Source organism: Mobula hypostoma, chromosome 13, assembly GCF_963921235.1.
Source record: "Mobula hypostoma chromosome 13, sMobHyp1.1, whole genome shotgun sequence".
Lineage (NCBI taxonomy): Eukaryota > Metazoa > Chordata > Chondrichthyes > Myliobatiformes > Myliobatidae > Mobula > Mobula hypostoma.
Genome location: NC_086109.1, coordinates 1,451,687 through 1,594,800, shown reverse-complemented (window position 1 = coordinate 1,594,800; position 143,114 = coordinate 1,451,687). Strand labels below are relative to the sequence as shown.

At 47.8% G+C, this 143,114-nt stretch overlaps 4 protein-coding genes across 5 annotated transcripts; 3 read left to right on the top strand and 1 right to left on the bottom strand.

The window, feature by feature from the left end:
• Positions 1 to 29,217: 29,217 nt before the first annotated feature.
• Positions 29,218 to 46,774, top strand: LOC134355359 (HEPACAM family member 2-like). 2 transcript variants are annotated; one of them, XM_063065134.1, is made up of 6 exons: positions 29,218 to 29,353; positions 31,897 to 32,232; positions 34,516 to 34,788; positions 41,016 to 41,126; positions 41,973 to 42,022; positions 42,432 to 42,640. In XM_063065134.1, exons 1-6 carry the CDS (start codon positions 29,281 to 29,283, stop codon positions 42,489 to 42,491), a joined length of 903 nt encoding a protein of 300 aa, XP_062921204.1. In that variant the 5' UTR covers positions 29,218 to 29,280; the 3' UTR covers positions 42,492 to 42,640. The 2 variants fall into 2 exon arrangements, with proteins under 2 accessions (XP_062921204.1, XP_062921203.1); XM_063065133.1 differs by lacking the exon at positions 41,973 to 42,022 and having other exon boundaries at positions 42,432 to 46,774.
• A 154-nt stretch (positions 46,775 to 46,928) lies between these two features.
• dedd (death effector domain containing) lies at positions 46,929 to 64,257 on the bottom strand. Its single transcript, XM_063065136.1, has 4 exons — positions 62,739 to 64,257; positions 57,324 to 57,425; positions 56,233 to 56,364; positions 46,929 to 47,539 (listed from the first exon to the last, which is right to left on the bottom strand). The coding sequence occupies exons 1-4, from the start codon at positions 63,061 to 63,063 to the stop codon at positions 47,163 to 47,165; spliced, it is 936 nt and encodes a 311-aa protein (XP_062921206.1). The 5' UTR covers positions 63,064 to 64,257; the 3' UTR covers positions 46,929 to 47,162.
• Positions 64,258 to 65,398: 1,141 nt separating this feature from the next.
• On the top strand, positions 65,399 to 101,795 carry ndufs2 (NADH:ubiquinone oxidoreductase core subunit S2). Its single transcript, XM_063065131.1, has 14 exons — positions 65,399 to 65,526; positions 67,128 to 67,234; positions 87,118 to 87,308; positions 87,562 to 87,682; positions 88,773 to 88,885; positions 94,303 to 94,377; positions 94,514 to 94,591; positions 94,818 to 94,903; positions 95,009 to 95,128; positions 96,038 to 96,167; positions 96,400 to 96,495; positions 97,135 to 97,218; positions 100,399 to 100,456; positions 101,598 to 101,795. The coding sequence occupies exons 1-14, from the start codon at positions 65,447 to 65,449 to the stop codon at positions 101,633 to 101,635; spliced, it is 1,377 nt and encodes a 458-aa protein (XP_062921201.1). The 5' UTR covers positions 65,399 to 65,446; the 3' UTR covers positions 101,636 to 101,795.
• A 140-nt stretch (positions 101,796 to 101,935) lies between these two features.
• Positions 101,936 to 123,716, top strand: fcer1g (Fc epsilon receptor IgFc epsilon receptor Ig). Its single transcript, XM_063065132.1, has 6 exons — positions 101,936 to 102,615; positions 115,523 to 115,614; positions 116,915 to 116,965; positions 117,180 to 117,254; positions 123,057 to 123,077; positions 123,598 to 123,716. The coding sequence occupies exons 1-6, from the start codon at positions 102,567 to 102,569 to the stop codon at positions 123,661 to 123,663; spliced, it is 354 nt and encodes a 117-aa protein (XP_062921202.1). The 5' UTR covers positions 101,936 to 102,566; the 3' UTR covers positions 123,664 to 123,716.
• Positions 123,717 to 143,114: the final 19,398 nt, after the last annotated feature.

Below are 143,114 nucleotides of genomic sequence, written 5' to 3'. Positions count from 1 at the left end.
CGGGCAAGCCGCTGTCAGCAGCCTGTGCTCAATGGGGGTGATAGGCTCAAGGAGAAGAAAAGGAAAGATTAAAAGAGATGCAAGAGTGGCCATCAAAGCGCAGGAGAGATAGTAGCTGGGGACAAACAAATGCTGGGTAAACTAAATATGTCTTTAGTGTTGATATTCTCTGTAGAAGACACCAAGAGCATACCAGAAGTTCCAGAGTGCCACTTGGAAGAAGTGAATGTAGTTGCTATTACTGAGGAAAAGGTGGCAAGGAAGCTGAAAGGTCTGAAAGAAGGTAAGCTCACTGGACCAGACGGACTGCACTCCAGGGTTCTGAAAGAGGAAGCTGAAGAGATTGTCGAGGCATTAGTTTTGATCTTTCAAGAGTCACTTGGGAGTCCTAGTACAGGAAGGTTAACTCACAAATTGAGTCAGTGATAAGGAAGGAAATGCGATGTTAGCATTCATTCAAGAGGACTAGAATGTAAAAGCAAGGATGTAACACTGAGGCTTAGAAAGAGTTGGTCAGACCCATTTGGAGTATTGCAGGCAGTTAGGACCATATATCTAAGAATAGATATGCTGACATTGGAGAGGATCCAGAAGAGGTTTACAAAATTGATCCCAGGAATGAAAGGACTAATATTATGAGAAGTGTTTGATGGCTCAGGGCCTACTTGCTAGAGGTTAGAAGAATGAAGGGGTTCTACCAAATATTGTAAGGCCTAGTTAGAGTAGATGTGCACAGGACCGAAAGAAGCTACAGAGGGTTGTAAATTTAGTCAGCTCCATCTTGGGTACTTGCCTACAAATTACCCAGGACATCTTCAAGGAGCAGTGTCTCAGAAAGGCAGCGTCCATTATTAAGGACCTCCAGCACCCAGGGCATGCCCTTTTCTCACTGTTACCATCAGGTAGGAGGTACAGAAGCCTGAAGGCACACACTCAGCGATTCAGGAACAGCTTCTTCCCCTCTGCCATCTGATTCCTAAATGGACATTGACTCTGGAACACTACCTCACTTTTTAAATATATATTATTTCTGTTTTTGTACGATTTTTATTCTATTCAATTAATGCACACTGCAGTTGATTCACTTATTTATTATTATATTTTTATTCTATATTATGTATTAGATTGAAGTGCTGCTGCTAGGTGAACAAATTTCATGACATATACTGGTGATAATAAACCCGATTGATGTGGAGGATCAGAATCAGGTTGCTATAGTGCTGATTCCTATAGTGGGAGAGTTTAGGACCAGAGACCACAGCCCCAGAACAGAAGTCCCTTTAGAACGGAGATGAGGAGGAATTTCTTCAGCCAGAGGGTAGTAAATCTGTGGAATTCATTGGCACAGACGGCTATTGAGGTGAACTTATTGGACGATATGATACTGGAACAGAATTAGGCTATTTGACCCATTGAGTCTGTTCCACCATTTGATCATGACTGACCCATTTCCCTCTCAACCCATTCTCCTGCCCTCTCCCCATAACATTTCATGCCCTGATTAATCAAGAATCTATCAACCTCCGCCTTAAATACACTTAATGACCTGGTCTCCACTACCAGCTGTGGCAATGAATTCCACAGATTCACCACCCTCTGGCTAAAGAAATTCTTCCTCATCCCTGTCCTAAAAGGACGTCCCAATATTTTAAGGCTGTGCTAGCTGGTCCTAGCTACCTGGCTTATATTTCCTTTCTTTTGCCTTCCTCCCTTCTTAAAGAGTGGAGTGACATTAGAACATAGAACATAGATTAGTACAGCACAGTACAGGCCCTTCAGCACACAATGTTGTGCCGACCCTCAAACCCTGTCTCCCATATAAGCCCCCACCTTAGATTCCTCCATATACCTGTCTAGTAGTCTCTTAAACTTCACTAGTGTATCTGCCTCCACCACTGACTCAGGCAGTGCATTCCACGCACCAACCACTCTCTGAGTAAAAAACCTTCCTCTAATATCCCCCTTGAACTTCCCACCCCTTACCTTAAAGCTATGTCCTCTTGTATTGAGCAGTGGTGCCCTGGGGAAGAGGCGCTGGCTATCCACTCTATCTAATCCTCTTATTATCTTGTACACCTCTATCATGTCTCCTCTCATCCTCCTTCTCTCCAAAGAGTAAAGCCCTAACTCCCTTAATCTCTGATCATAATGCATACTTTCTGAACCAGGCAGTATCCTGGTAAATCTCCTCTGTACCCTTTCCAATGCTTCCACATCCTTCCTATAGTGAGGTGACCAGAACTGGACACAGTACTCCAAGTGTGGCCTAACCAGAGTTTTATAGAGCTGCATCATTACATCGCGACTCTTACACTCTATCCCTCGACTTATGAAAGCTAACACCCCATAAGCTTTCTTAACTACCCTATCCACCTGTGAGGCAACTTTCAGGGATCTGTGGACATGTACCCTGAGATCCCTCTGCTCCTCCACACCACCAAGTATCCTGCCATTTACTTTGTACTCTGCCTTGGAGTTTGTCCTTCCAAAGTGTACCACCTCACACTTCTCCAGGTTGAACTCCATCTGCCACTTCTCAGCCCACTTCTGCATCCTATCAATGTCTCTCTGCAATCTTTGACAATCCTCTACACTATCTACAACACCACCAACCTTTGTGTCATCTGCAAACTTGCCAACCCATCCTTCTACCCCCACATCCAGGTCGTTAATAAAAATCACGAAAAGTAGAGGTCCCAGAACAGATCCTTGTGGGACACCACTAGTCACAATCCTCCAATCTGAATGTACTCCCTCCACCACCACCCTCTGCCTTCAGCAGGCAAGCCAATTCTGAATCCACCTGGCCAAACTTCCCTGGATCCCATGCCTTCTAACTTTCTGAATAAGCCTATCATGTGGAACCTTGTCAAATGCCTTACTAAAATCCATATAAATCACATCCACTGCACTACCCTCATCTACATGCCTGGTCACCTCCTCAAAGAACTCTATCAGACTTGTTAGACACGATCTTCCCTTCACAGATCCATGCTGACTGTCCCTGATCAGACCATGATTCTCTAAATGCCTATAGATCCTGTCTCTAAGAATCTTTTCCAACAGCTTTCCCACCACAGACGTAAGGCTCACTGGTCTATAATTACCCGGACTATCCCTACTACCTTTTTTGAACAAGGGGACAACATTCGCCTCCCTCCAATCCTCCGGTACCATTCCCGTGGACAACGAGGACATAAAGATCCTGGCTAGAGGCTCAGCAATCTCTTCTCTCGCCTCGTGGAGCAGCCTGGGGAATATTCCGTCAGGCCCCGGGGACTTATCTGTCCTAATGTATTTTAACAACTCCAACACCTCCTCTCCCTTAATATCAGCATGCTCCAGAACATCAACCTCACTCATATTGTCCTCACCATCATCAAGTTCCCTCTCATTAGTGAATACCGAAGAGAAGTATTCATTGAGGAACTCGCTCACTTCCACAGCCTCCAGGCACATCCTCCCACCTTTATCTCTAATCGATCCTACCTTCACTCCTGTCATCCTTTTTTTCTTCACATAATTGAAGAATGCCTTGCATTTAGCAATATTCCATTCCTCCAGGACCATGCCAGAATCAAGTGATACTTAAAAGATCATAACCAGTGCATCTGCTATCTTTTCAGCAACCTCTCTCAGGACTCTGGGACATAGTCTATCTGGTCCAGGTGACTTATACACCTTTAGACCTTTGCGTTTGCCTAGCACATTTTCTCTTGTGATAGCAATGGCACTCACTCCTGCTCCCTGACACTAATGGACCACTGACAAACTGTTAGGGTCTTCCACAGGGAAGACAGATGCAAAGTGCCCATTACATTCATCTGCCATCTCTTTGTCTCTCGTTACTACCTCACCAGGATCATTTCCCAGTGGTCCAAGATCAAGTCCCGCCTCCCTTTTACTCTTTATATAACTGAAAAAAATAATATCCTGCTTTATATTATCGGCTAGTTTTCTCTCATATTTCATCTTTTTTTCCTTTCAATTGTTTTTTTAGTTGCATTTTGATGGATTTTAAAAGCTTCCAACTTCCCACTCACTTTTGCTACCTTGTAAGTACCTTCCTTGGTTTTTATACAGTCCTTAACTTCCCTTGTCTGCCATGATTACCTAGACCTGCCATTTGAGAACTTCTTCAGTGGGACACAACCATCCTGCGTCTTGTGAACTGTTCCCAGAAACTTCAGCCATCTCTGCTCTGCCGACATCCCTGCCAGTAATCTCCTCCTATCCACCTGGGTAAGCTCCTCTCTTATGACTCTGTAATTCCTTTTATTCCATTGTGATATTGATACATGTGAGTTATGCTTCTCCCTTTCAAACTGCAGTATGAATTCAATCATATTATGATCACCACCTCCTAAAGGTTCCTTTACATTAAGCTCCCTATTAAGATCTGGGTTATTACACAACACCCAATCTAAAACAGCCTTTCCCCGAGTAGGCTCAAGCACAAGCTGCTCTAAAAAGCCACCTCCTAGGCATTCAACAAATTCCCTCTCTTGCGATCTGACACCAACCTGATTTTCCCAATCCTCTTGCACATTGAAGTCCCCCATTACAATTGTGTCATTACCTTTATTAAATGCCTTTTCCAGTTCCATTTGCAATAACCCCACATCTTGTATACTATTTGGAGGCCTATATATGATTCCCATAATGTTTTTTTTACCCTTGCAGTTTCTCAACTTCACCCCAGTAGCAGCGCTAGAGATTTTTTCTTGCTGGTGTTATAGTGGGGCTGAATTATTCAGTGATGGTGCTGAGGGATGTGCTGTATGGTAATATGTATTCGCAAGGCCAGGCGCGTGGCGTTCAAAAGTCAGTTTCAAGCATTACGTGCCTACTACAAATGCTTCTGTTGATTCACAAGCAACAGCAATTGATAGATCTAATATAGAAGTGAACTGTAACAGTGTCAACAGCATCAGAGACAACCCGGGCTACACAGAGCATAAACAAACAAACCAACAGAGCATCCGACCCACGTGAATCACGTACCAATCCCGAAATCAGCCTCAAATGCGTGCTTTTCAACTGAAAAACACAACACTAACCCACAATGTCCACTGCTATTTGCATTACATAGACAGTCAATGCAAAATGATACACCATTATTAAAGTCAAATAAGGCAAACAACAGATGCAAGGCTTTACCAGGAGTTGGACAAATCATACTCTGACTATGCAATACCTCAATTAATTTGGCTAATGAATTTAAAACAAAAATCAACAGAATCACTGCTTGGAAGTCTAAGCAAAAATTAAGCAAGCTTAATAGCAGTAAATGTAATATTTTAGGATTTGCAGGAAACATAGGGACTATGGGGTATCCACCACAAAATGATAATAATAATAATCAGCATTTGTTTTGGCCCAAATTTTTTTTTTTTAAAAGCAACTGCACTCACCATTGATATCTTCAGAGAAGCACAGTGCGTCTGTTGTGACTGCTGGCGAAAGTACCAATGATTTTCTGGATGTCAAGTGCTTTGGTCCTCCGGCTGTTTATGGCCAACAGGGCCAAGTTGCTGTTCCGAGCATCGCCGCTGCTATTCCTTAGGTAGCTTTTGATGCGTCTGAGGCAAGAGAAACTCCGTTTGCATGAGGCAGATGTCACAGGTAGAATCAGTGATATGTAGATTAGTTTGTATAAATCTATAAATGCATCGCGGTAGGGTCTCATTGGAGCTAGAAACTCCACTGTGTCATTCACTGTCTGTCCTTGCTTTTGTTTTCTTTCCAGCAGACGCCGAACCTGATGTAGCTCGGCAATCAGGGTCACTTCAGTCACTCCATAGTATTGGGCCACTGGCCAAAGACAATTCTTGTCTAGGAAGGACTTGTGTTTGGGACTCAATGCTGAGACTCCAGTCAGAACACCCCCATTCTCAATTAAGAACTGTCTTTTCATTTCAGTCAGAAGTCTGTCCATAACTGGATAGAAACAGTGGTTGCGAAGGTCATCAGAGGATGTGACAGGTGTGCGTTCATTTTGGGCCCCAACAACAAAATCATGTAGGCGGCGGGGTGGCTGGGCCTGTCTCCTTTCATGTGGTCTGCTCTGTATACCGGCCTTGACGCACAGGTCCCTAGATCTTGTCTGAATTTCACTCCATGATTCCCCTCCCCGTTTTGCTGAGAGTGCATCGATAACAGACTGAGCCAAGTCCACAGCGGATGAAAGCTCCAAACTGGGAGATTGTAGCTGGTCTGACATGAACTTGGTGACTCGGAATAAATCCTCAAACAGAGTGAGAAGTAAAGCAAACTGCTCGTCAATCAGACCATTTACAGCTCTGGCCTCCAGTTTCCTCCATGCATTTGGTTGACCCATAATATCCTGTAGTGTAGCTAGAATGGCAGGGAGTGATTTCCTTATAGCCCACAAAGCTGTATACTGCCATGCCCAGCGTGTATCTGACAATTTCTTCAACTCCATGGGCTGTGCAGTTAATTCCAGTTCTCTCAGTTTCTTCATGAAAAGATCATAGGCAACAGAGTTTGAAAAGAAGTTGTAAAGCAGCTGCACAGTTTCAAAAAACTCACCCGCCCGCTTGTGGTACATTGCTCACAACATCCACTAAAACAAGGTTAAGTCTGTGAGCATGGCAGTGTATATATAATGCCTGCGGGACCTCTTTCCTGAACCTCTCTTGTACCCTGTTATTGCACCCAGACATCACTGCCACCCCGTCATAACGCTGACCTATACACGCGTTCTTATCAATAACACACTGGGCGAGTGTCTGTTCAATGCTTTTAAGAAGCGACTCTGCCTCCAACACTTTTGCTGGAGTAAAGTGCAAGAATTCTTCAAGCACTGTTTCGTTATTCAAATACCGCACAACCACTGATATTTGCTCCTTTTTACTCAAGTCTGTACTTTCATCCACCATGTTGGCAAAATATCCAGCTTCCTTGATTTCTGCACTTACTTCACGTCTGACCATATCTGCCATAATACCCATAATTTCATTTTGGGTATCATAGAAACATAGAAACGTAGAAAATAGGTGCAGGAGTACGCCATTCGGCCCTTCGAGCCTGCACCGCCATTTATTATGATCATAGCTGATCATCCAACTTAGAACCCCGCCCCAGCCTTCCCTCCATACCCCCTGATCCCCGTAGCCACAAGGGCTATATCTAACTCCCTCTGAAATATAGCCAATGAACTGGCCTCAACTGTTTCCTGTGGCAGAGAATTCCACAGATTCACCACTCTCTATGTGAGGAAGTTTTTCCTAATCTCAGTCCTAAAAGGCTTCCCCCTTATCCTCAAACTGTGACCCCTCATTCTGGACTTCCCCAACATTGGGAACAATCTTCCTGCATCTAGCCTGTCCAATCCCTTTAGGATTTTATACGTTTCAATCAGATCCCCCCTCAATCTTCTAAATTCCAACGAGTACAAGCCTAGCTCATCCAGTCTTTCTTCATATGAAAGTCCTGCCATCCCAGGAATCAATCTGGTGAACCTTCTTTGTACTCCCTCTATGGCAAGGATGTCTTTCCTCAGATTAGGGGACCAAAACTGCACACAATGCTCCAGGTGTGATCTCACCAAGGCCTTGTACAACTGCAGTAGTACCTCCCTGCTCCTGTAACTTCACATTTATCCACATTAAATTGCATCTGCCATGAATTTGCCCACTCACCCAACCTATCCAAGTCACCCTGCATCCTCTTAGCATCCTCCTCACAGCTAACACTGCCGCCCAGCTTCGTGTCATCCGCAAACTTGGAGATGCTGCATTTAATTCCCTCATCCAAGTCATTAATATATATTGTAAACAACTGGGGTCCCAGCACTGAGCCTTGCGGTATCCCACTAGTCACTGCCTGCCATTCTGAAAAGGTCTCATTTATTCCCACACTTTGCTTCCTGTCTGCTAACCAATTCTCTATCCACATCAATACCTTACCTCCAATACCATGTGCTTTAAGTTTGCACACTAATCTCCTGTGTGGGACCTTGTCAAAAGCCTTTTGAAAATCCAAATATACCACATCCACTGGTTCTCCCCTATCCACTCTACTAGTTACATCCTCAAAAAATTCTATGAGATTCGTCAGACATGATTTTCCTTTCACAAATCCATGCTGACTTTGTCCGATGATTTCACCGCTTTCCAAATGTGCTGTTATCACATCTTTGATAACTGTCTTCAGCAGTTTCCCCACCACCGACGTTGGGCTAACCGGTCTATAATTCCCCGGTTTCTCTCTCCTTCCTTTTTTAAAAAGAGGGGTTACATTAGCCACCCTCCAATCCTCAAGAACTAGTCCAGAATCTAATGAGTTTTGAAAAATTATCACTAATGCATCCACTATTTCTTGGGATACTTCCTTAAGCACTCTGGGATGCAGACCATCTGGCCCTGGGAATTTATCTGCCTTTAATCCCTTCAATTTACCTAATACCACTTCCCTACTAACATGTATTTCGCTCAGTTCCTCCATCTCACGGGACCCTCTGTCCCCTACTATTTCTGGAAGATTATTTATGTCCTCCTTAGTGAAGACAGAACCAAAGTAATTATTCAATTGGTCTGCCATGTCCTTGCTCCCCATAATCAATTCACCTGTTTCTGTCTGTAGGGGACCTACATTTGTCTTTACCAGTCTTTTCCTTTTTACATATCTATAAAAGCTTTAACAGTCAGTTTTTATGTTCCCTGCCAGTTTTCTCTCATAATCTTTTTTCCCCTTCCTAATTAAGCCCTTTGTCCTCCTCTGCTGAACCCTGAATTTCTCTCAGTCCTCAGGTGAGCCACTTTTACTGGCTAATTTGTATGCTTCTTCTTTGGAATTGATACTATCCCTAATTTCTCTTGTCAGCCACGGGTGCACTACCTTCCCTGGTTTATTCTTTTGCCAAACTGGGATGAACAATTGTTGTAGTTCATCCATGCAATCTTTAAATGCTTGCCATTGCATATCCACCGTCAATCCTTTAAGTGTCATTTGCCAGTTTATCTTAGCTAATTCATGTCTCATACCTTCAAAGTTACCGCTCTTTAAGTTCAGAACCTTTGTTTCTGAATTAACTATGTCACTCTCCATCTTAATGAAACATTCCACCATATTATGGTCACTCTTACCCAAGGGGCCTCTCACGACAAGATTGCTAATTAACCCTTCCTCATTGCTCAAAACCCAGTCTAGAATAGCCTGCTCTCTAGTTGGTTCCACGACATGTTGGTTCAGAAAACCATCCCGCATACATTCCAAGAAATCCTCTTCCTCAGCACCCTTACCAATTTGGTTCACCCAATCTACATGTAGATTGAAGTCACCCATTATAACTGCTGTTCCTTTATTGCACACATTTCTAATTTCCTGTTTAATACCATCTCCGACCTCACTACTACTGTTAGGTGGCCTGTACACAACTCCCACCAGATTTTATGCCCCTTAGTGTTATGCAGCTCTACCCATATCGATTCCACATCTTCCCGGCTTATGTCCTTCCTTTCTATTGCATTAATCTCATCTTTAACCAGCAACGCCACCCCACCTCCTTTTCTTTCATGTCTATCCGTCCTGAATATTGAATATCCCTGAACGTTGAGCTCCCATCCTTGGTCACCCTGGAGCCATGTCTCTGTGATCCCAAGTATATCATAATCATTAATAACAATCTGCACTTTTAATTCATCCACCTTATTACGAATGCTCCTTGCATTGACACACAAAGCCTTCAGCCTTCTTTTACAACTCTCTTAGCCCTTATACAATTATGTTGAAAAGTGGCCCTTTTTGATGCTTGCCCTGGATTTGTTGGCCTGCCACTTTTACTTTTCTCCTTAGTACTTTTTGCTTCTACCCTCACTTTACACCCCTCTGTCTCTCTGCACTGGTTCCCATCCCCCTGTTGTGAACTAACCTCCTCTCACCTAGCCTCTTTAATTTGATTCCCACCCCCCAACCATTCTAGTTTAAAGTCACCTCAGTAGCCCTCGCTAATCTCCCTGCCAGGATTTTGGTCCCCCTAGGATTCAAGTGTAACCCGTCCTTTTTGTACAGGTCACACCTGCACCAAAAGAGGTCCCAATGATCCAAAAACTTGAATCCCTGCCTCCTGCTCTAATCCCTCAGCCATGCATTTATCCTCCACCTCATCGCATTCCTACTCTCACTGTCGCGTGGCACAGGCAGTAATCCCGAGATTACTACCTTTGCGGTCCTTTTTCTCAACTCCCTTCCTAGCTCCCTATATTCTCCTTTCAGGACCTCTTCCCTTTTCCTACCTATGTCATTGGTACCTATATGTACCACGACCTCTGGCTCCTCACCCTCCCACTTCAGGATATCTTGAACACCATCAGAAATATCCCGGACCCTGGCACCAGGGAGGCAAACTACCATCCGGGTCTCTGGACTGCGTCCACAGAATCGCCTATCTGACCCCCTTACTATCGAGTCCCCTATCACAACTGCCCTCCTCTTCCTTTCCCTACCCTTCTGTGCTACAGGGCCGGGCTCTGTATCGTGATTGGTGTTTTTTGCATTTCCAGGATTGTCCTCTATTTTTTTCTAGCTGCAGTCTTATCAAACTTCCCAATCACACTGAGCAACTGAACAAAAGTTTCCCCTATTGCCAGATCTATCATTCTCCCAGTGTCCTCGCTGGGCAATGCCTTGGCACGCAGTATAGTGTAGAGACTCAACCACTGCTCTCATACTCACGATTTTCTTGGACAATCTTTGCATGACCTTTGTCAAGCATATTTCCTAATGTTGAACCATCTTGTTTTCTCAATCTGAATTCGGCCCATGCTTCCATCGCAAACTTATGAGCTGCACTTACATGGTGGGTTATGAAAACTGTTGTAGTTTTCCGCCTGTTGCGGTAACCGGTGACAGTGAAGGTTTGATTAGATTAGATTATGAGAACACTCAGTCCTCTTTTATTGTCATTTAGAAATGCATACATGTATTAAGAAATGATACAATGTTTCTCTGGTGATATCACAGAAAACAAGACAGACCAAAGACTAACACTGACAGAACCACATAATTATAACATATAGTTACAGCAGTGCAAAGCAATACCATAATTTGATAAAGAACAGACCACAGGCACAGTAAAAAAAAAGTTTCAAAGTCCCCGAGTCGATTGACTCCCGAGTTCCCGACAGCAGGCGGCAAAAGGAAGAAACTCCCTGCCATAAACCTCCAGGCACCATCAACTTGCCAATACCTTGGAAGCAGCTGACCCCAGCTGACCTTGAGTCCATCCGTCTGAAAACTCCGAGCTTCTGATACAGCCTCCCAAGTGACATCGACCTCTCCCCGGCTGCTGAAACACGCAAAGACAAGGATTTTGGGGCCTTCAGCTCTGGAGATTTCGGTTACCACACAATAGCAGCAACAGCAAAGCAGTCATTTCAGAAGTTTTCCAGATGTTCCACTGTGCTCTCACGTCCGTCTCCATCAAATCAGAATTGTGCACGATCCCCTACTTGACAGATTACAGATATCATTCACTGGAGAGGCCGCTCATGCTGTCGTCGCGCCGCCATCTTCTTCTCCCTCCCAGTAGACTCAGATTGGAAACCATGTCCTCCACACAGGAAATGCCTGCATGCGAAGCAGAATGCAGTATCTTTTGTGATCGAATATTCCAGCCAGTCAAACCAGCCACGAATAAAACTCCTTTGCTGATTGCCAAACTGTTGCAAGCAGCGAAGGGTACTTTTTCAATGCTGGCTGACGGGGTCCTTCCTCAGGCTGCTGGGTAACATCGCTAACAGTATTCCCACTAGCACTAAGAGCAGCTTTATCCACGTTCTCTTCCAAATCCCATTCCATTTCTTGTTCCTCTACTTTGCCCTCACACTCCTTTGATGAACTGTCGTCCTCATCCCCACTTACTTCTTTCTGCATGTCACTTTCAATTAAGACAGGTTCAGGCTGAGACACCACTGATTCCTCTGGATGAGGTCGTTTTCTCACTAAAACTCGATCCAGTTTTCATGCCGGCCAAAATAATGCATGTGCCAGGTCCATCCTAGCTTGTAAAAGCACAATGTGTTTGTGTGTGTGTGTGTGTTTCTGTGTGTGTGTGTGGGGCATCTGTTAGTCTCGCGAGACCATGGATCTGCGCCTGGATGTATACTATAAATCTCTCGAGTGAGTGAGAGTGAATGACATCTTAGATCAGCTTAACTGACCTGAGGACAGCAACAGCAAGACATTAACAATGAACGGATAAGCAGAAGTGTAGAGTGGACAAATTTCAGTTAATTTGTTGGTGGTGCTATTGTAATTTCTGCTGGTGCTATAGCACCAGCTAACACCACCTTAGCACTGTCCCTGCTCCACCCACAAAGATTTCATATTCTCTGACTCTATGTCACCTCTTTCTAAAGATGTAACTCTCTTTCTTCCTGCCTGTCCTTTTGATACAAAGTATATCCTTCGATGTGCAGCTGCCAACAAAGGCCTTCTTTCATCCATGACTCAGTGATACCCACAACGTCATACCAACCAATCTCTAGCTGCGCCATGAGTTCATCCACCTTATTCTGAAAGCTATGCACATTTAAATACAGCACCTTTGGGCCTGCATTCTTCACCCATTTGAATTTTGCCTTTGTGGTACAATTTAACTCTTTGCTCTGTCGGCATTTGTACCTGATCATTGGCTTGTCCTTCCTTACATATTACATCTATCATCTACTTGTAAACCTGCTAGCTGATCCTCAGCTCTATCATTCGGGTTCCCATCCCCCTGCCATATTAGTTTAAACCACTCCCAACAGCTCTAATAAACCTGCCCACAGTCCCCCTCGGATTCAAGTGCAACCCATCCCTTTTGTACAAGTCACGCCTGCCCCAAAGAGGTCCCAATCATCCAGAAACCTGAATCCCTGCCCCCGCTCTAATCCTTCAGCCACACATCTATCTGCCATCTCATTCTATTCCTATCATCGCTCTCACATGGCACAGACATAAATCCCGAGGTTACTACTCTTGAGGTCCTGCTTCTCAGCTTAGAACATAGAACATAGAATAGTACAGGCCCTTCGGCCCACAATGTTGTGCCGACTCTCAAACCCTGCCTTCCATATAAGCCCCCACCTTAACTTCCTCCATATACCTGTCTAGTAGTCTCTTAAATTTCACTAGTGTATCTGCCTCCACCACTGACTCAGGCAGTGCATTCCACGCACCAACCACTCTCTGAGTAAAAAACCTTCCTCTAATATCCCCCTTGAACTTCCCACCCCTTACCTTAAAGCCATGTCCTCTTGTATTGAGCAGTGGTGCCCTGGGGAAGAGGCGCTGGCTATCCACTCTATCTAATCCTCTTAATATCTTGTATACCTCTATCATGTCTCCTCTCATCCTCCTTCTCTCCAAAGAGTAAAGCCCTAGCTCCCTTAATCTCTGATCATAATGCATACTTTCTAAACCAGGCAGCATCCTGGTAAATCTCCTCTGTACCCTTTCCAATGCTTCCACATCCTTCCTCTAGTGAGGCTTCCTTCCTAACTCCCTGCATTCCGTTTTCAGGACCTCACTCTCCTTTTCTCCCTATTCTGTTGGTAGGGTGTGGTTGTGAGGAGGGTCTTCTGGAGGCTCATGGTGTGGAATGCTGGCTGCTGGCTGCTTGGCAAGGTCGCTCTCTGCCATGTGCCAGCACGTTGGTGTTCATCATCCATAAAGGGAGCTCCGATAACGCAGGCTGGATGAATGGGGAGGAATAAGGTAGAATGAATGTAACGAGGAATAGCGTTGAGTCAGGAAGACAGGAAAACAGACTGTTAAATGCTGAGAGACTGAAGAGTGTTTATGTTCAAAGGGACACAGGTGGCAGGCCAAGGTAGAGCCACAGTAAGTGTTTAGGAGGACTAGTGGTTTGTTGCATTTTATTACGAGGTTTGAATTAGAGTCAGATCAGAATCATTATCACTGACATTTGTCATGAAACTTGTTTTGTGCCGGTAGAGGAGTGCAATACACAAAATATACTATAGATTGTCATAAGAAATATACTGCAGATGTATAAAAATAAATAAGTAGCGCAAAAAAAAAGTGAGCAAGCGCTCATGGGTTCATTGTCCTTTTAGAAATCTGAAGGCAGTGGGGAAGAAGCTGTTCTTGAAATGTTGAGTGTGTGTCTTCAGGCTCCTGTACCTCCTCCCTGATGGTAGCAATGAGAAGAGGGCATGTCCTGGCGGAGGGGCATCCTTAATGACCGATGCTGCCCTTTTGAGGCATCGCCTTTGGAAGATGTTGTTGATGCTGGGGAGATGAGTGCCCATGATGGAGCTAGCTGATTTTAGAACCCTCTTTAGTGTAATGCTCAGGTCTATCGGCCCGTGTTTATCTAGAGGAAAAAGCAGTGACGTAACTTCCCAGGGCGGTGGAGATCACACCCCGTTCGCCCGGCGCTACATAGGTCAACCTCTCCGGGGGGGGGCGGTTCCTATTTCTCTGAGACCTCTGTACCTCCTCTGGCGACCCTTCCGGCTCAGACACCACTGGAGACTCCCCGGGTGTACCCGTCGAACCCTCACCCGCTCGCTCACTGGAACCCCTCATCAACTTGGTGCCCTCTGTCTCGTGTTCTGGTTCCATCCTCTCTCCCTCCAAGGCCGGCTGTATCCCAGGCTTCCCCCCAACACCCCCCCCCTCACCTAACACAGTGGAGGAAGGTTCAGGGGCTTCTTCTTCCGGTACCGAGGAATTAACAAACGGAAGCAGGTACCGAACATCTGAATCATTGTCTTCCAAATCAGCATCCCTTTCCGGGTCTAGGCCCGGCCCTGGCTCTTTCGCGATGGGCTCTTCCCTTACCCCGCGCCTCCACAGAGTCCTTGTACTAGGCGTAAACTCCAATTCGGGCTCTTAGTCTGCCTGCACCTCCTGACCCAGGGGCAATAGGTGGTTCCGATGGAGTACCTTGACAGGCCCCTTCCCATCCTCTGGTCTCACCCGGTAAACAGGGAGGTTCAGCATCTGGCTCTCTACCACATAGGGGGTGGCCGCCCAGCGATCCGCCAACTTGTCCTTACCAGGTAGTCCGAAATTCCGTATGAGGAGCCGGTCTCCCGGCAGAAGTTGGGCGAACTTCACTTTCTGATCATACCTCCTCTTATTCCCTTAATTCTGCTTGGTGGCCGCCGCCTCAGCCAACTGGTTCGCCCTTTTCAACTCCCTCCTCATATCGGATACATACTTCACGTAGGGCTTTGAAGGTAATTCACCAGCTTCGGTCCCAAAACAAAGATCAATGGGCAACCTCGCTTCCCGCCCGAACATCAGATAATAAGGCGAGTACCCCGTAGCATCATTGTGAGTACAATTGTAACAGTGAACCAAATGGCCGATCTGCTGACTCCACTTACTCTTCTGACTGATCTCCAGAGTCCGGAGCATGTCCAACAGAGCTCGGTTAAACCTCTCGGGCTGAGGATCACCCTGCGGGTGATAGATAGGGCGTGGTCCTGGATTTCTCAACCTCAAGCATATCCAATAATTCATGGATAATCCGGCTCTCGAAGTCCCGTCTCTGATCACTGTGTATCCGTCTGGGGAGGCCATAATGAACAAAGTACTTCTCCCATAACACCTTCGCCACTGTAGTCGTTTTCTGGTCCTTCGTGGGAAAGACCTGCGCATATCTAGTGTAGTGATCCGTGATGACCAAGACATTCGCGGTGTTGCTGGTGTCTGGCTCAATAGACAGGAAATCCATACATACCAGGTCCAGGGGTCCCGCACTCTGCAAATGGGACAAAGGAGCCGCCTGCGCAGGCAGGGTCTTCCTCCTGATGCAGCGACTGCATGTCTTACAGTATTCTTCAACCTCCCCCCTCATCCGGGGCCAGTAAAACCGGTCCTCGAGTAATCCACAGGTCTTTTCTACCCCCAAGTGCCCAGAATCATCATGTATTGCCTGGAGCACGGTCTTCCGATGCCTCTCAGGCATGACCAGCTGCCAGCGCCAGGGGTGGTCCGGGGGAGACGTGACCCGGTAGAAGATTTGGTTCTTCAGCTTCAACCGAGGCCACTCCTTCTGTAGTAAGGGCACTGAGGCGTATTTCGTCTTCTCCGCCTGAGCCATATCCCCCCTTTTAGCCGCGTACCAGATACTGCCAATGCCCGGGTCATCTCGCTGAGCCGCCCCCACTTCCTCGGGGCTCAAATCCGGCAGCTGCCTGTTCTTCAGAGCAGTCAAATTACAGTAAACAGTGGGTAGCGCATCATCATCAGCCCCCAATTGATCCACTGCCCGATCCGGCCCCATCGGGGCTCCTGCTTCAGCGTCGCTCGCAAGTTCACACATGGCCTTCACTCCCGGGGCAGGGACGCTCTCCCACTCCTCGTCTGTGTCCGATCCCTCATGCGCCCGACGAGATAGAGCATCTGCATCCGTGTTCCGGCTCCCCGGCCGGTACTTCAGGCCGAACTCATAGGCAGACAAGGCCGCCAATCACCGATGCCCAGTAGCATCCAGTTTTGCCGAGGTCAGAATATAAGTGTGAAGATTGTTGTCCGTTCTCACCTCAAACTGGGCCCCGTATACATAGTCACTCAACTTGTCCACCACCGCCCATTTCAGCGCCAGAAACTCCAACTTGTGAGTGGGATAGTTTCTCTCAGAAGGCAACAAACTTCGGTTGGCAAACGCCACCGGCCTCAATCCGTTGCCCTGTTCCTGGTACAGGACAGCCTCCAGCCCCTCTCGGCTGGCATCAGTGTGTAGCACATACGGCTTCCGGGGTTCGGCAAAAGCCAACACCAGGGCCAGTGTCAGCGACCTTTTCAGAAATTGGAACGCCTCCTTTTGGTCCAAAGGACTCCGACGAGTTCAGATATCCTTCTGCCTCCTGCCCTTGGTCTCCCTTCCTTTTCTTCCCCACGAGGGGATAGCCGCACAAAGGCTGGTTCAATGGGTGACTCATTTTAGTGTATCCTTTCACGAATCGCCGATAATACCCACAGAACCCCAAAAACGAGTTCAGGGCGCTCACAGTCTGGGGTCTTGGCCAGGTGGTCACTGCGTCTATCTTAGCCGGATCTGTAGCCACTCCCTCTCGCGAGATCGTGTGTCCGACATAGCCGACAGACATCTTGCAGAACTGGCATTTATCCAGGGAAAGTTTCAACCCTTCCTCCTTCAGCCGACTTAACACCTTCAGCAGCCGCTCCTCATGTTCCTCCAAAGTAGATCCAATCACTACCAGGTCATCCAGATACACCAACACTTTGAGCAGGTTCATATCCCCACTGTCCTCTCCATGACCATCTGGAAGGTGGCTGGGGCCCCCGATATGCCTTGGGGCATTTGTTCGAACTGAAAGAATCACAGGGGACAGACGAAGGCCGTCTTCTCTTTATCGACCTCACTCAACGGAATCTGGTAATACCCACTCCGCAAATCCAATACACCTAAACCACTGGGCACTACTCAAACAGGCCTACGCGTCTTCAACCCTGAGGACCGTATAGTAGTCAGGGACAGTGCGCCGGTTCAGGGTCCAATAGTCCACGCACATGCGTACCTTCCCATTTTTCTTCCTAGCCACTACTATGGGGGATGCATAGGGGCTCCGGGACTCCGTGATAATCCCCGCATCCTTCAACTGGCGCAAATATTGCCGCACATCTTCCACATCAGCCGGGGCCAGCCACCGCGACCTTTCTCTAAACGGGGTGTCATTTGTCACCCGGGTAGTGTGACGAGTGTTCTTGGAACATCTCACATTAAACTCGCCCTGAGAAAAGACATCCCCTAGCTTCAGCATCTTCTCCACCAGCCTGCTCTTATACTCCGGCGGTACAGGGGAGTCCTCAAAATTAAAGGCCTCCTTGGTCAGTTCCGCCCCCGCCTCCCGTTCTCCAATAGTTTTCCTCCGGTGGGCCTCACGGAAGCGCTAGACATCACCATCACCGGCAACAAGTGCGCAAGGGGAATCCCGCGCTTAAAGGTGATCTCTCTCTCCGTTGTGTTCCTTACAATCACTCCCATCCGGCGTGCCTGTACATAGAACATAGAATAGTACAGCACAGTTGTTGTTGTTGTTGTTGTTCGTCCTTCGTAGTCGAAGATGACCATGGCTTCAAAGTCAAATGGGAGATTGGAGGCTGTGGGTCCGGAGGTGACTGATGAGGCCAGTCCGGGCCCTGAAGGCTCGCCCACATGTGGGACACAAGAGGGTGGGTGCTATCGTGGTAGTGGGTGCTGCTCGGGCCTTGCGCTTTCGTTGCGCCTCGATGATGCGCCTGACTTCAGCTGCACGGGCTCCTGTGGTGATCTTGCTGCGCCAAGCTGGACGGTCGAGGGCAAGCGTCTCCCACGTGTTGATGTCGACACCCAGGCCTTTGAGGGACGCTTTGAGGCAGTCTTTATAATGTTTCTTCTGCCCCCCGACTGAGTGCTTGCCCTGACACAGTTCTCCGTACAGCAACTGCTCAGGTAATCGGCTGTCTGGCATTCTGACCACATGTCCAGCCCACCTGGCTTGGGCTTTCAGCAGGAGGGGGTAGACGCTGCAGAGCCCAGCTCGTTCCAGGATTTCCGTGTCGGGGACTTTGTCCTGCCACCTGATGTGGAGGAGTCTGCAGAGACAGCTCAGGTGAAAGTGGTTGAGCTGTTTGGCGTGTCTGCTGTAGACAGTCCAGGTCTCACTGGCGTAAAGGAGGGTGGTAAGGACCACTGCACAGTAGACCTTCAGCTTGGTGGTAAGGCTGAGTCCTCTCCGCTCCCAGACGTTCTCACGGAGTCTCCCAAAGGCGGCGCTGGCTTTGGCAATCCTGTTGTTGACCTCAGCGTCTATGTTCACTGGCGAGAGAGTATGCTGCCCAGGTAGGTGAAGTTGTCGACTGCCTGGAGGTTCTGGCCCTTCACCGTGATGCACGGCTCTTGGTATGGCTTTCCCGGGGCAGGCTGGTACATAACTTAGGTCTTTTTGGTGCTGATAGTGAAACCGAAGTTGTCGCAGGCTTGTAAGAAGCAGTCCATTTCACGCTGCATCTCCTGCTCTGTGCTGGCGTTGAGTGCGCAGTCATCAGCAAACAACAAGTCTCTGATGACAGTCTCTTGCACCTTTGTAACTGCCTGCAGGCGCCTAAGGTTGAACAACCTGCCGTCAGTCCTGTACCTGACGTGGATTCCTTCTTCGTAGTTACGGAAGGCATCTGTCAGCATGGCAGAGAATACCATACTGAACAGAGTCGGGGCAAGAACGCAGCCTTGTTTGACGCCATTTAGAAACATAGAAACATAGAAACATAGAAAATAGGTGCAGGAGTAGGCCATTCGGCCATTCGAGCCTGCACCGCCATTTATTATGATCATGGCTGATCATCCAACTCAGAACCCTGCCCCAGCCTTCCCTCCATACCCCCTGATCCCCGTAGCCACAAGGGCCATATCTAACTCCCTCTTAAATATAGCCAATGAACTGGCCTCAACTGTTTCCTGTGGCAGAGAATTCCACCGATTCACCACTCTCTGTGTGAAGGAGTTTTTCATAATCTCGGTCCTAAATGGCTTCCCCTTTATCCTCAACTGTGACCCCTTGTTCTGGACTTCCCCAACATCGGGAACAATCTTCCTGCATCTAGCCTGTCCAATCCCTTTAGGATTTTATACGTTTCAATCAGATCCCCCCTCAAACTTCTAAATTCCAACGAGTACAAGCCTAGTTCATCCACTCTTTCTTCATATGAAAGTCCTGCCATCCCAGGAATCAATCTGGTGAACCTTCTTTGTACTCACTCTATGGCAAGGATGTCTTTCCTCAGATTAGGGGACCAAAACTGCACACAATACTCCAGGTGTGGTCTCACCAAGGCCTTGTACAACTGCAGTAGTACCTCCCTGCTCCTGTACTCGAATCCTCTCGCCATAAATGCCAGCATACCATTCGCCTTTTTCACCACCTGCTGTACCTATATGCCCACTTTCAATGACTGGTGTATAATGACACCCAGATCTCGTTGCACCTCCCCTTTTCCTAATCGGCCACCATTCAGATAATAATCTGTTTTCCTATTTTAGCCACCAAAGTGGATATCTTCACATTTATCCACATTAAATTGCATCTGCCATGAATTTGCCCACTCACCCAACCTATCCAAGTCACCCTGCATCCTCTTAGCATCCTCCTCACAGCTAACACTGCCGCCCAGCTTCGTGTCATCCGCAAACTTGGAGATGCTGCATTTAATTCCCTCATCCAAGTCATTAATATATATTGTAAACAACTGGGGTCCCAGTACTGAGCCTTGCGGTACCCCACTAGTCACTGCCTGCCATTCTGAAAAGGTCCCGTTTATTCCCACTCTTTGCTTCCTGTCTGCTAACCAATTCTCTATCCACATCAATACCTTACCCCCAATACAGTGTGCTTTAAGTTTGCACACTAATCTCCTGTGTGGGACCTTGTCAAAAGCCTTTTGAAAATCCAAATATACCACATCCACTGGTTCTCCCCTATCCACTCTACTAGTTACATCCTCAAAAAATTCTATGAGATTCGTCAGACATGATTTTCTTTTCACAAATCGATGCTGACTTTGTCCGATGACTTCACCGCTTTCCAAATGTGCTGTTATCACATCTTTGATAACTGACTCCAGCAGTTTCCCCACCACCGACGTTAGGCTAACCGGTCACTGGGAAGGCCTCCGACTCGTCGCCGTCATCCAGAACTTTCACCATCATACCGTCGTGGAACTGCCGGACGATTGTAATGAACTTGCTGGGGCAGCCAAACTTCTCCACGATCATCCACATGCCTTCTCTGCTGACCGTATCGAAAGCCTTGGTTAGATCGACAAAGGTCACGAAGAGGTTGCTGTGTTGCTCCTGGCATTTTTCCTGGAGTTGGAGCGCAGCAAAAATCATGTCCGCGGTCCCACGTTCAGCACGGAAGCCGCACTGGCTTTTTGGGAGCAGACCTTGCTCAAGATGTTGGAGAAGGCGGTTGAGCAGGACGCGGGCCAGAATCTTCCCCGCAATGGACAAGAGGGAGATGCCTCGGAGGCCCTGTCATGATGCAAAAGCTGACTGTACTCTTCCAGTCCATGTGGAAAAAGGGACAGGTCCCGCAACGGCTGAAAGATGCCAGCATAGTCCACATCTACAAGAGGAAAGGCAACCGCCAAGGCAAGGCAAGGCCAAGGCAAGGCAACAGCACAGTACAGGCCCTTCGGCCCACAACAGCACAGTACAGGCCCTTCGGCCCGACTCTCAAACCCTGCCTCCCATATAAGCCCCCACCTTAAATTCCTCCATATACCTGTCTAGTAGTCTCTTAAACTTCACTAGTGTATCTGCCTCCACCACTGACTCAGGCAGTGCATTCCACGCACCAACCACTCTCTGAGTAAAAAACCTTCCTCTAATATCCCCCTTGAACTTCCCACCCCTTACCTTAAAGCTATGTCCTCTTGTATTCAGCAGTGGTGCCCTGGGGAAGAGGCGCTAGCTATCCACTCTATCTATTCCTCTTATTATCTTGTACACCTCTATCATGTCTCCTCTCATCCTCCTTCTCTTCAAAGAGTAAAGCCCTAGCTCCCTTAATCTCTGATCATAATGCATACATTCCAAACCAGGCAGCATCCTGGTAAATCTCCTCTGTACCCTTTCCAATGCTTCCACATCCTTCCTATAGTGAGGTGACCAGAACTGAACCCAGTACTCCAAGTGTGGCCTAACCAGAGTTTTATAGAGCTGCATCATTACCTCGCGACTCTTAAACTCTATCCCTCGACTTATGAAAGCTAACACCCCATAAGCTTTCTTAACTACCCTATCCACCTGTGAAGCAACTTTCAGGGATCTGTGGACATGTACCCCGAGATCCCTCTGCTCCTCCACACTACCAACTATCCTGCCATTTACTTTGTATTCTGCCTTGGAGTTTGTCTTTCCAAAGTGTAACACTTCACACTTCTCCGGGTTGAACTCCATCTGCCACTTCTCAGCCCACTTCTGCATCCAATCAATGTCTCTCTGCAATCTTTGACAATCCTCTACACTATCTACAACACCACTAACCTTTGCGTCGTCTGCAATCTTGCCAACCCACCCTTCTACCCCCACATCCAGGTCGTTAATAAAAATCATGAAAGGTAGAGGTCGCAGAACCGATCCTTGTGGGACACCACTAGTCACAATCCTCCAATCTGAATATACTCCCACCACCACCACCCTCTGCCTTCTGCAGGCAAGCCAATTCTGAATCCACCTGGCCAAACTTCCCTGGATCCCATGCCTTCTAACTTTCTGAATAAGCCACCGAGGGCCTCTGCAATTCAAGTCTCACCAGTACCCCAGCCGGGAACTGGGTCTCCCCTTCAAGGTCTTCCGTGGCGTCTACTAACAGGACCTTGCCCGCCGGTACTCCGTGGAATCTGGGGGCCCCCATCACTAGTGCCACCTCCCCTGGCCGTATCACTTTAGGCCTCGCCTGAGTGAACCACACCGTTCCTCGTTTGCACTCAGGATCCAGCCCCTGGTGGGGGGGGGGGGGGGCGGTCACCCACTTCATCGAACACCGCTCGGAACACTGAATGTACTGAGAGGGTCTCCAGAAAGTTCTCCCCCGCCTTCTCCTTACCGGCTCCCAGGAGCCGTCGCACAAGTGGGGAGTTAGTCCCCACCAGTAGGGCAGCACCACCGGTTTCCACCGGATCCGGACAAACCAACACCAACGTCTCAAGGGCTTCCGACACTCCCACATCGCCCTCCGAGAATTCCAATCTCACTGACAGGTACCCATCGTACGGGTAATCAGCCTCACTTATGCCCCAAATCTCCAGTGCAGTAAACTGAGTTACTAGCAAATGCTTTAAATTTTTGTTGTAGAACAACTGGTACAATAAGGTGACCTGCGACCCGATGTCAAGGATGGCCCTTGCAAAGATTCCCTCTATCCGTAGGGACACGCTGGAGTGGGGTCCCACTAATCCGCCCGGAATAAGGAGTCTGTGACCCACCTCTTTGCACACTGTCAGTTCGCAGAGAAGGTGTGGAGGAGGATGTGCGGGCTAGTGTCACGTTTCATCCCCAGCAGCTGCGTAACAGAGGCCTCTCTGACCCGGGGGACGCACACGGAGACCAACATCCGGTGCTGCTGGCACATCATCAACTCGGTGAAAGACGCTCTTTGGTCGGCCCGAAACTTGATGATCGACCAGCACATGGAGATGTCCGTGGGAGAATGCTGCCGACTGGCACATTCTCGGCTGCAGGGGTACGTGCGGAGGGACGCACTGAAACTCGGTGCAGCCACCGCAAGGGCCCAGTGGGGAAGGACCACGGTTTAGGTTTCTTCACCCGCGGGAGTGGGAGGGGTCGGGTGGCGGGGAGTATACCCCTCAACAACGATGTGGTAAGGTAAACAACTGGAGTGCCACGTGGGTGGTCATAAGTATGGATATGTACAGACCAGAATGGAAACGTATGCAAAGGATAGAAAGTTATTGAATGGTTATTGTATATAATTTTATTTTTGAATAAAGTATATTTTGAAATTTTAAAAAATCCGCCCGGAGTAAGGGCTTGGGCTTGCGGGGGTCCCATGGCAGATTTCTGGGAACGTATTCCTCCTGAGACTCCAGTCCGTTTCCTCACTGAGTCTCTCCTAAATTTCCCGACACCTTTCCTTTCTTATTCGCCCGGGGGCTTGCCCTCCGCAGGGTGTCTTGTCTCTCACATTCCCTCCGGAAGTGCCCCTCTTCCCCGCAGCTGCAGCACACGCTACCCGCCGCCCCTCTCCTCCCAGGACGCCCGCCACTCCCAGCCCACTGCGCGATACGCCCCCCTGAAGGGGGTGCTCTCCCTATCAATCCACTCATGCGAGGGGTCCCTACCCATCTGGGACCCCCTTGGGTCGCTCGGTTCTCAACCCTGTCACCACCTCCCGTATGGTTGACGATTGTCCCCGGTGGCTAGAGTCCTTTTTCCGGCCCAACACGCTCTCATCCTCCCGCAAATCTCTAATCAGCTGACCGAATGATGGGGGGGGCGGAGGGGCTCCTTTTATAGGACTGCCGGAGACTCCAAGCCACCTGGTCCTCCCCTAGGGAACCCCTAGATATCTGATTCAACCTAAACATTCGCCACCTCGTCCGCCTTCACTACCCCTCGGCTCCGCAGCCTATTAAGCATTATCTCTAGCTGCAAAATGTATTCTGAGAGCTTTTCCCCTCTTCCCTGCCGCATGTTTTGAAACTCCGCTAAAATCTCCCAGTAATCTCCCATTAATCCAAACGCACCCTCCAAAGCTTCAAGATACTCCGCCAGGGAAGCCGGGGGCTGTTCAGCTTTCAGCCCCCGGACGACACCAGCTGCCACTCCCAGCAAACTTTCCACCAGTCGTTGTCTCTTTTCCTCATCCGAGCCTGGCCACTTCCCTAACAACTGGGACGTGTTTTCGATTCATGTCTCATAATCGTCCTCTTCCGGGGTGGGCGCGGGTCCTGAGAAAATTTTCAGCTTCGGGCGGGGCCCCTCGGCCCTTCTCACCAGGGAGGTAATAGCGACTGCCAACTCGGAGGTCTCACCTCTAGCTGAGGGACGGGGCCTGGCCAATCCTTCCCACTCTGACCCCTCTCCCCTTATTACCCCGAGAACTTATTCCTTCGCACATTCCTTCAACCTTCCACCACTGGCCACTGGCACCTCCCCTGGGGTCTCATCTAACTCCGCAGTCTCCTCACAGTCGTCCTCCGGGAGGGTGTGGAGGCACCACGGCCCCCTCCCCCGGGACGCTGACCGTCGCTGGCAGATCCAACGTCCTGAACGCACTCGTCCGAACCAACACCCATACAGATTCCACTTCTTTACCGCACCTTCCAGCTATGAGTTCTACCTGACCGATAGATTTAATCAGACTCAACCCTCGTACTAGTACTTCTTCCGAAGTGCGGAAATGATTAATCGGAACGTCCTTGAGCTTACACCAGTTTACAATCTTATCTCGATCCATCTCCGCACTAATTGACGTGGCGATTTACACAGAATTCAATCCCGGACGCTGTCCCCACAAATGTAACGCTCAGGTTTATCTCGGGAAAATCCCGTCCGCCCACCAAACCGTGTCTCACGGTGGCGTCGTTGCTGTGTAACGCCACCTGGTACAAACTCACACATCAAATATCAGACAGCACACAATGTACGATTTACAGATGACACTTTATAAATCTTACTGGAACTATGTAATTAATAGAGATACAATATAAAAGGGAAAGTAAAAGGCGCCGGACGTCAGAGTTCAACCACTTCGTGCACAACAGCTGGAGCTCAGATAACGAGGTCCTCTTTCCACCCTGAGATCCACTCCGAGCCCCTCGACTCGCCACTCGGGACCAACCGCGGTGGTCGACCAGAGCGCGTCCAGCTCGTCCTTCTTCATCGGGTCTCCTCCCGAAAAGCCCGCCAACCCACACGGTTCCCAGCCATATGAGACAGAATATTACCCACAAGAAGAATAACATGGACACTCATTGGTTCGTTCTTCCTCTTATCAATAATGTAATCCAAACAAGCAGAGAGAGAGAGAGAGAATTCCTTACATCGCAGTTAGTATTACAGAAAAGCCATCGCAGTAACATAAAAGACCCCCATTACATTAGCTTTTTTTGATCCCTGTGCGGTAGCTTCTTCACATCAAATGGTGATGCAACAAGTTTGAATGCTCTCCATGCTGCATCAATAGAAATTTGTCTGAGTCTCGGGTTCCAAACCAAATCTTCTTAAGTTCCTAATTAAATATAGCCACTGGTGTGCCCTCTGCATATTCACCTCGATATGTTGGGCCCAGGATAAATCCTCTGAGATGCTGGTACCCAGGAAGCTGCAACTGCTCACCTTTCCACGGGGTAAAGCAGGCATCGCCTTCATACAGGGCCCTAGGGAGACTGCAGCAGGAGTACAGTATCGTGAATGAAAATCAAAAGGCTGCACGTTCTAGAAAACTGAAAAACAAAAGAAAATACAAGAAAGACTCAGCAGTTCGGACAGTATCCACTGGAAAACAAAAGGCTGAACGTTTTAGGCGGCTTACCCTCCATCAGAATCTAGAATGCTACCTAGTGGTTGTTCTTCTTCCCCAAGGGAAGGCACTGCACCATACCATTGTCTGGGCTGCTGGCTTGGCTTTACAAGGAGGGGTGATGCCTCAGAACCCATACTCTGCAGTGGTCTCTGTGAAATGTACAAAGCTGACCGACCGGCTCGGTGGCTGTGGCTCCTGGACTGGCTTTACTCGCCTTTGTGGCTCACACCTGTGGACTCACTTTGGGGATTCTGTGGTTCGGTGTTTAATGTTCTGTGCGTTTTCTGTCTGCTTTGTGTTGTTTGCGTGATTTTTTTCTTTTATTGATGGTCTTGTGTGGAGGGTTGCTTTAAACAGGTTCTATGGCGTTTCTCTGTTATTTGGATGCCTGCAAGAAGGTTGTATACTGAGTACATATTTTGGTAACCGATGTACTTTGTACTTGAAGATGCTTACAGGAGCTCAGCATGATGAATGTCGAGAGGGTGTCTCCCCAGCTGAGCACTAGGTTCACAGTCCCAGAATAAGGGGTCAGGCTAACCACGATGGAGATGAGGAGAAATGTGCTCAACAGTGGGAAATCTGTAATCAATGGGTCTGCGGCGGGGCCGGCATTGAGTTCATTTGGACCCAAAATCGGTAGATTTCTGGATATTGAAGGAAACAAGCAATACGGGGTTGGTGATGGAAAATGTTGCTGAATTAAAAATGGACGGCAGTGCTGGTTTATAAAGGTTCACTGTTACGTCCGTTGAGCTCTTTCTTCTATCTATAAACACAACAGCGTGTATTTTTAATCACTTCCTTAGTTGGTTAGCTTCGTTCAGCAGGCAATCTATGTACAGCCCCGGATTCAATCCCTGTTGCCATTTTAACTCTGGCTTACATTTTGCTTCTTTTCACTTACGTTTCTCAGCATCAGACTTTACCCGTCGACTACTGTACCTGTCCCATTCTTTACCTTTTGACTACTGTACCGTACTGGACATTGACTTCTCAAACTTCCGCTAATGCCCCACCTCCCCCTCGGCCCCTATCCGTTATTTATATATACACACATTCTTTCTCTCTCTCTCCTTTTTGTCCCTCTCACTATACCCCTTGCCCATCCTCTGGGCTTTTTTCCCACCCTCTCCCTTTTCCTTCTCCCTGGACCTCCTGTCCCATGATCCTCTCGTATCCCCTTTGCCAATCACCTGTCCAGCTCTTGGCTCCATCCATCCCCCTCCTGTCTTCTCCTATCATTTTGGATCTCCCCCTCGCCCTCCCACTTTCAAATCTCTTACTAGCTCTTCTTTCAGTTAGTCCTGACGAAGGGTCTCGGCCTGAAACGTCGACTGTACCTCTTCCCAGAGATGCTGCCTGGCCTGCTGCGTTCACCAGCAACGTTTATGTGTGTTGCTTGACTGCTGTACCTGTCCCATTCTTTACCCATTGACTGCTGTGCCTGTCCCATTCTTTATCCACTAACTGCCGTACCTGTCCCATTCTTTACCCATTGACTGCTCTACCTGTCCCATTCTTTACCCATTGACTGCTGTACCTGTCATGGTCCAGTCCGTGAAGTCCATGTTCCGTTTCATGGTCCAGTCCATGGTTCCTTGTTCTGGGGTTTCTGGTTTTCCCCAGTGTCTGTTGTGGGCACATGTTTCTCATTTTGGGGCTGAGACATAAATACCTCTGCAAACCAGAGACTTCCGGCTGGACCGTCCTGTTCCCAAGGAGGGGTCCCGGCTCTGTGTTGTGTGTGATTCCTGGCCCTACGTCCTGTTTACAAGGAGATGTCCCGGCTCTGTGTTCCGTTCTCCTGTCTCTTCTCGTCCAAGGCTCCGTGCTCCTGAAGGTCCTCGTCCAGCTTGTGCCTAGTCCAGTCCTATCCGAGTCCTGTCCATGTGCCTTTACTTGTCCTTGTGTCTCGTCCTACCCAGGAGTTCCACACCTAAGCCATGTCCACTCCTGTAGCCTCGTCTTGTCCTCGCCTAGTTCTGGAATCCGAGCCCGAGTCTAGTCCCAGGTCCTGGGTCCTTGCCCAGTCTCTGACTCAAAGTCCATACCCAAGCCTCGAAGTACCCTAGACCCAAGACCCAAGACCCAAGACCCCAGCCTGCAGGCTTGAAGACCAAGACTCTAGCCTGCAGACCTCAAGACCAAGACCCCAGCCTGTCTCCAAGCTCAAGCTTCAAGACCCCAAGCCTGTCTCCAAGCTCAAGCCTAAAGACCCCAGCCTCCAGTCCTGCAGTCATGTCATGTACTTGCCTAGTTCTGGGGCCCGAGCCCGAAGCAAGACCCAGGTTCTGGGTCCTTGTCCACTCTCTGGCTCGGGGTCCAAGCCCAAGTCTGCGTTCTTGTCCCTTGTCCTTGTCTGTATCCTATCACGTCCCTACTCTAGTCAAGTCCTGTTCTTTGTACTTCAGTGTCTCTGTCTTGCATTTGGGTCCGTTCCCAGCGCCCCCGTTGTGACAGTGAGTATGTGGGGAGGGGGGACAGGAAGGGAGCCCAGCACAGTGAGTATGTGGGGAGGGGGGAACAGGAAGGGAGCCCAGCACACACAGTGAGTATGTGGTGGGGGGGACAGGAAGGGAGCCCAGCACAGTGAGTATGTGGAGTGGGGGAATGGCGAAGGGAAGGGAGCCCAGCACAGTGAGTATGTGGGGGGGGGGACAGGAAGTTCCCCTTAAACTTCCCACCTTTCACCCATAACCCACGACTTCCCGTTGTAGTCCCATCCAACCTCAGTGGAAAAAGTCTGCTTGCATTTACCAGATCTATACCCGTTATAATTTTGTAAAGCTTTATCAAATCTCTCACAATCTTTTACATTCTAAAGAATACAGTCCTAACCTATTCAAAGTTTTCTTATAACTCAGTTCCTCCAAACTCAGCCACATCCTTGTAAATTTTCTCTGCACTCTTTCAACTTTGTTTACATCTTTCCTGTAGGCAGGTAACCAAAACTGTACACAATACTCCAAATTAGTCCTCACCAATAAATTCTGCAACTTCAACAATATGTTCTGGGTTTTAATTATTTTTGTTTGAAGAAAGCAGGATGCTGGTGACAGTATCAGCTAAACCTAACTGCTGTAAGTGTAGCTGAACTTCAGCATCATGGAGCAGAGCTTGGGGGAGGTGTTAAGTTCAAACCCACCGCTTCCTCCTTCGGCAGAAATTTGTTGAAGTCACCGTGAGTCAGTGAGGCTGGCACTCTCCAGCAGCTCGACTGTGTAGACAGCCCTCAGGGATGAAGGTTCGTGAGCAAGGCTATGGGATGAGGACTTGCTGTGGTGATCTCCTGATCTGGCTACTTTCTGCAGGTAAGATGCCACCATTGATCTCCTCCTGCCGCCGTGATCAAGGAGGCCAGCTCAGTGTTGTCCTTCAGTCTGTTAGGAGGAATAGGTGTAGAGACAATCGCCATGATATTCCATCTCCTGCAACCCTTCTTTCACTTTCTTGCCCTCTTCGTCTCCATCCATCTCCCTCACTCTGTCTCTCCAACTTTCAACACTTTTTGCCTGCTGCTTCCTTTTCTTCACTCTAGTTCTCACCCTTCTTCTTACTCTTTATCCCTTCTCTCTCTCTCTCTCATGCTCTCCTTTTGTCTGTCTCTCTCACAGCCACTGGTGATCTTTGTCCCTTTACTTCCAACTCATTTTTTACTTTTCTTTAATGCTATATTAATCTTTCTCTGTCTCTCTCTCCAATATCTCTCACTCTAATTTCCATTTTAGGTCATCAGTTATGTTCACGCTAATAATCTCAAGAATTTGTGAAACTGCTTTTTCAGCATACAACTTCCTGCCACAGATATCTAAAGATCAGGCCAATACTCACTATGCTTGGCTCCCTTCCTGTCCCCCCTCCCCACATACTCACTGTGCTGGACTCCCTTCTCTTCACCATTCCACTCCCCCCCAACATAATCACTGTGCTGGGCTCCCTTCCTGTCCCCCATTGCCCCCCCCCCACCCACACATACTCACTGTGGTGGGCTCCCTTCCTGTCCCCGCTCCCCACATACTCACTGTGCTGGGCTCCCTTCCCTTCCCCATTCCCCCCTCCACATACTCACTATGCTGGGCTCCCTTCCTGTTCCCCCCCCCACCACATACTCACTGTGCTGGGCTCCCTTCCTGTTCCCCCCTCCCCACATACTCACTGTGCTGGGCTCCCTACCTGTTCCCCCCCCATATACTCACTGTGCTGGGTTCCCTTCCCTTCCCCATTCCCCCACTCCACATACTCACTGTGCTGGGCTCCCTTCCTGTCCCCCCCCCCACATACTCACTGTGCTGGGCTCCCTTCCCTTCCCCATTCCCCCCCTCCACATACTCACTGTGCTGGGCTCCCTACCTGTCCCCCCTCCCCACATACTCACTGTGCTGGGCTCCCTTCCTGTCACCGCCCCCCCCCCCCCACATACTCACTGTGCTGGGCTCCCTTCCCTCCCCCATTCCCGGGAGCGGGAGATAGAGGTTGAAGACCAGGGAAACTGGAACGGAGATTCGTGTGGAAAGCAGGGAGATGCGGGTGGAGAGATGGAGGAGGAGGAAGGCAGAAGCGGAGAGAGAAGAGTACAGCCAGTGAGAAGGAAAATGGAGAGATGATGGAGAGTAGCAACAGTGTGCTCAATGAGATGGGTAAAACAGCGATGGAAACAGATCAAAGGGCAGTGACATTCACAAAGAGGGGGCTGCAGGAGAAAGGAGAAGAGAGAAAGGAAGGGTAGGAGAGAGAGAAGAAGTAAAATAAGCCATCATCGGAGTGCATGGCAGAGCAGGCACGAGGGGCCAAATGGCCTTCTGCTCCTGTTTCATGGGTGGGGTCAGAAGGGAGAACAGATGGAGAAACAATGAGAGGTGAGAATATGTTGAGGAAGGAAGGAGAGTGAATGAAAAAAGAACTCGTTTGAGGGCAGGGAAGGGGCAGTGAGCAGGAGGGGAGATGTCAGAGGTTGAGGGGTGTGAAGAGGCAGTGAGCAGGAGGGGAGAGGTCAGAGGTTGAGGGGTGTGAAGGGGCAGTGAGCAGGAAGGGAGAGGTCAGAGGTTGAGGGCAGGGAAGGGGCAGTGAGCAGGAGGGGAGAGGTCAGAGGTTGAGGGGTGTGAAGGGGCAGTGAGCAGGAGGGGAGAGGTCAGAGGTTGAGGGGTGTGAAGGGGCAGTGAGCAGGAGGGGAGAGGTCAGAGGTTGAGGGCAGGGAAGGGGCAGTGAGCAGGAGGGGAGAAGAGATTGAGGGGTGGGAAAGATCATTAGGCCATAAGATATAGGAGCAGAATTAGACCATTTGCCAGATTGAGTCTGCTCTGCCATTTCATCATGGCTGATCCAATATTCTTCACAGCCCCAGTCTCCTGCCTTCTCCCAATATCCCTTCAGAACAGACTAATGAAGAAACTAACAACCTCTCCCTTAAATATACCCAATAACCAGGCCTCCACAGACACCTGTGGGAATAAATTTCACACATTCACTAATCTCTAGCTAAAAAAAAAAACTGTTCCTTATATCCATCCGAAATAGATGTCCCTCTGTTCTGAAGCTGTGCCCTCTGGTCCTGGATGCCCACTGTAGGAAGCGTCCTCTCCTCATCCACTCTGTCAAGGCTCATCAGTATTAGATAGGTTTCAATGAGGTCACCCCTCATTCTTCTGAATTCCAATGAGTAGAGGCCCAGAACCATCAAACACTCTTCATAGGAAAAGGAGAGATAATAAAGAACAGAGTGAAAATTAGAAGAGAGAGGGAAAGAAGGGGGCTAAGATGGGAGGGAGGGGCTTTTGTTTGGGGAAGGGAGGGAGGAGGTGTGTGTGGGGAGAGTGATAGAGAGCTCCATGCCCATAACTTGCCTGTCCTTTCCCAGCTTGCCTTGCTTTGGATGTGAAGACTCCAGATTATCCAGTCAACGCCAGCCTGCACCACCAGACCTGGTTACCTGTGCAGGTGGAGCCCCTGCCACAGGGAGCCGAGGTCACCTGGAGTTTCCAGAGTAATGCTTCCTCAACTCTGATCGCTCGCTATGAAACAGACACGAAGAAGGTGAAGTATTTTGTTGGCAAGCAGCTTGGGCAACGTTTCATGATGCTGGACAATTTCACCCTCTGGATAAATAGTGTGAAGTGGGAGGATGCAGGAACTTACATTGTGACAGTCTTCACACCCACGGAATGGAAAGCAGACACTTCCCTCCGAGTGTACGGTCAGTCTCTTCATCCCCCTCAGCTCCTCTCCACATCGCTCCGACTTTGGAGATAGGACAGTGGTATTGATGGGTGTGTGCTTGATGCCAGTCCCTCCCTTCTCCTTCACCAGAAACAGGAACAGGCGTGACCACTCGGCCCCTTCAGATCCCTGCTGTTTGCCACCCCCCTCCCACAGACCATCCCTGGTACTCATTCACATAGCGAGAGTATGAAGTGCCCCCTTTCTGGGAAGTTCCACAGATTCATGGGAAGAACTGTCTCCTCACCCTTGTCAGAATCTAGTGGCTCCGTATTTTTAAAATGTTCTTTTAAATTATTGAGATATACCATGGAATAGGCCCTTCCAGCCCTTTGAGCCATGTTGCCCAGAAGTCCCACGATTTAACTGAAACCTAACGATGGGACAATTTACAATGACCAATTAACCTATCAACTGGTGTGTCTTTGGGCTGTGGAGCACCCGAAGGAAACTGAAGCGGTCACAAGGAGAATGTACAAAGTCCATACAGACAGCAGCGGGAATTGAACCTGGGTCGTTGGTACTGTAAAACGTTGTGCTAACCACTACACTGCTGTGGCACCCCAAATCTCCACTCCCAGCTCCGTTACCATTTCCGAGCAGAGGGAATTTCCTCTCAGCATCTCCCTGCTCCAGCTCCCTCAGCATCTGCAGAAGTTAAAGTTAAAGATTAGTTTTATTTCTCACGTGTACATTGAAACATCGAAACAAGCAGTGAAATGTGTCATTTGTGTCAATGACTGAGGATGAGCTTGGGGCCGCCAGCAAGTGTTGTCATGCTTTCCGGTGCCCACACAAGATGCCCACAACTTACTAACCCGAATTTGTTCATCTTTGGACTGTGGGAGGAAACCCACGCAGTCACGGGGAGGATGTACAGTCTCCTTACAGACAGCGCTGGAATGGAAACCCAGTCGGCGATCACCGCATTACAAAGTGCAGCCACTACATCGCTGTGCCATCCAGAAACTGGCTTTCTATTCAAGCCTAATCTCGTCCCCGCAGCCCCCCGCCCTCCTTAGCGTCTCAAGGGGTGGTCCAGGTCACCCTTGTCTACCCCGCCCCCAATACCGGGGGCCCCTCCTTAGACAAGGAGAGCAGCACTGCGCCAGCACTCCAGGTGAGATCCCCCCAACACCCTGTCGACTGGCACAGACCCCCCCCCCCGTGATGAACACCAGCCGGCTACTTTCCATGAGAAAGACTTGCAGTCCCCACCCACGTGCTGACCTCCTGTGTTCTGTGTATGAGGCCGCCACACCCACTGTCTCCACTTACACAGCCTCCTGTGTCACCATCCTCAGCACACCAGGGGTCTCACCTTTCCCAGATTGCACGTCATGGGTCACGTCTTACATCCCGAATTGTCCTGGCAATTTAATAGCCACGGAAACGGGACCTTTCTGCTGATCCACACAGCTCCCATTGGCCACATCTGGGTCGTAATTTGCTCTACTTTAGATTGATCTGCTTTTCTATTGACTGCAGTCCCAGTCTGCCTGTCGCTGAGACAATTGAGAAGCAGGCTGTCACCAGCACTTCTCTCTCCAGATGCACTCTCGCAGTCGAGAATAACCTATTTGTTCCAGCTCTGTAAGTTAGCACGTCCTCGATGCCGACACTCAGACATTGCCCACATCGAAGCTATGTTCCGATCGGGTCAGTGACCTTATTGAAAGAGATAATCGGCCTGATAGCGGCTCAGGGTGGATGTCCTTCTTGGAGAGGGTGACATAGAACATTCCAGATGGAGATAAGTTGAAGGTTCAAAGGTTCATTTCATTGTCAAAGTATGAATGTGCAATAGAACTCCGATACTTATCTTCTCCAGAGAGCCAGGAAATATAGAAACACCATAAGATTTTGAATGCAAAGACATCGACTCTCCCCACCCCAACACACAAAAAAAAAGAAAAAGGAACAAAACTTGCAAACACCGAAACCCCCCTCCCCTCCCTGACAGAGAATGAAAACAGCGACAATAGCGTCAAATCCCCGACTCACTCCTCGTTAGAAAAAACAGTGACAACGACATAAATCTCCAACCCCCTCTACATCAGAAAAAAAACCAGACCAACCCCCTCCCCCCACAAAGCACAACACCCCCAGCGCCCAGTGGAAATCGCTCCCCACCGCAGCAACAAAGTGGTGACTGGTCAAACGGAGGGATCCCTACCAGAGAGACGGGAGCCTGCTTTGGTTGTGACCCCGAGTCAGGATGGTATCGAACCTGCTGATTCTCCTCACTTTCCACCCGCAGAGCCGGTGTCCAACGTCACCGTGGAGGTGCTAAACATCACCTCTGGCCAGTCCTGCAACGTGACCCTCCGGTGTTCTGCCGCAGCCGGAAACAAGCTGAGTTTCGGCTGGAGCCCCAGGAACGGTACAGCCCTGGGGCAGATTTCAGACCGCGGCGCCGACCTCTCGCTGTCACTCGCCTCCTCTGACACAGTTGACTACGCCTGCACGGTCTGGAATCCCGTCAGCCAGGCGACTGCTCACTTCTCCAGCGAACATGCCTGTCAGCAGGAAGGTAAGTGTGGACAGGAACAGGGGACTAGAGTCACAGAGTCACAGACAAGTACAGCGCAGCAACAGGCCCTTTGGCCCATCTATGTGTTGCTGAGCCATTTAACCTGCGTACTCCCATCAACCTGCACCTGGACCAGAGCCCTTCCATCCAGCTACCTATCCAAATTTACCCTAAACGTTGCAATCCAGCTGGCAGCTCGTTCCACACTGAGTGAAGAAGTTTCTCATCATGTTCTCCTTAAACTTTTCACCTTTCGCCCTTGACCCATGAGCTCTAGTTGTAATCCCACCCAACCTCAGTGTGAAAAACCTGCTTTCATTACCCATCTATACCCGTTATAATTTTGTATACCTCTATCAAATCTCCTCTCAATCTTCTACGTTCTAAGGAATAAAGTCCAAACTTATTCAATCTTTCCCAATAACTGAGGGAAAGGTTAGGAACGGGGCGACAGAGCAGGCATGCAGGCAGTGATCAGTATGGAGATATGACCCACAGCAGCACGGGCAGTGGTAAGGGTGCTTTGTAACGTACAGCACAGAAATAGACCCTTCAGCCCATCTCATTCATGCTGACTGTGTGTCTATCTATGCTACTCCTATACACCCCATACCGTATGCCCTAGTAAATCTCTGCTACACTCTCTATTGCTGCCTCGTGCTCCCTATTGTGTGGTAAACGGAACTGTATACAATATGCTAACTCATCTTTTGCATAGCTGCAACATCTCAAATCTTATTCACAGTGCCTCATCGAACATACACAAGAAAACCAAATACTCTTCCACTTTGTGTCCACACTTACTCGTTGGCAATCAGTGATGAGCGCTGTGCCGCGGCAGTTGGTGCCTGTACCCGCAACTGTTCATGATATACATTAACGATATGGAACAAGGGACCCAGTGCAGTGTATCTAAATTGAGTGGAAAAGCAACTTGTGCAGAGGATATGGAGAGACTGCAGAGAGGTCTTGAGGGGGCTTGTGTATGAATCACAAAAGGTTGGTTTTCAGGTGCGGTAGTCTGTCAAGAAAGAGAAGGCAGAGGGAATGTTGGCATTCATTGCTAGAGGGATTGAATTTAAGAGCCAGCTTAACTATACAGGGTACTGGTGAGGTCACATCTAGAGTACTGTGTGCAGCTCCGGTCTCCCTACTTGAAGAAGGATATACTGGCTTTGGAGGTGGCGCAGAGGAGGCTCACCAGGTTGATTCCAGAGATGAGGGGGTTTGACAATGAGGAGAGATTGACTCAGGACTGGGCTTACTGAAATTCAGAAGGATGAGAGGAGATCTTATAGAAACATAAAATCATGAAAGGGATAGATAAGATAAAGGGAGGAAAGTTGTTTCCACTGATAGGTGAGACTAGAACTAGGGGACATAGCCTCAAGATTCAGGATAGTAGATTTAGGATGGAGATGAAGAGGAACTGCTTTTCCCAGAGAGTGGTGAATCTGTAAAATTCTCTCCCCAGTGAAGCAGTGGAGGCTACTTCAGTAAATATATTTAAGACAAGGTTGGATAGATGTTTGCATAGTAGGGGAATTAAGGGTTATGGGAAGAGGCAGGTAGGTGGAGATGAGTCCATGGCCAGATTAGCCATGATCTTATTGAATGGCGGAGTAGGTTCGATGGGCCAAATGGCCTACTCCTGCTCTTATTTCTTATGTTCTTATATGTTTTTTCAGGGATCTCTGGACTCCTAGATCCCTCTCTACATCAATGCTCTTTAGTATCCTGCCACTTACTCTACACGTCGTGGACCAGGAACAATCCCTTCAGCCTGCCATGTCTGCTATGACCATGATGTTTGTCTAAACTAATCCCACCTGCCATCATAGTCTATAATTCAGGGATAGTGAACATTTTTGAGAGCATGTGTCCAAATAGGGGATAATCTTCTGAAGATTTCTCTCATATACCGTGGTAATTTTGAATACAGATTTTTATTGAATAATGAACAACTTACTTACTGCCTGTTCTGCCGCTGGCATTTAGGGCGGCAATGAAGGTCCCCCATCTCTGCCGGTGCTCAGGGCTTCCTTCATCACGTCAGTAGCTTCACTACCGTCAATCACACAAGTCCCGGGTGGAGACTCAGGAATACAGTCCCACGCAGATGTAGAAGGATTCTTCATTGCTGTTTCCGTAACAGTTTTGTTTAACCAGTCAGGGTTGTTAGCCCTGAGCTGAACCTCTGAACCTGGAGGACCGGTGGACCACTCTTAGTCTGGCCTCTAACCTTTCACCTGTTTGGCATGGGTGACCTTGCCAAGAGCTAAATGATAAAGCCTTGACTCTCCAGGTCATTGAGGTAAGCAAGCCTCCAAACCCTACAAGGTTGTGATCCCTCTTGGAGGATTTATGAATTAGTAACAATAATTATAGACTTTTAAAATAAAAAGCATGTCCTGTTGTTTATTTATGTGCATTCATTGTGTTAATATTAATAAGAGTATAACAGAATGAGTGAAATAAATGAAACATTTTAGAAAACCAGTTCAAAATTTACTAATATTAAACTTTCAAGAAGGCAATTGAAAAATACCATAATTTCTAAATAGTATCGTTACTGAACCTCATATACATTCCGAAGCCTCTGTTGGTCGGGGTCAACCACTGATGTTGTGTCCTAGGTACGCAAGCCTAGACAGTACGATATGGAGATCGAGCTGTTACCACGTAGCAAGCTCCCCTTCTCCATGCATCTGATGAACCCAAAGGAACGGCAGCGACTGATACAGTTTGGTTCCAGCAATGTCACAGGGAGTTGACAGTCAGCATTGAACTCAAAGTAGGACTGTCAAAGGGACTGCAGCTCTGGATTTTTCCCTCAGGATTTACTCCTGAAGCCTTCACCATGAGTGGGCATTGCCATGAGGGAGCGGAGTTCTGAGATCACTTTTCCTTCTCGTAGATGAGGTGCCAACCATGGGTGACGAGCCCCATTTACCCAAAGCGACTGGCTTTAAGGCGTCACTAACCTGCTCTAGCCCCTTCTTTTGTTAGTAGAAATGGCTCTCCTGGGCTTAGTAGTTAAACCACATATGAAGGCTGGGAGCTGGACTTGCTTGTAAGAGACTATTTGAGGTGCACATCATTGAGATCATTTGATGGGTAGTGGGAGCTTGTCCCCATTACCACCCCCGGCTATAACAACCTTAAGGAACCACCATATACAGTATTACATAAGAAATGTAAATGTAAATCATAAACTTTGGTACATATTCATGAGAGATGAAGGAAAAGAAAGACACTTTACTCTCAGTGAGACTGCACTAATGATGACAAACAGTTTATATCCGTGTGCATTCAGTTCTTTTGAGAGCTGTGCAGGTAGCACTGTATTTATCAGGAAGTCTTCTCCTGTACTTAGACTCGACCACGTTCATTTCTTTCTTTCTTTCCTAGTGTATCTGATATACTGAACAAACTGAAAAGAGTTTACAGCACAGTTTACAAGTATTTCACCAAGAAACTTAAAGAACATAGTTTTTCTAAAATAAGTGAAATGTATTTCAAAAAATAAATATTCACTGAGAAACTGAACTACTATACACGCAGCTGTTGTTGTTATTATCATTGAATATCCGGTGTTCACTCGCAAATAATATAAGCAGGGGGTGATGTCATTGGCCCATTCATTTGCTATCCAAATCCTGACATGTACAGCAGGTCTGCAAGGCTTTCAAATGTGTCATCCAACATCACGTGCTCTTGCAACCATCTAGATGGCAGCAACCCAGATAGAGACAACTTCTAAACAAACGTCTCACTGCTCTTGGGTTGAAAATAATCATTCACTGCTTCATTTGGCAGTAAAGGTAATGTTTATGTATCAATTTATTATGGGTGGGTAGCACTGCATGTCATGTGCCAACAAAATTTTTGCATGGAAACACTTACCATAACTTCACCAGCCTTGTACCTTTCTATTGCCTGTATCCTAAGCCCATTTATGCGCCTGTCCAAATGCTCTTCAGATGTTGCTATCCTATGCGCTTTGACCACAACCCCTGGGAGTGTGTTCCATGTAATGCTACCTCGAATTCTTTACAGCTGCACGGACTACCCATTTCTCTGAGGAGGAAATTTTTACACAGACTGAAAACTGCATGTCACTTTAAATATTTTTCTTTTGTATATGCATACTATCAATATTTAGAGTGAAAACTGAAAATCACATACTTTTGGTTTTATTAATTGGAGTATAATGAAATACAGTACAACAAAGGAAATCTTTCACATTTTATGAACTTTTTCTGTCTTTATTACAAATCCATTGTCCATAAGCACTGTCCAGATTAATTTTGCATCCAGATGAAAGATATGTCTTAATCCTCATTAGATCCTCCAAGTGTTCCACTTCTAGTCTGTTTCCGGATTTATATTTAATTGAATTCATAAGACTGAATCTATATTTACAATCAGCACTAGAAACTTGAAATGTTCCAACAATGACAACAAGAATTGATCGTTCTTCAAATTCTTAATTTCTACGCATGTAGTTCAACATAGTGAACATTTTAATTAATCAAATCAGCCTTAACTTTCTCAGAAACAACACATTTGAAATCACAATATTGCTGAAATATTTTTGAGGCAACACTTCCATTGTATATAAAAAGAAAATTCCAGCTGTGTGGTAACAAAGGCTATATGCATGGTGGTATTTCAGTTACTGCATAGCCGCCCACCCGCACAACTTAGATGGAATATTGTTTCAAGCAACTACCATCCTTACTGTGATAAACTTGCCTCACAGATCTCCTTTAACTGTTTTCCCCTCTCACTTTAAAAATCTGTGCCCTCCAGGGCTTGACATTTTCATTGTAACATAATTTGACTTCCTGCAATACATTACCTCATACCTGACTGGATTAAATTGCAGCTGCCACTGCTCTGCCCAACCTGCCAGTTGATGTACATCCAACTTTATCCTTAGGTAACCATTGTCGCTGTCTATGGTCTACCAATTTTTGTGCCATCCGAAAACTTACTTCTGAGACTGCTCCCACATTCTGAACCAAGTTCCTTATCTGCATATTACAGCCAGTGTCGCGGCTAATGCGATGCTGTACAGCTCGGGGCACTTTGGAATTTGGAATTCAATTCTGGTGCTGTTCTCTAAGGAGTCTCTGTAAGTCCTTCCTGTGGCATGAATGTGTTCTCTCTGGGTGTTCCAGTTTCATCAAAGACGTACTGGGCAGGTGAATTGGTCATTGTAACTTATCCCATGGTTATGTTAGGGTTAATTGGGGGTGGTGAGGTTTGAGGAATCAGAAAGGCCTACTCTGCACTGTTATACTAAATAAACAAGGGTCCCAGTGCCCATCTCCTAAATACAGAAATTGTTGTAGACTTCTGGGACAACCGTATTGATCTGCAGATACTGAAACCTAGAACAGGATTATTATGATGTTGGACAAAGTCATAAGGTCAGGCACCGTCTATGGAGGGAAATGGTTAGTTGATGTTTCAGGTCAAGACCCTTCAGCTAGACTCCGATGCTGAGTCCCCCCCAGTGCTTTGTGGGACGTGAGATACCTGCCACGATTAGTCAGGGCATAGAGTAGAAGAGGCCAAGTTTTGATTTGACTCTTACAGAAGATCAGTTAGGCCACCCCTGGAGTCCTGCACACAGTTATGGTCAGCACACTGGAGAGGTTGCAGAGAAGTTTCACCAGGATGTTAATTAGATCCAATCATTTCCATTCTGAGGAGAGACTGGGCTTATTATGCCTGGAGCAGAGGAGACTGACTGGTGACCTGATAGTGATATATCGAATCATGAAGGACATACAGAGTGGATAGTGAAACACTTTCCCCATGACAGGTTTCCAGAATCTGAGTGCAAAGGTTAAAGGTGAGGAGCGTGAGTGTTCTTGTTGACACAACTCTCACAACATTTAATATGAGCACTTGAATCACCAAGCTATGAGATAGGCGTTCATCAATTGGCTTTGACTGGAAGGATTAGCATGAACATGATAGGCCTTTCTCTGTGCAATATAATTCTTGATGTCTGTTCACGTGCAATAAAAGTAAAATACCAGGACAGGGGTTTAGACACAGAGCAAAGCTCCTTCCATACCGTCTATCACCACGGACAGATATAGTCATTGTATTCCTGGGTTAGACCAACGAGGGAGCACATCTCTGTCAGCCTTGTCCAGGAACTTGTCTCCTGTTGATGTCTCAGATGTTCTTCATTTTCTGTTCTCTAGCCTCCAGGATTCCCATGGCCTTGATCGCAATATCGTGCCTCATCTGTGTGATTCTCTGCATAATTGTCGTCTATATATACTGCAGAAAATGCAAGAGTGTTTCCCTTACAGGTATGATGTACCCCTTGTCACAAACAATGTGTGTCCTACTTCATGTAACACTCTGACAGTGCTCCCAACCAGCCCCCTGAAATTCCTTTCAGAAATGTGTTCCCGAGGGACCGCTTCCATTCTTTCACCGCTCTCTGAATCCCCACAGACCTTACCAACCTACACTGACTGCCTCTGGTTCTCCCCACGAACGGAACGTCCCCACTACAACCCACCCCTTACTCAGGTTAAAAACTCCACCGGAGTGCCCCCTCATCTCTCTTAATCACAGGTGACACCGCTTTTTCCCTAGATACAACCTGGGTGCCCGTAGGCTCCGTCATTGCCTCCTTTCCCGCTCTATCCCTCTTCTCCACGGCCTCGCTGCCTGGTGGGGTGACTTCCAGTGATGTCAGAGTCCACTTTTGATACCGACTGTTTCTCAACCCCGCTTCAACTCATTTCCTCTCAGGAAAAAATGGCCTCCCTATTCCTGCTCCCAAGATGGACCGTGTTCACTTTAACTGCGTATGGGTAGCCCTGTGGTGGCGCCAGTGTGATGTAGAAGCCATAACTGCAAGGTTGCTCCTGGCGTGGTTTATCCCGACGGGAGATGAAGCAGATTGGCACTGTCCTCCTTGGAGTTTAAAAGAACTAGAAGTATTCTCCCTGAAAAGTCCATACTCCTTACAGAATGGTGTTTTCCTTGGCTGGGCATCTCAAACCAGGGGGCACAGTCTCAAAATGTTCTGGGGTCAGTAACTGGTATACCACTGGGCAAACATCAAGTTTCAGATTCTGCCCCGATCGCAGTTGTTCACATTCTCAGACCACAATCTGTTCTTTTGCTGACAATTCTCATTACAGACAGGAGTCAGGGGAGTAGACATGATGGATCAAGTGCCCCCAATGACTACGTGAGTCTTACCATATAATTTCAAAAACTGTGGAGGGGACAAAGAGGATTTTGGAGATGAGGTGGGATCTACAGAAATAGGGATGTAGGGGCCGGGGGCGTGAGAGATGCGAAAAGGCATTGTGGGGTGGGGAGATGTAATGTTTGAGTTCGATGAACCTTGGGCAGTAAGGTTGGGAATAGGATGACTGTTAGCTGGGACGGGATCTGGTAATGAGCCATGAGGGAGAGAGAATCAGACTGAGTATGAGAAGATGGACGATAATGGTGCATTTGGGCTGGGATCAGAGATCACGTGGTGAAGGTGCTGCAGATGGGGGGGGGCAACACAGCGGACAAGCTGGGGTTCACAGCGAAACTGGTGAGGGTTACAGCAGTACCAGCAATAGAGTATGCATCTTCATTCACAGGAGAACATTGGCCAGGAGGAGATCGGAACAGTCTACACCACCATTCAGAAAATTTCATGAGCATTTTCTGGTCTCCTAAGAGCATATTCCGCCCTCTCCAAACAACTCTGGACAGCTCCTCAGCTTATTCTCTTCCCACGCCCAACCTCACACCTGCATCAGTGACCAGGATCCATCACCCAAATCACTCCTGAGGGAGAAGAGCAACTGCAATTCCCACATCACCTCCGTAGAACAAAGGGAAGGAACAGACTGGCCCACCCTGCATCGGGGCTGAAAATACTTTGCTTCTAAGCTGCCATGCCATTGATTCAGCATGGTGCATGGGGAACCGATCAAGCATCTGCTTTGTCCTGAATGGTGCTAATCTTCAAAAAGTTGTTGGACAATGCAGACAAGTGGAGAGTATTCTATCATACTTGGAAATAGGGGAAAGGCCTTGGGTATCAGGAGGTGAGACACTCCCCACAGGATCCCCAGCTCTCATTGATAAGCATATGGACTGAAGCTTTCCTGATAGCCTGTATTTTCATCCCTGCTGAGCCATCTGTCAATAACACAAACCCTGGAGACATTCCCAGTCAGCATATGCAGGCTTTCCCTAAATAAATTTGAGTATCATGGTAAACCGCTAAACTGGAAAAGATCTGTAGACAAAGTCATCTTAGTGGGAATATGATGTATGGTTGTCATTTTTTTCTTGTGATCTGGATGTCATTGGCTGAGAAGGTGATGAGCTGCCTTGCTGGCCCACTGCAGTCTTTCTGGTGACGCAGCTTTCAGTGTTATAGGTGAGAGTGTTTCAGGAAGTAGATCCAGTGTTGATCAAGGACCCATGCCAGGATGGTGAGGAGTATGAAGGGAAACCCACAAGTGCAGCTGCACCCCTGTTCTTGCTGCCCTTGTCCTCGGAAGTAAAGTTGAGATTAATCTGGGCAAGTAACTACACTGCTTTTGGTAAGATGATGCATTTGGCAAGCAGTGAGACAGAATATACAGATGGTGGTGTGGGGTGGGAAGGAGTGTGTGAGGGTGGCTGGGGGAGAACCAGCATGAGTGGAAATCAAGAGTGGGAAGTGAGTGAGGAAGGCAGTGAAGGACAGAGGGATAAGTGGGAGAGGAAAGTTGGGTGAGGAAAAGAGGCAGTGTAAAGATAAGGCAGTGCCCAGAAGAGGGCAAGAGAGACTAAGTGATGAGAGACCAACAAAATCTGGTGGAAGATTTTGTTGAGCAGCATCTGGGAAGTAACTGTAACGTTTCAGGTTAAAATCTGATGCAGGATCTCGATCCAAAAGTCATTTCAATCCCCCCACCTGATGCTGTTTGACCTGTAGAGTTCCTCCAGTGGATTGCTTGCTGCACAGGTTCTGACATCCGCAGTCTCATGTCTCCGGAAATGAGGGAGGCAGTGTGCTGCTGCCATCACTCCCACCATCTCCACGTCCCCTGGTCTCATGGGGTTTTCATCCCTGGAGATGATCTAATTTCCATTCAACATCAGCCAGCGTCCCTTCCACCTCCCTCTTCTATATGTTAACAAAACTCATCCTCACTCCCTCCTCCAACTGGCCCAAATCAGCCAGCCCCCTTCAATGTGTTCCCTGCTCCAGCCAGGAAATTCCCCAGCTCCTCCAGTGCTAGCCCGGGGCTGGAGCACCCTATCTAGGGCACCTCCTTTAGCATACCCTGCCTGTCCTTAAGTCCCGCCAGCATGAGATGGAAGACTGGGGCTGAGGTTCGCCCCGGAGGGGAGTCCGAGCTCAGGCCACCTTCTGCAGCTTTTCTCACTGCTTCGAGTAGCATCCACTATTTCCCTGTCCAATCTCCCGGTATATTTGCGGTCTGCTTATGGGTCTTCACGCTACTTACAGGGCCATTAGACTTTCCAAAGAATGCTGAAGTCATTGCAAGCATTACGCAAGAGTGTGAGCTGCAGACTGTCAAATACTTTACCTAATATGGTATTCAAGAGAGCCATCACCCCCACTACTCACTCAATATTGTGGGCAGCTCGCTAGACACACCAAGCTGTTTATTCAGAAATAAGCAACGAGGGCAGGCCACAGAGAAGTTCCTGGGGGCGGGGTTACGTTGACCGACTGCACAGACAAGTCCCAGTATACCAGGTTAGTACAAGCAGAGGCAAAGTGAAGCTCCCCAAAGAGAGGCAAAGAGAAAGAGTGAGCACATGTGACAAGGTGCAGGTGGAAGATGAAACGAGACACCCCATAAAGAGGAAACAGCCTTTCCACACCCACCTTATCGGCTTTGTAAAAGGTTTCAATGTGTCAGTGAGATCATCTCTCGTTCTTGTAAATTCTAGACAGGACCATCCCAGTCTGCTTCATCTCTCCTCATGATAGCCCCCCTCCCCCCCCAACCACAGAATCAATCTGGGGAACCTTTGCTGTGCTCCCTCTAAAACACAAAGATCTTTTCTGAGCTGAGGAACCCAGACCTGTAAACAATTTTCCAGTCTTGGTCTCCCTAGGGCCCCGAAAAATTTGAAAAAAAACCTCAAATCATGTTTGAGTAAAAGGCAACATATCATCTCCCCCCGTCAGGTGAGTAGTCTTCAACGATACCCAGGTTCCTCTCATCACCAACACTCCAGTCCCTTTCCAACCTGCCATCAGAGTCTTGTTCTGTCTAAATATTTGAGTGCCTATCACCTTTGGTAATCGAACATTGTGGAGCATTCTAAAGGTGCATACCTAGGTAAACAGCACCCATTGCCTCCTCCCCGGTGAAATGCAGGAGGCTAAATTAAGACATGGCCTCCATCTTCAATGTCCTTGCTGCTCTTTCCAGTAATTCCTTGAGGCGCTGTTGCTGGTGGCTGGAATTCTGGGTGGTTCTCCAATCTTTCCCAAGATATGGTGCTATCCTTCAGATACTCAGTGGGAAGCCATTCAAACGCCACAGCCTGTTAGGAACAGGTCACAGTACTGATGCTGGTCACACAGAAACAGCCTGTCAGCCTTGAGGCACTTACAGAATACAAGGTCACTCAGACACTCTCAAGCCTCATGGGACAGGAGGAGGTAATTCAGCCCCTCTAAAACCAATTACAAAGTAGCAAGTGGCCATTCAGCCTGCAACAAGGGGACAGGGGAGCTCAGAGACAGAGAGAAAGCCTACAAGGAATCAAGAAACAAATTCTCAGTCCAGAGTGGGTCTGATTAATTAATGAATTTCCTTCACACTGATAGTGCAACCTCAGATGTGCAACTCACCCAGACCTAACAGGTCACCTGTGGGTCCAAATAGTCTACATTAACCCTTTTCAATTCACTTCCATTTTTAAAAGTTTACACTTAAATTGGAGATTAATTCTGAACAAAAATGAGTCACAAGCGATCTGTATTGTATTGACAGGTGTGGAGGGAGCTTCACTCTGTGTCTGACCCACGCCCTGGGAGTGTGATGGGACAGTGTAGAGGGAGCATCACTCCGTGTCTGAACTCAGGAGTGTGTGATGGGACAGTGTAGAGGGAGCTTCACTCTGTGTCTGACCCGTGCCCTGAGACTGTGTGATGGGACAGTGTAGAGGGAGTTTCACTCTGTGTCTGACCCGTGTCCTGGGAGTGTGTGATGGGACAGTGTAGAGGGAGTTTCACTCTGTGTCTGACCCGTGTCCTGGGAGTGTGTGATGGGACAGTGTAGAGGGAGCGGAGTTTCACTCTGTGTCTGACCCGTGTCCTGGGAGTGTGTGATGGGACAGTGTAGAGGGAGCTTCACTCTGTGTCTGACCCGTGTCCTGGGAGTGTGTGACGGGACAGTGTAGAGGGAGTTTCACTCTGTGTCTGACCCGTGTCCTGGGAGTGTGTGACGGGACAGTGTAGAGGGAGTTTTGCTCTGTGTCTGACCCGTGCCCTGGGAGTGTGTGACGGGACAGTGTAGAGGGAGTTTCACTCTGTGTCTGACCCGTGTCCTGGGAGTGTGTGATGGACAGTGCAGAGGGAGCTTCACTCTGTGTCTGACCCGTGTCCTGGGAGTGTGTGACGGGACAGTGTAGAGGGAGTTTCACTCTGTGTCTGACCCGTGCCCTGGGAGTGTGTGACGGGACAGTGTAGAGGGAGCTATACTGTATCTGACCTGTGTCCCAGCAACGTGTGTGATGGACAGAGGCTGTTATTCCTTCTTCTGTCCTTTGCCTATACAGACCACAAGGAGAACGGAAGAGATTTTCACAAGGCAGAACAGTTCACAGCTCTGATTATTTCCTTAATACCACAATCAAGTTGAGCAAGTGACCACAGTGCGGCGAGCATGTGAGGGTGGAGGGAGCCAGACTCTCAGCTGAGCAGTACATGTCCGTTCTCATGTGCCAGTTTGCCTTCAGTGTTCACTGCGCTCTGCCAACATGGCAGGATGGCCGCCTTCTCCCGCCGTTCAGAGCTCACTGCTCCTCTCTCCGTACAGCACTCCAAACTCATCTCAGATGGGAGCCACTGAGCAATCAGGCTGCACGTCCCTGGGGTACGGCAGAGTGAAGGGCTGGGAGGGTGGGTGATAGACCAAGAACCGGGAGCCCAAGGAGTTGGGGCGGGCAGGAGAACTGGAGAAAGAATGAGGAGGGCTGTGGTGGTGGTGGTGGGGAGGGGAGGAGAGGTGAAAGAGTAAGTGGTCGATAGAGAGAGTGGAAGGGGGAGGAATGAGACTTCTGAATCCCTCCCCACCCTCCCTCAGCTGGTGTGGTGGGGGACAGCTGCCCTTTGCCCTGCACCCTCAGGGCCCGTGCTGCAGCATGAGATTGCGCAGCAGCCGCTGCCGACCCGCTGTGTAGTCATCTTCGTCCACATTGACCAGCAGCTTGATGGCCTCGTGGCCCACGGCCTGCTTGAGCGAGTCGGTGATGAAGACGCCCTTCAAGGCTTCTAGCAGTGAGCCATTGATGTAGTCCCTCCAGAAGGCATCCAGGTATGTAAGCTCGGAGAACTTGATGTCACAAATGATGGAGCCTAGGTCCCGGGACTTGAGGATGGTGTTGGCCTGTGCAAACCGCTCAAACTGGCGCTCCAGCCGCCCAGGTTTGTTGGAGAACACATTGCCCTCCAGCGCCGTCTGGTGCTGACAGTACTCGGCCCTCACACGCAGACGGATGTCTGAGTAGAAAAAGCACAGGATGAATGGAGGGGGCAGAAAGGGGGATGAAGGGGAGGGGAGGCAGAGGGCAGATTACATGGAGAAGGGTGGGGTTGAGGTAGCAAAGAGGGTCCATGGGAAAATTTGGCTGTGTGGAATTAGAACTGACTCACTCACAGAAGGCACAGCGCGTACTAAAATCAATACACACTATTGAAAGGACAGGCAGGTCAGCAGATGGGGTGGCATGGCTCTATTGGCTTAAAAAAATCATATCCTTAGAAAAAGGAGACATAGGATTGAAAGATGTAGAATCCTTGTGAGTAGAGTTAAGAAACTGCAAGGGTAAAAAGACCCTGACACAACTCAAAACAGGAAGAGGCCATTTGGCCCACAATATTGTGCTGAACCAGCTAGAAAGCAAATCAAAAACACCCAGATACTAATCCCTAATCACTAGAAGTTCGAGAATGTCAGGGGGCAGGAGTGAGTGTGGTTGATATTACTATGGAGAAGGTGCTCAGGAAGCTGAAAGGTCTGAGGTAGATAAGTCACCTGGACCAGATGGATTACAGCCCAGGGTTCTGACCGAGGTAGATCAAGAGACTGTGGAAGCATTAGTAGCAATCTTTCAAGAACTGCGAGATTCTGGAAAAGTTCTAGAGGATCGGAAAATTGCAAGTGTCACTTCACTCTTTAAGGGAGGGAGGCAAAAGAAAGAAAATTACAGGCTAGTTAACCTGACTTGGTGGTTGGGAAGATGCTGGAGTCTGACAGGAGGCAAAGGGTGGGGCTAGAGGGGGTATGTTTCTGGCTGCCTGCCAGTGACCAGTTCTTTTCCACAGAGGTGTTGGGACTGTTTCTTTTCATGTTACTTGGCAATGATCTGGCTGATGAAACTGATAGCTTTGTGGCCAATTTGTGGACGATTCAAAGATAAGTGGAGGGGCAGGTAGTATTGAGGAACCAGGGAGACTGCAGAAGGACCCAAGCAGACTGGGAGAATGAGCAAAGTAGCAGCAGATGGAATATCGTGGAGGAAAGTGTACTGTCACGCACTTTGGTAGAAGGATTAAAGGTAAAGACCATTTTCTAATTGGGGAGAAAATTCAAAAATCACAGGTACGATGGGACTTGGGAGTCTTTGTGCAGGTTTCACTAAAGGTCACCTTGCAGGTGAGTTGGTGGCAAGGAAGTCAAATGCAATGTTAGCTTTCATTTGCAGAGGACTAGAATACAAAAGCAAGGATGTACAGTGACATGCAAAAGTTTGGGCACCCCGGTCAAAATTTCTGTTACTGTGAATAGCTAAACGAGTAAAAGATGAACTGTTTCCAAAAGGCATACAGTTAAAGATGACACATTTCTTTAATATTTTAAGCAAGAAAATTTTTATTTCCATCTTTTACAGTTTCAAAATAACAAAAAAGGAAAATGGCCAGAAGCAAAAGTTTGGGCACCCTGCATAGCAGTACTTAGTAACACCCGTTTGGCAAGTATCACAGCTTGTAAACACTTTTTGTAGCCAGCTAAGAGGCCAAAAAGTTCAAAGGAACATCTACACAAGCCTGATGCATTCTGGAAACAAGTCCTGTGGACTGATGAAGTTAAAATAGAACTTTTTGGCCACAATGAGCAAAGGTATGTTTGGAGAAAAAAGGGTGCAGAATTTCATGAAAAGAATACCTCTCCAACTGTTAAGCACGGGGTGGATCGATCATGCTTTGGGCTTGTGTTGTACCCAGTGGCACAGGGAACACTTACTGGTAGAGGGAAGAATGAATTCTATTAAATACCAGCAAATTCTGGAAGCAAACACCACACAGTCTGTAAAAAAGCCGAAAGTGAAAAGAGGATGGCTTCCACAACAGGATAATGACCCTAAATACACCTCAAAATCCACAATGGACTACCTCAAGAGGTGCAAGCTGAAAGTTTTGCCATGGCCCTCACAGTCCCCTGACCTAAACATCATCGAGAATCTGTGGATAGACCTCAAAAGAGCAGTGCATGCAAGACAGCCCAAGAATCTCACAGAACTAGAAGCCTTTTGCAAGGAAGAATGGGTGAAAATCCCCTAAACAAGAATTGAAAGATTCTTAGCTGGCTTCAAAAAGCGTTTACAAGCTGTGCTACTTGCCAAAGGGGGTGTTACTAAGTACTGCCATGCAGGGTGCCCAAACTTTTGCTTTAGGCCATTTCCCTTTTCTGTTATTTTGAAACTGTAAAAGATGGAAATAAAGAAGTTTTCTTGCTTAAAATATTAAAGAAATGTGTCATCTTTAATTTACGCCTTTTAGAAATCAGTTCATCTTTTACTCACCTAGCTATTCACAGTAACAGAAATTTTGACCAGGGGTGCCCAAACTTTTGCATGCCACTGTACATGCTGAGGCTTAACAAGGTATTGGTCAGCATGCACTTGGAGTATTGTGAGCAGTTTTGGCCCCCTTATCTAAGAAAAGATGTGCTGGCAATGTAGATGGTCCAGAGCAGGTTCACAAGAATGATTCTGGGAAAGAAATAATTAAAATATGAGGAGTGTTTGATGGCTCTGGGCCTGTACTCAGTGGAGTTTAGAACAATGGGTGAAATGCATCAAATATTGAAAGGTCTAGATAGAGTGGATATGGGGAGAATATTTCCTGTTCGAGTGCCTCTAGGATCAGAGGGCACAGCATCAGAACACAAGAACATCCCTCAAGAACAGAGGTGAGGACGAATTTGTTCAGCCAGAGTGTAGTGAATCATTGGAATTCATTGCCACAAGTGGCTGGAGATACGTCACTGGGTACATTTAAAGCAGAGGTTGATATGTTCACGATTAGTCAGGGTGTCAAAGGTTACGGGGAGTTGTCAGGAGAATTGGGTTGAGAGGGATAATAAATCAGCATGATGGAAAGGCCCAGTAGACTCAACGGACTGCATCTGAGAGGGAGAGGCACAAAACACGATCATCAGTATCTGAGTGGAATAAAGGAAACTACAGGGCCATGAAAGAGGACTTTGCCCAGGTGGTTTGGAGGTGGTTACTGGCAGGCATGACGGCAGAGAAGAGGTGGTTGAAGTTTCTGCGAATAGTTCACAAAAAGCAGGACCTATTATGTCCCATAGAAGCAGCTGTTGTCAAATGCAGGACTAGGCAACTGCGGCTGACAAGGGAAGTTAACAACAGCAAACAAGCCAAGGAAAGGGCAAGGTAGTAAAAGTGAGTGGGAAGTTAGATGACTGGGACGCTTTTAAAATCCAACAAAAGGCAACGAAAAAAAGCTACAAGAGAAATGGTGAAATATGAGGGCAAACTAGCCAATAATATAAAGCAGGATACTAATTTTTTTTTTTTTTTACAGTTTTTTTTATATAAAGAGTAAAAGGGAGTTGAGAGTTGATATTGGACCACTAGAAAATGATGCTGCTGAGGTAGTAATGGGGGACAAAGAAATGGCAGATGAACTTAATAGGTACTTTGCATCTGTCTTCACACTAGCAGTATGTTAGAGGTCCGTGAGTATCAGGGAGCAGGAGTGAGTGCCATTGCTCTTCCAAAGGAAAAAGTGTTAGGCAAATGCAAAGGTCTTAAGGTGGATAAGACACCTGGACAGATGGACTGCATCCCAGAGTCATGAGAGAGGCTGCTGAAGAGGTAACGGGTGCATTGGTCATGATCCTTCAAGAATAACTTGCATGGTCTCGGATGACTGGAAGATTGCAAATGTCACTCCACTCTTTAAGGGAGGAAGGCAAAAGAAATTATAGGCCAGTTAGCCGAGCCTCAGTGGTTGGGAAAGTGTTGGAGTCTATTGTTATGGGTGTGTTTTTGGGGTGCTTGGAGACTAATGATAAATCAAACTCAGCATGCTTTCTGTGAAGGGAAGTCTCACCTGACAAATCTGTTAGCTCTTCGGGGAAGTAACAAGCAAGATGGACAAAGGAGAGGCAGTGAATGTCATTGACTTAGATTTTCAGAAAGCATTTGATAAGGTGCCCCACATGAAGCTGCTTAACAAGACAAAATCACATGGTGTTACTGGCATGGGTAGAGGAATGGCTGACAGACAGGAGGTAGCCAAGTGGGAATAAAGGGGGCCTTTTCTGGTTGGCTGCTAGTGACCAGTGGTGTTCCTCAGGGGTCAGCATTGGAACCACTACTTTTCACATTGTTTGTCAATGATTCAGATAATGGAATTGATGGCTTTGTGGCAATTGCAGTATGACTTAGACAAATTGGAAGAATGGGCAAAATAGTGACAGAAGGATTACAGTGTTGGGAAATATATGATAATACATTTCAGTAAAAGGAATAATAGTTGTGACTATTATATAAATGGGGAGAAAATTCAAACAGAGGTGCAGAGAGCCTTGGGAGTCATCGTGCAAGACCCCCAGATGGCTAATTTACAGGCTGAGTCTGTGATAAAGAAGGCAATTACAATGTTGGTATTTATTTCAAGTGGAATAGAATATAAAAGCAAGAAGATGATGCTGAGCCTTTATAAGATACCAGTCAGGCTGCACTTGGAGTATTGTCAACAGTTTTGGACCCCATATTCCAGAAAGGATGTGTTGTCATTGGAGAGAGTCCAAAGGAGGTTCATGAGGATGATTCCAGAAATTAAGGGGGTTAACACATGAGGAGCATTTGGTAGTTTTGGGCCTGTACACACTGAAATTTAGAAAATGCTGTGGGGGATGGGGGCCGGAAATCTCTATGAAACCTACTGAATATTGAAAGGACTAGATAGGGTAGATGTGGAAAGGATGTTTCCTATGGTTGGGGTATCCACAACTAGAGGGCACAGCTTCAAAATTGAGGGGTGACTTTTCAGAACAGAAGAAAGCAGGAATTTTTTTTTAGCCAGACAGTAGTGAATCTGTCGAATGTTCTGCCACAGATTGCAGTGGAGGCCAAGTCCGTAGGTACGCTTTAAGCGGAAGTTGATAGTTTCCGGACCGGTCAGGGCATCAAAGGATATGGCGAGAACACAGGTGCATGGGTTGACTGAGATCCGGGATCAGCCATGATGGAATGCAGCAGACTCGATGAACTGAATGGCCCAATTCTGCTCCTATATCTTGTGATCCAAAAGGCAGTGTATTCTGTCTGGAGGTTGGTGAGTAGTGGCGTTCTGCAGGCAGCTCTTCTGGGACCTCTTTCTTGTGAAGTTTACAATTGACTTTGATGAAGAAGCCGAGGGGTTGGTTAGTTTGCATGTAAACAAAGGATGCTGGTGTTGTGGATAGTGGTAACATATACAAAATGATGGAGAAACTCAGGTCAGGCAGCATCTGAGAGTAATAAACAGTGTATATTTTAAGCCAAGACCCTTCATCAGGACTAGAAAGGAAGGGAAAGAAGCCCAAATGAGAGTATGGGAGGAGTGCAACGCAGCAGGTGACAGGTGGGTCTTGGTCCAGGTGGTAAGGGCGAGGCAGAGTAAGGGAAGGTATGACGTGGCTACCGAATGAGAGAACACTGGGGTGGGCAGTAAAAGAGAACACAGAACATAGAAATCTACAGCACATTACGGGACTTTTGGCCCACAATGTTGTGCCGACCATGTAACCTACTCTAGAAACTGCCTAGAATTTCCCTAGCCCATAGCCCTCTATTTTTCTAAGCTCCATGTACCTATCTAAGAGGCTCTTAAAAGACCCTATTGTATCTGATTCCACCACCGCTGCTCACCCACCACTCTGTGTGGAAAAATTTACCCTCGACATCCCCTTGGTACTCATTTCCAAGCACCCTAAAACTATGCTCCCTTGCGTTAGCCATTTCAGCCCTGGGAAAAAGCCTCTGGCTATCCACATGATCAACACCTGTCATCATCCTATACACCTCTATCAGGTCACCTCTCATCCTTAACTGCTCCAGGAGAAAAAGCTAAGTACACTCAACCTATTCTCATAAGGTACACCCTCCAATCCAGGCAATACCCTTGTAAATCTCCTCTGCACTCTGTAGTATCCACATCCTTCCTGTAGTGAGGTGAGAGGGGAATGATTACCGGAATCAGGTTGGAGACTACCAAGACGTCCTGAGTTTGGCCTCATCAGGTTTTAGTGTGGGAATGGGAAGTGGAACTAAAATGGGTGGCCACCAGCAGATTCCAGCTGTTGCAATGGACAGAGCAAATATGCTCAATAAAGTTGCCCACTCCCCCAAACTCCATCAGGACTCAATAATGCAACACCAGATGCAATAAATGACATTGACAAGACTCAGAAGTGAAATGTCGCTTCACCTGAAGGACTGCTTGGGGCTCTGAATGGTGGTGAGGGAGGAGGTGAAGGGACAGGTGTAGCACTTGTCCCACTTGCAGTGATAGTGCCAGGAGGGAGATCAGTGGTGAGGTACGAGTGAGCAAGGGAGAGAGTGATCCCTGCAGAAATGAGGGGCAGGGGAAAGACGTGCCTAGTGGTGGGATACTTCGGAGATTGTGCAGAACGTTGTGAGGCCAGCACCAATGGTAGAGGAAGAGGATTCCCGTTCTCTGAAGGAGGACATCTCATATCTAGGAATGGAAAGCCTCATCCTGAGAATAAGTCCAGCAGAGGTGGAGAAACGGTGAGAAGGGAACAGCATTTTTATAAGAGACAGTGCAGGAAGAGGTATACTCAGGGTACATAGCTCTGAGAGTCAGTGGGTTTGTAAAAGACGGTCGTAGATAGTCTGTCTCCAGAGATCAAGGAAGGGGAGAGAGGCATCAGAGATAGACCAAGTAAATTTGAAGGCAGCGTAGAGACAAAGTTGATGAAATTGATGAGTTCAGTATGGGGGCATGAAGCAGCAACAATACTACTACTATGTCGACTCAGGCCTAGGGGGCCAGCGTCGGGCACGATGACGGACTCTGCACTTCTCCCTCATCAGTGTGTTCAGTTCATCTACATTAGCCGCGGCGCTGTCTTCTAGGAGCTGTTGACCATAGTCTTGGGAGGGCACCCAGGGTTCATACAGCAACAATACAGTCATTAAAGTAGCGCAGAAAGAGTTGTGGAGAATTACTACTGTAGGCTTGAGACACATAGCCGATGGAAAATCAGGCATATCTGGGGGCCTACAAGAGTAGTCATGGCTGCACGTTGGGTTTGGAGGAAGTTGGAGGAGCCGAAAGAGACATTGTTGAGAATTAAGTATCAGTTCCAACAGATGGAGGAGTGTGATGGTGGAGGGGAAATGGTTGAGTCTGTTGTCAAGAAAGCAGGGGGGAGCCTGAGGCCTTCCTGATAAGGGATAGAAGCATACAGGGACTGGACGTCCATGGTGAGAATTCCCAATTTTATTCTGGCTTCCTTCCCCTTCTTTTGCAGTCCTGATGAAAAGTCACTTGTATTTCCCTCCATAGACACTGCCTGACCTACCGAGTTCTACCAGCACTTAGTGTGGGGCTGCTCAAGACTTCCAGCATGTCTCAACTGTGGATAGTGTAAAAGGCTGTAGGTTACAACAGCATATAGACAGAATGCAGAGTTGGGTGGAGAAATAGCAGATGATTACAATTCGGAAAAGTGTGAAGCGAACTTGAAGGTGGAATACAAGGTTGTTAGCAGTGTGAAGGAATGGGCTCCTTCAAAGTTGCCACACAAGTTGACAGGGTGTTTATGGCGACCGATGGTGTGCTGGCCGGGACATAATGCTACAGCTCCACAAAACTGGTTACACCAGAGTATTGTACTGATTGCTGGCTTGAGGGTGCAGAGGAGATATACCAAGATGCTGCTTGGATTAGAGAGCATGTCTTATGAGGATGGAGGCAGGAAACATGTTCCCAATGTTGGGGGAGTCCAGAACCAGAGGCCACAGTTTAAGAATAAGGCGTAGACAACTTAGAACGGAGTTGAGGAAGAACTTTTTCACACAGAGGGTTGTGGATCTGTGGAATGCTCTGCCTCAGAAGGCAGTGGAGGCCAATTCTCTGGATTCTTTCAAAAAAGAGTTAGATAGAGCTCTTAGAGATAGCGGAGTGAAGGGATATGGGGATAAAGCAGGAACGGGGTACTGATTGTGGATGATCAGCCATGATCACAGTGAATGGCGGTGCTGGCTCAAAGGGCCGAATGGCCTACTCCTGCACCTATTGTCTATTGATAGGCTCAGCTGGCTAGGGCTTCTTTGTGGAGCAATGGAAGATAAGAGGGGAAATGACAGAGGTGTGTAAGATTGTGGAAAGCATAAGAGTAAACAGTCAGCACTTTCTTCTCCAGGACAGCAATGGTCGTACCAGAGGATATTGGTAGATGTCAGAGGCAGGTTTTATACAGAATGGTGGGTGGCTGGAATACACTGCTGGGGATGGTGGTTGTGGCTGACAGAAGAGGGACATTTAATACATTAAAATGGAGAGTTATAGGCCATGCGGGAGGCAAGGGTTAGATTTATTGTGGAGTATGTTAACACAGGCTGGCACAATACTGTGGGTACTGTGCTGTGTTCTGCACAGGGCTCGTAGGGGTGGGGGTGTAACAGTAAGCAGACAGTGATCCTGGGAGGTGAGGGTCAAAGGAGAGAAGGGCCGGGTGAAGGAGTGATAACACTGGGAAGGAGACACGAGTTGGTGAGAAGTACTGTGGCCAGTGGAAATGTGGGAGGCTGTCCCACTGTTGGGGGAGGGGGGGGGGAATTCATTTGCTGGGCTCCTGAGCACCACTGAGAGCGATGGCAGAGGGAGGTGATCAGAGGTGCCACAGGGAAACTAACAAAAGAACTCACCGCAGGTTTGCTTCTCCTTGCTGTCCAGCACAGCAATCTTCTGCTTTCCCCGCCGGCCCCCCACAGCACGGCCACGGTGCACTCTCTGTCGTAGGGGGTGAGGAGCCACGGGGGCACAACACAGTAAACGGCCTAAAGGGAAAATAAGGAGAGAATGGAGATGGAGCTTCACTGTGTCTGACCAGTGTCCTGGGAGCACGCAACGGGACAGTGCCGGAGGGGTAGTGTGTGACGGGACGGTGCCAGGGGGGAGCGCGCGATGGGACGGTGCCGGGGTGGGGAGGGGGTAGTGTGCAATGGGACGGTGCCGGGGGAAGCTTCACTGTGTCTGACCGGTGTCCTGGGAGCACGCAATGGGACGGTGCCAGGGGGGAGCGCGCGATGGGACGGTGCCGGGGTGGGGAGGGGGTAGTGTGCAACGGGACGGTGCCGGGGGAAGCTTCACTGTGTCTGACCGGTGTCCTGGGAGCACGCAACGGGACGGTGCCAGGGGGGAGTGCGCGATGGGACGGTGCCGGGGGGGGGGGGGGTGGGTAGTGTGCAACGGGACAGTGCCAGGGGGGAGCGCGCGATGGGACGGTGCCGGGGGCGGGTAGTGTGCAACGGGACGGTGCCGGGGGAAGCTTCGCTGTGTCTGACCAGTGTCGGGGGGAGCGTGCGACAGGACAGTGCCGGGGGGGGTAATGTGCAACGGGACGGTGCCGGGGGAAGCTTCACTGTGTCTGACCAGTGTCAGGGGGAGCGTGCGACAGGACAGTGCCGGGGGGGGGGTAGTGTGCAACGGGACGGTGCCGGGGGGGAGCGCGCGATGGGACGGTGCCGGGGGCGGGTAGTGTGCAACGGGACGGTGCCGGGGGAAGCTTCGCTGTGTCTGACCAGTGTCGGGGGGAGCGTGCGACAGGACAGTGCCAGGGGGGGTAATGTGCAACGGGACGGTGCCGGGGGGAGCTTCACTGTGTCTGACTGGTGTCCTGGGAGCACGCGACGGGACGGTGCCGGGGGGGGAGCGCGCGATGGGACGGTGCCGGGGGGAGATTCACTGTGTCTGGCCCATTACCCTTGGAGTGTACCTGTCCTGTGCTTCTTCCCACCTGGTTTGTTGTGCTCTGTCGCTCCCTCAGCAGCCAGGCTTCGGGGTACAAGATAGGTGACAGAACTCTGCTCCAGATACTTGTCCACAGGATCCGGTGACACTGGAAGGAGGGACAGGAGGGGAGGTGAGCTGAGCTGCCACGTCTTCCCTTGTTGCCCAACGTCTCCCTCCCACCTCCTTCTGCTCCTCAGTCACCATCTGTCAGAGAACCCACACCTGTTGCTCACTGCAGAGCTCTAACATCGGCACGAATTGTAATCCCTGCGTCTCACCCTGAGCCTGCTAGTATGTGGTTTCAGGCTTTTATATCTCTGCCCGAAGGGAGAGGGGAGAAGGGAAACTGTCCAGATTGGTTATGGTCGTTGTTTACACCGGTTGCAAGTATATATGATAAGCAGGCTCTTCGGCCCACTGCGCCCGTCCTGACCACCCACTTACACAAACCGCACCCTGTCCTGGCCGGCAGTCATCCAGCCTCTCGCCACCTGCATGGCTTTCAGTTGCTGCATCAGCACCTGAGAACCCTGCTCGCCACTGAACTCCCAGTCTCAGGAATGTACCGATGTCACATCAGCTGTCACTCAAGCTCGGCGTGCCAGCTTCCACAACTGAGCACTCGTCCTGAATGTGGGCTTGCCCAGAAGATGGGAAGCATCCCATGGGTGAATCGGTCATTGTAAATTGTCCCGTGATCGTTGCTGGGCGGCATGACTCAAACGGCTGGAAGCCCATATTCCGCGCTACATCTCAATAAAATTAAAATCCCCACATGGCACAGGATGCATGATGTGAGAAACTGCCCCAGTTCTTTAAACTCACCCAACAGCTGCAGAGAAAACAGGTGTACCGATAGCAACTTCACCCACTGGGAAGGAAGAGTCTGGATCAGCAGGTATTTATTGAGACACTACTTCCACTCAGTTTGAACTTACCAAGGCCGTTTCTCACTCTGAGGGCCCTAATGAATGAGCCAGGCCAGGTGGGGAAAGCGTCAAGAGAAAATTTCCAGCTAACAGGCGATCATAGCATTGCAAGGATTAGAGTGCAGCTACTGCCGAGGTGTAGGGGGTGGAGGGCTCTGGACAGAGGCCGTACTGATGTCCTTTGACGTCTGGCAGCCACACGCTACCTCATAGGGTGGACGGACATCACTGCACCCCATCCATCTAAATCTCTTACGTCTGCCTCCAAGTGGCACATGGCTTCAGCTGGTGGGTTAACCGACATGAGGGGGTGGTGTTGACATGGCATCACTGGGCGAAGGACCTCGAAGTCACTGGCCAGGGCGAATGAGCTCGCTAAGAACTACAACGGCCATGTGTTTGAGACCAGGGCAAGCCACCGAGCTGGAGGATATTGGTTGTGGTCCAGCCTGGAGAGCAGTGAGCACCACCAGGACTCACTAGCCCGAGACATGCGAAAGCACCCCTACAACCCATAGGGTGTTGCAGGATCTGAACCGAACTGAACAGACAAGACATAGACCTCTCCAACGGTAAAAATCAGTGGATTGGAGCACCAGTTTCAAGGGTGGGGGAACAGACTGGATCCAGGCGAAATGGAACTGCAGCTTCACAAGAAGAACTGCAATTAGATAAAGGTGGTCTTTAGAGGTTTCAACACTTCCCCAGCATGAGAATTGTTTGCAAGTTAAAGTCAGAGCTGTCTGGACAGACCAGAGACCAGAGACGCACAGGAACAGGCCTTTCAGCCCACAGTGAGGTGCTGAACCAGATAAATTAGGACAGGTAAAATGGCAAACTTAACTAATCCCTCTGCTGACCCGATGTCCATATCCTTCCATTTCCTCACGTTCACGTGCCTGACTACAGTCTCCAATTTATGTGCCTCTACCAGCACATTCCAGTCATCCACCACTGAGTGAAAACCTTACCCCTCCCACACCCTCTGGTAATCGACATTTCAACCCTGGGAAGCAGATACACTCTGTCTATTCTACCTTTGCCTCTCAGTCTTATATCCCTCAATCAGATCTCCCCTCAGCTTCGTCACTCCAAAGAAAACAACGCAAGTTTGTCCAGCCTCTAGTGATAGAACTGTCCTCTAATCCAGAGGCACCCCTTCCTCTTCTGCACCCTCTCCTAAGCCTCGACATCCTTCCTGTAATGGGGTGCCCAGAACTGTTTGCAATTCTCCAGACATGGCCTTACCAGAGTTTTTAAAAGTTGCAACATAACACCCTGACATTTGAACTCAATGCCTCACCTAATAAAGGCAAGTGTTCCACATGTCTCATTATCCCCAGAAAGAGAGCAGATATAGAAAATGGCCGATGTGGAAAGCTCAATACAGGAGACCAAATCATGAGACCAGGCACGAAAAGGACCCCACATATCCTCACAGGCACGTGATTCAGAAGAGACAGCGCTGTGGGGGAGTGCAAGGTCGTGCTGCTGCCACACGCCCCCAGCAGACCGGGTTCCACACCCGTCTTGGTCTTGTCCGTGTGCACTTCGCACGTCTCCCCTGTGAGCACGTGGGTTTCCCTGGGTTCTCCAGTTTCCTCCCACAGGCTGGCTGCAGTAAATTTATCATTCAATTCCCTGGTGTTCACAGAAGTAATGGGCAGGTTGAGAATCTGTAATGTGCAGAAATTGCAGGGGCCTAGCAGAGATACTTAAATTATCCTTGGCAACAGGTGAGGTGCCAGAGGATTGAGGGATAGCTAATATTCACTGATTAATAAAGGCCCTAAAATTAATCCAGGAATTATAGGCTGGTGAGTCCGAAATCAGTGGAGGGCAAGTAATTGGAAGGTCTTCTAAGGGGCCGGATATACTGTATGAGTATTTGGATAGACAGGGACTGATCAGGCATAGTCAGCATGGCTGTGTGTATGGTGGGTCATGTCAAACTAATCCTATTCAGTTTTTCCAGGTGCCATTTGACAAGGTGCCACACAGTAGGCTTATTCAGAAAGTCCTGACCCAGGGGGCCATACCCTCCAAATATCCGGACCTGCCTCTCGGTTTTTTTGCACTACCTTACTTTCCATTTTTCTATTTTCTATTTATGATTTATAATTTAAATTTTTAGTATTTAATATTTGTAATCCAGGGAGTGGGAAGCGCAGAATCAAATATCGCTGTGACAACTGTACATTCTAGTATCAATTGTTTGGTGACAATAAAGTATAAAGTATAACGTATAAAGTAAAGAAGGCATGGGATCCAGGGAAGTTTGGCCAGGTGGATTCAGAATTGGCTTGCCTGCAGAAGGCAGAGGGTGGTGGTGGTGGAGTACATTCAGATTGGAGGATTGTGATTAGTGGTGTCCCACAAGGATCTGTTCTGGGACCTCTACCTTTTGTGATTTTTATTAACGACCTGGATGTGGGGGTCGAAGGGTGGGTTGGCAAGTTTGCAGATGACATAAAGGTTGGTGGTGTTGTAGATAGTGTAGAGGATTGTCGAAGATTGCAGAGAGACATTGATAGGATGCAGAAGTGGGCTGAGAAGTGGCAGATGGAGTTCAACCCGGAGAAGTGTGAGGTGGTACACTTTGGAAGGACAAACTCCAAGGCACAGTACAAAGTAAATGGCAGGATACTTGGTAGTGTGGAGGAGCAGAGGGATCTGGTGGTACATGTCCACAGATCCCTGAAAGTTGCCTCACAGGTGGATAGGGTAGTTAAGAAAGCTTATCGGGTGTTAGCTTTCATAAGTCGAGAGATAGAGTTTAAGAGTCGCGATGTAATGATGCAGCTCTATAAAACTCTGGTTAGGCCACACTTGGAGTACTGTGTCCAGTTCTGGTCGCCTCACTATAAGAACGATGTGGAAGCGTTGAAAAGGGTACAGAGCAGATTTACCAAGATGCTGCCTGGTTTAGAGAGTATGCATTATGATCAGAGATTAAGGGAGCAAGGGCTTTACTCTTTGGAGAGGAGGATGAGAGGAGACATGATAGAGGTATACAAGATATTCAGAGGAATAGATGGAGTGGACAGCCAGCACCTCTTCTCCAGGGCACCACTGCTCAATACAAGAGGACATGGCTTTAAGGTACAGGGTGGGAAGTTCAAGGGGGATATTAGAGGAAGGTGTTTTTTTTTACTCAGAGAGTGGTTGGTGCGTGGAATGCACTGCCTGAATCAGTGGTGGAGGCAGATACACTAGTGAAATTTAAGAGACTACTGGACAGGTATATGGAGGAATTTAAGGTGGGGGGTTATATGGGAGGCAGGGTTTGAGGGTCGGCACAACATTGTGGGCCGAAGGGCCTGTACTGTGCTGTACTATTCTATGTTCTATGTTACCAGGAAAGTTGATGAAGGCAAGGCAGTGGATGTTGTCTTCATGGACTTTAGCAAGGCATTTGACAAGGTCCCACATGGGAGGCTGGTTAAGGTTCGTTTGCTCAGCATTCAGGGTGAGGTAGCAAATTGGACTAGATGTTGACTTTGTGGGAGAAGCCAGAGAGTGGTAGTAGATGTTTACCTCTCTGACTGGAGGGCTGTGACTAGTGGTGTGCCACAGGGATTGGTGTTGGGTCCGTTGTTGTTTGGCATCTGTATCAATGATTTAGATGATAATGTGGTTAACTGGATCAGCAAATTTGTAAATGACACCAAAATTGAGGGTGTAGTGGACAGTGAGGAAGGCTATCATGATTTGCAGTGGGATCTGTACCAGCTGGAAAATGGCAGATGGAATTTAACGCAGGCAAGTATGAGGTGTTGCACCTTGACAATACCATCTAGGGTCAGTCTTACACAGTGAACGGTTGAGCACTGAGGAGAGCAGCAGAACAAACGGACCTGGGAATACATGTCCATAGTTCATTAAACGTGGTGTCACAGGTAGAAAAGGAACTCAGCAGGCCAGGTAGCATCTATGGAAAAGAGTACAGTCAACGTTTTGGGCCAAGACCCTTCATTAGGACTGTACTGATGAAGGGTCTTGGCCCGAATCATCAGCTGCCAGTGCAAGTGGTGCAAGTGAGCTCGACTTCAGTGTTTGGGAGAAATTTGGATAGCTACATGGATGTTAGGGGAATGGTCCCGGTGCAGGTCGATGGGAGTAGGCGGTTTAAATACTTTGGCAGACTAGATGGGCTGAAGGGCCTGATCCTGTGCTCTATTTTTCTATGACTATTAAGTCAGGGAGTGCTTTGACATTTGGTTTGAGCCCATAGGCTTCACGGTCTCTACGACAGCACAGTATGAGACTGTGCAACTACAGGTGCAGGACCGTGAGGAAAGGAGGGGATTGTGCCGGGCTATGGCAGAAACAGGGGTGCATGGTGTCCAATTCTCACAAAGCCCCAATGAGATAACTATATCAGCTCATTACGTAACTCTTTAAGACAGTAACTGCGGGATGCTGCCTCTCAGCCTGAGGGCACAGGCGGCAGCTTCGTCTAGTGCTCCCTCCCCAAAGCGGCTGCTTACCAGTCTTGCGCCTCTTGAGTGTGACGTAGGGCAGCAGGTCATGCCGGGTGATGATGCGCAGGAGCTGCAGCACGTGCTGGAAGTTGGTCTCGTCGCAGCGCCCCTGCCGCTCCAGGGCGAGGAAGAAGTCGCGGCCGCTCCGGATCAGTCCCCGCTCGTAGTCGGCGATGACGTCCACAAAGAGGAAGGAGAGCACCCGCACGTCCCGGTGGGTGAGCTGGGCCCCCACGATCTGGAACATGCGGTGCAACGAGTGCAGCCCGTGCTGCTGGATCAGCTGGTCTTCAGGCCACTGCTGGCCACTCCGCTTCCCTTTTGCTGCCATGGTAGGTGAGGGGCACGTGGAGAGGGGTGCTAGGTCCTCAAAGAGAAACAACCCTTCCCTCCACAAGTCCTGTCCTCCCTTTGAAGAGGTGGGCCTGAACCTCAAAAAAGAGGAGCTGCACGACTCTGCCACTAGGACAGTCAGACTCTTCTGCGTTCCATTAGCACCTGCCCACCACCCAGCTATATGCAGAAAGTGGGCTCCCCCTTCCTCCTGCTCTGTGTGGCCTGCACAAAGAGACACTGGAGGAGATATTGAAGCCCCTGCTAACGTGGCACTGAGCCTTGCAAAGTAGCTTCTCAGAAAAAGAGGTGGGGGAAAGAAAGAGCCAAGATTGAAGGTGTCGGGGAAAGGGGCCAGGGAGTCCTCAGTTAAAATAAGGGCTTCCAGATCCAGGGATACTATCCTACCCTGCGCAGGAAACTGAAATTTCAGAGTTCCTGGTTATTAAAGTGGATTGATTGAAGTAAAAATCCCCTCAGAATTACAAATAGAACTTTGCTCCTACCAAAAAAATTTAATAAATAGAATCGATATTTTGATTTAGACTGATAGGCTGACTACTGATGGTGACTCAAGGGTCAAGGCAGACAGTCACAAAGTAAGGTCTTTGGGAAAAGAGGGACAGGTAAATAGACCCAGGGCAAAAACGAGGAAAAAGAGGCTGCCAAGGGAAGACAGCTCCAGCCAGACTTTTGAGCTGAGGATTTATAGCCAAGGCAGGGAACGGATGGAAAGAGGTGAAATGGAACCGACCAAACAATATGAAAGCCTTGTTCCAAAAAGCTGGACCAAAGGAAGGGGGGTTTCGGGGAAAGCGGCGCAGTTACCTGCCCCTTTTCTCGCAGTTCAGGGTCAGGGTTCGGGATAACAACCAGCCCAAAGTTATGTATTGGGAGGGAGCAGGAAAACGAAGAGATGCCAATAACCAACTCCAGCCGATTGGAAAGGGGTTTCTACTCAATGGACAGCCATCTTTGCTGCTTTAACCAATGGGACGAAGGCTTGGGGAGGGGTGGAGCTTCACGCAATCACTTCTGCTGGTTGTACTGTAATTTTCCCTTTTTGCTAAACGCCTCCCTCGACCGTCTGGAGCACGTCTCCTTTGCTTTCAGCGCCGTGGCTGCCGCCTCCTCTGCTTCTTCAGCGCCACCGCCATCTTCCTCGGGTATAAATTGGTAGAGCCGCGATGCCAGCCGGGAGTTGCAGTACATATTAATGGTCTGCCCTTAAATGTTAACGCAGGCTTATGAAGTCAAACTACAACACCCGTCAGGCTGCTGGGTACATGGGATGCGAATGGAGACATTGACGTCAGAGAGAGGCTGAGCATGGCATTTTCGCGCTGGCCACTGGGAGATGTAGTCTATGTTTTGGAACAGCCGTAATCATCCAATTAAGGATGTGGATACCAGAACTAACAATCCCATCGTACCATTCTGCGTCCCCAAATCACATGGACAGCATTTCCTCCAGGGAGTTTTAGTCCTACAATTGGCCACTCTGGAATTTTTAACTGTTTAGGTCTACAAATCCCAAAATGCAAGTGAGACTGAGAGGATCGTCTGAGCGCGTAACGTACTTTGTGACAGAGGGAGCAACGGGAATTATTTTGTTATGGGCATGGTGCTTTACATTATCCACAAGACTGATGACAAAAATGTCACCCAGCCAACACACTTTTCGTCCCTCTACCCTCCGGGAGAAGGCTCAGGAGCTTGAAGACTCGTACGGCCAGATTTGGGAACAGCTTCTTTCCAACTGTGATAAGACTGCTGAACAGATCCTGACCCGGATCTGGGCCGTACCCTCCAAATATCCAGACCTGCTTCTCGGGTTTTTTTTGCACTACCTTACTTTCCCTTTTCTATTTTCTATTTATGATTTATAATTTAAATCTTTATTATATTTACTATCGATTTGTACTCCAAGGAGCGCGAAGCGCAGAATCAAATATCGCTGTGATGATTGTACACTCTGGTATCAATTGTTTGGCGACAATAAAGTAATAATAAATGTATTAAAACGTATATATTTTGAGATGCAGTAATTAGACTCATTTCATTTTAAGATGATCACACTAATAACCACCTACTGCGAAACATGCTTGAGCCTATTCGCTCACGAACATCGGATCCAAATAGACCTGTTATTTCGGTGGGCGGATTGTGATCTACATTTCACAGACTGGGTCTGGGAAGTCTGATTCCTCAACAACATGGCGGTGGCACTAGCCGCTCCCCGTTTACCCGGGTGGAGAACCTGCAGCTGACCTCAACAAGATGGGGCCCGCACCTCTCAGTTGCCGCGTTGTTCCTTTTGCCCCTCAGTAACACGGAAATGACGTCACGCAGCATCAGTGAACGGTGAAGGTCGCGGAGCAATGGCGGCAGCGGCGGCGCGGTTACTGCTGCGGGGACGCCGGCTCCCCAGTCCTTTCCTTCCTCCGCTGATTCCCGGCAGGTCAGGCCTGGGTTTTGCTTCGGGATTCTCGGGGTGGAAGTCAAGGATGGACTAGGGACAGGTGAGGTCAGAGAGTACCATGTAAAACCAAGGATGGAATGGTATGGGGTTAGAGGTTACAGAGACAGGGCGCAGTTTAGGGCCTGGAGGGGGTTACAGAGACAGGGAGGGGTGTAGGGTTCGGAGGGGGTTACAGAGACAGGGAGGGGTGTAGGGGTCAGAGGGGGTTACAGAGACAGGGAGGGGTGTAGGGGCCGGAGAAGTTACAGAGACAGGGAGGGGTGTAGGGGCCGGAGGGGTTACAGAGACAGGGAGGGGTGTAGGGGCCGGAGGGGTTACAGAGACAGGGAGGGGTGTAGGGGCCGGAGGGGATTAGAGAGACAGGGAGGGGTGTAGGGGCTGGAGGGGGTTACAGAGACAGGGAGGGGTGTAGGGGTCAGAGGGGGTTACAGAGACAGGGAGGGGTGTAGGGGCCGGAGGTGGTTACAGAGACAGGGAGAGGTGTAGGGTTCGGAGGGGGTTACAGAGACAGGGAGGGGTGTAGGGGCCGGAGGTGGTTACAGAGACAGGGAGGGGTGTAGGGTTCGGAGGGGGTTACAGAGACAGGGAGGGGTGTAGGGGTCAGAGGGGGTTACAGAGACAGGGAGGGGTGTAGGGGCCGGAGGGGTTACAGAGACAGGGAGGGGTGTAGGGGCCGGAGGGGTTACAGAGACAGGGAGGGGTGTAGGGGCCGGAGGGGTTACAGAGACAGGGAGGGGTGTAGGGGCCGGAGGGGATTAGAGAGACAGGGAGGGGTGTAGGGGCTGGAGGGGGTTACAGAGACAGGGAGGGGTCTAGGGACTGGTGGGGTTACAGAGACAGGGCGCAGTTTACGGCCTGGAGGGGGTTACAGAGACAGGAAGGGGTGTAGGGGCCGGAGCGGGTTACAGAGACAGGGAAGGGTGTAGGGATTGGTGGGGTGACAGAGACAGGGAGGGGTGTAGGGACTGGAGGGAGTTACAGAGACAGGGAGGGGTGTAGGGACTGGTGGGGTTACAGAGACAGGGAGGGGTGTAGGGACTGGAGGGAGTTACGGAGAAAGGGAGAGATTTAGGGACTGGAAAGGGTTACAGAGACAGTGAGGCTTGTGGAGGCCGGAGGCGGTTACAGAGACAGGGAGGGATACAGGGGCTGGAGGGGGTTACAGAGAAAGGGAGGGGTGTAGGGGCTGGAGGGGGTTACAGAGACGGGGAGGGGTACAGGGGCTGGATGGGGTTACAGAGACTGGTACAGGTGCCAGAGGGAGTTGTGTACAATCAGGGAGAGGGGGAGAGTTGCAGGGGATGGGGAGTGCTGCAAGGTCGGTGGGGGAGTGTCAGTGTTACGGAGTCCACAAGCGTGCAAGCTATTAATATTACAGAGATGGGAGGGATGTAGGAACTATTGGTGTTTACAGAGATGGGGAGGATTGTGGCGTAGGGGCTGGAGGGTGGGTGGGCTTATTATACGGTTGGGTAAGGATGTGAGTGTTGCAGTGGATTGTAGAGCATGACGGTAGAGTGAACTGAGTTGCGAACTGTTGTGTTATTAACCTTTCGCCCTCTGCCCCTGCCCCTCTTCAGAGGAGCCAAGCAATGGCAGCCAGACGCAGCCTGGATGGAGCAGTATGCGGGTGCCGTCATGTACCCAACAGAGGTCACGGCCAAGTGGAAACCCCCTCCCTGGAACGGTAGGGCTGTGGAGAGGTGGCTGTTGATTGTGTGTGTGGACATCATTGTGAATGGGAATCTGACATTTGAGCCTGGGCAGTTGAGGATGGAGGTGGACCCACACAGTGGGTCTGTGTGCAGTGCCTGAGTACCTTCAATCAAGGGAAAGCTATCGAGGCAATGTGTTTTGAATTCCAGAGGCAGTAAAAAAAGGTTCCACATTGAAGGCTGGGGCGCAGGATGAGAACTATTAGTATTGTGAGATGTGTGTTAAAATGGATTGTTGGCTGGTTCTTGCCTAGAAGACGGCTAGTCAGGAATGATGGGACTTTTTCGAGCCTCGTGGATCATTCCTTGTCCGTCATTGATTTGTAGATTCTATTACTGACTGGCTGGAGGTGGGAGAGGGCAAGGGCTCCACTATGTTAGGTAGCAGGCACGTTAAAGGTAGGTAATTGAGTATTTGTAGACTTTGTCGTGCAACTGCCCCTTTGACCAACTGATCCATACTGACCGAGATTCCCATCTCAGCTTGTGTGATTTGTCTGTCAATTCCACGTAACTGTCCAAGTGTCTTTTATATGTAGCAAAGCACTTCCATATACTGACCACACTCTGGGTTCCTGTTAAATCTCCCCCTCTCACCTAAAGCCAATGCCCATTGGTTTTTGATTCCCCCAATCCTGAAGAAAAGATTGAGTGCATTCTCTACACCTCTGTAAGATCATTCCTCAATTTCCTATGCTCCAATGAAAAAAGTCCCAACCTGATCAATCTTTCTGCGTAACTCAGCCCCTGCCTGGAGTCCTGGCAACATCCTTGTAAATCTCTATACTCATTTCAGCTTAATGGCATCTTTCCCTCCCCCTCCCCTCGCACCCCCTGGCTCCTGCCCAATGTGCCTCGTTTGGAGTACAGCCAGTGCTTCTGACTCATCCAGGGGTGTGCTGACACACAGGGTCATGCCGTGATGAAGGAGTATGGTATTGGAACCATCCAGATCTTGCGGGGAGGTGGGGGGCTAGGGGGTGCAGTTGAAGGCAGTGTACAGAAATACATTCAGGTTTAAGCCTGGTTTATACTTCTGCGTCAACGCGTCACCGCAAACCCTACACAAAGCCGACGCGGAACCCTACACAAGAGCTTGCGTTGCTGCAACACGCACCTCTCCCAAACTGTAACCGTGCGTCACGGCAACGCAGAACGCAACGGCTGTGATTGATCCGCTTGGTAGCATCGCATGTCATCCTACGCTGCAGTAGCTTCCCATTGGGCGACTGAGGGGCAGGGAAGGAACTCTGGCTGCAATGCTTTCCATAAAGCTTTACAGACCTCCGAAATTATGGAGGACACATTTTGCTTTTACGAAAAAAGACGCTCGTGCCTTGTTTACCCCAAAAAAACTACCATGACCATGAAGGATTGCATGGGCAGGTGTGTGCACATGTGTGACGTGTGCGAATTCCAGAGCGACGCAGACAAACCAACGCACAAGTATAAATGCTCACAACGCGCGTCAGCCACTTGCGTAGGTTACGGCGTCCAGTTAACGCAGAAGTATAAACCAGGCTTTACCCTTCCTATTTGCAATGAAAGTTGATTTGCCCTGTTCCAAATGCAGAAGGGACCATTGTAAGGGGTGTTGATGTGCATGGTGGTGCTCGAAGATATAGGAGGTAGAATGTAGGTCAGCTGGAACTCAAGTGTGCTGTACACTGTGATGGGAGGTAGGAACAGGAGTAAAAGAATGAGTTTACTGAGGAGGAGGGTGCAGTGCTGCTGAGATGTGACCCAGTGGTCATGGCGTTAGGAAGAAAATCACCTTTCACCCATAAGCGGCTGCCCGTACACCAACTGAGCAATGGACGACTGCGGGTCCTCTTCTGGAGCCGTTGTGAGCCCCAGTAGGATTGTGCCAACACTAGTCCATTAGGGAAGCCCTCAGAGCAACCTTTAAGGAGCAGTGAAACTGCTCACAAAGGTCACTGGACAGAGGGTGATACACTGTGATGTGCTGCAATTTAACGTCAGTGTTCTGGGCCATTGCGGCCCCAAGTGCTGACATGATTTGCATAAAGTGTTCTTTAAAAGTAACACAAGGATAGTGAGTATTAGCATATGGTCCATTATTTCTGAAGGCCTAGCATCACCCAGGCCAGGCAAGGAGAACATCAGTTCGGCGTGCTCAGATTCAAACAGTCCAAAAATCTGTAATAGGTGAGCTTTCAGAGTGACATTTATCGCGTTCAGGTGGGTCTTCTAGTGGACTCACCACTCTGGCTGTAGCAGACCACTTGGTGATACGACGACATTGTAAAATCTGGTATTGTCCGTCGTGATTTCTCAGCACGAGCTGGCCTTCTGCCTGTGCAAGCCAGGCGGTCGGCATGTCGTTGAGTGACTGGAACCAACTGAGAGCTTTGGGGTCGCCGGTGCAGGATTTTGTGAATAAATTATGGCAAGAGTTGTTCTATGTGCTTAACTAAAGCTGCAGCCCTTTACTTCCATTACCAGCAAACCCAAAGCAGTCCACCTTACAGTGTTTGTGAATTATGTAGAACAACTTATTATGAACAATGTGTAGTCAGTCACCGATTACATGACACTACTATCTTTCCTGTAATATCTTGTTTAGTAGCCTTACGTGCGGTGCCTTGTCAAAGGCCTTTTGAAAATTCAAGTAAATAACATCCACTGACTCTCCTTTGTCAATCTTGCCTTTTCCTCAGAGAATTTCAACAGATTTGTGTTCAACTGTAGACAGCTGCAACATTCATGTACTCAGGGACTTGGACTATATTTTTTGTGTGACTGTATTTTACTGGTATTTTATATGTGCTTGACTTTAGGTACTGTGTTTTGCACCTTGGCCCGGAGAAACGCTGTTTTGTTTGGCTTTATTCATGGGTATTCATGAATGGTTGAATGACAGTTGGACGTGAACATTAATAGCGATCTTTCAAGAATTACTGGAGTCAAGGAGGGTCCCAGAGAACTAGGAAAGCATGAATTAAACACCCCTGTTTAAGGAGGGAAGGAGGCTAAAGACTGGAAATTGTTGGACAGTTAGCTATTATTGGTCAGATTTTAAGAGTCCACAATTAAGGATGAAATTTTGGAGAATGGCTTGAAAGTACATGATAAAATGTTATAAAATTGCATTGTTTCTTAATGGAAAAATCCTGCCTGACAAATCTGTTAGAATTTTTTGAGGGGTTAACAAGCAGGTTAGACAAATGAGTCAGTGGTTGTTATTTGGGTTTCAGAAGGCCTTTAACAGCTGCTACACATGAGACGTCTAAACAAGAAGAGCCATGGTATTAGTGACAAGGTACCAGCATCTTGAGGGGATTAGTATATAAATGCACGGAGGTAATGCTGAGGCTTTATTAGACGTTTGTTAGACCGCACTTGAAAGTTTGAGCCCTATATCTAAGGAAAGATGTGCTGGCCTTTGAGGCAGTTCACATGAGATTCACAAGAATAATCCCAAGAATGGAAGTCTCAATGTGGGGAGGGATTTAGAAGGATGAGGGAGGATTTCATTTAAACCTACCAGATACTCAAAGACTTCGATAGGGTGAGTGTGGAAAGGACCTTTAAATTACTATGAGCATCTGGGATCCAAAGGTACTGGTCAGAATAAAGAAACATCCCTTTGGATCTGAGAAGAGAGGACATGGTTGAGAGGGATGGGACTGGATGGTTAATGTTCCAGGACTCGTGTTTCAGTATGGGATAGAGTTGCACTATTAAACATGGGGCAGTATCACAGCTGCTATCAGGGGACACATAATGGAGGACTCATCTACCCTCTGTGGGTAGAACTTAAAAATGCAAAAGGTGCAGTCACCTTGATGATTATGCCATCGATTTTCTACCCCCCCCCCCCACCCCTGCCCAACAGGCACCGGGGCACTGAAGAACAGATATGCAGGCAGATCACGGAAATGTGTAAAACCACTAGGATTGTTGATGTAGGGTCTTCAGCTTCCCCAATATAGACTGGCTCCTCTTTAGTGCAAGAGGTTTAGATGGACATGATTTTGTTCGGTTCTGTCAGGAGGAAGTCAATATGTAGATAGTCTCATGAGAGGAGGAGTCATACTGAACTGGTGTGAAATGAGCCCAGCCAAGTGGGAGATTATTTAGGGAACTGTGACCACAACTTGCATTTTAAGATGTTTCCGGATAAGGATAGATGTAGACTTTGTGGGAGCGATCATATTAAATTGGGACAGGAAAAATTACAAGTGTATTAGGCAGGAACTGGGAAGAGTTAATGGGAACAACTGTTTGGGCAAGTCTACATCTAACATTTGAAGGGTGTTTAAAGTCCAACGGAAGGAAGGAGAAGGATTGCAGATCCAAGGTTGGGTGTTGAGAGAGGTGTGAATTTAGCCAGGAAAAAGGAAGCTCAAGCAGGGTTTGGGAAGCTAAAGTCAAATGGAGCCCTTGATTATTTAAAAAAAAGCTAGAAGAAAAACAGTAGCTATTTGGAGAGCTAGGAGGGGCCATGAATATGCTTGGCAAGACAGAATCAAAGTCACTTTATGTTTAGCAGCAAGAGGATAACTAGAAGTGAGTAGCATCACTCAAGGATAAACGACAGAGCATGTATTTGCAAGTGGAGGATGTGGGCGAGGTCCTAAATGAGTACTTTGTTTTGGATGTGGAGGATAGTGAGATTGGTGTGGAGTGTAATAATGTGCTAGAGTTGTTTGAGATAAGGAAGTAGTGTTGTGTCTCTTAAAGAACATTAAGTTGAATTTAGGTTGAAGACTGAAGACAGTAAGTCCAGGCCGGGAACTGGAGGCGAGAGGCCCGGCGAATGCAAAAGAGTATGGGGTCAAGGAATGGAGGCTCAGAGGTGGCCTGGTGTAGGGTTGCAGGCCTGTGGGAAAGGGACCTGTTTTGCTGCTGTTTGTGTTGTGTTGAACGCTGTGGTGACGCTAGAATGTGTGATGACACTTGGACTGCCCACAGCACATCATTGGGTGTGTTAGTGCAAATAACACATTTCACCAAATGTTTTGATGTTCGTCTGATAAATCCAAATCCAAGTAAGTCTCCAGCTCCTAAACGGATATGCCACAGGTTATTGAGAGAGGCAAGAGATGAGATTGCTGAGGCATTGACCAAAATCTTCCTATCCTCTCAAGCCACAGGCGAGGTCCTGGAGGGCTGGGAGTAGCTAATGTTCCATTATTTAAGAAGGGAAGTAGAAGTAATCTTGGAAACTACAGACTGGTGAGTCCCACACCAGTAGTGGGAAGCTATCACTAAACCATGGCCTAATTAGTGACAGTAATCATGGCTTGCCTGGAGCTAGCCATGACATACTAACCTGATTTTTTTTTTCTGCAGGAGATGATCAAGCTAGAGATGTGTGTGTATTCTATGTAGATCTTAGCAAGAGGTTTGGAGTATAGGAGTTGGGATGTAATGCTGAAGTTGTACAAGACATTGGTGAGGCCAAATTTGGAGTATTGTGTATAGTTTTGGTCACCGAATTATAAGAAAAATGTCAACAAAATAGAGAGGGTACAGAGAAGATTTAGTAGAATGTTACCTGGGTTTCATCACCTAAGTTACAGAGAAAGGTTGAACAAGTTGGGTCTTTATTCTTTGGAATGTAGAAGGTTGAGGGGGGAGTAGAGGTATTTAAAATTATGAGGGAGATAGATACAGTTGACGTGGATAGGCTTTTTCCATTGAGAGTGGGGGAGAATCAAGCAAGACATGATTTGAGAGTTAAATGGCAAAAGTTTAGAGGTCAGAGATTAAGGGAGCTAGGGCTTTACCCTTTGGAGAGAAGGAGGATGAGAGGAAACATCATGATAGAGGTGTACAAGATACTAAAAGGAATAGATAGAGTGGATAGCCAGCGCCTCTTCCCCAGGGCACCACTGCTCAATACAAGAGGACATGGCTTTAAGGTAAGGGGTGGGAAGTTCAAGGGGAATATTAGAGGAAGGCTTTTTACTCAGAGAGTGGTTGGTGCGTGGAATGCAGTGCCTGAGTCAGTGGTGGAGGCAGATACACTAGTGAAGTTTAAGAGACTACTGGACAGGTATATGGAGGAATTTAAGTAGGGGACTTGTATGGGAGGCAGGATTTGAGGGTCGACACAACATCGTGGGCCGAAGGGCCTGTACTGTGCTGTACTACTCTATGTTCTATGTAACATGATGGGGAACTTCTCTACTCAGAGAGTGGTAGCTGTGTGGAACGAGCTTCGAGCAGAAGTGGTTGAGACAGGTTCGATGTTGTCATTTAAAGTTAAATTGGATAGATATATGGACAGGAAAGGAATGGAGGGTTCTGGGCTGAGTGCAGGTCGGTAGGACTAGGTGAGAGTAAGAGTTTGGCACGGACTAGAAGGGCCGAGATGGCCTGTTTCCGTGCTGTAATTGCTATATGGTTTGTCAAGGAGCCTCGTGGTAGACTCATTCAGAAGATTAAAATGCTTGGGATCCACCAGAACTTGGCTATTGGCATTCAGAACTGGCTTGTCCGTAGAAGACGGAGGGTCGTGGTCAATGGGACTTATTCCGGCTGGAGGTCAGTGACGGATGGTATTCCGTGGAGATCTGTACTGTGACCTCTGCTAATAATGTAGATTGGTGGTTAGTAGGTTTGTAGATGATAGATTTGGTTGTGTTGTGGATCATGTAGAAGATTGCCAGATGATACAGTAGCACACTGATCAGTTGCAAATGTGGTAGAGAAATGGCAGATGCAAATTAATCTGGCCATTTGTAAGGTGTTAAACTTTGGGCAATCAAATGTGAAAGAACAGTGTGCTGTTGTAATAGCAAGGCATATGTCAGAACTATTGGCAGAATTTCAAATGGTGACGAAGTATACAGGAGTGGGATCAATCAGCCTGTCGAGTGGTGTCTGAGGAATAACGTTGCACTCAACATCACTAAGACCAGGGAAGTGATTGTGGACTTCAGGAGTGGTTAGATGAGGGAAAACACACCAGTCTCAAGGAGGGATCGGAAGTGGAAGTGGATGAACAGTTTCTAGTTGCAAGTTAGGCATGGCAGTAGCTAATATTCCATTAGGAGTTTAAGGAGAATTGGTATGTCACCAAAGACCCTTACAAATTTCTGCAGATGTATGGTGGAGAGAATTCTAACTGGTTGCATCTCCCTCTGCTAATCCATTCTAATCCATTGCTCAGGATTAGAAACAGCTGCAAAAAGTTGTAAACTCAGCCAGCTCCATGAGCACCAGCCTTCCTAGCATCCAGGATACCTTCAAAAGGCGATGCCCTCTTCTCATTGCTGCCATCAAGGAGGTGGTACAGGAGCCTGAAGAGACACACTCAATGTTTCAGGAACAGCTTCTTTCCCTCCGCCATCAGATTTCTGAATGAACAATGAACCATGAACACTTCTCATTATTTTCTTCCCTTTCTCTTTGCACGACTTATTTAATTTATCTTTTATATATGCTTATTGTAATTTATAGTTTTTATTCCTCTGTATTGCAACGTACGGCTGCTGAAAAATAACAAATGTCTTGACGTATGCCAGTGATATTATATCTGATTCTGATAAGACATGCTTGCCTTTATTTGTCGAGACATTGACTTCAAGGGTAAGGAAGTAATGTCGCAGCTTTATAAAGAAATAGTAAGTCGCATCTGCATTCAATTCCAGTTGCCTCACTGTCGGAAGGATGTGGAGATTTTGAGGAGGATGTATATATTTTACACAGAATGGTGGATGCTTAGAATGTGCTGTCAGATGGTGTTAGAGGCATTTAAGAGGTTGTTGGATAGACACATGGATGTGCAGTTAATGGAAGGGTATGGACATTGTGTATGCAGAAAGGATGAGTTTAGTTTGGCATTTAATTAATTTAATTTAGCTCAACATCGTGGGCCAAAAGCCCTGTTCCTTTCCCAGAGGGTGATGAACCTCTGGACTTGGTTGCACAGAGGACTGTGGTGGTGATGCTGCCAAGACTCGGTTATAGGGAGAGGTTGGGCAAGGTGGCCCGCAACTCCTTGGAGTGCAAGACATGGAAGTGTGTCTCACAGGTATATAAGGCAATGAGTGTGTATGTTCTCCCTATGAACGTATGGGTTTTCTCCAGGTGCTCCGGTTTCCTCCCACAGTCTAAAGGTGTATCAGTTGGTAGGTTAATTGGTTATTGTGAATTGTCCTGTGATTAGGCTAGGATTAAATCGGGGGTTGCTGGACAGTGTGGTTCAAAGGGCTGGGTTATTGTTTCTCAATAAATAAATAACCACATGGAAAAATCTAACAGTATTACTGACCGAGATGCCTCATTTCCTGATGAGCTCAGCTCTTCCTGCCCACTTTGAAAGGGAGAATAAAACTGCATCTGTGTGAATCTGCACAGGGGAAATCCTATGACCTCTCATACAGATGAAAGTTACAACATCCTTAGAGGGTGAACCCTTGCGAGTATTAAGCCCCAATGGTGTATCTGGCAGGGCTGAAAACCTGTGCTTACCAACTAAGAGTGTTTGAGGACAGCTACAATCTCTCACTACTGCAATTGAAGGTTTTCACCTTCAAAGGGACATCATTCATACCAGTGCCCAATGACTGTCACCCACACCACTCGCATCAACTATGATGAAGTGCTTTGAGAGGTTGGTCATGGCCAGAATCAACCCTGCCTAAGCAACAACCTGGCGCTGCTGCAATTTGCTACCACCTCAGCTAGTCTACAGTGGAAGCAATCTCACTTGTCCTTGGAGCATCTGGAATACAGTAATACATATGTCAGGCTGCTGTATATCGAATACAGCATGGTGAGCAACATCATCTTCCCCTCAGTACTGATCAACAAGCTCCGAAACCTGGACTTCTGTACCTCCTCCTTTAAATGGATCCTTGGCTTCTTCATTGGGAGACTACAGTCGGTGCAGATCGGTTAAAAACATCTCCTCGCTCACAATCAACACGGGCACACTTCAAGGGTGTGTGCTTAGCCTACTACTCTATTCTCTCTACACTCATGACTGTGGTGAGCACAGCACAAACCCCATCTCTGGGGGAGTTCACCAATTACATCACTATTAGCAGAATCTCCGAGTAATGAGGAAGCATACCAGAGTGAGATAGGTTAGCTGGTCGCAACAGCAACTTCACACTTAACATCAGCAAGACCAGGGAATTAATTCGGACTTCAGAAAGTGGAAGTTAGGAGGACACATACTGATCTTTGAAGGGTCAGCAGTGGAAAGGGTGAACAGCTTCAAACTCCTGGGCATCATCTCAGAGGATCTATCCTGGGTCATGTGTAATCACGAAGAAGGCATACCTGCAGATGTACTTCATTTGGAGTTTGAGGAGATCTTGTATGTCACCAATGACTCTAGCAAATTTCTACAGATGTATGGTGTGGAGCATTCCTGGTTTTGAGAGATACGGGCAGGTGCTGGAAAATGGGATTAGCTTGAATATACAGTGCCTATGAAAAGTATTCACACCCCTCCCCATGAGAGTTTTCATGTTTTGTTTTACAACATTGATTCACAGTGGATTTAATTTAGCTTTTTTGACACTGATCAACAGAAAAATACTCTTTTGTGTCAAAGTGAAAACAGCTCTCTACAAAGAGATCTAAAATAATTGCATATATGAAACATAAATTGATTGCTTAAGTATTCATCCCCCTTTAATATGGCACACCAAATAGTCACTGCTGCAGCTGATTGGTTTTAGAAGTTACATAATTAGTTACATGGAGATCACCTGTGTGCAGTCAAGGTATTCCAATTGATCATAGTAAAAATACACCTGAATCTGGAAGGTGTAACTACTGATGAGTCAGTATTCTGGCAAAAACTACACCATGAAGACAAAAGAATGCTTCAAGTACTCCATGAAAAGGTTATTGAAAAGCATAGGTCGGGAGATGGATCCAGGAAAATATCTTTGGAGTACAGTTAAATCAATCATTAAGAAATGGAAAGCATATGGCACAGCTGTAAATCTGCCTAGAGCAGGCTGTCCTCAAAAACTGAGTGACTGTGCAAGAAGGGAACTAGTGAGGGAGGCCACCAAGAGACCCATGACAAATCTGGAGGAGGACAAGCTTCAGTGGGTGAGATGGGAGAGACTGCGCATACAACGACTGTTGCCCGGATGCTTCAGCAGTCGCAGCTTTATGGGTGAGTGACAAAGAGAAAGCCACTGTTGCGGAAAAAAAACTCGTGTGAAATGATTGCTAGAGTTTGCCAGAAGGGATGTGGGGAACTTTGAAGTCAGCTTGAATAAGGTTCTACGGTCTGATGAAACCAAAGTTGAGCTTTTTGGCCATCAGACTAAAGGATCTGTTTGACGTAAGCAAAACACCACACATCGTCAAAAACACACCATCCCTACTGTGAAGCATGGTGGTGGCTACATCATGCTGTGGGGATGCTTCACTGCAGCAGGCCCTGGAAGGCTTGTGAAGGTAGAGGGTGAAATGAATGCAGCAAAATACAGGGAGATCCTGGAAGAAAACCTGATGCAGTCTGCAAGAGAACTGCGATTTGGGAGAAGTTTTCTTTTGCAGCAAGACAATGACCCCAAGCATAAAGTCAAAGTTACACAGGAATGGCGTAAAAGCAACAAAGTTAATGTCCTGGAGTTGCCATATCAGAGTCCAGACCTCAATTCAAATGAGAATGTGTGCTGGACTTGAAAAGGGCTGGTCACTGATGATCCCCATGCAATCTGACAGAGCTTGAGCAGTTTTGTAAAGAAGAATGGGAACATATTGCAGTGTCCAGATGACCAAAGCTGATAGAGACTTATCCACGCAGACTCAAGGCTGTAACTGCTGCCAAAGGAGCATCTACTAAGTACTGACTTGAAGGGGTGAATACTTATACAATCAATTATTTTGTGTTTTATATTTGTAAATAACTTGTATCACTTTGTAGAGATCTGTTTTCACTTTGGCATGAAAGAGTCTTTTTCTCTTGATAAGTGTCAAAAAAACACCAAATTAAATCTACTGTGATTCAATGTTGTAAAACAATAAAACATGAAAACTTCTGGGGGGGGGGTGAATACTTTTTATAGACACTGTATATTTCAATCAGCATGGTCACGAAGGAATAAAGGCCTTTTTCTGAGTAGAAGAACTATATAATCACAAGGATAGTCTTAGGCTACAGAACAATACTGAACAGATGGTCAGGGTGGGTGGTGAATGGAATTTATTGAGCATGTGGTGTTAAGCTTTTTGAAGGATTAATAAGGGTGCACAGTGACTCGCAGGGCCTTGGGGATATTGACAAGGGGATCTTGATGTGCAAGTCCATAGATGCCTGAAGGTGGCAACACAAATGAATGAGATGGTGAAGAAAGCCTTAGCTGGAGCGTGGAATGTAAGAGCAGGGAGGCTGCATGTGGCCAGTCGTGTTTTTGCTCAAAGTAACATGTTTCAGCCAAGGCAGTGCTTCTCTTTTCAAACCTGTTCACTGTTTTCACTACCTCTGTGTAATCCATTTGGCTACTCACCCCTTGTTCTGTTATTTCCCAAGATTTGTGTTGGGAATCCATAGTGAATTGACTATTTGGATTCAAAATTGTCTTGCCATAGAAACAAGGCAATGGTTGATGGCGATCTGTAACTTATGTTCTTCTGCCCGGATCCATATTGGGACCTCTGCTGTTTGTGATACATATAAGTGACCTGTATGAAACTGCAGCTGGGTGGGCTAGTAAGTCTGTAGATGATACGAAGATTGTTATTATTGTGGACACCCCAGAAAGACTTGCAAAGAATGCAGTGGGATCCAGAACAATTGCAAGAACGAGCAGAGTCATGGCAGATGGAGTTTAACCCGGCCAAATGTGAAGTGTTGTACTTTGGGAGGTCAAATGTAAAGAGACAGTACATTGTGATGTACAGAGGGATCTTGGGGTCCAAGTTCATTGCTTCCTGAAAGCGGCTACACAGGCTGATAGGGTGGTTTTAAAAAAGGCATATGTCACGCTTGCCTGTATTAGTTGAGGCACTGAGTTCAGAGTTGGGAAATTGTGTTGCAGCTTTATAAATCTCTAGTTAGGCTGCCTCTGAAGTATGGCATTAAGTTTTAGTCACCCCACTATAGGAAAGATGTCGAGGCTTTGAAGAGGGTGCGTACAAGCCTTACCAGGATGCTGCCTGGATTAGAGGTCATGTGCTAAAAGGAAAGGTGGGACAAACCTGGGAGCGGCGGAGGCTGAGGGGAGAGCTGATAAGATTGAGAAGCATTGGTAGGATAGGCAGTAACAAGTAGACTTCCCAGTGTGAAATGTTTAATACCTGAGAGCATACATTTAAGGTGAAGTGGGGTAAGTTCAAAGGTGATGTGTGGAATGAAAGTGTCCAAGAGGCTCTGAGATAGGCACATGAACCACAATATTCAGCTCAACATTGTGGGCTGAAAGGCCTGTTTCTCTGCTGTACTATGTTTTCATGCTATTTGTAAGCTTAAACATTTCTCTATATTCAGAGTCTCGAATGGGGCAGTGGGTAGTGCAGCTGCGTTCCAGCTCCACTGACCTTGGGTGTTCTTTGTGGGCTGTGTCTGTGGGGGATTTCCCCCTCTTCCCTCCACTTTCCTTCCATTTTCTGCTGTGCGGGCTGGCAGGCAGGTTGATTGACTGCTGTAAGTTCCAATTGCCCTTGAATGTAGATGAGGAAAGAATCTGGTGTGGGATAGCTGCTCAGAGCAATGAGTGAAGGGTTAATTCAAGCTGACAGATTATTGAATGATGCAGACCGGTTGGGCTGAGGAGCCTATGTAACAGCTGTGATTGCACTAGAGGTCCACCAGGACATTACCTGAGATGGAGCATTTCAGGTCTGAGGAGAGAATGGAGAAGCTGGGTCTGCTTTATTTAGAATGGAGGGGGTTGAGAGTGGTTGTAAGAGAGGCATAGATAGCATCAGCATTGAGAAATGTTACCCCATGACACATGAAAAGATTTTTAGAGGGGATATGAGGAATTTTTTTTCACCCTGTGGTTGCTTAGAATCTAGAGCTAAAACTGTCTGCAAAGATGACGGAGACAGATTTTCACAGCATTTACCTATCCTGACGAGCATTTAAATACCATGGAATATGAAGGCTATGGACCAAGTGGAATAGGAATTGGTCTATTGGTGTCACATGCACTAAGATGCATGAAAAGTTTGTCTGCATACTATTCGTGCAGATTAGATCACTGTGATTTGAGATAGAACGAGGTAAAACAATACCAATGCAGAATAAAGTGTAGTAGTTAGAGAGTGCAAGATCCTAATGAAGTGGATTTTGAGATCCATAGTCTATCGTATCATACTGGCAAAACATTTAATAGTCTTATAACAGCAGGTAGAAGTTGGCCTGGAGCCTGATGGTATCTGCTTTCGGACTTTTGTAGCTTCTGGCTGATGGGAGAGGATAAAATGTCTGGGTTGGGTGGAGTCTTTAATTATGCTGGCTGCTTTACGTGGGCATCAAGAAGTGTAGATAGTATCTATGGAGGGGAGGCTGGTTTCTTTGATGTGCTGAGCTGTGTCCACAATTCTCTGCTGTTTCTTGTGGTCATGTGTAGATCAGTTGTTGTGAGGTGCATTATTAAAAATTGGTAGGGGTTAGAGTAGAGATGCCAAATTTCTTTAGCCTCCCGGGGAAGGAGAGGCATTGACGAGTTTCCTTGGCTGTGTTATCAACATGGTTAGACCCAGATGGGCTATTGGTGATGTTCACTTCTTGGAACTTGAAGCTCTCAAACTTCTCAACCTCAACATTATTGATGTAGAAAGGAGCCTGTGCACCATTCCTTTCCTGAAATTAGTGACTAGCTCTTTTGTTACAATGAAGGAAAGGTTGCTTCATAATATCAAGTTGTGAAGCTCGCTATTTCCTTCCTGTGTTCCAAGTCATTGTTATCTGACATTTGGCCAACTACCCTGATATCATCTGTAAACTTAGAGATAGTTCAGAATCTGGCCACACGAGGAATGCACAGGGAGTAGAGTAGGGGGCTGAGACACGAGGAGTGCACGGGGAGTAGAGTAGGGGGCTGAGACACGAGGAGTGCACGGGGAGTAGAGTAGGGGGCTGAGACACGAGGAGTGCACGGGGAGTAGAGTAGGGGGCTGAGACACGAGGAGTACACGGGGAGTAGAGTAGGGGGCTGAGACACGAGGAGTGCACGGGGAGTAGAGTAGGGGGCTGAGACACGAGGAGTGCACGGGGAGTAGAGTAGGGGGCTGAGACACGAGGAGTGCACGGGGAGTAGAGTAGGGGGCTGAGACACGAGGAGTGCACGGGGAGTAGAGTAGGGGGCTGAGACACGAGGAGTGCACGGGGAGTAGAGTAGGGGGCTGAGACACGAGGAGTGCACAGGGAGTAGAGTAGGGGGCTGAGACACGAGGAGTGCACGGGGAGTAGAGTAGGGGGCTGAGACACGAGGAGTACACAGGGAGTAGAGTAGGGGGCTGAGACACGAGGAGTGCACGGGGAGTAGAGTAGGGGGCTGAGACACGAGGAGTACACAGGGAGTAGAGTAGGGGGCTGAGACACGAGGAGTGCACGGGGAGTAGAGTAGGGGGCTGAGACACGAGGAGTGCACGGGGAGTAGAGTAGGGGGCTGAGACACGAGGAGTGCACGGGGAGTAGAGTAGGGGGCTGAGACACGAGGAGTGCACGGGGAGTAGAGTAGGGGGCTGAGACACGAGGAGTGCACAGGGAGTAGAGTAGGGGGCTGAGACACGAGGAGTACACGGGGAGTAGAGTAGGGGGCTGAGACACGAGGAGTGCACGGGGAGTAGAGTAGGGGGCTGAGACACGAGGAGTGCACGGGGAGTAGAGTAGGGGGCTGAGACACGAGGAGTACACGGGGAGTAGAGTAGGGGGCTGAGACACGAGGAGTGCACGGGGAGTAGAGTAGGGGGCTGAGACACGAGGAGTACACAGGGAGTAGAGTAGGGGGCTGAGACACGAGGAGTGCACGGGGAGTAGAGTAGGGGGCTGAGACACGAGGAGTGCACGGGGAGTAGAGTAGGGGGCTGAGACACGAGGAGTGCACAGGGAGTAGAGTAGGGGGCTGAGACACGAGGAGTGCACGGGGAGTAGAGTAGGGGGCTGAGACACGAGGAGTACACAGGGAGTAGAGTAGGGGGCTGAGACACGAGGAGTGCACGGGGAGTAGAGTAGGGGGCTGAGACACGAGGAGTACACAGGGAGTAGAGTAGGGGGCTGAGACACGAGGAGTGCACGGGGAGTAGAGTAGGGGGCTGAGACACGAGGAGTGCACGGGGAGTAGAGTAGGGGGCTGAGACACGAGGAGTGCACGGGGAGTAGAGTAGGGGGCTGAGACACGAGGAGTGCACGGGGAGTAGAGTAGGGGGCTGAGACACGAGGAGTGCACAGGGAGTAGAGTAGGGGGCTGAGACACGAGGAGTACACGGGGAGTAGAGTAGGGGGCTGAGACACGAGGAGTACACAGGGAGTAGAGTAGGGGGCTGAGACACGAGGAGTGCACGGGGAGTAGAGTAGGGGGCTGAGACACGAGGAGTGCACGGGGAGTAGAGTAGGGGGCTGAGACACGAGGAGTGCACGGGGAGTAGAGTAGGGGGCTGAGACACGAGGAGTACACGGGGAGTAGAGTAGGGGGCTGAGACACGAGGAGTGCACAGGGAGTAGAGTAGGGGGCTGAGACACGAGGAGTACACGGGGAGTAGAGTAGGGGGCTGAGACACGAGGAGTGCACGGGGAGTAGAGTAGGGGGCTGAGACACGAGGAGTGCACAGGGAGTAGAGTAGGGGGCTGAGACACGAGGAGTGCACGGGGAGTAGAGTAGGGGGCTGAGACACGAGGAGTGCACGGGGAGTAGAGTAGGGGGCTGAGACACGAGGAGTGCACGGGGAGTAGAGTAGGGGGCTGAGACACGAGGAGTGCACGGGGAGTAGAGTAGGGGGCTGAGACACGAGGAGTGCACGGGGAGTAGAGTAGGGGGCTGAGACACGAGGAGTGCACGGGGAGTAGAGTAGGGGGCTGAGACACGAGGAGTGCACGGGGAGTAGAGTAGGGGGCTAAGACACGAGGAGTGCACGGGGAGTAGAGTAGGGGGCTGAGACACGAGGAGTGCACAGGGAGTAGAGTAGGGGGCTGAGACACGAGGAGTGCACGGGGAGTAGAGTAGGGGGCTGAGACACGAGGAGTGCACGGGGAGTAGAGTAGGGGGCTGAGACACGAGGAGTGCACGGGGAGTAGAGTAGGGGGCTGAGACACGAGGAGTGCACGGGGAGTAGAGTAGGGGGCTGAGACACGAGGAGTGCACGGGGAGTAGAGTAGGGGGCTAAGACACGAGGAGTGCACGGGGAGTAGAGTAGGGGGCTGAGACACGAGGAGTGCACGGGGAGTAGAGTAGGGGGCTGAGACACGAGGAGTACACGGGGAGTAGAGTAGGGGGCTAAGACACGAGGAGTGCACGGGGAGTAGAGTAGGGGGCTGAGACACGAGGAGTGCACGGGGAGTAGAGTAGGGGGCTGAGACACGAGGAGTGCACGGGGAGTAGAGTAGGGGGCTGAGACACGAGGAGTGCACGGGGAGTAGAGTAGGGGGCTGAGACACGAGGAGTACACGGGGAGTAGAGTAGGGGGCTGAGACACGAGGAGTGCACGGGGAGTAGAGTAGGGGGCTGAGACACGAGGAGTGCACGGGGAGTAGAGTAGGGGGCTGAGACACGAGGAGTGCACAGGGAGTAGAGTAGGGGGCTGAGACACGAGGAGTGCACGGGGAGTAGAGTAGGGGGCTGAGACACGAGGAGTGCACGGGGAGTAGAGTAGGGGGCTGAGACACGAGGAGTGCACGGGGAGTAGAGTAGGGGGCTGAGACACGAGGAGTGCACGGGGAGTAGAGTAGGGGGCTGAGACACGAGGAGTGCACGGGGAGTAGAGTAGGGGGCTGAGACACGAGGAGTGCACGGGGAGTAGAGTAGGGGGCTGAGACACGAGGAGTGCACGGGGAGTAGAGTAGGGGGCTGAGACACGAGGAGTGCACGGGGAGTAGAGTAGGGGGCTGAGACACGAGGAGTGCACGGGGAGTAGAGTAGGGGGCTGAGACACGAGGAGTGCACGGGGAGTAGAGTAGGGGGCTGAGACACGAGGAGTGCACGGGGAGTAGAGTAGGGGGCTGAGACACGAGGAGTGCACGGGGAGTAGAGTAGGGGGCTGAGACACGAGGAGTGCACGGGGAGTAGAGTAGGGGGCTGAGACACGAGGAGTGCACGGGGAGTAGAGTAGGGGGCTGAGACACGAGGAGTGCACGGGGAGTAGAGTAGGGGGCTGAGACACGAGGAGTGCACGGGGAGTAGAGTAGGGGGCTGAGACACGAGGAGTGCACGGGGAGTAGAGTAGGGGGCTGAGACACGAGGAGTGCACGGGGAGTAGAGTAGGGGGCTGAGACACGAGGAGTGCACAGGGAGTAGAGTAGGGGGCTGAGACACGAGGAGTGCACGGGGAGTAGAGTAGGGGGCTGAGACACGAGGAGTGCACAGGGAGTAGAGTAGGGGGCTGAGACACGAGGAGTGCACGGGGAGTAGAGTAGGGGGCTGAGACACGAGGAGTGCACGGGGAGTAGAGTAGGGGGCTGAGACACGAGGAGTACACGGGGAGTAGAGTAGGGGGCTGAGACACGAGGAGTACACAGGGAGTAGAGTAGGGGGCTGAGACACGAGGAGTGCACGGGGAGTAGAGTAGGGGGCTGAGACACGAGGAGTGCACGGGGAGTAGAGTAGGGGGCTGAGACACGAGGAGTGCACGGGGAGTAGAGTAGGGGGCTGAGACACGAGGAGTGCACGGGGAGTAGAGTAGGGGGCTAAGACACGAGGAGTGCACGGGGAGTAGAGTAGGGGGCTGAGACACGAGGAGTGCACAGGGAGTAGAGTAGGGGGCTGAGACACGAGGAGTGCACGGGGAGTAGAGTAGGGGGCTGAGACACGAGGAGTGCACAGGGAGTAGAGTAGGGGGCTGAGACACGAGGAGTACACGGGGAGTAGAGTAGGGGGCTGAGACACGAGGAGTACACGGGGAGTAGAGTAGGGGGCTGAGACACGAGGAGTGCCAACACACACAAAATGCTGGAGGAATTCAGTGGGCCAGGCTGCAGCTCGGAAAAGAGCGAACGGTGGACGTTTTGGGCCGAGACCCTTCATCAGGGCTCTGGGCCCGAAACGTTGACTGTTTGCTTTTCTCCATGGACGCTGTCTGCCCTGCTGAGTTCCTCCAGCATTTTGTGCCTGTTGCTGACATCTTCTGATTGCTTTTATTTTTTTCTAACTGTCCTGCCATAGCTTTAATAATAGCTTTTGAATGTTTCCCAGAACTGAACTTAAGCTGACAGACTTGTAATTTCCTGCCTTCTCTCTCGCTTCCTTTTTTTTGGTACATAAGTGAGATAAATTTTTAAATGAAACTTCTCCGAATCTGGTGAATTTTGGAAAATACAAACCCACCCATCAATTGGCCACTTTATATCAGAATCAGGTTTAATATCACTAGCATACGTTGTGAAATTTGTTAACTTTGTGGCAGCAGTACAATGTAATACAGGATCATATAGGAAAATTGCAGTAAATATATGTATATTAAATAGTTAAGGTAAGTAAAGCAAAGAAAAAGAAGTAAAAAATTGTGAGGTAGTGTTCATGGGTTCAATATCCATTTAGAAATCAGATGGCAGATGGGAAGAAGCTGTTCCTGAGTCACTGTGTACCTCTTCGTGATGGTAACGGTGAGAAGAGAGCATGTCCTTCATCTCCTCGGCTGAAGGCCTTTGTGACCTGGAGACATGTTCGCTGGCAGGCTGAGCCATTTGCTCTGCACCACTTTGTTTCTCCCTCCCTCCCTCCCAATTCACAAGGAACTTCCAGCAAGATGGTGGTATGCTCAGATGCAGCCATTTCTATGGGGTCAATCAAAGGTGTTATTGTTTTTTTGATGCTTTTTTTTTTACAATTTCACCTTGCATTGCAACCGTGCTTTGCACCTAGGCCCTGGCGTAAAGCTGTTTTGTGTGGCTGTATTCATGTATGGTTGACTGACAATTAAACAGCGTGAATGGTTGAGGAGATGAGCAACGTGGAAATTTGCAGCTCATCCACTTGATAGAAAGATAAAGCAGTGTATTTTTGAGATGGTGAGTGATGGGACGGTGCTGGTGTTGGGTGTCCTGGACGTGAGCCACTAGACGTTAACTTGTAGGAGCAACAGTGTCTGGAGGGAAACGTCCTGATGAGAGGGTTGGACACCAAGAGAAGGGTCACCTTGCTCCAATCACCCCTGGCCCTGGAGAGACCCACCTGGAATACTATGGACAGCTCTGTGCTCCCTACCTAAGGGGAGGGGGATGGTCTGTGTGTGACAGGGGGAGTGCAGTGAAGGTTTCCCAGATCAATTCCCGGGATGGAGGGTGAGGTTTGCCCCATGAGGGGCGATGAACCAGACTGCGACTGTCCTCTCTGGAGTTTAGAAGAATGAGAGGTGATCTCGCTGAAATGTCCAAACTCTTTACAGGCTTGATGGGGTGGGTGTGAAGAGGATGTTTCCCCTGGGTGGGTGTCTAGAATAAGGAGTCACAGTCTCAGAATAAGAAGTTGGCTGTTCAGAAGAGAAATGGGGAGAAATTCATCCGCGCGCAGGGGCAGTCTGGAATTCTTTCCCTCAGAGGCTGTGGGAGGGGGAGAGAGATCCGTCACTGAGGAGATTCAGGGACAAGATCACTGTGTTGTTGGAAACTGAGGGATGAGGGGTTAGTAGGCCCATGGTAACAGATCAGCTGTGAATAGTGAATGGGGAAGTAGGGTCAAAGGGCTGAATAGCCTACTCAATGTTGCTTCTCACCTTCCCTTTCCCTTGCTTGCTCCCCTGGCAATAGACAAGGACCCGCCGAAGGATCGCAATGTCTCCAACTACGTGATTAACTTTGGGCCACAGCACCCGGCAGCCCACGGAGTTCTACGGCTAGTGATGGAGCTGAGTGGCGAGTCGGTGAAGAAGTGTGACCCCCACATTGGCCTACTTCACCGCGGCACCGAGAAACTAATCGAGCATAAGACTTACCTGCAGGTAACTCCACTCCCGTGCAGGTGGTGGGAAGCATTAGTGCAGTGCTGGGGCTGTGTGTGGTGTGTGTATTAGACTTAGCACACGCTGTTAGGCCTGTGTGTGGTGTGTGTTTTAGACTGTGCACACACTGTTAGGCCTGTATGTGTTGCTCTGATGTTGGCAGGGGTCTGTGTGCCTGTGAATCTTTTTACATTCTGATTTTTACGTTCGGTTTGTGCTCTGCTCTCACACTGTCCCCCACCTTTCTATGCAGGCACTCCCCTACTTTGACCGTCTGGATTATGTGTCTATGATGTGCAATGAGCAGTGTTACTCCCTGGCTGTAGAGAAACTGCTGAACATCCGGCCTCCCATTCGAGCCCAGTGGATCAGAGGTGAGTCCGCCCTTTGGGAATGGAGATAGGTGGGAGCAGCACAAGGCATTCTGTGTCTGCATCCTGTCAGCAGGGCTGTTGACCCTGGATTTACTGTCAGTGTGGTGGGAGGCCGTTCATTCACAAGACTCATTCCTGTAACGGTGTAGGTCAAGGGGGACTCAGCAGGCAATGGATCTGTGTAGCCAGGCAATAGCTGTGTCGAATTCAATTGCTGGAGGCAGAACACTATCTTCAATCCAGCCACCGAGGCTACTATGGGGAATGGTTTGTGATAGTGAATGGTTGGAGACAGTTTACTATTCTGCACATATAATCTATATGGTGTGGAGGTAGCACTGTGTGCCAATCACAGTTACAACATGACTCAAGGGTGCTAAGGAGGGCACAATCCAAATCGAATTATCGAAGCCACGTAGCAGTGCTGTTGCTGTTAAACTCTATGAAGCAACACACCATTCTGTCCACTGGCAAAGTATTCAGATGTTGGTGACCTTGTACCAACACCTAATTTCCAGCCACACCCTCCCCCAAGCTCATCCTATGATGGCTGCCTTGATAAGAGGCAGAACATTAAATTCAAGTCCACCTTGGCACAGTTGCATTGTGGTTAGCACAACACTATTACAGCTCGGGGCTTCGGAGCTCACAGTTCTTGTCCAGCACCATCTGTAAGGAATCTCTGTACATCCTCCCCATGGAATGTGTGAGCTGTCTCCTGGTGCTCTGTTTCCATTTGCAGTCTTAAGACATACCAGGTATGTTAATGGCACATTATAAATTGTCCCACAATTGGGTTAAGGTTAAACCGGGCTTGCTGGAGTGACATGGCTCAAGGGAACAGAAGGGCCAATTCTGCTCAATAAATGGATGCAGCAGTCATGTGGAATGAGGGAAGTTGATGAGTTTTGCGATACTGTGAAAGGGAGTATGTGCTAAATCTTGCAACTCAGCTGTGCAGGGTATTTTACTTGGGCGGGGTGTGATCAGGCATGCTCTTGCCCAATGCTAGAATGTTCATCCATTTTACTGCCTAAACCCAACCACCTGTCTTCCATTTCACCCCCACCCCCTCCATCTCACCCACCAGTTCTCTTCTGTGAACTGACGCGACTTCTGAACCACATTATGGCGATCACCACCCACGCCCTGGACATCGGCGCCATGACACCGTTCTTCTGGATGTTTGAGGAAAGAGAAAAGGTGAGTGCAAGGGCAGGGTGGTCTGTCTCTCAGGGGGCAGTCTTGATGACAGACTCATTGGCAGACTTCTACCTTGGCAGAAATATGATGGCCCAGTTGATGAATGAATTGCCCCTAAAGTGTTTTTTCACTCTGTGGCTCTCTGACAGTATTTGCTCTGTCCACCCAGTGATCTCTTCCCATGATGAAGCTGAGAACAGTGTGTTACAGGAGTCAGGAGTTGGGCTTGTGAATGACATGATCTGTCCAATTGACAGGGTGCAACAGGGACTGCAGTCTGCGAGAGGTCACTGACATTGGTCCTTCCAGTACATTGGAAGGGGTTTCTGGGGTAGTGTTAGTGGGATCCCTCCAGTACCTTGAGGAGCATGCAATAGATGGTCCTGGCCTCTCAGGAGAGCAGGGTTAACTGTTGCCCAGTAGATCATGTCTTGTCTAAAGGGGTCTTCACCCTTTTCTATGATCTACCAAAGGCTGTGCTGGTGCTTTGAAGGTGGTGGTGGATGTCTCATTTAACAAGATGCAGCTCCCAAATTATGAGAGGCAGTCCATTTTCCAGGGTCTCACTGGACCTGCTGAACAGTGGGGACAAGATGTTGGATGTTGCATGAGGAAGAATATAATACCTGAAACGTGCACTTTTCCGAGCTCTGTGATGGCAAAAGGTCACCCAGTGGACGGAGGGAATGACTGAAGGACGTTCTCCTTCACCTCTGAAGAAGCACAACATTTACACAGCTTCCTGGGAATTTGTGGCCCACAACTTATCCAAGTGTCGAGGAAATGTTCAGAGTGGGATTGGAAATCTGGAGCTGTGGATTTGGACCATCTCAAAAACTTCCCACCTCCCATCTGTCGAAGTATTTGGGTCCCAAAGAAACCTCAGGACCCACAGAACCTGAGCTTGGAAGAACAGCCTTGATTCCCAGGGGATGACTTGTAATAAGTGGTTAATTGACCAACCAGTTAATGGCCAGCAGACTGATTCTGATCAGTGTCTCACTTCCTGATCAGCTTAATTAGAAAATAATTACTTAACAATTAACTCACTAGTTTAGCATAACAAATCTGTTTATGGTATATTTATCAGGTTAGTGAGTAGACTAAGAGTTGCTTTGGCAAAGTAATTCATTTCATAACTAGTTAATCAATTCATTAACATTGGAGCCTCTACTAAATAGCACGATTTATTAGTCTATTCTGTTAATTAAATAGTTGATTGGGTATTACCTAATAGCTTGTGTCATTTATTGCCTGAATATGATTATAAATGATTATCTAGCCACTCTTTAATGATTTTAATCGATTCTCTAATTGAATCTTGGGTGTTTCTGATTGTTCACCAGATTGATTCCTGGGATGGCAGGACTTTCATATGAAGAAAGACTGGATGAACTAGGCTTGTACTCGTTGGAATTTAGAAGATTGAGGGAGGATCTGATTGAAACGTATAAAATCCTAAAGGGATTGGACAGGCTAGATGCAGGAAAATTGTTCCCGATTTTGGGGAAGTCCAGAACGAGGGGTCACAGTTTGAGGATAAAGGGGAAGCCTTTTAGGACTCAGATTAGGAAGAACTTCTTCACACAGAGAGTGGTGAATCTGTGGAATTCTCTGCCACAGGAAACAGTTGAGGCCAGTTCATTGGCTATATTTAAGAGGGAGTTAGATATGGCCCTTGTGGCTACGGGGATTAGGGGGTATGGAGGGAAGGCTGGTGCAGGGTTCTGAGTTGGATGATCAGCCATGATCATAATAAATGGTGGTGCAGGCTCGAAGGGCCGAATGGCCTACTCCTGCACCTATTTTCTATGTTTCTATGTGTCCACGATATCCTGAAGTGGGAAGGTGAACAGCCAGAGGTCGTAGTACATGTTGTTACCAATGACATAGCTAGGAAAAGGGAGGAGGTCCTGAAAACAGACTACAGGGAGTTAGGAAGGAAGTCGAGAAGCAGGACCTCAAAGGTAGTGATCTGAGAATTACTGCCTGTGCCACGTGACAGTGAGTATAGGAATAGAGTGAGGTGGAGGATAAATGTGTGGCTGAGGGATTGGAGCAGGGGGCAGGGATTCAGATTTCTGGATCATTGGGACCTCTTTTGGGACAGGTGTGACCAAAACGAATGGTTTGCACTTAGAATCCAAGGGGGTCCAATATCCCGGCAGGGAGCTTTGCTAAGGCTGTTGGGGAGAGTTTAAACTAGAATTGCTGGGGAGTGGGAAACCGAACTGAAGAGATGGAGGAAGGGGCAGTTAGCTCACAAATAGAGAAAGCTTGGAGACAGTACGAGAGGGAAGATAGGCAGGTGATAGAGAAGGGATACGCTCAGACTGATGGTTTCAGATGTGTTTATTTTAATGCAGGAAGTATCATGAACAAAGCAGATGAGCTTAGAGCGTGGATCAGTACTTGGAGCTATGATGTTGTGCCCATCACAGAGACCTGGATGACTGGGGCAGGAATGGTTACTTAGATTGCCAGGCTTTAGATGTTTCAGAAAGGACAGGGAGGGAGGCAAAAGAGGTGGAGGTGTGATACTGTTGATCAGAGATAGTGTCACGGCTGCAGAAAAGGAGGAAGTCATGTACAGATTTTCTACTGACTCTCTGTGGGTGGAAGTTAGGAACAGGAAGGGGTCAATAACTCTACTGAGTTTTTTATAGACCACCCAATAGTAACAGGGACATCGAGGAGCAAATAGGGAGACAGATTCTGGAAAGGTACAATAATAACAGGGATGTTGTGATGGGAGATTTCAATTTCCCCAATATTGATTGGCATCTCCCAAGAGCAAGGGGTTTAGATGGGGTAGAGTTTGTTAGGTGTGTTCAGGAAGGTTTTCTGACAGAATATTTAGGTAAGCTTACAAGAAGAGAGGTTATACTTGATCTGGGAAATGAACCTGGTCAGGTGTCAGGTCTCTCGGTGAGAGAGCATTTTGGAGATGGTGATCACAATTCTATCTCCTTTACCATAGCATTGGAGAGGGATAGGAACAGACAAGTTAGGAAAGCGTTTAATTGGGGTAAGGGGAAATATGAAGCTTTCAGGCAGGAACTTGGAAGCATAAATTGGGAACAGATGTTCTCAGGGAAATATATGGCAGAAATGTGGCAAATGTTCAGGGGATATTTGTATGGCATTTTACATAGGTACGTTGCAATGAAACAGAGAAAGGATGGTAGGGTACAGGAACTATGGTGTACAAAGGCTGTTGAAAATCCAGTCAAGAAGAAAAGAAGAGCTTATGAAAGGTTCAAGAAACTAGGTAATGATAGAGATCTAGAAGATTATAAGGCTAGCAGGAAGGAGCTTAAGAAAGAAATTAGGAGAGCCAGAAGGGGCCATGGGAAGGCTTGGTGAGCAGGATTAAAGAAAACCCTAAGGTATTCTACAAGTATGTGAAGAGCAAGAGAATCAGACATGAGAGAATAGGACCAATCAAGTGTGACAGTGGAAAATTGTGTCTGGTTTCACAGGAGATAGCAGAGGTACTTAATGAGTACTTTGCTTCAGTATTCACTATGGAAAAGGATCATGGCGATTATAGGGATGACTTACAGCGGATTGAAAAGCTTGAGCATATAGACATTAAGAAAGAGGATGTACTGGAGCTTTTGGAAAGCATCAAGTTGGATAAGTTTCCGGGACCAGACGAGTTGTACCCTAGGCTACTGTGGGAGGCAAAGGAGGAGATTGCTGAGTCTCTGGCAATGATGTTTGCATCATCAATGGGAATGGGAGAGGTTCTGGAGGATTGGAAGGTTGCAGATGTTGTGCCCTTATTCAAGAAAGGGAGTAGGGATAGCCCAGGAAATTATAGACCAGTGAGTCTTACTTCATTGGTTGGTAAGTTGTTGGAAAAGATCCTGAGAGGCAGGATTGATGAGCACTTGGAGAGACATAATATGATTAGGAATAGTCAACACGGCTTTGTCAAAGGCAGGTTATGCCTTTCGAGCCTTTTTGAGGATGTGACTAAACACATTGATGAAGGACATGTAGTGTGTATGGATTTCAGCAAGGCATTTGATAAGGTACCCCATGCAAAGCTTATTGAGAAAGTAAGTAGTCATGGGATCCAAGGGGACCTTGCTTTGTGGATCCAGAATTGGCTTGCCCACCGAAGGCAAAGAGTGGTTGTAGACGTGTCATATTCTGCATGGAGGTAGGTGACCAGTGGTGTGCCTCAGGGATCTGTTCTGGAACCCCTGAGAAACATAGAAAACCTACAGCACAATACAGGCCCTTCAGCCCACAAAACTGTGTCGAACATGTCCTTACCTTAGATCTACCTAGGCTTACCTATAGCCCTCTGTTTTTGTCTTCTCTTCTTGATTTTTATAAATGAACTGGATGATGAAGTAGAAGGAGGGGTTAGTAATTTGCTGATGACACAAAGGTTGGGTGTGTTGTGGATAGTGTGGAGGGCAGTCAGAGGTTACAGTGGGACATTGATAGGATGCAAAGCTGAGCTGAGAAGTGTCAGATGGAGTTCAACCCAGGTAAGTGTGAGGTGGTAAGATTCTTGGCAGTGTGGAGGATCAGAGGGATCTTGGGGTCCGAGTCCATAGGACACTCAAAGCTGCTGCGCAGGTTGACTGTGTGGTTAAGAAGGCATACGGTGTATTGGCCTTCATCAATCGTGGAATTGAGTTTAGGAGCTGAGAGGTAATGTTGCAGCTATATCGGACCCTGGTCAGACCCCACTTGGCGTACTGTGCTCAGTTCTGCTCACCTCACAACAGGAAGGATGTGAAACCATAGAAAGGGTGCAGAGGAGATTTACAAGGGTGTTGCCTGGATTGAGGAGCATGTCTTATGAGAATAGGTTGAGTGAACTTGGCCTTTTCTCCTTGGAGTGACGGAGGATGAGAGGTGACCGGTTAGACATGTAGAAGGTGATGAGATGTATTGGTCGTGTGGATAGTCAAGAGGCTTTTTCCCAGGGCTGAAATGGCTAACAGAAGAGGGCACAGTTTTAAGGTGCTTGGAAGTAGGTACAGAGGAGATGTCAAGGGTGCGTGTTTTACGCAGAGAGTGGTGAGTGTGTGGATTGGGCTGCCAGTGACGGTGGTGGAAGCTGATATGATAAGGGTCTTTTAAGAGACTCCCGGATAGGTACATGGAGCTCAGAAATATAGAGGGCTATGGGTAACCGTAGGTAACTTCTAAAGTAAGAACGTGTTTGGCACAGCATTGTGGACCAAAGGGCCTGTATTGTACTGTAGGTTTTCTATGTCTCCACTTAATCATTGACAGGCTGAGAACCAGCTAGTTACTGAAATAATCTGATGTTTAACAAAATAACTATGAATTAACTCCTACTAGTTTACTTGAATTTTTGTTGTACCATTTGGTTAAGTAACTCACCTGCTGACTGTCTGATTAATGTCGCCTCTGTCTTTGTCCAGATGTTTGAGTTCTATGAGCGTGCATCAGGAGCCCGCATGCATGCTGCCTACATCAGACCAGGTGGTGTCCATCAGGTGAGCAGTCTGGGGGCGAGGTGGGCATAGTGCGTTCAGGTGATGGTGTTTGTCACTGGGGTCCTCATGAGTTGTGAAGTTGGGGAGGGGCAAGGGTGTAAGCCCATCTGTCTGTTTCCTGTTTCTTCCTCTCTAGGACCTGCCCTTGGGTCTCATGGACGATATCTACGAGTTCATCAAGAACTTCTCTATCCGCATCGACGAGGTGGAGGAGGTGAGATCACAAAGTGGGGTTGGGGTTGTGTTGGTGGGCAAGGGGAGCTGGGAATGTAGGGAAAAGGGAGGTGGCGGGAGAACAGAGGGGAGTTAGAGCGTAGGTAGTAGTAGTTAGTGAGATGAGGGAGTATGTTCGGGAAATGGCCAGGTTGTGGGTGGGGACGTGATGCTAACAAGTGGACCCAGTACCTGTGACCCTATGGTGAAGCCCACTTCTGTTGCAGATGTTCACCGCCAACAGGATATGGAAGAAGAGGACAGTGAACATCGGGGTGATCAGTGCCGAGGAGGCACTCAATTATGGCTTCAGGTAGGGGCCAGGGACGCTGGGATGGGTGGCATGTTACCCTGCCAGTGCTAGAGGGCTAACAGTGCTCTCTCTCATCTTCTCTTGACGTTTCCCTCTTCCTCACAGTGGGGTGATGCTTCGTGGTTCTGGGATTAAGTGGGACCTCCGGAAGACTCAGCCTTATGATGTGTATGACCAGGTGGAGTTCGACATTCCCATCGGGAGCAATGGGGACTGTTACGACCGGTGAGTCACTGGATGGGAATATAGCTGGCTCAGACTGCGTGGGTAGAGAGCACTGTGACATGACCAAGAATTCTTTGCCTTGTCCTCTGAGTGAAGAGGAGGGATCTTCATTCTGTCTGACCCCTGTGATGGGACAGTGTAGAGGGAGCTTCACTCTGTCTCTGACCCATTCCCTGGGAGTGTGTGATGGGACAGGGTAGAGGGAGCTTCACTCTGTGTCTGACCCTGGAAGTGTGTGATGGGACAGTGTGGAGGGAGCTTCACTCTGTGTCTGACCCGTGTCCTGGGAGTGTGTGATGGGACAGTGTAGAGGGAGTGCGTGATGGACAGTGTAGAGGGAGTGCGTGATGGACAGTGTAGAGGGAGTGCGTGATGGACAGTGTAGAGGGAGTGCGTGATGGACAGTGTAGAGGGAGTGCGTGATGGGACGGTGTAGAGGGAGTGCGTGATGGGACGGTGTAGAGGGAGTGCGTGATGGGACGGTGTAGAGGGAGTGCGTGATGGGACGGTGTAGAGGGAGTGCGTGATGGGACGGTGTAGAGGGAGTGCGTGATGGGACGGTGTAGAGGGAGTGCGTGATGGGACGGTGTAGAGGGAGTGCGTGATGGGACAGTGTAGAGGGAGTGCGTGATGGGACGGTGTAGAGGGAGTGCGTGATGGACAGTGTAGAGGGAGTGCGTGATGGACAGTGTAGAGGGAGTGCATGATGGGACAGTGTAGAGGGAGTGCGTGATGGGACAGTGTAGAGGGAGTGCGTGATGGGACAGTGTAGAGGGAGCTTCACTCTGTGTCTGACCCGTGTCCTGGGAGTGTGTGATGGGACAGTGTAGGGGGAGTTTCACTCTGTGATTGTGATGGTTGATGGAGAAGGTTCAGAGTTTGTGAATTGTGTTCACTATTGCTGTGTAGGTACCTGTGTCGAGTGGAAGAGATGAGGCAGAGTCTGCGCATTATCCTGCAGTGTTTGAACAAGATGCCTGAAGGAGAAATCAAAGTGGATGATGCCAAGATCTCGCCTCCCAAACGAAGCGAGATGAAGGTATTGTGAAGGGTGGAGGGTGCATTCTTCAGGAGGGGGATTGGTACCAATGTAGATCAACTTGGAGAATGTGCTGTAACAAATCTGGGGTAGTGTGGAGGGTGGGCAATGCTGTGAAAACTGTCAAACTCCTACAGCCTCACTCTGTCAGACGGGGTGTGGATCTTCCTGCACGCTGTCACTCCTGTCTGTTGTAAATCAGTGATACTTATCTTCGCTCTCTTTACCCGAGACATCAATGGAAGCTCTGATACACCACTTCAAGCTGTACACAGAAGGCTACCAGGTGCCTCCCGGGGCTACCTACACTGCTATTGAGGCTCCGAAGGTGAGTACAGATGGAGCAGGGTTGTGGCAGTAAGGGGCTTTCTGTGGGGGCAGGCCAGTGGTGTGGGTTCCTGACAGCCCGATTATGTGTGGCTCATCGCTCCATTCCAACACGGCCACAGATGGAGCAACTGAATCGGGTGACAGGCTGTTCTGCCCATCGATAAGGTGCAGCTTCCACATAGGAGTGACCCCACCCCTCCACCTTCTCACTACCCTGACTTGTCAGTTGGCCTGTGCACTTTCAGGCAACGTGTTGTCGAAACTACTGCAGGGTTCGGTCTGACTTCGGGTGCCATCTGCAGAGTTTGTGCATTTGCCCTGTGAATTCCTGGGTGTCCCCTGCATTTCCTCTCTCGTCCCAGTGACACGGGATGGCAGATCGATCAGCTGTTATAAATTGCGCCTAAGCTGTGTGTGTTTCTGTATGTAGGTGGGATAGAGGGGCGGGAGAGATGAAGTGTGCTTTGATGGTCAGTGTGGACTGAACGGAATGAAGGGCCTGGGTCATTCACCCCCTTCGGACAGTCTGCCCTCTTACCCTTCACACTGATCAGTTCCTAATCTGGTGTCCTGCACTAATCCCTCTCTCTCTCTCTCTCTCTCTCTCTCTCTCTCTCTCTCTCTCTCTCTCTCTCAGGGGGAGTTTGGTGTATATCTGGTTTCCGATGGCAGCAGTCGGCCCTATCGCTGCAAGATTAAAGCTCCGGGCTTTGCCCATCTGGTATGTTTCATTGCATGCTGGCGCGGGATAAGAGACCATCAGACATAGGAGCAGAAGTAGGCCATTCAGCCCATCGAGCATGCTCCTCCATGGCTAATAATTTCCCTTTTAACTCCATTCTCCCCATAACTTTTCATGCCCTAACTGATCAGAAACTTCTCAACCTCTGCCTTAACTGCACCCGATGACCTGTCTGCTACCACTGCCAGTGACAACAAATTCCGCATATTCACCATTCTCTAGCTGAAGTAACTTCTCCTTACCTCTGTTCGAAATGGGCGCCCCTCTATTTTGAGACTGTGCCATCTGATCCTAGACTCCCCCACCAAAGGAATCATAAAACCATAGCAGAATTAGGCCATTCAGCCTATCGAATATGCTCTGCCATTCCATCATGGCTGATCCTGGATCCCACTCAACCCCATGCACCTGCCTTCTTGCCATATCCTTCGATGCCCTGACTGATCAGGAAACTATCAACATCCGCCTTAAATATACCCAAGGACTTGGCCTCGACTGCAGTCTGTGGCAGAGCATTCCACAGATTTTCTACTCTTTGGCTAAAAAAATCCTCCTTACCTCTGTTCTAAAGGGTCACCCCTCAGCTTTGAGGCTGTGCCCTCTAGTTCTGGATACCCCCACCACACCACAGCCCCCACCATACACCATAGGAAACATCCTCTCCACATCCTTATTACTTCTAAATGTCTGGAAGTACAGGCCCATAGCCTTCAATCACTGCTAATATGATAACCCTTTCATTCCCAGAATCATTCTCATGAACCTGTCCTGAATCCTATCCAATGTCAGCACAGCCTTTTTTAGATAAGGGGCCCAAAGCTGCTCACAATACTTCGTGAGGCCTCACCATTGCCTCATACAGCCTCACATTACATCCTTGCTGTTATGTTCTTGTTCTCTTGAAATGAATGCTAACATTGCATTCACCTTCCTCACCACCGATTCAACCTTTAGGGAATCCTGCACAATGACTCCCAAATCCCTTTGCACTTCAGATTTTTGAATTTTCTCCCCTTTTAGAGAATAGTCTACCCTTTCTTTCCTTATACCAAACTGCATGAACATAGACTTCCTGAAACTATTCCACCTGCCATCTCTTTGCCCATTCATCTAATCTGTTTGAATCCTTCTGCAGCACCTCTGCTTTCTCAACATGACCAGCCCCTCCACCTATCTTCATATCGTCCACAAACTCAGCCACAAAGCCAACAGTATCATTAGCTGATAACAGGAATTCTGCAGATGCTGGAAATTCAAGCAACACACATCAAAGTTGCTGGTAAACGCAGCAGGCCAGGCAGCATCTCCAGGAAGAGGTGCAGTCGATGTTTCAATCCGAGACCCTTCGTCAGGACTAACTGAAGGAAGAGTACGTTTCAGGCTGAGACCCGAGACTCTTCCTTCAGTTAGTCCTGACGAAGGGTCTCGACCTGAAACGTCGACTGCACCTCTTCCTAGAGATGCTGCCTGGCCTGCTGCGTTCACGAGTATCATTAGCTGAATCATTGACATACAACGTAAAAAGAAGCGAAGCCAACACAGACCCCTGTGGAAGACTACTATTCACAGCCAGCCAATCTAAAAAATCCCTTTATTCCCGTTCTTTGCCTCCTGCCAATCAGCCAATGCTCTAACCATTCTAGTATCTTTCCTATTATGCCATGGGCTCTTATTTTCTTTTACAGCCTCATGTATGGCACCTTGTCGAAGTCTTCTGAAAATCCAAGTACAGAACATCCACTAATTCCCCTTTGTCCATTCTGCTTGTTTCTTCAAAGAATTATAACAAATTTGTCAGGGAAGATTTTCCCTTACGGAAAGCAGTCTGCTTTGGCCTATTTTGTCATTGCCTCCAAGAACCCAAAACCACATCCTTAATAATGGACTCCAACATCTTCCCAACCACTGAGGTCGGGCTTACTGGCCTGTAATTTCCTTTGTTCTGCCTCTCTCCCTTCTTGAAGAGTGGAGTGACATTGCAATTTAATAATCCTCTGGAGCCATGCGAGAGTCTAGTGATTCCTGAAAGATCATTAATGCCTCCATGATCTCTTCAGCCATCTCTTTTGGATCCCTGGGATATGGTCCATGAGATCCAGGTGACATCTACCTTCAGACCTGTTAACTTCCTAAATACCATCTCTGTAATAGCAACTACACTGGCTTCTGCCCCTGACACTCTCAAATTTCTGGCATACTGTTAATGTCTTCCACAGCGATGACTTGATGCAAAACACTTCAGTTCTTCCACCATTTCCATTCCACCACCCCAGACTCGAACTCGGTACGCATTTATCTCCTGCCTCAGCCCAGCTTTCCCCTCTGTGCAGAGCCCTGTTCTCAGTCTGGGTGTGCTGATTATGTGTTGTTTCCTGCTGGTCAGCGAGGTCGCTGTGACTAAGGCTTGGTGCCAACCGCTGACAGGAAGCAAGCAGAGCAACATTTAGCTCTGCACGGTGGAGGTTTCTGGGGAGCTGTCCGGCTGGTCAGCTGCACTAGCTACACTTTCATGTACACACAAAATAATCCGCAGATGATTTGCCCCCTCCCCCAGCTGCCTCCCTCCTCCCTCTTGGTTCCACCTCCTTCTACTACCCATTGTGTTTTCCCCTATTCTTTCTTCACCTTTCCTGCCTGTCACCTCCCTGCCTCCCCTCTCCCACCCCTTTATCTTTCCCCTTACTGGTTTTTCACCTGGAACCTACCAGCCTTCTCCTTCCCACCCTCCCCCCACCTTCTTTATAGGGCGTCTGCCCCTTCCATCTTCAGTCCTGACGAAGGGTTCCAGCCCGAAACATCGACCGATCTTTTCCATGGATGCTGCCCGACCTGCTGAGTTCCTCCAGCGTGTTGTGAGAGTGCTACACTTTCATGTTTCCATTTAAAGCCTGTTAAGGTCTTGCTGATGCTCGGTCAGCCATACCCTACAGTCAGGTTCACCAAGGCAATGCACACAACCCTATGCTTTGTGCCCACTCAGCACATGCCACTTATATGCATACACACACACACACACACACACACACGCGCACACACACACACACCACCACCCCGGCCAACACTTGCTCTCTGGTTTCAACCTTCACCACCCCTCAAAAGCCCCATCTTAGTTTTGTTGCAGAATTGATTTCTTCTTTACTCTTAACCTTTGTGTTTCAGGCTGGCCTTGACAGAATGGCGGATGGACATATGCTTGCGGATGTAGTGGCAATTATTGGTGTGTATCTCAATTTGGACAATGTAGAGGCCACATCATTCTGTCCTGAGAGTGTGTGATGGGACAGTGTAGAGGGAGTTTCACTCTGTGTCTGACCCGTGTCCTGGGAGTGTGTGATGGGACAGTGTAGAGGGAGCTTCACTCTGTGTCTGACCCGTGTCCTGGGAGTGTGTGATGGGACAGTGTAGAGGGAGCTTCACTCTGTGTCTGACCCGTGTCCTGGGAGTGTGTGATGGGACAGTGTAGAGGGAGCTTCACTCTGAGTGTGACTCTACACTCCTGAGAGTGTAGAACAGGCGTTCCTAACCTTTTTTACCATTAGCTGAGAGGTCTGTGAATCACAACTTGGGAACTTCGCTCCGTGTCTGATCTGAGCTCTGGGTGTGTATGATAGGACATTGCAGAGGGAACTTCACTCTGTGTCTGACCTGAACCCTGGACATGTGTGAGGAATCAGAGTGAAACCTGTTTGGGGAATTGGTTGAGTTTGAGTTTGCACCCAGTGGCCTAGGCTTTGAGTCACGTAAATAAATAGTGACTCGTTAACAAAGAGAAGGAAAAAGAATCGTCCTTCCTACTCCACTCCCAGCTGAAATCTCTGGTCTGGTCCCAGTCCCCATGTGCGGACGGTTCTGGTTTCTGGACCCCCTGCCCCCACCGCCCCCTCGTCTGCAAGTCACGTCCTTCCCCTGCTGTGTTCCATGTTCTTCCCCTTTCCATGCACTGTCAGCTATTTGTTTCTCATGCATGTGTCCAGAATTGGAAGCAGGCAGAATGTGTCGTAACACGTTAATCAACTTCCTTTTTCTTATTTCTTGCTGATCACCAACCCTCTTGGAGTTTTATGTCAGACCAGTGTCCCTGGGTTGTTTACAGAGGGAGTTTCATTTTTTGTCTAACCTGTGCCCTGGCAAAACATCGTTTTCTATGTTTGGGTGTGTAATGACCAGCGCTGTGCTATGGGAGGGTCAGCGCTGAGCCGGGTAAATTGCTTTGGAGACAAGATAGGGTCTTATGACGCTCACGCCATCAGCCTGCACAGGCTCAGTCAATGACCCATCATCCTTTGGCCAGGGCAGGGGGGGTGGTGTTGCAGGGATGAACAACGTCATTAATGTTTGTCTCCCACCCTCTTTTACAGGCACCCAGGACATAGTTTTCGGAGAAGTGGATCGCTAGAAACCCTTCAGGAAGATGAGCAGTTGGCTGATGCATTACTGCCGACTTCCTGTGGCGAGAACAGAGCTAGAGCTTTCCCACGTCGTTGCCACCTTCCCTTCACCAACCATGTTCTGTCTGTATGTGCCTGAATGTAAAGTAAATAAATGGAATGTCTGAGCTTTTGGCCCACACCATTGCTGACTACATCCTCTTGCGAGTTCCCTCTGTCCAGGGCCTCTGTGTTGGTAAGGGGGGGGCTGCAGTGTGAGGGAACTGTTAAGCTGCAGGGGGATCACGGGCACCCAGCACTGCGGCTGGGAGATGTACGCTTGGTTTGTGATTGTCAGTGAGGGGAGGCTCTGGCTGGGGTCTGTTCCACAACGCTGGACTGATCCTAATGCTTTTACTTGTATCCCATCCCCTCAAACCAAACCCTTCGCCCCTACACTGTCCACTTAACTTTGTCCCTTCTGCCCCTCCATCACCTTTGTCTATCACTTTTCTCTATTGCCACTTCCCCGTGTTGCACCCCCCGCCCCAGACCCACTCCCTCTCATATGCTTTGTTTCTCAACCACACTAATATTCTTCCCTCTCTACACTCCTTCCATCCACCCCTCTTTCAATCTGCTGCACTCCCTCTCTCAGCACCTCTTCCCCCTCCCAGATTTTCAAACTGCTTCCGTCCCTCTCCCGTCTCTCTCTTGCACGCTCGCTCTCTCTCTCTCTCTCTGACTTGCTGTTCACCCCACCCCTGTCCATCTGTCTGACCCCTCCCACCCAGCTCCACTTCCTGTGCTCTCGGAAGTCAGTGACACTCTGACCACACATCACTGGCTAAGCTCTCCAGTTTGTTCACTTCCTCCCTGTGCACAGAAGTAACAAGCCCAGCAGGCAGGACGCACGGACCCTTACAGTGCACTTGCGCTCAGCCTCCCACCCGCTGCGCCATGAAGGCTATTCTTGTCCTCATCTTCCTCTTCCACTCCTCCAGAGCTGGTAAGTCGACCATTGCCTAGGTACTGTGATAACCCTCTTACCTGATCCCCTTCTGAACCTTCCCACATTTAAAGACTGCAGCCCTGCAACATCAAATCCTGTTATTCGAGGTGTCTGTGGAGCTCCCCAGGTCACCAGTCCCTTCAGATCCTTAGCCAGGACAGCCACACCATCTCCCCCATCCCTGAAACATATTTCACCCTCCTCTTCAATTTCCCTTTGTTCTGTGCACCCTTCGTGTCTCTGTGACTGCTGTGTCATACCTTTCTCTAGCGCCTCCAGGTCCTACATCCTTCCTTGTCCCGGAACCAACCCTATCCCCTACATTACTCCTGTCTCTCACACTCCCATGCCCCTCTTTGTCCGCACCCTGCACCCTTTACTGCCTCTATAAGACCTCCGAAGCCCCCTTTGGCCCTGACACCCCTCCCTGGGAAGAACGCAGCGAGGTCATTTTTCAGTAGTATTTGTTATACAATGCTGTGTGCAGGGTGTTTCTCTTACAAAGTACCAGTAGAGACTGTAAATGGGAGAACTGGCCATGTATTTTATCAGTTTTATAATTTTATGGAGTGAACATGAAGCTTTGGCTAGGACTCTGGTAAACAATTGATAGGGTTGGAGTGTGGTCTTTTTACTGAATTCTGAAAGTCAAAACAGTGCTGATTAGATCTCGTAAACGTGCCTCAGTGATGCTCTTGAGGGAAATGGTGAACGGGCAGCTCTGATTAAAATGGCGGCTTGATGTTATTTTGGCTCCAGTCTGTCTTCCTGTTGTGAAATAGAGCAATGGGGCCCAGCCTCTCCCCTGCCTGAGGAGGTCTGGGAACCTGGAACCCAGCAGCTGCAGTGGGACTGAGACCCAGTTTCAAGTTTCCCCAAGGAGAAGGGCTGATCTCACACTGAGCCAGCTGCCTCCGTCTCTGATCCTGGAGCTGCCTTCTGGTCTCGGGACACTGAGTCTACACCTCTGCGCTTCACAATGTATTCATCACCATTATGAGGTGCAGAAAGATGGAATCTATTTCTTGAGGTAGAAATATCACAGATGCTGAGCAATTCAGTTGAGAAGAGACAAGTAAAATGGGAGGAGTGGGGCAGGTTTTTTTTTCAGTGGGAGGTACCACTAGATCCCCCTTTCCTAGATCAAAACTCTAGCAAGTACTGGCCCAGACCATCAAACATTCATACATTAACCCTCATCCCTGGGATCATTCTCATAAATGTCCTCTAGGCACTCTTCAAACCCATCATTTTTTTTTCCGATTAGATGAGAATTTTATTTGTTACATCCATCTCACAATATGAGGGAGTAGAAAATCTTTGTTGCACTTCCGTCGCTGTGTACAAGCAATAAGGAAGGGAAACTTGGGAGGATATTGCCCAAACACTGAGACTCTATGCATAATTGTTTATGTACAGTCAGGTATGTAATCAGATTAATAACTCTGATGGCCTGGTGAAAGAAACTGTCCCAGACAGGTGTTGGTCCTGGCTTTAATGCTGCGGTACCATTTTCCAGATGGAAGCAGCTGGAGCAATTTGTAATTGGGGTGGCTAGAGTTCTGATGATCCTCCAGGCCCTTTTTACGCACCTGCTGCTGTAAGTGTTCTGAATAGAGGACAGTTCACATCCACAGATGTGCTGGGCTGTCCGCACCACTCTCTGAAGTGTCGTGCGATTGGGGGTGGTAGAGTTCCCGTGCCAGCCAATGACACACCCAGTCAGGATGTTCTCGATGGTGCCCCTGTAGAAATTCCCGAGGATCTGGGGACTCATGCCAAACTTCAGCCGTCTGAGGTGAAAGTGGCACTGTTGTGTTTATTTCAACACACAGCTGGTGTGTATTGTCCAGGTGAGATCATACTGCAGAAGTTGAAACTACTCATCCTCTCAACTACAGTCACATTGATGTATCTCCATTCCTCCTGTAATCCATGATCAACTATTTTTTGGACATTGAGGGAGAAGTTGCTTCCGTGGCACCCCTATGTTGGCTGCAAGTTTGATCAGGCAGATTAGAGCTGTGCATGGCAACATAGTCATGGATGTATAGGGAGTAGAGAAGGGGTTCAGGACACATCCCTGGGGGGGCTCCTGTTTTGAGGGGCAGAGGTGAGGGTACCAATCCTTACCACCTGCTGGCGATCCAACAGGAAGTCCAAGATCCAGATGTACAAGGCGGCATGCAGGCCGAGGTTTCTGAGCTTCTTGTCAAGCCTTTGGGTAGGTCCTAAATGGATTCACAATACTACAAATATAGTGTGACCAATGCCTTAGAAAGTGTCAGCATAGCATCGTTCCTTTTATTTTCAAGTCCTGAAAATAAATGCTCGTGTTGCAGTTTCCTTCCTTAACACTGGCTCGTGCAATTTAACCTTTAGAGAATCCTGCACAAGGGCTCCTAAGTCCTTTTGCAACTCCAATTTCTGAATTTCCTTTCGGTTTAGAAAATAGACTCAAGTTTAATATCACCAGCATGTTTTGTGTAACAGTACATTGTGATACTCAATAAAGCTATAAATTACAATACGTATATATTTTTTTAAAAATTAAGTAGTGCAAAAAGGGGGAGAGAGTACGAAAGAGGTGTTCGTGGGTTCATTGTCATCAGAAACGTGATGGTGGAGGGGGTAAAAGCTGTTCCTGAAAGGTTGGATGTGTGTCTTCAGACTCCTGTACCACCTCGATGGTAGCAATGAGAAGAGGGCATGTCCTGAGTAATGGAAGTCATTAATTGTTTTAGAAGCATCACCTTTTGGAGATGTCCTGGATGCTGAGGAGGCCGGTGCTCATGATGGAGCTGGCTGAGTTTACAGCTTCCTGCAACTCTCTTCGATCCTCTCCAGTTGCCCCTCTGTACCAGATGGTGATGCAATCAGTTAGAATGCCCTCCACAGTATATCTGTAGAAATATGGGAGTGTCTTTGGTGGTGGGGCATACCAATTCTCCTGAAACTCCTAATTAAATACAGCCACTGTTGTTCCTAGTTTATAATTGCATCAATATGTTGAGCACAGGATGGATCCTCGGGAAATTCAAACTGCTCACCCCTTCCATTTCTGAACCCCGATGAGCACTGTTGTGTTTTCCCTCGACTTACTCCTCCTGATGTCTGCAATCAGTTCCTTGGTCTTACCAATGTGGAGTGCAAGGTTGTTGCTGTGTTACTACTTAACCAGCTGATCTATCTCACTCCTGTATACGTTCTTGCCACCAGCTGAAATTCTGCAAACAATAATCGTCACCAACAAATTTATAGATGGCATTTAAGCTGTGCCTAGACACACAGTTGTGAGTATAGAGATTGTGGGTTAAGAACACATGCTTCAGGTGCACTAATGTTGATTGCCATCATTGGAGATGTGATTTCTAATCCACAAGGACAGCGAACTACTAGTGATTAAGTCAAGGATTCAGTTGCAGCAGTGGGTATGGAGGCCCAGGTCTTGGAGCTGTTTTCTTTGACTATGCCTTTACTCAAAGTGCATGACCATATACTTCCTTACACTGTAAACCACCTGCCACTTCTTTGACCATTCACATAATTTCTATAGGGAGTCTACTTCCTCCGCACTACCTGCCCCTCCACCTATCTTTGTGTCATCTGCAAACTTAGCCACAGGCCATCAATTCCATCATCCTAATCATTGACAGAGAGCATAAAAAGTGGGCTCAATACTGACATCTCTGGAACATCACTAGTCTCAGGCAGCCAAACAGAAAAGGGCACCTTTTTCCCTTTTTGCCTTCTGCCAGTTAACCTTTCTATCCATGCTAGTATCATTCCTGTAATACTGTGGTTTCTATCTTGTTTTGCAGTCTCGTGTATGTGGCACCTTGATAAAGGCCTTCTGAAAATCCAATCAAACAAAATCCACTGAACAGCACACACAAAATGCTAGAGGAACTCAGCGGGCCAGGCGACATCTATGGAAAAGAATAAACAGTCCTCCTGATGAAGGGTCTCAGCCCAGAACAGCAACTGTTTACTCTTTTCCACAAGTGCTGCCTGAACCGTTGAGCTCCTCCAGCATCTGCAGATCTTTTCGTCAACATCCACTGAATCTCCTTTTCTCTCCTGCCTGTTAATTCCTCAAAGAATTCCAACAGATTTGTGAGACAAGATTTCCCTTTAAGGAAACAATGTGGATTTCAGCCTATTTTATCACGTGTTCCCCAAAACTTCATCCTCAACAATGGACTCTAAAACTTCACCAATCAGTTAAGTCAGGCTAACTGATCTATGATTTCTTGTATTTTGCCTCAATCCTTTCTCAAAGAGTGGAATTATATTTGTAATTTTCTAGTCCCCCAGAACCATTCCTGACTCGAGCAATTCTTGAATGATTATTATGAATGCCTCCACAATCTCTTCAGTCACCTTTCAGAACCTTGGGGTGTAGTCCATCAGGTTCAGATGACTTATCCACCTTTAGACCTTTCAGCTTCCCAAGTGCCTTCTCCTTTGTGATAGCAACCGCACTCACTTTCGCCTCCCTTTCTCCCACTGACTCAAATTTATGGCATATAGCTGGTGACTTTCACAGTGAAGACTTATGCATAGTAGGGACCTGTGAGTCCTCGTACAGAGCTCCCAGAAGGTTATTTCACAGGTTGAGTCTGTGGTAAAGAAGGCAAATGCAATGTTGGCATTTATTTCAAGGGGAGTAGAATGTAAAAACAAGGAGATAATGCTGAAGCTTTAAGATAGTCACCAGGCCATTCTTGGAGTATTTTCAACAGTTTTGGGCTCCTTATCTCTGAAAAGATTGTGTTGTCATTGGTGAGAATCTAGAGGAGATTCAGGAGGATGTTTCTGAGAATGAAGGGGCTTACAAATGAGAAGCGTCTGGCATCTTTGGGCCTGTGCTCACTGGAATTTAGAAGAACGCATAGGGACCTCATTGAAAACTACTGAATATTGAAAGAACTAGATAAGGTGAATGTGGAGAGAATGTTTCCTCTGGTGGGGTTATCCTGTACTAAAGGACACAGCTTCAAAATTGAGGAGTGACCTTTTATAACAGAAGTAAGGAGGAAGTTTTGTCGCCAAAGAGTGGTGAATCTGTGGAATGCTCTGTCACAGACAATGGTTGAGGCCAAGTCCGTGGGTATATTCAAAGCGAAGTTGATAGATTAAGGGACATCAAGAGATATGTTTAGAGAGCAGATGTATGTATGGGGTTGAATGAGATCTGGGATTGATCCGATGATGTAATGACGGAGCGGGGTGGAATGGAGTGAAGGGCTAAATGGCCTAATTCTGCCCCCATGTCTTATGGTCTTATTATTTATTCAGTTTTTCACCATTTCTTTGTTCCTCTTTACATCTTCTACAGCATCATTTTCCTTGACTCTATATATCTTTTTTTTTAAAAAAAACACCTTGGGTATCCTCTTGTATAATATTTGGCTAATTTGCCTTTTGACTTAATTTTTTTTTCCATTTTTGCTTTGGTTGTTTCTGTCACTTTTTAAAGTCTTTAATCCTCTGTCTTCCTGTTATTTTTTGTAAAATTCTATGCCCTCTTTTGCCTTTATGCTGACTTTGACTTCCCTGGTCAGCCATGCTCACCCCCCCCCCCCCCCCCATGGAATGCTGCTTGTACATTGAGATGCATCTAGGGTTCTCAGAAACTCTAAGCCATTGCTGCTCTACTGTTATACCTGCTACTGTCCTCTTCCATCTTGCAAGACTGGCCAGGATTTGTGCCTTGGCATCTCTTGGATAGTGAGTTCCATAATCTGGCTCTTTGTTGGGCAACAGCCTTCACGAGGGTGGTAGAAGCAGCCGGAAGCCATTTAGCCTTCAAGCTTTTTCTTGTTCCTCTTCAATAAATAGGCTGTCTTTCCATCCTGAGGTCAGAAGTGGGAATACTCACTAGTGATTGCAAAATATTCAGTCTCATTCCCACAGCAGGTGAAGCAGCTCATGCCTGCATCCAGGTAACAGTCAGACAGAGGGTGAGAAATGACAGGTAATATTCACACCACACAAGTACCAGGCAGTGACATCGCTACCAAGAGAGAGTGTCTGACCGCATCCCCCCCGACATTCCCATCGCCCAGTCCCCACCATCAGCATTCTCAACCGGATCAGACACTGTGGCTACAGGAGCATGTCAGAGACTGGGGACCTGTGGAGAGCGACTTGCCTCCTGATAACCCAAGTCCTTTCACTCACCCACAAAGCACAAATCAGAAGTATGATGGAACACTCTCCATTTGCCTGGCTGACTGCAGCTTTAACAACTCTGCAGATGGTCAACACTATCCAGGATAAAGCAGCCTTTCAATTGCAAACTCGTCCACCGTCCTAACCGCGACCAAACATTTCCCTGTCCTGAAACCCGAATACTCATTTGTTCCACCACCTGCTGCAGTGTGTACTGTTCAATAAAATGCCCCGTGTTTGTCAGAGTGGGGAACGAGATAGAGGAATTCAAAGGCCAAATGCAGACTGGACCCTGGTTTTATAAACGGGAGGAAGGGTGGGCAGCCACCTAGTTGTGAGAGGAGGAGTGGTGAAGCTGACCGTTCTGTTCAGGGGTTTTGAAACAGTCGCTTACTGAACTGCCGTGTTGGTCACAGCTTGATCTGATTGGAACAGTCAAGGGGCCTCGGGAAGGGTGTCATCACAGTCACATCTCCTCATCTCACGTACTCCACCAGACCCAAAGTGAGAGATCTCATATGTGCTGTCTGAGATTACCCAGCTGATAACAGGAACACACACACAGTGGGATGGTGTGCTGGCAGTCACCTCCAGGATATGGGATAAGATAAAAACAGTGAAGCTCCCCCTACACCAGTGGTTCCCAAACCTTTTTGGGTTACCGTCCCATGGGCTCCAGACCACAGTCCAGCACCCCCTTCTCCCTCTACTGCTACTAAGCTATTAAACGATGACTTTCGATGCACAGTGAAAGCAAATAGGAACTAGAAATTCAAAGCGGTTACAGTTAATTGCAAAAAATAATTCATATCTATTTATAGCTAAAAGTAATTTTAATTACAGCAAAATAATTTTCATCAACAATTTTAGAGTGTATATGTGCAGTCCAACTATTCACTATTTTATTGCCTTTTCACCTTACAATGAGATGGATGCGATTGGTGCAGTAATCTCAGTTTCATGCTAAATGTCACTCAAGAGTCTTAAATCCCCACCTATAGTAATTCACTGTTGGTTTAATTGCTTTGAAAGAAGTTGGGCGACTGCACTGAATATGATGTTGGAAAAGCAATAAACGTTTTTTTTTCACAATGCAGGATAACATTCAAAGATTTCTTTCTGCAACCAAAAGGCTTGATATGATTCTGAACTTTGACTTCAGTTCAAAGATCAGTTTTTTTCTCCATCCTTCCTGTTAATTCCTCAATACAAGTGGTTTTGGAATGGATTTGTTACCGAATTTGGATCAAGAGAAGATCCTGAAATCTCACTGATATGTCTTTATGCAGTTCACCCAAGTGGACACAGTATACATGAAAATCATCTGATATCCTTTCTTTCTCTTTCAACTCAGAGAGGCTCAGAAATTGGAAAAGTTTGTGATGGCCAATGTTGCACTTAAATAGGGTTAGCTTAGACAGAAAGATGGAGACAACTGATTTGACTTTGATAAGATTCACTTCATTTTCTTGCAATTGAAGACTGATTTAATTAAATTTTGCCAATAATTCTGACAAATAAGAAAAGGCATGCCTCATATTCTTCAGTTGACTACTCAATTAAGTATTTATATCTTCAAAGAATTTATCAGTGTTTAAAGATACACACAAGCGTCTCAGGCAGTTTCCTTTTCAGAGCTATTGGACTTCTGTATGCAAGAGTAGGCGTTCATCATTCTCAATACAAAGCTCTTGAAAAATTAGTGAATTGAGACCATGAGTTTTGATTTATTTACAGCTGTGATAACAGTAATGATTTGTGCAGATGATCATTTAAGTACTTTTGCAATGAGATGTTACCTGTGAATTACGCAGTGAATGGTAAATATGTAGAGTTTTCTGCAAGATATCAACCCCTATGTGGCATCCTGTCATTGATGGTGTCCCATCTGTTGCACTAGCAACAATGTTGGTGAACGGAATATCCTTCTCTTTAAAAATTGCTCAATAACCCAAAATATTGACTTCCCCTTTCTAGTTCCCTTGCAAATAACAACTCTTGATACAATAGTCTTTTAAGAGATTCTTGGATAGGTACATGGAGCTCAGAAAAATAGAGGGCTATGGGTAACACTAGGTAATCTCTAAAGTAAGTATATGTTCGGCACAGCATTGTGGGCTGAAGGGCCTGTATTGTGCTGTAGGTTTTCTATGTTTCAGGCTTTCATCCTTTATGAAGCGAGAAAACCAAGAAGCAAAGATCCATTGCCTGGTAAAGCTGACTGGTCCAACTGCAGAGCAAATTCTGTATATTGCACAGCTCAATTTGTCTTCCACATTCTCAAACGTTTCATCTATTTGTCTTTGAAGAGTTGTCACTGAGCAGAATTGTTTGGTCTGATGATTTATGGAAAACAGTACTCTGAACTTTCTACGTCAGTTTGTCTCCAATCGTATAGGGCTTTCCAGATTTGGCAATGAGCAATGGAATTTTGTACAAAGCACACGATCTATCACTGTCATTGTGAAGTGCTGGCAAATATGGTTTCAAGTGTTTTCTGTTTCTGAAAGTTTTCGTGAAGTGACTGAAAATAAGCCAAGTTCTTGTTTGCTTTATCAGGGTCTATCCTCTTCAAATGTTCAAAGAGCCTGGACGGTTTCATTGCCTCATTTGAAGACACTTCTTCACACACAGACATGTTGGTTGCTTGGGGCTTGTGTAAAACCACATTTCAGACACTCCACACTACACTGTTGATGATGTGGTGTTCACCGAGTTTGCAATTAGCTAACAAAAGTTTCATCACCAGTTGAGGTGACTTCTGCAATGCACAGTTGTTGGTGTTTCTCTCTGGGAGTGCTAGCATTTATATAGCACCCCCCCCCCCCCAATCAGTTGTCTCGGACCTGTTTGGTTACCCATTCGCAAACCTTTGAATTATTTTGGCTGTTGGCAGTTTGTAGAGAGCGTTTCTTTTGAGCTCTAGGCTCCGCAACCCCATTCTGACAATTTTCATTGGAAGCATTTTGTCTGGCTGCACTATTGTGTAGTACGGAGTATGGGTTGTGTGGCAAGGCAGCAGATCGCAAGACCCTACAGAGGATAGTTAAAACTGCCAAGAGGATTGCCGGGTCTTTTCTCTACCCCCTCCCCATTTGTGACATTTCCCAGGAGTATTGCAGATAAAGGGCCCAAAGCTTTGTTGAGGATCCCCTACTATCCACCCCAGAATCTCTTTGAACCACTACCACCAGGAAGAAGGTACAGGAGCATCAGGACTAGGATTGCCAGACTGGGTAACAGCCTCTTCCCTCAGGCTGTGAGATTAGTGAATACCCTCCCCTGCCCCCACCGAGTTCTCATCACTAGGACAATAAGCCATTTACTGTTTACAGTACTGTCTGCTGTTTAGCTGTGCTGCATGAATTTTGAGTTATAATTTATTAACTTATGGTAATACTTTGATTTATGTGCTTTATGTGTGTTATATCTTCTACGAGAGTTCCTTGGTCCAGAAGAATGTTGTTTCATTTGGTTGTATATATGTACAGTAATGACAATAAACTTGAACCTTTGTTCTAGAAAACAGTGGCCATTGACTGTGGTCTCCATTGTAAGTTGACCACGCATTATACAATCCATTGTTCTACATCAGAGGAGGCTTAGTGATCTATGATTCATGACCCATTGTTCTAGATAAGAGGGACTAATGGTACCTGTTCTGGATAGGTGAGCCTGTGACCCACTGTTCTAGATTGTGACCCGTTGTTCTAGATCACGTACCGGTGACCATTAGCTCAGAGTGGCTGCTATCAGCTAGAGTTTGTCTTCAATGTTCCAGGAGACCCTTCTACATTGTCAGCTAATCCCAAAACTTGATGGAAGGTTGTGTGAAGCTCACTGAATAACAGCACACTCACCCTGGTCAGTATCCCTCTCTCCTGACCCGCATGCCAAAACTGGTAGTGGTGTGGGGAGTGCAGGGGAGAGTAGAAGTCAGATGGGATTTGTGGCTCTGGTGGACTTGCACTCTGCAGAATACTGTTGGAAACACGAGGCTCTCACAATGGTGGCAAAATTCTAATTGGCTTGCCTGCAGAAGGCAGTGGGTGGTGGTGGAGGGAGTTCATTCAGATTGGAGGATTGTGACTAGCGGTGTCCCACAACGATCTGTTCTGGGACCTCTACTTTTCGTGATTTTTATTAACGACCTGGATGTGGGGGTCGAACGGTGGGTTGGCAAGTTTGCAGACGACACAAAGGTTGGTGGTGTTGTAGATAGTGTAGAGGATTGTCAAAGATTGCAGAGACACATTGATAGGATGCAAAAGTGGGCTGAGAAGTGGCAGATGGAGTTCAACCGAAAGGAGTGTGAGGTGGTACACTTTGGAAGGACAAACTCCAAGGCAGAGTACAAAGTAAATGGCAGGATACTTGGTAGTGTGGAAGAGCAGAGGGATCTCGGGGTACATGTCCACAGATTCCCTGAAAGTTGCCTCACAGTTGGATAGGGTAGTTAAGAAAGCTTATGGGGTGTTTGCTTTCATAAGTCGAGAGATAGAGTTTAAGAGTCGCAATGTAATGATGCAGCTCTATAAAACTCTGGTTAGGCCACACTTGGAGTACTGTGTCCAGTTTTGGTCACCTCACTATAGGAAGGATGTGGAAGCATTGGAAAGGGTACAGAGGAGATTTACCAAGATGCTGCCTGGTTTAGAAAGTATGCATTATGATCAGAGATTAAGGGAGCTAGGGCTTTACTCTTTGGAGAGGAGGAGGATGAGAGGAGACATGATAGAGGTGTACAAGATAATAAGAGGAATAGATAGAGTGGATAGCCAGCGCCTCTTCCCCAGGGCACCACTGCTCAATACAAGAGGACATGGCTTTAAGGTAAGGGGTGGGAAGTTCAAGGGGGATATTAGAGGAAGGTATTTTACTCAGAGAGTGGTGGAATGCACTGCCTGAGTCAGTGGTGGAGGCAGATACACTAGTGAAGTTTAAGAGATTACCAGACAGGTATATGGAGGAATTTAAGGTGGGGGCTTATATGGGAGGCAGGGTTTTAGGGTCGGCACAACATTGTGGGCCGAAAGGCCTGTACTGTGCTGTACTATTCTGTTATTATCTTCAACACAGCATGAGGGCTGAGGCCCGGACCTTCATCTTAGTAATGCCCTCTGCTTTCTCCCACAGAGCCAACTTGGGTCAAATATTTTTACTCGGATCCCATGGGATCTATTAGTCATCGGACTGCAGCTAGGACTGGATCAAAAGCCTTGTTCAAATCATGTAGATCACATCAAGCAATTTGCCCTTCACTTCCCCCCTCGGTAAACCATGAAGTCAAGGGTAATTGTCCTCTGTTGACAGTCTGCGGTGGCTATGCCGTCTTTTGGAATGAGCAACAATCACTTGCCCAGCAACAAGGACACGCTGATTATTGTCTTGTCCCTTCCTCCAGTTTGCAATGTTTCCAGCTGCTGGTTCGCTCCTGTCGCTGGCGGGGACGGAGAAGCTGTAGTCGGACTCACTGGAGTCTACCTTTTAGGAACCGGGGACAGATCTCATGCGGGCAATCATTTCATTGGCCAACAACCTGGAATAGGAGGATTGTGTGTGAGGGGCCGATTACAGGCATTGTGTAAATCCATTCCAGTTTACAATCAGGAGAGACCGACTGAAACATGTCGGACTTGTATGGAGAGGATGTTTCAGCTTGTGGGGCATTCTGGCACCAGGAATCGTTGGCTGAAAATATGGAGTGGGTGGTTTAAGTGGAAACGAGGCAGTTTTGTTTCTCTCTCTGAGGGTCGTGTACGTTTGGAACCCTCTTCCACGAAGAGGGCGGCGTGGTAGTGTGGTGGTTAGAACAACGCTTTAGAGTATCGGCCACCTGCGTTCAGTTCCTGCCGCTGTCGGTAAGGGGTTTGAACGTGACCGCGCAGCTTTCCTCCGGGTGCTCCGGTGTCCGCCCGCAGTCCAAAGACATGCCGGTTGGTAGGTGAATCGGTCATGGTAAATTGTCCCGTGATGAGGCTAGGATGGAATCGGGTGTTAATGGTTAGTTGGCACTGCTCGAAGGGCCAGAAACGCCTTTTCCGCGCTGCTTTTCAATAATAAATACAAATGGCTGTGAAGCAGAGACTCTTTAGAAGATGGAGGTCGAGAGATTCTTCGTGAGAAGAGGCTGAAAGCTCACTGGTGCGAGGTGGAAATGTGGAGATGAGGTTACAGTGTGATCAGTTAGAGCGTCACGAAGCGTCGTGACCGAGCCTCGTCCTCCAGCTCCCACCGCCACCGCACGCGATTGTGCATCATCCCTTCTCGCAGGGTGACTGGTCTGTTAACTAATCTTTTCCCCCACCTTCCTTTCCCATCTCACCCAGGTATTCTGCCAGAAACCCTATCACGTTCCGTTCAGCATACAGGCCTGAAGCTTCATCTCCTTTACTGCCACAGTGTGTACCATTGCCCTCACATCCACTAGACTCTCGCACAGTTCCCTGCCATTCCGTATGGCCACTGTGTTTTCCACCATTTCTGTCTCTGCCCTCCAAGGACGAGTCCAGTTTCCATATCCCAGTCCTGCTTCTCTCCCTTCTCGGTCTTTGCTCAGTTTCCCATCTCCCTGCCTTGGGTTTAAACTCTGCCCTGGGGCATCAGCAAGCCCGTTCGTAAGGCTAGAAAGGGGCCACAGCCGGTTTGTCGCCGGAACGAGCCCCTTTGCCTAGTGCTGCCGTTCCTTGCAACAGGATCATCCTCACACTTTTCTCTCTCTGGGCAGCTGGACTGCGTGAGCCTGAGATTTGTTATGTGCTCGATGCGATACTCTTTGTCTACGGGACGGTGTTAACGGCTCTGTACTGCCGTCTGAAGGTGAGTTACATTCCCATCAGTAGGGACACAGTCGGCGACACAGGGCGCTGGGGTTGAGGGTATACTGAAGGTTAGTGTGAGGGAGCTGGATTAATACCAATGGGGACACAGGCAGTGACACTGGGTGCTGTGGTTGAGGGACGCTGAAGGATAGTGTGAGGGAGCTGGATTAATATCAGTGGGACACTGGGTGCTGGGGGAGACGGGTTACTGGGGGACAGTGTGAGGGTATGAAGATGAGTTTCTCACTTGACTAACCTAATATGGGCTTTCGGGACACAATAGCCCAGACACAGAGTGTAAGCTCGGGGAGGGCTCGCTGGAACGAGATATTGGGAACAGTTCTGGGCACCACATTCCTGGAGTGACGGGGTCATTGGGAGAGGGTGGGGGACGTGAGTAGGGGAGTGAAGTGTTATGAGAATACTTCTGGTATTGGAATACTGTCACTGAGGAGAGATGGGAGAAGCTGGGGTTGTTTCCTCTGGAAATGGGAGGCAGGGGAAAGAGTGTGTGTGTGGGGGGGGGGTGTAAAATAGTGAGTGGCTAGTTGGGAAAGAAGGGAAGGGCACAAACACACAGATACACAGAACAGACACACAAACACACAGACAGATACACAGAAATACAGACAAACACACACAGATACACAGAACAGACACAAACACACAGACAGATACACAGACATACAGACACACAAACACACACAGACACACACGCAAACACAGATACACAGACACAGAAACACACAGATACACAGAACAGACACACAAACACACAGACACACAAACACAGACACGCAGACAAACACACACACACATACAGAGACAGACAGAAACACACACACCACAGACATACAGACAGAAAGCAACACACAACACACACAACTACACCCCTCCCCCCACCGCACGCAAAGACACACACACACACAGGGTGCGTGTAGGAAGGGTGTTCCCCCAGACTATGGTGTCTAAGAAGAACAGTCTCAGAATGAGGGGTGGACCCGTTCTGGACGGAGATGGGGAGAAATGCAGTGGGAGCATTCTCTCCCCCAGAGGCTGTGGGACTGCAACACCGAGGAGATTCAGGACAGACATCGCTGGGTATTAAGCAAACTGGGGGAAGGGAGTGGGATTTGTGCAAGAGGTGGTGCCGGGGTTACGGATCATTCGTGGCTTTGTAATTGGGGCGGGGCATTCGTCCTTCCCACAATTACTTTGTCTAAAGGGCCGGGCGGTGGGGAAGATGATGATGTTATACTTGAAAGATAATTGAAACCTTTCTCAATCATTCACCGCAGATCTTGGATCGGAGGAAGGAGAAAGCAGCGGCCGGGCAGTCGGAGTACGAGGTTAGGCGGGAGCTGGGGTGAGAGGGAGCGGGAAGGGAGAGCATCACCTGTGGGCAGGTGCTGGGGACGGAGCCCACGGCCCTGCACCGACATGAAATGGGTGGGAGGATTAATCAACTGAATTGGAGAACGGGCTGTCCGTGATGTGTAGATGGGGAGAGGCTTTAAACCCTGCATGCGTAGACGTTTCCTTATTATGTGTTTGTCGCTGTAGCACCTGCGCCATGGAGCCACTGATGTCTATGAGGAGCTGAAAGGAGAGAAATCAGCCGGTCCCGGTGGGAAAAAGGTGAGTATTGCTCTGTCCTTGGAGTGTGTGACGGGATAGTCCAAAGGGAGATTCACTGTGTGTCTGACCCGTGCCCTGGGAGTGTGTGATGAGACAGTGTAGAGGGAGTTTCACTCTGGGTCTGACCCGTGTCCTGGGAGTGTGTGATGGGACAGTGTAGAGGGAGTTTCACTCTGTGTCTGACCCGTGTCCTGGGAGTGTGTGATGGGACAGTGTAGAGCAGGATTCTAAACTTTTATGCCATGAACCCCTTTGCTAGTCCGATGGATCCTATGTCCCCTTTTCAGAATAATGTATTTAAATATATAAAATAAAATACATAGAATTACAAAAAAACGATTATATTAAAATAAAGTTATCAAAATATTAAAAGCACATCTGTGATACAGTAATATATGTCTTTCTTTATTAAAGCATTAAGTAACAAGACTATGCATTTGAAATATAGCCAGATTAAAATTAAATTTTATTTTTGAAGACATGTCAGTGTGAAGGCTGTTATTGCTTACTGGAATACGAACATTAAACTGTGGGGTGATCTTCGACAGAGTAACTCGTATGTCATTTAGGATATCCAACCGATTTAGGTTTCTTTTTGTTTTAATGTTTACAAGTGTTGAAAATCCTGATTCACAAAGATATGTCATTGCAAATGAAATTAAAGCTTCCATAGGTCGCTTTACAAGCCAAGAATAGGCTTCCCTCAAGGAACAACTGACTTCTGCAAGGACTTTTGAGTTGAACTCCAATTGTAGTACGCTTTTTGTCCGTAGATCGATAATTTCATCTTTGGCTAGATCAACATCTTCGATACTGTTTACACCAGGAAGAAAAAGACTCCAGGTCTATGGTTCGACTTCCATGCCATCAGGTTGGAAGTAACTTCTGAAAGAGATCTGAAATGTTTCCGTGTCCTCAGACGTCTCTTCAAAGGCGTTGACCGCTCCATCTTGGTGAAACACTTCCTCCAACATTTGAAAGTTTGCAAAGATGTTGGCGTCTACTCTCTTCTTCCATATCAGCAGCATTGCCCAGAACGCTGGTAATTTGAGTACCGTGCATAATGGTGGCTTCAGGACTTTGAACTGAAAGATTTATTTCATTCATGTGGTTAAACATATCTGTCAGGTCAGCCAATCCATGGATACAATTCTTTGTGTTTCAACTTATTCCAAGAGTGGGTTTTCTTTTTTCAGAAAAGGTGAAGCTTTTGTTTTTAGTTCGTACAACAGCTTCAATACTTGTTCTTTGGAGAGCCAGCGAATTTCTGTGTGGTGGAGAAGCATTTTATATTCTACACCCATTTCTTGACATAGTCTTTTTAAAATGCGATTATTCAGAGACCTGCTTCTAATAAAGTTGATGATGTTTATGGTCGTATTACAAAACTTCTTGCAGGATTGTCGGAAGTCTTTGTTGCCAGTGCACGTTGCACGGGGGCGCTGGAAGCGGACCCAACTGCAAGACACAGACATTGAAGTACTAGGGACAGGACAAGGTTTATCAAGAAAGCAAGGGGAGTCAGGAAGAAACGACGCTGGACATGGACACAGGCCCTGGACGAGACTAAGATTCAGGGCCTGGGCTAGTACTTGGACGAGAAGCACGGGACCCGGTCGTGGAACTAGGAACAAGGAGCCTGGACTAGGAACACGGAACTCCGGAACCAGAGCCTGGACAACGACCCGGAACCTGGGTCTTGACTCGGAACCGGAACCCGGGTCTAGGCTAGGACTCGGGACTAGGAACGTGGCAAGGACAGGACGTGGCTACAGTACTGGACGTGGAACTCCTGCACAGGACGAGAACAAAGCCTTGACTTGGACAGGACGAGGTTCTAGGACGTGGTTTGGGCTGGACTCCCGGATCTAGGCGACGGCAAGACGTGGCTACAGGACAGGACGAGGTACCCCAGCACCGGGCTGGGCGAGGAACCGGAACTAGATGAGGACACGAAGCTCAGATTTGGACAAGGCTGGAACACAGCGCCTGGATTTGGTCTTGGAACACAGAGCCTTGGACTTGAACTGGACGCTCAGAGCCTTGGACGTGGCTACAGGACTGGACGTGGAACATGGACAGGACGAGAACACAAAGCCGTGACCTGGACTGGACGAGGTTCTTGGACGTGGCTTGGACTGGACGAGGGAACTCCAGCATTGGGCTGGACGAGGCACTCTTGGACTGGACGAGAACACGAAGCCTGGACTTGGACAGGACTGGAACACGGAGCCTGGAACTTGAAACTTGGAACACAGAACACAGAGCCGGGACTCCTCCTCGGGAATAGGATTTAGGGCTGGGGCTTTACACAGAGTCAGGGCCCGTCCTTGGGAACAGGACCCAGGACTGGGACTCTTTTTGACACGGACACTAAACACGGCGACACAGAGATAGTTCCAAACTCAACGATAGATAGTTCCCTATCTTGGCGTGGCAAGGCTCTAGTCTCACTCCGGTGGTTGAACTTGACAGGGATGCAGGCGAGGCTTCAGAAGGAAGGGGAAGGGAACAGTCCGCCGGGAATCCTTGGTTTGAGAGTTATTTATGTATCAGCCCAAAACGAGAATCAGGTGCCTCAATTAAGGCACCCAATGGAACAAAGGAAAACAGGGCAAACCCGGAATACGGATCGATGGACGGGACCGTGAACCGGAGTGCGGACTTCATGGACCGGGCCATGATAGTGCATGCCTGTGAGGAGCTTAAGTAGCAAAACCACTGGTATTATCAAGCATCGCAGGAGCTCCATCTTTGCAAAGAGTATGACGTTTTTCTTTCCAGTCAAAGTTTTAACATAGAAACATAGAAAATAGGTGCAGGAGTAGGCCATTCGGCCCTTCGAGCCTGCACCGCCATTTATTATGATCATGGCTGATCATCCAACTCAGAACCCAGCCTTCCCTCCATACCCCCTGACCCCTGTAGCCACAAGGGCCATATCTAACTTCCTTTTAAACATAGCTAATGAACTGGCCTCAACAGTTTGCTGTGGCAGAGAATTCCACAGATTCACCACTCTGTGTGAAGAAGTTTTTCCTAATCTCGGTCCTAAAGTATTTGTTTGGCAAATACTTTTTACCGTTTCCAAATTCTTCTTTGATGGATTCAGCATGCGCTTAAAGAACAGAAACCAGGCGCTGACTGCATTGAGACATGTCTGTAGTTTCATCTAGTTTCATACTGAATGGAACTTCCTCAAAGTCCTGCTTGAAAACGTTGAAATAAATATGAACTATTCTGGAAGGTATTACATTATTCGATAAGGGAGCCACGTCTAGTTTCTCCACACATTCTGTCCGCTGTTCCAGTCCACAGACGAGCGCCACCATTTCCGGTGCATATGGCTTTACTCTATGCAATAGTGTTGGGGCTTCTTTCGTTTGGCAAGCCGGTAGCAACGTTGTAGGATAGTTCTAGAAAAAAGTTTTGGTGAAATAGTAAATCCAGGTTTGGAAGTGTCCCAACTTTTTCGAATCGAGTTTCCTTCGTTGGAAATTACCCACATCTTTAGAGGCATTTTCAGCACACCGTGGCTTTTGTGTCCCGTCACGTCCATTAAATCAATGAAACCATATAATACCTGTACATAGTTTTTCCTCACATTTCCCTTTTTTCGATATTTCACGTTAAATTGGGTTTGCAAAAGTATGAAATCAATAAAGTTAAAATAGGAAATTCGTATGTCAAATGTTGAAAAAGTTAAGTTTCAGAATTTATCCAAAGTTTGAATACTTTTTATGGATGTTAGATTCTCAGAATAACACAGGACTACGGTAGTAGTTCAGGCGTCGTGTTCTTCCTGGAATTAGGCTATTATTGCGCATGGTTCTCATTTCTTATGTCGTTCGCAGCATTCTCGCGGTTATTTTAGGAAGTGCAGTACTTTCATAGCATAATAATACACCAACACCACTTGCATAACACACGGCGCGTGGACGTCTTTACTTCAAAACACAGACAGTAAAAAAAAAGTACGACGAGAAAACAAAAGATCCTCTGCCGCCGACAGAATTTACAGCACTGTGCATGACCTGCATCACTTTGCAATCTTTTAGCAATAATAAGACGTTACTTTAAATAACACACTTCAGCAGTTATCTCAACCATCGGTCGTGTTTGAACTTGCCTGGGCGGCACTCGTAGCCCACGCGCCAGTTCGTATGACAAAAGGCCGTGCGAACTTTCGGAGAGTTAAAAAATCTCATTTGTCCTGTAAACACGAGGAATTCTGCAGATGCTGGAATTTCAAGCAACACACATCAAAGTTGCTGGTGAACGCAGCAGGCCAGGCAGCATCTCTAGGAAGAGGTACAGTCGACGTTTCGGGCCGAGACCCTTCGTCAGGACTAACTGAAGGAAGAGCTAGTAAGAGATTTGAAAGTTGGAGGGGGAGGGGGAGATCCAAAATGATAGAAGACAGGAGGGGGAGGGATGGAGCCAAGAGCTGGACAGGTGATTGGCAAAAGGGATACGAGTGGATCATGGGACAGGAGGCCCAGGGAGAAGGAAAAGGGCGGGGGGCGGGGGAACCAGAGGATGGGCGAGGGGTATATTCAGAGGGACAGAGGGAGAAAAAGGAGAGAGAGAAAGAATGTGTGTATATACATAAATAACGGATGGGTTACGAAGGGGAGGTTGGGCATTAGCGGAAGTTAGAGAAGTCAATGTTCATGCCATCAGGTTGGAAGCTACCCAGACGGAATACAAGGTGTTGTTCCTCCAACCTGAGTGTGGCTTCATCTTGACAGTAGAGGAGGCCGTGGATAGACATACCGGAATGGGAATGGGATGTGGAATTAAAATGTGTGGCCACTGGGAGATCCTGCTTTCTCTGGCGGAGAGACCGTAGGTTCCACCCCCACCCACCCCTGTCTTTCTCCCTGGGCCTCCTGTCCCATGATCCTCTCGTATCCCTTTTGCCAATCACCTGTCCAGCTCTTGGCTCCATCCCTCCCCCTCCTGTCTTCTATCATTTTGGATCTCCCCTCCCCCTCCAACTTTCAAATCTCTTACTCACTCTTCCTTCAGTTAGTCCTGACGAAGGGTCACGTTCCGAAACGTCGACTGCGCCTCTTCCTAGAGATGCTGCCTGGCCTGCTGCGTTCACCAGCAACTTTTACGTGTGTCATTTGTACTGTACAGTTTTGCAAAAGTAATAAACAATAAAAAAAATGACACTTCCTTCCACACTATGATCAACAAACAATTTTAGATGAGGAATAATAGACAGCAACGTCGGTATCGGGGACACAAATGTGAGAACACGTGATTCACCGTCTGGTGGCGACAGGACTACCAGCCGATAGTTGGTCAGCTACTTCGCACGGACGTCTGCGGTCAGGAAGACTGCGATCATGTTCCATCTAGCAGCGGTCTAAGAACTAACGTAATGCCGAAGTAGCAATGAGAGTGTAGTAAACAATATTTCCCTAAATCTATAACAACGGTAATGTTATATAAAAATATCTGTTATTTCTATTGGTCACCGGTAGTGGTTTGTTGCCTACATTCGTAATTATAGGAAATGCTAAATTTCAGTTAGAGGTTAGTGAAAATAAAATGTATTTTTTTCCATCCAAGTTGAGGTACCCTCTGGAATCTATCCCGTACGGATAGTTTATATCTATCTGATAGAATAGATCAGAGGTCTGATCTAACCCGCGCTCTGGGAGTATGTGATGGGACAGTGTAGAGGGAGTTTCACCGTGTCTGACCCGTGTCCTGGGAGTGTGTGATGGGGCATGGTTTGTTGTTACAATAATATTTCTAACGTTTACCCTCCATCTCTTTTCTCTGCAGAAAGAAGAGGGTGTTTACACGGTATGTGCACCTGTTTCTCCACTCTCCATCTTTCCCTCACTTTTTGTTTCTTTCTAGTCTTTGTTACTATTTTCCTTTTTCTCTCACTTTATTTTTAATTTTGGAAGTCTCGTTCTGCGTTTCCCACTCTCTTTCTCTCCGTTTAGTCCGTCTCTGCCGGTGTCTAAATTTATCTCTAATTCACGCTTTTTCTCAGAGTTGCCCTTCCCAATCTCTCTCCCCATCTACCTCTTCCCTCTCTATTTCTCCCTGGTTCTCCCATCCTCTCCCTGTCCCCATGAACCCTCACTCCTCCCTCTTCCGCTCACGTTATTTCTTTATTTTCATCTCTCATTGTTACCCTTTCGCTTTTTCCCCCCTCTCCATCCCAGTGTATCTACCTCATCTATTTTTCTCACACTCCTCGCTATGTCTCTCCCTCTCTTCCTCTTCACCATCTCTCTCCCTTGCTCCCCTCCTCATTCAGAATCTCCTTTCCTCTCAGTTTATGCGTAACCTCCCTCTCTCTGTCTGCTCGCAGGGCCTGGGCGAACACCGCATTGATACCTACGAATCTCTGCAGATGAAAGCTCCCAGGAAGATGTAGTGATGATGCTGATCTCCTGGGTTCGGGGGCAGGGGTGGGGGTGGGGGGGTGGGGAGGTTTGGCTGTGGGAGGGTGAAGGTGGGGCAACAGTCACCCAGTCTTTGTCACTGTCAAGGCTGTGAATGTCCACAGTATGTCACTATGGTAATCCTTTGCCCTCCTCATGTCCATGAGGTCATTTGGCCCATCGAGACTGGGGCAGAGAGAGCAGGAGCTAATGCAGTCCCTCCATATGTGGAGGGGGTCAGGTTGAGGTGAAGGGGAACACAGGACTGGGGTGTCTGGGTGGGGTGTTTAAGATCTGCATGGGTGGGTGAGGAACTCTTTGAATCGTCGAAGCTGCAGGTGAGCCATTTATGGCCGAACAGCTTGGCCAGCAACCCGACGCTTCACTTGTTCGTTGCTTTATTCTCAGTGGGTTCATTATGTGCAATAAATTTGGCTGAAGTGAGGTCTGGTGTCAATATTTTCATGGCTTCAGTCAGGCTGGGAGTTACATACACAAAATGTTGAAGCAACTCATCAGGCCAGGGGGCATCTACCGAAAAGAATAAACAGTCGACATTTCAGGCCGAGACCCTTCATCTACAGGACCGCTTTGGGTTAAATCAGATTCAAATAAAGGTATATGTTCTGTGGCCTCAGTCTAATCAACAGACCCAGTTGTTCATCCCAGATCTAACTTCCAGGCCCAGGCTATGCAGTTTATCTCTGAACTGTCTGGCCCAGCTCAAAATTCCAGGCCTGCAGCACCAAGGCTGATGTTTTGCAGCCTGGCCCTAAACAACCAGCCCAGGATTTCAGGGGTCACCCTGGCAGAAAGCCTCAGTCTCTGCCCTGTGGCCAATACCGACCTCAGTGGCAGAGCTTCACTCTGATCACAGATTGGGCAGGGACAGAGCAACGTAGAATGGATCAGGAAGAAATTGACTTTCATTGGGAATGTTTGAGGGAGACCCTGCCACTCAGGTCCTGTCCTGAAGGAATCCCAGAGTCATACAACACAGCAGAACATTTGGCCCCACCAGCTCTACACTGATCAGAGGACACCCATCCATAGTTAACCATCTCCCATTGCCCATGGCTCATGTCCCATTGCCTCTTTTTTTTTGGGGGGGGGGGGGGGAGGGTGGTGGTTGAGCATCAAATGTTTATCTGGACCCTTATTAAATGCCGTCAGTGATTTCTGCTGCTGTCCCACAATGATGTCCTTCCTCATTATCGTCTCCTCCCAACATCCTCCAGACCTGCCTCTCCATCTCTTGTCTCTCCTCATAACTGAGACATCATGGTGACTCCCTCTGCACCGTCTCTGCTGATATCACATCCTTCCTGACCAAGGGCTATGAAGTTGGAACACAACTGTCCTGCCCTTGTACTCAGTGACCCCCCCCCCCACACCACCAGAATAATAACAGCAAGTTTCCCCATATACCCTGTTTGAGTACTGTTGGGGGGAGAACAGCTTACCTGGGGGAAGCGACAGTGGCCGTGCCTCCAGCACAGAGTCCGGCCCTGTATCTCAGAAGGGTAGGGAAAGGAAGAGGAGGGCAGTAGTAATAGGGGACTCGATAGTAAGGGTGTCAGATCGGCGATTCTGTGGACGCAGTCCAGAGACCCAGATGTTAGTTTGTCTCCTTGGTGCCAGGGTCCGGGATAATTCTGATTGCATCCAAGATATCCTGAAGTGGGAGGGAGAGGAGCCAGAGGTCGTGGTACATATAGGTACCAATGACATAAGTAGGAAAAGGGAAGAGGTCCTGAAAGGAGATTATAGGGAGTTAGGAAGGGAGTTGAGAAAAAGGACCGCAAAGGTAGTAATCTCCGGATCACTGCCTGTGCCACACGACAGTGAGAGTAGGAACGCAATGAGCTGGAGGATAAATGCGTGACTGAGGGATTAGAGCAGGGAGCAGGGATTCAAGTTTTTGGGTTATTGGGACCTCTTTTGGTGCAGGTGTGACCTGTTCAAAAAGGACGGGGGGTTACACTTGTATCCTAGGGGGACTAATATCCTGGCGGGGAGATTTGTGAGGGCTACTGAGGTGACTTTAAACTAGAATGGTTGGGGGGTGGGAATCAAATTAAAGAGACTAGGAGAGAGGAGGTTAGTTCACAACAGGGGTATGGGAACAAGTGCAGAGACAGGGGTGTAAAATGAGGGTAGAAGCAAAGTAGTAAGGTGAAAAGTAAAAGTGGCAGGCCGGCAAATCCAGGGCAAAAATCAAAAAGGGCCACTTTTCAACATAATTGTACAAGGGCTAAGAGTGTTGTAAAAGCAAGCCTGAAGGCTTTGTGTGTCAATGCAAGGAGCATTCGTAACAAGGTGGATGAATTAAGTGCAGATTGGTATTAATGATTATGATATAGTTGGGATCACAGAGACATGGCTCCAGGGTGACCAAGGATAGGAGCTCAACATTCAGGGATATTCAATATTCAGGAGGGATAGACATGAAAGAAAAGGAGGTGGGGTAGCATTGCTGGTTAGAGAGGAGATTAACGCAATAGAAAGGAAGGACATTAGCCGGGAGGATGTGGAATCGATATGGGTAGAGCTGCATAACACTAAGGGGCAGAAAACACTGGTGGGAGTTGTGTACAGGCCAAACAGTAGTAGTGAGGTTGGGGATGGTAATAAACAGGAAATTAGAAATGCGTGCAATAAAGGAACAGCAGTTATAATGGGTGACTTCAATCTACATATAGATTGGGTGAACCAAATTGGTAAGGGTGCTGAGGAAGAGGATTTCTTGGAATGTATGCGGGATGTTTTTTTGAACCAACATGTCGAGGAACCAACTAGACAGCAGGGTATTCTAGACTGGGTATTGAGCAATGAGGAAGGGTTAATTAGCAATCTTGTTGTGAGAGGCCCCTTGGGCAAGAGTGACCATAATATGGTGGAATTCTTCATTAAGATGGAGAGTGACGTAGTTAATTCAGAAACAAAGGTTCTGAACTTAGAGGGGTAACTTTGAAGGTATGAGACGTGAATTAGCTAAGATAGACTGGCAATTGACACTTAAAGGGTTGACGGTGGATACGCAATGGCAAGCATTTAAAGATTGCATGGATGAACTACAACAATTGTTCATCCCAGTTTGGCAAAAGAATAAATCAGGGAAGGTAGTGCACCCGCGGCTGACAAGGGAAATTAGGGATAGTATCAATTCCAAAGCAGCATACAAATTAGCCAGAAAAAGTGGCTCACCTGAGGACTGGGAGAAATTTAGAGTTCAGCAGAGGAGGACAAAGGGCTTAATTAGGAAGGGGAAAAAAGATTATGAGAGAACACTGGCATGGAACAAAAACTGACTGAAAGCTTTTATAGATATGTGAAAAGATAAAGATTGGTTAAGACAAATGTAGGTCCCCTACAGACAAACAGGTGAATTGATTATGGGGAGCAAGGACATGGCAGACCAATTGAATAACTACTTTCGTTCTGTCTTCACCAAGGAGGACATAAATAATCTTCCAGAAATAGTAGGGAACAGAGGGTCCAGTGAGATGGAGGAACTGAGGGAAATACATGTTAGTAGGGAAATAGTGTCAGGTAAATTGAAGGGATTAAATGCAGACAAATTCCCAGGGCCAGCTGGTCTGCATCCCAGAGTGCTTAAGGAAGTAGCCCAAGAAATAATGGATGCATTAGTGATAATTTTTCAAAACTCTTTAGATTCTGGATTAGTTCCTGAGGATTGGAGGGTGGCTAATATAACCCTGCTTTTTTAAGGGAGAGAAACTAGGGAATTATAGACCAGTTAGCCTAACATTGGTGGTGGGGAAAATGCTAGAGTCAGTTATCAAAGATGTGATAACAGCACATTTGGAAAGCAGTGAAATCAGACAGTCAGACAAATCTTATTGTCACAATGGCAGGGCATTGGGAGCAAGGGTGGACCCAAATGCAAGACACATCTTGAGGTTACTTAGATTTAGTTTATTGTTTGATACCAGGAGAGCTAGGCAGGAGCAGGAGCAGTGAACTTGACAAGGACTGAAGACTACAACTAAGTTGGGACCAAGGGTCTGGGCTTGGACTCAGAATCAGCTCCCAGAACTAGAGGAGACATGAAGAGGCTAGGGTATGGACTCCAAGCCCGAGACTGGGCAAGGACACCAGAACCAGGCATGGACATGACATGGGCTAGGGAGGCAAGGAACATGGAAACAGAGCCTCAGTCTCAGGGAGCAGGTACATGGAACCATGGACACATAGGACAAGTCAGAACCCCTCTTTGGGTACAGAACATAGGGCCAGCATTCTCACACAGAACAGAGCAGGGACCCCTTCTTGGGCACAGAACATAGGGCCAGGACTCAGGACCCTCCACAGGGCAACGGCAAGACAGCCTGACTTACCCTACGGAGGCGAGGACAAGACCAACACGAATGAACACCAGACAGTACCTATCTAGCTCCGGCAATAGAACTAGATGGAAGTGCAGGCGGGAGCTGCAGACGAGGGCTAGAGGCGAGAGGGGCAGAGAAGGGATTCAGACAAGGGGGTAGGACAGGAATCACAGATCACCAGGGCCAGGACTTGGCTTGGTGCCAGAACGCCGCCAGGGCCAGGACTTGGCCTGGAGCCTCTGGGTAGTGGTGAGTTCTCGACTCGGCCTGAGAACAGTAGACAGCGGTTCTTGATTCTCTCCGACAGGTTAACTGACGGACCTACCTTGGTGAGGAAACCTTGCAGGCTCGCTTTGGCGAGGTAACTGGACAGGGTTGCTCTGGTGAGGAGCGGCGAATTACCGGCACTCTCTTCGGCAGAAACTAGGCTTGTTCTAGCCAGATGACGATAACACTCCATACCTTCGTGACTTTGCAGACGCTCCGCACTGAACGGTCGAAAGCCGGAGACTATAAACTACCGGTTCAGCCGAGTGTTAATTGCCTCTAATCACCAAAGTCGAGGGACACGGGAAAACAGGGAATCAACGGTCCGGATCGTAACATAAACAAGCTAAATTTAAAGGGACCCCGATCTGGACCATGACACTCACAGAATTTTTTGAGAATGTAACTGGTGGAGTGGATAGGAGAGAACCAGTGGATGTGGTATATTTGGATTTTCAAAAGGCTTTTGACAAGGTCCCACACAGGAGATTAGTGTGCAAACTTAAAGCACACAGTATTGGGGGTAAGGCATTGATGTGGATAGAGAATTGTTTGGCAGACAGGAAGCAAAGAGTGGAATAAACGGGACCTTTTCAGAATGGCAGGCAGTGACTAGTGGGGTACCGCAAGGCTCAGTGCTGGGACCCCAGTTGTTTACAATATATATTAATGATTTAGATGAGGGAATTAAATGCAGCATCTCCAAGTTTGCGGATGACACGAAGCTGGGCGGCAGTGTTAGCTGTGAGGAGGATGCTAAGAGGATGCAGGGTGACTTGGATAGGTTGGGTAAGTGGGCAGATTCATGGCAGATGCAATTTAATGTGGATAAATGTGAGGTTATCCACCTTGGTGGCAAAAACAGGAAAACAGATTATTATCTGAATGGTGGCCGATTAGGAAAATGGGAGGTGCAACGAGACCTAGGTGTCATTATACACCAGTCATTGAAAGTGAACAAAACAAAAGAAATGGTTGTTGACTTCAGGAGGACACGGAGCTACCACTCTCTTCTGAACATCGATGACTCCTCGGTAGAGATCGTTAAGAGCACCGAATTTCTTGGTGTTCACCTGGCGGAGAATCTCACCTGGTCCCTGAACACCAGCTCCATAGCAAAGAAAGCCCAGCAGTGTCTCTACTTCCTGCGAAGGCTGAGAAAAGTCCATCTCCCACCCCCCATCCTCACCACATTCTACAGAGGTTGTATTGAGAGCATCCTGAGCAGCTGCATCACTGCCTGGTTCGGAAATTGCACCGTCTCGGATCGCAGGACCCTGCAGCGGATAGTGAGGTCAGCTGAGAAGATCATCGGGGTCTCTCTTTCCGCCATTACAGACATTTACACCACAAGCTGCACTCGTAAACCCACTCTCTGTGTGAAGGAGTTTTTCCTCATTTTGGTCCTAAAAGGTTTCCCCTTTATCCTCAAACTGTGACCCCTTGTTCTGGACTTCCCCAACATCGGGAACAATCTTCCTGCATCTAGCCTGTCCAATCCCTTTAGGATTTTATACGTTTCAATAAGATCCCCCCTCAATCTTCTAAATTCCAACTAGTATAAGCCTAGTCGATCCAGTCTTTCATCATATGAAAGTCCTGCCATCCCAGGAATCAATCTGGTGAACCTTCTTTGTACTCCTCTATGGCAAGGGTGTCTTTTCTCAGATTAGGGGACCAAAACTGCACACAATACTCCAGGTGTGGTCTCACCAAGGCCTTATACAACTGCAGTAGTACCTCCCTGTGGGCATGCAGGTACAGCAGGCGGTGAAAATGGCGAATGGTATGCTGGCATTCATAGCAAGAGGATTCGAGTACAGGAGCAGGTTGTTGGCTCTGCACCAGTCCGTTAGCTGCTGCACCTCCTCTCTGTATGCTGACTCATCGCTCTTGCTGATGAGACCTACCACGGTCGTGTCATCGGCGAACTTGATGATTTGGTTCGAACTGTGTGTTGCAGCACAGTCGTGGGTCAGCAGAGTGAACAGCAGTGGACTGAGCACACAGTCCTGGGGTGCCCCCATGCTCAGTGTGATGGTGTTGGAGATGCTGCTTCCAATCCGGACTGACCGAGGTCTCCCAGTCAGGAAGTCTAGGATCCAGGTGCAGAGGGAGGTGTTCAGGCCCAGTATTTGATAAAGTGAAGCACAGTAACTTATTTGAAATATTACAGAAAACTCAAGATCTAGATTCGAGAGACCTTCTCCTAATCAGAAATCTGTACTGGGAACAAACTGCCGCTGTAAGAATAGATGAAGAAGTGAATCAGTTTACAAAAATCAAGAGAGGCGTTAGACAAGGGTGTGTTTTCTCCCCTGATTTATTTAATGTGTACAGTGAAACAATATTACAAAAAATAAGAGACATCTTGGGAATCAAAGTTGGCGGTGAAAACATCATTAATATCAGATATGCAGATGAGACTGTGTTAGTTACAAGTATGGAGGAAGAACTACAAAACTTAATTGATATAATTGTTGAAGAAAGTGCAAAAATGGGTCTATCTATCAATTGCAAAAAGACAGAATGTATGATGATATCCAGAAAGAAGGAGAATCCTATCTGCAGACTGGGAATGAACGGGGAAGACATAAAACAAGTAAAGAACTTTTGCTACTTAGGAAACTGGGTGACATCAGATGGCAGGTGTGACATGGACATCAAAAGAAGAATAGGGATGGCAAAAAACACCTTTATGAGAATGAAGAGTATACTGACCAATACTAAACTAGGCATGACAACCCGCCTCAGAGTACTGAAACGTTTATCCAGTTATGTTATATGGCTCAGAATGTTGGACAATATCTAGTAACATGAGGAAACGAATTGAAGCAACACAGATGTGGTTTGTGAAGAGGATGCAAAGAATATCATAGACGAAACGACTATCTAACGAGGATTTCATGAACAGAGCAAACACAAAAAGAGAAATAATGTATAGATCATGAAAAGGCAACGTAACTTCATTGGACATGTGATTGGGAAAGAGGAGTTAGAATGCACGGTAATTATGAGAAAGATTGAGGGGAAGAAAGCAAGAGGAAGACAAAGACAAATGATGATGGAGACAGCATCCAGAGAACTGGAAATGAATTCCAATGAATTGATCCACTTGACCCGAAACAGGAGTGTGTGGGCCATGGCAAAGCTGAAACTGGGCACAGCACCTGATGATGTTGATGATGATATAGGACCCTGGTCAGACCCCACTTGGATTACTGTGCTCAATTCTGGTCGCCTCACTATAGGAAGGACGTGGAAACCATAGAAAGGGTGCAGAGGAGATTTACAAGGATGTTGCCTGGATTGGGGAGCATGCCTTATGAGAAAAGGTTGAGTGAACTCGGCCTTTTCTCCTTGGTGCGACGGAGGATAAGAGCCGACTCGATAGAGGTGTACAAGATAATGAGAGGCTTTAATTGTGTGGATAGTCAGAGGCATTTCCCCAGGGTTGAAATGGTTAGCACGAGAGAGCATAGTTTTAAGGTGCTTGGAAGTAGGCACAGAGGAGATGTCAGGGGTAAGTTTTGATGCAGAGAGTGGTGAGTGTGTGGAATGGGCTGCCGGAGGCGTTAGTGGAGGCGGAATCAATAGGGTCTTTTCAGAGACTCCTGGTACATGGAGCTTAGAAGAATAGAGGGCTATGGGTAAAGCCTAGGTAGTTCTAAGGTAGGCAGGTGTTCGGCACAGCTTTGTGGGCCAAAAGGGCTATATTGTGCTGTATGTTTTCCGTGTTTCTATGTTTCTATATTGATGTAATTGTGAAATAACTTTTAATTAACTATGGATTCGTGAATATAATCCATACATTTTCTAAATAATAAACCATTTTCCACCATTTTCTATGGTGGATTTGAGCGTGGAAGGTCATGTTTGACAAATCTTATTGAAGTTTTTGATGAGGTTACTAAGAAGGTTGACGAGGGTAAAACAGTGGATGTTGTCTATATGGACTTCAGTTTGACAAGGTTCCACACCGAAGGTTAGTTAGGAAGGTTCAATCGTTAGCCATTAATACGGAAGTAGTAAAATGGATTCAGCAGTGGTTGGATGGGAGACGCCAGAGAGTAGTGGTGGATAACTGTGTGTCAGATTGGAGGACGGTGTGTAGCGGTGTGCCTCAGGGATCTGTACTGGGTCCAGTGTTGTTTATCATATATATTAATGATCTGGATGATGGGGTGGTAAATTGGATTAGTAAGTATGCAGATGATACTAAGATAGGTGGCGTTGTGGATAATGAGGAAGGTTTTCAAAGCTTGCAGAGAGATTTAGGCCAGTTAGAAGAGTGGGCTGAAAGATGGCAGATGGAGTTTAATGCTGATAAATGTGAGGTGCTACATTTTGGTAGGACTAATCAAAATAGGACATACATGGTAAATGGTAGGGCATTGAAGAATGCTGTAGAACAGAGGGATCTAGGAATAATGGTGCATAGTTCCCTGAAGGTGGAATCTCATGTGGATAGGGTGGTGAAGAAAGTTTTTGGTATGCTGGCCTTTATTAATCAGGGCATTGAGTATAGGAGTTGGGATGTAATGTTGAAATTGTATAGGGCATTGGTAAGGCCAAATTTGGAGTACTGTGTACAGTTCTGGTCACCGAATTATAGGAAAGATGTCAATAAAATTGAAAGAGTACAGAGGAGGTTTACTAAAATGTTGCCTGGGTTTCATCTCCTAAGTTACAGAGAAAGGCTGAACAAGTTGGGTCTTTATTCTTCGGAGCGTAGAAGGTTGAGGGGGAAACTTGATAGAGGTATTTAAAATTACGAGGGGGATTGATAGAGTTGACGTGGTTAGACATTTTCCATTGAGAGTGGGGAAGATTCAAACAAGAGGGCATGGGTTGAGAATTAGAGGACAAAAGTTTAGGGGTAACATGAGGGGGAACTTCTTTACTCAGAGAGTGGTAGCTGTGTGGAACAAGCTTCCAGCAGAAGTGGTTGAGGCAGGTTCGATGTTGTCATTTAAAGTTAAATTGGATAGATATATGGACAGGAGAGGAATGGAGGGTTATGGGCTGAGTGCAGGTCGGTGGGACTAGGATAGGGTAAGAGTTCGGCATGGACTAGAAAGGCCGAGATGGCCTGTTTCCGTACTGTAATTGTTATATGGCTATATGGTTAATCTTTCCTTTGAAATATCTCAGAGCTGCAACGAATTTACATTGTCACCGTCACTCCTCGTCGAATGCGTCGGTTTTCCCCACGTGCGACGGTTTCCTCCTACATTCCAAAGACGTAGAGGGTACTAGACAACCGGGTGATCCGTTGAGAGAAAGGTAGTGCACTGTGATGGGATGTGCTTTGGAAATTAAAGAAAAACTCAGTGTATTAAAGAAGAAAGACGTGTAGCAAGACAAATATTGGTCCTCCTCGTTTAATGAAGGACACTTTTTGTGACCACATTTCTGGTTGATCTGCCACTCTTCAGGAATACTCTAACGTTTTCATTTCTTTCCCCCCCGGTTATAGCCACATACAGCTGACCATGCTGAAGTACAGTACCGGTTTCTCCAAATAAATCAACACATTCTCCGTGGTGTGGCCTTGTGCCTTACGTATAGTCATAGCAAAGCATGACTGTATCGGGAACTGGCTCTGCTGAAGAGGGACATCTTCCCCTTCCGATAAACTGAGAGTAATTCTTGGGATCATGAAAATGTCAGTTTTGAACGCACCAATGTGTATCTTTGCTACGATGAGATTGTCGTGCAGTTCTTCCAACGTCATTCGTGTTCCATTGCAAAGCTTTGGTGGATCCAAGTTCCTCACTGAAATGATGGGAGATCCCCTCTTCAATTCCAGTTTATGTGGTGGCAATCCAGAGAGTTCGACGGAATCAAGGAATTCTGTAGGAAAATGAGTGGCGTTAGCTCCTTCACTTACGTCATTGAAGGAGCAGTATTCTTTCATGATTCCAGGGAAGCGCCTAATGCATGTGAAGTTTATTTTTCGCATCATTTCATTAAGAGGAACCAAGATAGAATTGCTCGAGAAGAGTTCTGCAGGATTGTCGAATGTCGGGTAGGTGAGATCAATGCATTCTTCCATAGTTGTTGCTGGCATAATCATATCTTCAGCTAATTCGATTTCATTGTTTTCATTTTTCTCAATCTTGTCTTCTCCAACATCCAATAAGAACTGAGAATATCGTCCTTCTCCCTCACCCAATCGCATGTTTCTCTTCAATTGAAACTTGACGAATCTTCTCCATAAGTACGATTTTTTAATGGATGAATTCTCCACATCAGCATCATTTCCGCGTTTCACAACTGCTAGAAGTTAAAATACCCCCAAAGGCCTCATTCTTGCCACATACATCACGAAGAGTGCGGACCACGGCTTCAAAGCTCTCCCGCCTAACCATGGGGCACTCATTCCAGACAATAAGCCTCGCATTTTGGAGTAAATTGCAGTATTGATGTTTTTATCGACGTTACAAAGGGCATCTTCATTGACTTTGAAGGGTATCTTGAATCTTGAATGCGCTGTCTAACCACCAGGCATCAATGTTGCTGCAATACCTGATGATGCTACAGCGACAGCAACTCCACCATCTCCCCTAACTTTAGTGAGGATCAAGTTGATGATAAATGTCTTGCCCGTTCCTCCTGGTGCATCAATGAAAATCATTGAAGAGAGATCCCTTTCCAAGCAGTCACACACATATTCATATACTTCTCTTTGCTCATTATTCAATAGGGGCTCCTTCTGTGAAACAAATTCCTGCTGTTCGTCTCTGTTGTATTGCAGTTCACGCAATAATTCCAGATTGCCAGCGCTTTGAGTAATTGTACCGTTTCTTGGAGTTGGCAAGTTATATTCTTCAAGTGTTTTGCCCAAGTTCTCAAGTTTCTCTCGTAAATACAGAAGAGTTTGTCCATAATGCCTCTCATCGATCATCATATTAGGATCATTGATGGTTCTCCTCTCTATTTGTAAGAAATCTTCAGATATTGCATTCTTGAACCGGTTCCATAATTGCTGTGGATTGTTGATTTCAGTGTTTGTTAGCACTGAAACGACAAACAAATCTCTCATTGCTCTGGGCATTCTTGTTCTCTCAGCCTCTTTCATAGCTTGCTGCCAATGATCGGCAGCTTGCAACAATCCTCTCTCTCTGCAGACGTCTTTAAATGATGGAGAGATATCTCCATCATGTGTTTTCAATGATTGGAAAGACACTGGTCCCTTTGTGTGATGGAGAAGAAGTCTCATATAGTAGAGGTCACCACTTCGACCCAGAACATTTGCTTCAAAAATGCCGGAGTACTCCTCCACTCTTTTCCCCATTCTCCTTCTTTCCCATCTCCTATTAGTCCGCGTGTAGAATCTGGGAATATCCGCATAGTACAGGGTTCTTGCAAATGCATCGCGAGTGCAAAGATCCATGAATTCCGTTAAAGTGGTTCTTGACATGTCATTACTCAGTTGTACAGCAACATTATCTCGAAAGACCACTTGATGCTGTTGGGGAAGGTGAACTTGAAGGAGAACAACGGCTGATTCCCGCTCGTGAATTGCAAATCCAGTATCAATCCGACAGCTTCAGAGTACCCAATGTATCTGCCTGTCAAATACTGTGTGATTTCGTCTTCTCTATTCACTCCAAAAATTGCCCGATGACGCCCCTTCATGGTATATTTGATCACGTATCTGAAGGAGTTGACAGATGAGCATATTTCTACATTAGATGACAATTGAAAAATTTTATTAGTTGGGCATTATAGGGGACCACCCTTTCAGAAGTTATAGTTCGACTTTGTCGTCCTACGCGATGACCTTCGAATCCTCCCTTTTACAGACTGTCTTCTATACACCGGATATGAATCATCCCCACACCTTGTACGCTCAATAAATGGCTTCGTGTACCTCTTACTGCATCTACCATTTTGCCAACACGGTGATTTAGTGGTGCAATACGGACCATGTATCATGTGCTTCAATACTAATTCATGCAGCTCGGGATCTTCATTTGGGTCTGGTATTACTGCTTGAACGAATTTATCATATTCTTGTGGTCTTGGCTTGGATGCCTCATCGAGCCACGGCAGACAGTGCAAATGAGGCAGACCCCGCTTTTGGTATTCGATACTTAGAAACCATAGAAACACTACAGCACAGAAACAGGCCTTTTGGCCCTTCTTGTCTGTGCTGAACCATTTTCTGCCTACTCCCACTGACCTGCACACGAACCATATCCCTCAATAGACCTCCCATCCATGAATCTGTCCAATTTATTCTTAAATGTTAAAAAAGAACCCGCATTTACCACCTCGTCTGGCAGCTCATTCCACACTCCCACCACTCTCTGTGTGAAGAAGCCCTCCCTAATGTTCCCTTTAAACGTTTCCCCCTTCACCCTTAACCCATGTCCTCTGGTTTTTTTTTCTCCCCTTGCCTCAGTGGAAAAAGCCTGCTTGCATTCATTCTATCTATACACGTCATAATTTTATATACCTCTATCAAATCTCCCCTCATTCTTCTACGCTCAGGGAATAAAGTCCTAATCTATTAAATCCTATTCAACCTTTCTCTGTAACTCAGTTTCTCAAGTCCAGGCAACATCCTTGTAAACCTTCTCTGCACTCTTTCAACCTTATTTATATCCTTCTGTAATTTGGTGACCAAAACTGAACACAATATTCCAGATTCGGCCTCACCAATGCCTTATACAACCTCATCATAACATTCCAGCTCTTATACTCAAAACTTTGATTAATAAAGGCCAATGTACCAAAAGCTCTCTTTACGACCCTATCTACCTGTGACGCCACTTTTAGGGAATTTTGTATCTGTATTCCCAGATCCCTCTGTTCCACTGTACTCCTCAGTGCCTTACCATTAACCCTGTATGCTCCGTTCGGTGTGGGAGTATCTGTGAAGTCTTGGTGTGTCAATGGTATCTGACCGGAGCAAGCCTAGTCTCTGCCGAAGCGAGTGCCGGTAATTCGCCTCTCCTCACTGGAGCAATCCTGTCCAGTTACCTCGCCGAAGCGAGCCTGTAAAGTTTCCTCACCGAGGTGGGTCCGTCAGTTAATCCGCCAGAGAGAATCAAGAGCCACTGTCTACTGTTCCCGGGCCGAGTCGAGAGCTCGCCACTACCCGGAGAAACCAAGCTCCGCGTCCTGGCCCCGGCGGCGTCCAAGTGCCACGTCCGCGTCCTGGCCCCGGCGGCGTGTTATTCCTGCCCTACCCCCTTGTCTGAAACCCTTTTCTGTCCCTCTTGCCTCTAGCCCTCATCTACAGCCCCTGCCTGCACTTTGGTCTAGTTCCATCACCGGAGCTAGATAGGTACTGTCTGGTGTTCTTTCGTGTTGGTCTTGTCTTGTCTTGTCCTCGCCTCCGTGGGGTAAGTCAGGCCGTCTTGCCGTTGCACTGTGGAGGATCATGAGTCCCGGCCCTATGTCCTGTACCCAAAGAGGGGTCCTGACTCTGTGTTCTGTGTATGTGTCCATGGTTCTATGTACCTGCTCTTCTGAGACTGAGGCTGTTTTTCATGTTCCTCCTCTCCCTAGCCCATGTCATGCCCATGTCTGGTTCTGGGGTCTGAGCCTGAGGCAAGACCCAGGTACTGGGTCCTTGCCCAGTCTCGGGCTTGGAGTCCACACCCTAGCCTCTTCATATTTCCTCTAGTTCTGGGAGCTGATTCTGAGTCCAAGCCCAGACCTGAGTCCTTATCCAGTTCGCTATTTCCTGCTCCTGCCTTGCTTTCCTGGTATCGAACAATAAACTAAATCTAAGTAACCTCACAAGATGTGTCTTGCATTTGGGTCCACCCTTGCTCCCAGTGCCCCACCATTGTGACAGAAGGATTCCATCAATTCCTAGTTGGAATGACTTTGGCACCAAAGGATGTCATTTGGAAGAGGCAATTGTATTGTCTGATGTTCTTCCTGAACTCGTTTGCAATAGGTTCATCATTAGACCATAGAATATAGAATAGTACAGCACAGTACAGGCCCTTCGGCCCACAATGTTGTGCCAACTCTCAAACCCTGCCTCCCATATAAGCCCCCACCTTAGATTCCTCCATATACCTGTCTAGTAGTCTCTTAAACTTCACTAGTGTATCTGCCTCCACCACTGACTCAGGCAGTGCATTCCATGCACCAACCACTCTCTGAGTAAAATACCTTCCTCTAATATCCCCCTTGAACTTTCCACCCCTTACTTTAAAGCCATGTCCTCTTGTATTGAGCAGTGGTGCCCTGGGGAAGAGGTGCTGGCTATCCACTCTATCTATTCCTCTTATTATCTTGTACACCTCTATCATGTCTCCTCTCATCCTCCTCTCTGAAGAGTAAAGCCCTAGCTCCTTTAATCTATGATCATAATGCATACTCTCTAAACCAGGCAGCATCCTGGTAAATCTCCTCTGTACCCTTTCCAATGCTTCCACATCCTTCCTATAGTGAGGTGACCAGAACTGGACACAGTATTCCAAGTGTGGCCTAACCAGAGTTTTATAGAGCTGCATCATTACATTGTGACTCTTAAACTCTATCCCTCGACTTAGGAAAGATAACACCCCATAAGCTTTCTTAACTACCCTATCCACCTGTGAGGCAACTTTTAGGGATCTGTGGACATGCACCCCGAGATCCCTCTGCTCCTCCACACTACCAAGTATCCTGCCATTTACTTTGTACTCTGCCTTGGAGTTTGTCCTTCCAAAGTGTACCACCTCACACTTCTCCGGGTTGAACTCCATCTGCCACTTCTCAGCCCACTTCTGCATCCTATCAATGTCTCTCTGCAATCTTTGACAATCCTCTACACTATCTACAACACCACCGACCTTTGTGTCATCTGCAAACTTGCCAACCCACCCTTCTACCCCCACGTCCAGGTCGTTAATAAAAATCATGAAAAGTAGAGGTCCCAGAACAGATCCTTGTGGGACACCACTAATCACAATCCTCCAATCTGAATGTGCTCCCTCCACCACCACCCTCTGCCTTCTGCAGGCAAGCCAATTCTGAATCCACCTGGCCAAACTTCCCTGGATCCCATGCCTTCTAACTTTCTGAATAAGCCTACCGTGTGGAACCTTGTCAAATGCCTTACTAAAATCTATATAGATCACATCCACTGCACTACCCTCATCTATATGCCTGGTTACCCCCTCAAAGAACTCTATCAGGCTTGTTAGACACGATCTGCCCTTCACAAAGCCGTGCTGACTATCCCTGATCAGACCATGATTCTCTAAATGCCTATAGATCCTATCTCTAAGAATCTTTTCCAACAGCTTTCCCACCAGAGATGTAAGGCTCACTGGTCTATAATTACCCGGACTATCCCTACTACCTTTTTTGAACAAGGGAACAACATTCGCCTCCCTCCAATCCTCTGGTACCATTCCCGTGGACAACGAGGACATAAAGATCCTAGCCAGAGGCTCAGCAATCTCTTCCCTCGCCTCGTGGAGCAGCCTGGGGAATATTCCGTCAGGCCCCAGGGACTTACCTGTCCTAATGTATTTTAACAACTCCAACACCTCCTCTTCCTTAATATCAACATGCTCCAGAACATCAACCTCACTCATATTGTCCTCACCATCATCAAGTTCCCTCTCATTAGTGAATATCGAAGAGAAGTATTCATTGAGGACCTCGCTCACTTCCACAGCCTCCAGGCACATCTTCCCACCTTTATCTCTAATTGGTCCTAACTTCACTCCTGTCATCTTTTTTTTTTCTTCACATAATTGAAGAATGCCTTGGGGTTTTCCTTTACCCTACTCGCTAAGGCCTTCTCATGCCCCCTTCTTGCTCTTCACAGCCCCTTCTTAAGCTCCTTTCTTGCTTCCCTATATTCCTCAATAGACCCATCTGATCCTTGCTTCTTAAACCTCATGTATGCTGCCTTCTTCCACCTGACTAGATTTTCCACCTCACTTGTCACCCATGGTTCCTTCACCCTACCATTCTTTATCTTCCTCACCGGGAAGAGACCTTGCATCCCGCAAGAGACCTCTAAACCTCGACCACATGTCCATAGTACATTTCCCTGCAAAAACATCATCCCAATTCACATCCGCAAGTTCTAGCCTTATAGCCTCATAATTTGCCTTTCCCCAATTAAAAATTTTCCTGTCCTCTTTGATTCTATCCTTTTCCATGATAATTATAAAGGTCAGGGAGCGGTGGTCACTGTCCCCCGGATGCTCACCCAGTGAGAGATCTGCGACCTGACCTGGTTCATTACCTAGTACTAGATCTAGTATGGCATTCCCCCTGGTCGGCCTGTCCGCCTACTGTGACAGGAATCCATCCTGGACACACTTAACAAACTTTGCCCCATCTAAACCCTTGGAACTAATCGGGTGCCAATCAATATTAGGGAAGTTAAAGTCACCCATGATAACAACCCTGTTATTTTTGCACCTTTCCAAAATCTGCCTCCCAATCTGCTCCTCTGTATCTCTGCTGCTACCAGGGGGCCTATAGAATACCCCCAGTAGAGTAACTGCTCCCTTCCTGTTCCTGACTTCCACTCATATTGACTCAAAGGAGGATCCTGCTACATTACCCACCCTTTCTGTAGCTGTAATAGTATTCCTGACCAGTAATGCCACCACTCCTCCCCCTTTTCTGCCCTCTCTATCCCTTTTAAAGCACTGAAATCCAGGAATATTGAGAATCCATTCCTGCCCTGGTGCCAGCCAAGCCCTTGTAATGGCCACTACATCATAATTCCATGTATGTATCCAAGCTCTCAGTTCATCACCTTTGTTCCTGATGCTTCTTGCATTGAGGTACACATATTTCAGCCCTCCTACCTTCCTGTCTTTACACCGTTTATTCTGCTTCTCTTTCCTCAAAGCCTCTCTGTATGTTAGATCTGGCTTTACTCCATGCACTTCTTTCACTGCTCTATCGCTCTGGGTCCCATCCCCCTCGCAAATTAGTTTAAACCCTCCCGAACCATGCTAGCAAACATACCTGCAAGGATATTGCTCCCCCTCGAGTTCAGATGCAACCCATCCAATCTGTACAGGTCCCAAATTCCCCAGAAGAGATCCCAATCATCTAAAAATCTAAAACCCTGCTCCCTGCACCAACTCCTCAGCCACGCATTCAACTGCCATCTCCTCCAATTCTTACCATCTCTGTCTCATAGCACTGGCAGCAATCCTGAGAATGTTACCCTTGAGGTCCTGTTCTTCAACCTTTTGCTTAATTCCCGAAACTCACACTTCAGGACCTCATCCCTCTTCCTGCCTATGTCATTGGTCCCAACATGTATCACGATTCCTGGTTGCTTTCCCTCTCGTACCAGGATGTCGTGCACCCGGTCAGAGACATCCGGACCCTGGCACCCGGGAGGCAACAAACCATGCGGGTGTCCTTCTCACGTCCACAAAATCTCCTGTCTGCTCCCCTGACTATAGAGTCTCCAATGACGACAGCTCTCCTCTTCTCCGTCCCACCCTTCTGCACCACAGGGTCAGACTCAGTGCCGGAGGCCCTGCCACCGTGGCTCACACCTGGTCGGTCATCCCCGCCAACAGTATCCAGGACTGTAAACTTATTATTCAGGGGAATGGCTACAGGAGTGCTCTGCACTACCTGTCTGCTCACCTTCACTTTCCCCCCTCTGACTGTCACCCAACAACCTGCTTCTGACAGCCTAGGTGTGACTACCTCCCTGTAGCTCTCATCTATGACTGCCTCATTCTCCCTTATGAGTCGAAGGTCATCCAGCTGCTGCTTCAGATTCCTTACACAGTCTTCCAGATTGCTCAGCCGTATGCACTTCTGGCAGATGTGACTCTGCGGGAGAGGGGCGTTCCCCCAAGACTGCCACATCTCACATGAGAGGCACATCACCGTCTCAGGAGACATTGCAAAAACTGACTGCGAGCTAGCTTGTCCTCTGCCTCTTCTCATCGAAGCCTCTCGAGTTAAAGCCTCAAAGCTCCACTCCTTCACTGGCCCACTCACTCACTGGCCGCTTCGCTTGAGCTGTCCCTCTATTTATCTGTTCGAGCTTTTCAAAATGTTTGGTCACCTGACCTCAACTGCCCAATCATTGCTGTACAAATTGAGGAGTTCATTAGGTAGATGCTGCCTATCCTGACCTTTCCCTTCATACAGCAGAAATGTGCGGTTTCTCCAGTGAATAGGAAGGCACGACAGTGAGGGCATACTCTGGTCATCAAACCAACATCAGCAGAAATGTGATGGCATGCGAGTCATGCATTGTGCCTTGCTCTTTCTGTCGAGGTATTGTCGTTCAAAGTGACCATTTGGCCATTGTCATCTTCAGCAACTCTCGCAATAATTACTCTGTGCCGCATATTCTCAAGTTGATCTTTCCTTTTCTCCTGTCTCTTCTCTCCTCCTCCTCTGCCTGTTTTTGTCATTCTGGAGACGCGCAGCTCTTTCATCCTTCGTCTCTTCATCTCTTCTACCATTTGTTCTTTCTCTCTGATCCTGGAGTCGTGGGACCCTGGCCTGATTGGAACCTTGTTCTCTCCTCCGTCTGTGCCTATTGTTGTCATTTTGGAGACGTGCATGCCTGTCCTCCTTTGTCTCGTCTTCGCTCATCTTTTTTTTTGTCCTGACTCTTTGATCCTGGAGTCGTGCGGCCCTGGCCTCATCCGATTGTTCTTCTGTCCCCCTCCTTGCCGCTTCCCAACAACGTCTGGCATCATCTCTTGACCATAATGTCTCCCTTCTCTTTCCACGCAGCATAATTATACTATCCATATATTTTTACCCTAATGTTTGATAGAAGATCGGAAGCAGATGACACAAAGCTGGGTGACAGTGTGAAATGTATGGAGGATGTTATGAGAATGCAGGGT

Excerpts from the sequence above, each read along its gene's own strand:
- LOC134355359 (XM_063065133.1), top strand. The coding sequence starts at position 29,281 with ATGAAGGTTCGTGAGCAAGGCTATGGGATGAGGACTTGCTGTGGTGAT. Across the intron at positions 32,233-34,515 it reads CACTTCCCTCCGAGTGTACG|AGCCGGTGTCCAACGTCACC; the intron begins GTCAGTCTCTTC and ends TTCCACCCGCAG. Across the intron at positions 41,127-42,431 it reads CAAGAGTGTTTCCCTTACAG|GAGAACATTGGCCAGGAGGA; the intron begins GTATGATGTACC and ends CTTCATTCACAG.
- dedd (XM_063065136.1), bottom strand. The coding sequence starts at position 63,063 with ATGGCAGCAAAAGGGAAGCGGAGTGGCCAGCAGTGGCCTGAAGACCAG. Across the intron at positions 57,426-62,738 it reads ACTCAAGAGGCGCAAGACTG|TGTCACCGGATCCTGTGGAC; the intron begins GTAAGCAGCCGC and ends CCCTCCTTCCAG. Across the intron at positions 47,540-56,232 it reads CAAGGAGAAGCAAACCTGCG|ACATCCGTCTGCGTGTGAGG; the intron begins GTGAGTTCTTTT and ends TTTTCTACTCAG.
- ndufs2 (XM_063065131.1), top strand. The coding sequence starts at position 65,447 with ATGGCGGCAGCGGCGGCGCGGTTACTGCTGCGGGGACGCCGGCTCCCC. Across the intron at positions 67,235-87,117 it reads GAAACCCCCTCCCTGGAACG|ACAAGGACCCGCCGAAGGAT; the intron begins GTAGGGCTGTGG and ends CCCTGGCAATAG. Across the intron at positions 97,219-100,398 it reads CTCCGGGCTTTGCCCATCTG|GCTGGCCTTGACAGAATGGC; the intron begins GTATGTTTCATT and ends TTTGTGTTTCAG.
- fcer1g (XM_063065132.1), top strand. The coding sequence starts at position 102,567 with ATGAAGGCTATTCTTGTCCTCATCTTCCTCTTCCACTCCTCCAGAGCT. Across the intron at positions 117,255-123,056 it reads CCGGTCCCGGTGGGAAAAAG|AAAGAAGAGGGTGTTTACAC; the intron begins GTGAGTATTGCT and ends TTTTCTCTGCAG. Across the intron at positions 123,078-123,597 it reads AAGAAGAGGGTGTTTACACG|GGCCTGGGCGAACACCGCAT; the intron begins GTATGTGCACCT and ends GTCTGCTCGCAG.